General features: G+C 37.6%; 1 gene segment (V, D, J or C); it reads left to right on the top strand.

The window, feature by feature from the left end:
* The first annotated feature begins 41,819 nt into the window (after positions 1 to 41,819).
* Positions 41,820 to 115,862, top strand: LOC101437417 (immunoglobulin kappa variable 1D-12-like). The segment is given in 2 exon segments: positions 41,820 to 41,894; positions 115,519 to 115,862. Coding segments are annotated over 2 exon segments (393 nt in total).
* The last annotated feature ends 28,317 nt before the right edge of the window (positions 115,863 to 144,179 follow it).

Raw genomic sequence — 144,179 nt, 5'->3', positions numbered from 1 at the left:
TGACTGCAGCTACTGATTAGTGGAATCAGCAGGCTGAAGTAGAATCCTGGGAACAACTAAACTTTGAGCCTGTCCAGGCCAGAGGGAATCCAGTGAATGCCATTCTGATTCTGTCCTGGACACGAGGGGAGGCAGTGCTGATGGAAAATCACAGTGCTTGTAAGGACCAGCTTCTGTCCACCCAGGTTGGATTGCAGATCTAACCTAAACCCAGTCCCACCTCAGGCACGAAGGAAGCTGGGGAGACCTGCACTGCCTCTCTGGGAAGCTGCAAGCCATTCTGCAGAGGCTGGTGCCTATCCTATTCCATGGGTGCAAGCCACCCCAAGAGCTGTTCCGTGGCTGGAGTTGGAAGTTCCATTTCCCATAAATAGTGGAGAAAGAGACAGATGTCCACTGACCTCAGCTACTGATTAGTGGACTCGGCTGGCTAAAGTATAATCTTAGAGATAGCTGGGGTCTGAGTGTGCCCAAGCAGGAAAGCCCAGTAGCCATCACTTTGAGCCTGGCTGACTGAAATTCAGTGAAGTTAGGGATGGGCTTCTTTCCACCAAGATGGGACTGCAGCCCTAGCCTAGGCTCCAGCCCCACCTCCAGCAGAGAGGTAGCTGGTGGGACCTGCACCAGGCTCACCTGGTAACTGCAAGTGCTTTCTGCTGGCACAGACTGAATAGTCAGTCACTTGTGTCTGCAGCCCCACACCCCAAGAAAATAGGAGAGGAGCTAGGTATCCTCTGACTCTCCAGCCAATGGCAGGAGTTTTTAGCTCAGAAAGATTTGTTGAGTGCCTTTGACACCATCTCTATCTCTGTACCCCCACAGGATAGCAGGGGGGCTGGTGTTGCTTCAACCTCTCAGGGCAACAGTTTTGGGGTGCACAAGCCTGACTGGTGGGCACCTGTGGCTCCATCTCCACCCCCAATAGGACAAGAAATGTACTGTGTTTCCCAGACTCTTTGGGTAACTTCAGGTGCTTTTGGCTCCCTCAGCCTAGTGTGGTGGGTACTTGTGGATGCACCCTCACCCACCAATAAGAAAGAAGGGGACTGATCTTTCCACAGCCTTTTTGGGCAACAGCAGAACTTCAGCCTGCATGGGCTGGATTATTGGATGCCTATGAATCCACCCCCCCACACACACACAAGTAAGATAGGAGGGTTCTGGTGTCTTCATAGCCTCTGGATAATGGTGGGTACTTTTAGTCAACAGGGACTGAACTGTCAGAGTCATGTGGATCCAACCTCATGGCTTAAGAGGATAGAAGGGAGCTAGTGTTTCTTCAGCCTCTCCAGGCAATCGCAGGTATTCTCAGCCTAAAGAGACTGAACTGTTGTGCACCCATAGAGCCACCACTACCAACCAATAGTGTAAGAGTGGGCTGGAGCTTTCTCAGCCTCTATGGACAAAGGTGGGTACTTTCAACATACAGGATTGAACTGCTGAGCATTTGTGTTTCTGTTCCCATCCCCTAAAGGGCAAAAGGAACAGTACCCCCTAAGCCTTTCAGGGCAACTGCAGGCATATCTGGCCCACAAAGATTAGATTGTTGGGCACTGCAGGGGGTCCATTCCCACCCCTGGCAGGGAGGGGTTCTAGTGCTACATCAGTTTACATGAGCAACTGTGGTCATTTTGGGCCCATACAGCATAGATTGCTGACAAAAACTATAGCTCCATATCCACTTAAGGTAGGGGAAGAAGGGGAGTTAAGCTTCATCAGTATCTCCAGGTGACTACAGTCTTGTGCCCAACTGGGATTATTATATATGCCTACAGCTCTGTCCCTATTGCTGACAGAGCAGAAAGGTGTGAGAACCTTCATCACTTCTTGGGACAATGTTGGCAGCTTCAGCCTCCATAGCTTATAGGACCAACTACATCCTTGGTTCTTACTACACAACCAACAAGGGAGGAAAGATAAATAATCCCTAAACTAAAGGGAGAAACTGCACCCAGAATACATACAGCTAGATATGGAAACACCAACAAAAAATTACATTTCATACCAAGAAACAGGAATAGATGGCCCATTTAAAGGAACAAGATAAGCCTGCAGATGACATAAAGGAGTTGATCAACTAATCATATATGTTCAAACAAATCTCCTTAATAAATTCAATGAGATGGCTAAAGAGATTAAGGATATTAAAAAGACATTGGATGAGCACAAAGAAGAATTTGAGCGCATACATAGAAAAATATCAAACTTCATGGGAATGAAAGGTGCAATAAATGAAACTAAAAATACACTGGAGGCATATAAGCACAGATTTGAGGAAGCAGAAGAAAGGATCAGCCACCTTGAACACATGGTCTCTGAAAGTGAACAAACAAAAGAACAGATGAAGAAAAGAATGGAAAAAATTGAACAGGGTCTCAGGGAACTAAATAACAGCAAGAGACATGCAAACATATGTGTCATGGGTGTCCCAGAATGGGAAGAGAAGAGAAAAAGGGCAGAAAGAATATTTGAAGAAATAATGGTGGAAAATTCCCATCCCTATTAAAGGACAAAGATATCCAGGTGCAAGAAGCACAATGTACTCCCATCTGAATAAATACAAACAGACCAACTTTGAGACACATACTAATCAGAATGTGAAATGCAAGAGACAAAGAGAGAATTCTGAGTGGCAAGAGAAAAGCAATGCATAACATATAACCAACAATATTAAGTGCCAATTTCTCATCAGAAACCATGGAGGCAAGAAGGCAGTGGTATGATATATTTAAAATACTGCAGGAGAAAAACTGCCAGCCAAGGATTTTATACCCAGCAATATTATCTTTTAAAAATTAGGATGAGATTAGAACATTTACAGATAAACAGAAACAGAGAGAATTTATTAAAAAAGACCATCTTTGTAGGAATCACTAAAGGAAGTGTTACAGCCTGAAATGAAAGACAGGAGAAATGGTTGGGAAGAGAGTCTAGAAATGACAACAGTATCAGTAATAGTAACTAAAAGTGTCAAATATAAAATGACAGACAAAACACAAGATCAAAATAGATGAAATAAGAACTGCCTTTACAGTAATAACATTGAATATTAATGGATTAAACTCCCCAAACAAAGACATAGACTGGCAGAATGGATAAGAAAATATAAGCCATCTATATATTGTCAGAAAGAGACTCACCTTATATCTAAGGACACCAATAAATTGGAAGCAAAAGGTTGAAAAGAGATATTCCACTCATGCAGTAACCAAAAATAAGCTGGGGTAGCTCTATTTAGATCAGAAGATACAGACTTTAAAAGCAAAACTGTTGTTAGAGACAAGGAAGGACATTACATATTAATAAAAGGAATGATTCATCAGGAAGCAATAACAATCATAAATATATATGCATCTGACCAGGATGCCCCAAGATACATGAGGCAAACACTGGCAAAACTGAAGGGAGAAATAGACAACTCTACAATAGTAGTTGGAGACTTCAATACATCACTCTCAGCATTGGATAGAACATTTGGGAAGAAAATCAATAAAGAAAGAGAGAGCTTGAATAATATGATAAATGGTCAAAACCTAATAGACATATACAGAACACTGAACCCCAAAAGAGCAGGATATACATTCTTTTTAAGTGCTTATTGATATTTCTCCAGGATAGACCATATGTTGGGACACAAAACAGATCTTACTAAATTCAATGAAATTGAAATTATGCAAAGCAGTTTCTCTCATCATAATGGAGTAAAGCTGGAAATCAACAAGAGGGAAATAAAAGGAAAATTCACATATATATCGAGATTAACCAATGCACTCTTAAATAATCAGTGGGTCAAAGATAAAATTTCAAGAGAAATCAGTAAATATCTTGAGATCAATGACAATGAAAATACAAACTATCAGAACCAATGGGATGCTGTGAAGGCAGTGTTCAGAGAAAAATTTACAGGACTCAATGCCTTCATTAAAAAAGAAGAAAGAGCTAAAATTAATGACCCAACTACACAGCTGGAGGAACTAGAAAAACAACAGCAAACTAATCCTAAAGCAAGTAGAAGGAACGAAATAACAAAAATCAGAGTAGAAATAAATGAAATTGAGAAAAAAATAGAGAAAATGAACAAAACCAAAAATTGGTTCTTTGAGAAGATTAACAAAATAGAAAAAGCCTTAGCTAGACTGACTATGAAAAAAAGAAAGAAGTTGCAATAAATGGAATAAAAAATGAAAAAGGGAACCTTAGTACTGACCCCACAGAAATAAGGGAGTTCAAAAGAGCATACTATGAACAAATTTTGGCTAAAAATTGGACAATATAGATGAAATGGAAAAATTCTTAAGAATGTACAGACAACCAACCTACACTGACACTAGAAGAAATAGAAGACCTCAACAAGTGAATCACAAGTAAAGAAATTGAAACAGTCATCAAACCGTTCACCAAAATGAAAAGCCCAGGATCAGACATTTTCACAGGGGATTTCTACCAAACATTCAAGAAGATTTAATACCAATCTTTCTCAAGCTCTTTAAAAAAATTCAACAAGAAGGAATGCTACCAAACACATTCTATGCAGCCAATATCACTCTAACATAAAGCCAGATAAAGATACTACAATAAAAAAGAAACTTATAGACCCATTTCTCTTATAAATACTGATGCAAAAATGCTCAATAAAATAATTGCTAATTGTATCTGACAACACATTAAAAGAATTGTCCATCATGATTGAGTTTTATACCAGGCATGCAAGCCTGGTTCAACACAAGAAAATCAATCAGCATAATACACCACATTAATAAACCAAAGAAGAAAAATCACATGATCTTATCAATTGAAACAGAAAAGGCATTTGACAAAATACAGCATCTTTTCTTGGTTAAAAAAAAAAAAAACTACAAAAAGAGGAATGGAAAGAAATTTTCTCAACATGATAAAGGCTGCATATTAAAAACCCACAGCTAACATTGTACTCAATGGTGAAAAACTTAAAGCTTTCCCATTGAGATCAAGGACAAGACAAGGATTCCAACTGTCACCAATGTTTTTCAATATAGAGCTAAATGTTCTAGCTAGAGCAATTAGGCATGAAAAAGAAATAAAAAGCATCCAAATTGGAATGGAACAATTAAACTTTCACTATTTGCCGATGATATGATTGTATATCTAGAAAATCCCAGAGAATCTACAACATAGCTGATAGAGGTAATGAATGATTTCAGTAGAGTGTCAGGATACAAGATCAATATGCAAAAATCAATGGTGTTTCTATACACTAATAATGCACAATCTGAGGAGGAAGTCAGGATAAAGTTTCCATTTACAATAGCAACAAAAAGAATCAAATATTTAGGAATAAAGTTAAGCAAGAACGCAAAGTAATTGTATTCAGAAAACTATAATGCATTGCTAAAAGAAATAAAAAAAGACCTAAATTATTGGAAAAACAGTCCGTGTTCATGGATTGGAAGACTAAATATCATTGAGATGTTAATTCTACACAAAGTGATATACAGATTCAATGAAACCCCAATAAAAATTCCACCTACATTTTTAAGCAAATGAAAAACACAATTATCAAATTTATCTGGAAGGGTAAAAGGCTCCAAATAGCCAAAAACATCTAAAAAATGAAAAGTGAATTTGGAGGACTCTCACTTCCAGACTTAAATCATATTACCTACAACAATGGTAAAAACAGCATGATATTGGCCTAAAGATAGACACATAGACCAATGGAACTGAATTGATGGTTCAGAAACAGACTCTCACATCTACAGCCAAATGATTTTTGAGAAGCCTGTCAAGCTCTCCTAGTCGGGGCAGAAAGAGGCTGGTGGTTGCCAATTTGACTACACCACACACATCAGGGGAAGCTGGCCTGACTGAAAATCAAAATGACTGTGGGAACTGGTTTCTTTCACCCAGATCACCCTGCAGCCCTAGCCTAGGCATCAGTCTTACCTCTGGCAGGGAGAATGCTGTCAGGCACTGCACCAGACTATCTAGGTAGCTGCAGTTACCATTGTCTGGCACAAACTGAATTGTTGGATGTCTACTGGGGCAACTGCAGTCATCTTGGACCCACACTGCACAGATTGCTGCTCACATCTGTAGCTCCACCCAACCCCAGGCAGGGGAGAAAGGGGTGTGAAGCTTCATTAGTCTTTCTAAGCAACTACAGTCAAGGCCTGAATAACTTGGATTATTCCACACAGCTGTGACACTGTCCCTACCCCTGGCAAAGGAGAAAGTTGGGAGAAGATTCATTGGTCCTGGGGCAATGAGAGCAATTTCAGCCTCCACAACTTATAGCATTAACTACTTCCTTGCTCCAACTGAACAACCAGCAAGAGAGAAAGGGCAGGAAGACTGAAACTAAAGAGAAAAACTGTACCCAGAATAAATATTCGAGCAAGCTGATTGCCAAGATACCAACAAAAAATTATAACCCCCACCAGGGGAAAGGCAAAAGTGTCCCAGAATTTGTAAGCTTTCACAGAAAAATAGCAGATCTCATGGGAATGAAAGGTGCAATAAATGAAATTTAAAAACATTGGAATCATATAATAGCAGATTTGACAAGGCAGAAGAAAGTATTAGTAAGCTTGAAAAAATGGCCTGTGAAGGTGATCATACAAAACAGATGAAGCAAAGAATGGAAAAAAATGAACAAGGTCTCATGGAACTAATGACAGCAAAAGATGGGCAATCATACATGTCATGAGTGACCCAGAATGAGAATAGAATGGAAAAGGGGCAGAAGGAATATTTGAAGACATAATGGTAGAAAATTTCCCAACCCTATTGAAGGCCATAGATATCCATGTCAAAGAAGCCCAATGTACTCCCATCTGAAATACTTCAAATAGACCAGCTTCAAGACACACACTAAACAGATACTCAAATGCCAAAGATAAAGAGAGAATTCTGAGAACAAAAGAAGAGCAATGTCTAACATATAAGGATACCCGATAAGATAAAGTGCTTTTTCACCAGAAACCATGGTGGCAACAAGACAGTGTTATGATATATTTAAAATACTCCAAGAGGAAAACTTCCAGGCAGGAATCTTATATTTTGCAAGACTATCTTTCAAAAATGAGAGAGATTTTATCAGATATAAATAGAAACTGAGAGAATTTCTAACAGAGACTGGATTTTCAGGAAATGCTAAAGGATGTGCTAGAGCCCAAAAAGAAAAGAAAGGAGAGAGAGTCTAGAAATGAAGAATATAGCAATAAAAGTAACAATGTGTCAAGAATTGTGAAAATCATATATGACAGATTACACTCAAATAGTCAGGACTAAATTTAATCAGTGATATAAAGCCCTTATATTCTGAAAACTGCAAATCAATGTTAAAAGTAATTTTAAAAAAATAGTCCTAAATAACTGGAAGAAATTCCCATGCTTTTGCCCTGGAAGACTAAATACCATTAAGATGTCAATTCTACTCAAAATTATATGATGATTCAATGCAATCCTGATAGAAATTTCACCAGCATTTTTAAAAACTGAAAACACAACTAGCAAATGTATTTGGAAATGTTGATGTGAGCTATGGGTGGGAGGCTCTTGGTCTCTTCAGAGATAACCTAAACTGTCTGTCCTGACTTGTGGGTGTGGGACAGAAAAAGGCTGCAGTCCTGCCCTTGGTGACCATGGCAATGACTCCAGTCTCAGGAAACAGTTTAGCAATGCAAAGTTTATAAACTCTAAATATTCAGGGAAAATGCAAACCAAGTGTGCTAAAAGCTTATCCAGAATGTATAAGGTCCATGCTAAAAGCTTACCTAGGATGTGGAAGATATATGCTAATTCAAGCCTGTTGAGCACTGAAACAAAGAACAATTTGACCCTTCCTCTCTGTATAAAAGTAATACAAAATTCTTGTTCAGGGCTTGGGTTTGAAACAGAAAGCTCCTGAGTCCAGCCAGCCAACAATAAATCATTTTTCCTTCTCAAAATCATTCCTGAGTCCTGGTCTTTCTATATACAAATAATTGAATCTCTCTCAACTTCTATAACAGTGTAAGGGGTCATGAATAGCCAGAAACATTTATAAAGGAAAAGCAAACTCTCATCCTCAGAATTTAAATCATATTACCTAGTATAGTGATAGAAACAGCATGGTACTTGCATATAGACAGATATATAGATCAATGGAACTAAATTGATGGTTCAGAAATAGACCCTTACATGTATGGTCAAGTGATTTTTGACTAGCCTGTCAAACCCACACACCTGGGATGAACAGTCCTTTCAAGAAATGATGCTGACAAAACTGGATATCCATAGCCAAAAGAAGGAAAGAGGATCCCTATCTCACTCGTTATCCAAAAATCAACTCTAAATAGATCTAAAACCTAAAAAAATAAAAGCAAGAACTAAAAACTTTCTAGAAGAAAGTGTGGAAAAATATTGTCAAGACTTGGTGGTAGGTGGTGGATTCTTAAAGGACATATGAGGACTACTGATGTTTAATGTAAATGGACTACTGATGTTTAATGTAGAAGTTTTAATTAGATTACTGTGCAAGTGTGGAAATGTGTAAAATGGATGGTAATACATGGTCATTAATAGCTAGTTTGTAAGTGGGGATGTGGATGAAAATGGTAGTCTTGGTATGTAAAAGGCAATTGAAAGAGTGGTAGCAATTACATTGGGCTTCAATTTTCAGGAAGTTTTGGATCACAGAGGGGTTCAACAATGGCAGCGGAGGAATACTGGTATAGGATACTACTGACAGGAGATATATGGCTGACAGGGAGCTATACAGGGCATATGTCCAGAGTGCATGGTAATGTTTGGATATACTCATAGTGGCAACAATTAAAAACAACAGCTGGGGGAGTACTGGGTTCCTGGCTGGGGGTGCTCTGTCATGGTCCCTAGGGGAGCAGCAGCAGTCCCCCAGGTGCAACGGTAAGGACCAGGAAGGAAAGAGGGTCCAACAATGAGAGCATGATACTAATGACTATGCTTGTGAGCCTATATGCCTGAAATAAGAACAAGGCCTAGAGCAGCACTGTGCCTGGGAATTTCCTCCTGACAGCCTTCATGTTACTCAAATGTGGCCAGTCTTGAAGCCAAACTCAGCATGTAAATGCAATGCCTTCCCCCCAGCGTGGGACATGACACCCAGGGATGAGCCTCCCTGGCACCGAGGGATCACTATCAAGTACCAACTGATGATGCAACTGGAAAATGACCTTGAATTGAAGGTTCAATGCGGATCAGCAGAATATCCCTGTCTACATATAATAACATGACTTTAAAATGCTGTTTGACCTAATGTAAGGGGGAAATGGAAAGGAGAAATGAGTTTATATGGCTACGAGTCTCTAAAAAAGAGTCTGGAGGCTGTTAGAAGGATTGCCTTTATGCACAACTGAGCAGAGTCTAAGAGACAAAGTAGATACAACCCCAGGTATTGGTTCCTTTGAGGGCTAAAGAGACCCACGGGTTCTATGGTCATGGCAGATGGGGTTCACTGCCATGTCAGTTGGCCCTTCTTTGGAGCTGGTGTTTCTGCGTGATGAAACTGGACTCAGATGGGATCTCTTTTCATAAGACTTTCATGCTACTTTACTGGAATTGTAGTTGGTGTTGGGGTTTAAGATATATTTAGGGGATTTGAATCTCTGGACTGACAATATGATAGACAGGCCCTGAGCCTCAACAGACTTCAGCTCCTACAATCTGATTTATTGGACTCACCTCACTCAGCTAAGATGGAGTTTAAGAAGGACAACCACCACACCATGGAGCCTAGAGTGCCTACAACTGAAAGCAGGAGGATTGCATCCAGTATCCATGTGGAATCTGAGCCTCCTCTTGACATAGAGGTGCAACGGACACAACCAATCCAAGGTCCACAGAGAAAAGGTGGCATTGGAGTGGGAAAAGTGGACATGGTGGCTGATGGGTAAGGGGAATGGCAGGAAGAGATGAGATGTGGAGGCACCTTTGGGACTTTGAGTTGCCCTGGATGGTGCTGCAGGGGCAATCACTGGACATTGTAAATCCTCCCAGGGCCCACTGGATGGAATGTGGGAGAGTATGGGCCATGATGTGGACCATTGACCATGAGGTGCAGAGATGCCCAGAGATGTACTTACCAAATGCAATGGATGTGTCATGATGATGGGAGTGAGTGTTGCTGGGGGTGGGGATAGTGGTGGGGTGGGCGTGGTGGGGTTGAATGGGACCTCATATTTTTTTTAATGTAATATTTTTACAAAATCAATTTAAAAAATTAAAAAAAAAAGAGTGGTAGCAAATATTCTATGAATTGAATAGCACAGTAAAACAACCTCCTTAACTTGGCAAACTAACTGAAAAGGCATTTAAAAATGCCTCAATTCTATACTACTGTGGAATGACAGTGGTATTAATCAAAGAATACTATCTAAGTATAGTAAAAAAAAAAAAAAAAAAAAAAACCTATAGAGAAGATGTATTTTGTTTCAATAGCTCATAGCCAAAGAAAGAAATATTTGGAATTGGCATTCAATCCAGACAAATATATAACCCTGTCCAGTCAAAAACTAACAAGAACCCAAAACATCTTTTTACCTTTCTATTCAGAAACCTTTTATGTCAAACCATTCTCACAACCCATCCAAATCATACTCTTCTCCACTGTGTGTCTATGTAGTATATGGTGGTACCCAAATGTTCAAACTTCTTAGTCATTCCAATGCTTACTTTATCCCTTCTGGTCCCTCCACTGCTTTTGTTGTAGAAGTCGAGAGAAGCTCAATTATTTGCATTTAGAAAGGCCAGGACTCAGGAATGATTCTGAGAAGAAAAATGATTTATTGATGGACAGCTGGACTCAGGAACTTTCTGTTTCTACCCGAGCCCTGAACAAGAATTTTGAGTTCCTTTATACAGAGAGGAAGGGTCAAATTGTTCTTTGTTTCAATGCTCAATGGGCTTGAATAAGCATATATCTTCCACATCCTAGGTAAGCTTTTAGCATGGGCTTTATACATTCTAGATAAGCTTTTAGCACACTTGGTTTGCATTTTCCCTGAATATTTAGAGTTTATAGACTTTGCATTGCTAAACTGTTTCCTGAGACTGGAGTCATTGCCATGGTTACCAAGGGCAGGACTGCAGCCTCTTACCATCCCACACCCACAAGTCACAGGCAGCTTAGGTTATCTACAAAGAGATGAAGAGCCTCCCACCCATAGCCCACATCATTATCCCCCCTTATGCTGAAGCTTAACTTGCTAAGCTTTAGCATAATTATTGTTGGAGCTATGAGTTGGGTGCCTCTTTGTTGTTTTGATTGATTACTTTCTTTATAAATTTTCAGTGTAGCATCCAGGATCCTGTTTTTAGAAGTTTAGAAATTTTCATTCTGTACAGCAGAATCCTGGGGCAGGGCCTGCAGTCATATTGGGGCCCCTGGTGCTCACAAAGATTTCCGGTCAGCCTCCAGATCTATCTACTAATTTTATTTTACCCTTAAAGAGTTTACACCTTTAATCTTAAAGTGGTGCTGAAGGGAGATGATCTCTTTTCTGTAACTGCTTCCTGCTGGCCATGGGCTGTAGTCGTTGCCTAACAAGGTATAAAACTCTTATTTTATTTTAACTGGAGGAAGATGGATCTGGCATTCTGTATGAAGTTGGATGAAGTTTTCATATGGTTAATAAGATGTTCACTCTGAAAGAAACAAACTTAATTAAAAATTTGGAATATCCGTTTTTAAAAGAGGACATTGGATTAGAGAGGTAGACAAGGTTAGGTGCTTATAAAGATGGCACCCCTTTTTAAAAACTGGTGGGAACAGTATACATATATATATATATTTTTTCCTCTAAGTTATTTTCAGAGAGAAATTGCAATAGATACTTAGCATTGTTCTGAAGACACATTTCAGGCTGTTTAATAATTGGCACTCATGTGTTCTGTTAGATGCTCCTGGTGAACTGGCACCTTTTGGACAGTTGGTTTCATTCAGGATTAGTGCACTAAGATGGAAATTTTCTTAGTTTTTAGCTGTTTGGATCAGAACTACAGAATAAAGTTTTTTTTTACATTTTGATTGTAATTGTACAATTTCTGGGAATTTTGACTGTTTAATAGGTGACCCATTATTAGCAAGCAAGCCTAATTTTTGCTACACAGTAGAGTACACTAGAATTGTAAGTTGGCTGAGCCTGGCTAAGACCGTTGCCTTATTTTATAGACATGTTTATTAATTATTTAGAAAATAAAGTTACCAGGAATTTAATATGTCTAATATACTTTTTTTACCTGATCCAGAATAGAAAAGATAACGTTATAATTATTCGGCAATATTTAATACAGGATAAAAGTACAGCACTTTCATATTAATTAATGTATTACTTAATGCATAAGGATTCTGAGTTGCAATTAATAGTTTTAAGTTTCAGGTTTGTAATACTTTGCATGTTTTCTCTCCATGGGAGCAGGCCATCATGCTAATTGTGTTCAAGTTTTACTTACAGTATCCTGGTATCATGGCTCCACTTAGCATGTTCTTCACACAGTGAGCAAGTCACAGCATTGTTGATCCTAGAGAGAGTTTCCAGTATTCTACCAGCCTGGTGCATAGTGCTCTCTGGCACTATGGAACTGTGCCAGTCTGGAGGCAATATCTATTGTATATTTGGATGTACTGAGTCATCATTGGCTGCTGCAGGAGCTTGAAACTGCAATGTAGTTTCCATTGACTTCAGGAGCAGCACCAGAGGTTGATATAGCAAATATTTTGAATTAAGGGGTCAGCCTAGCCAATAACTCACACGGAGAGGCAACTTGTAATGTATTCAAGGCCTGGTTTGAATACACAAAAGTGTTTGACCATGTTAAAGTTTATTCTTTGTTTTTATATATATTTTAAACAATTTAATGCAACACATCATATATCAAATGACTGTTTACTTATATTTTACCATTAATTTTACCATTAAGATAATAGTAGGTATTTTACTTTAGTAATAGAGGGTAAAAACGATTTTTCATTTTTAAAATGAAAACAGAAGATTCCCAATAGAATCAAGATAACATTTTATTACCATTTACTTCAATATGCACCTTGTGGTGGCCTTCAGACAGGTTTTATTACCACTAAGTTATTCTTTGCAACTAATACCAATCCAAGTTTTTAGTTAACAATGACTTCTAGAACTAGAAATATTTAAAAGTTTTCAGTTTGGAAGATGTTTTACAAACTTTTTATAAATGATTACAACTACATTGACTAGTAACTTTACATTTAAAGAAACTTATTACATTATAATTACTAACCAAAAAAATTTATTTTATTTATTTAAGAGCTTATCTACAATCTTTCATCTTTATCTTAATTCCATTAACATGAACTTACAATTTGATTACTCTAAAGATTTTGTACATATGTTAATTTATCCAATGGCTATTTTATAAACTAAGGGAGATTACACCTAAGCTAAATAAAATTGAAACCATTATAGTTTATGAAAGGAATGTTCTTTTTTCCTTTACAGGAAGCTAAAATTTTTTCTTTGTTTAAGTTATGAAAATGAATAATTTTTAAAAGCACATTGACTACCAGGTTTCAAAACACATTACACAATTACCTAATTTGTTTAATCATAATCCTGGAAAGATCTCTTCATAGTTTTTTATGGACTTTTCTTAGTTGCTGAAATTTGTCAACAGAGCTACTAATTACCCTTATTTTATGGCTGTCAAGGTTTAAACTGGGAAATTACAGGGCAAACTGATTCTTAATTTCCCAGCTTAGTAGATAGGTTTAATCAGCCACTCCTAGTCTTGCCTTCAAAGCTCTTTCAAAGAGGAAGGCCTTTCCAATAGTTCATATAATCAGATTTCTATATGACCTTTCCACTCTGCTTAGTCTAATTTGGGCTCCAGGAATATTATTTACATATATAACTGCATATTTAATTTTTAACAATTTGAATAGAGCTCTTTTAAGAATTCTCACTTGTTAATTTGATACTATTATTCTGATGTATGAAGACATACACTGAGCAAATGGGCAGACACCAATATTTAGACACAGAAACACAACTCATTGATGTTACATATAATTTGCATTATTTTATATACTGTTTAGCTTAATTTGGTTCCTAGAAATATATATTACTTATATAACTGCATATTTAACCTCAGCAATTTGAGCAAATAGGCAGACATGAATAGTTTGACACAAAAACATAACTTTCGTTACTTAAAACTTCCTTTTTTTTACAAAATAACCGTGACTGCAAAACATTTCATACTCCTGAAACTTTTTCTTAATTTGCACTATGACTGTTCAGTTTTGCACAAGAATTTTGTTTCTTAACTAATGGCTTGTAAACAAAATGTTCCCAATGCTTTAGCACCATTTTCTTTTGTTTCAAGACCTTATATTTTACCTTGAATTTAGCAGAATTTTGAATAGAAGGTGTGGACTCACTGGAAAGGGGCAAGCCTATCCCTCCTTTCCAGCTTTCTGCCAAAATGGGTAGACAAAACCTACTCAAATTCAGCACTCCTCCCAGGGACCCAGCCACCCTGACTGGGGCAGCCCCAACAAACCAGGGTGCATGGCGTGGACACAGAAGGCTTCCAAGCCCCAGCAAAGGGGCGGACCAGAGATGAGGCAGCAGAGCATGCACAAGCATCCAGACTCCATAAATATCCAGACTCCCCAGTTTTGCCCCATAATCAATTCACGACCTTGCCAATGACAAGGGAGGGTTCCAACTCAACTAAATTCTACCACTTTATATAATCACACAACTCCAGCACCAGCATTGAACTGACACAGAAAGAAGCACAACGGTCACTAATCTGACCCATAAGTTCTGTATATATGTTTTTTTTTTCAGCATGGCTGCCCCCACAGCCATCACAAATCTTAGAGAGAACACTTAACATTAACATCTGTTGTAAAGTGAATTCATTCGCAATTCAGCACCATAACAGAAGATTCCAGCTAGATCTTTTTCACTGTTTAACATTACACCCAGACCAAGCTTCCCTAGAAAAGCTGATCCATTTTCCTGTAACCAAGGTTTTTAAAATCCAGACCAATTTCCAGGATATTAGGACTTGATCCTATAAACATCCCTTCCTATTATAATCAAGCCTCCACTCCTTCAGTGGATATAAGACCAGTATCAGATTCTAACATGCAGTTAGACAAACCCAAAACACCAGGCTTTTTCCCAGTTCTCCTCCTTTTTCCAGACCTAGAGAGAATGGCTTCCCCCCAATTTTCTGGGGCTACTAGGGTTCTCTTGGGAGGTGATCAGCTTCACTCACTAGCAATTAAAGCTAGGGTTCTCCAGACTGTGCTTCCCCAGGGAGTCCTACCTTCTTCCATGTTTGGAGCTCTTTTTCATTCCCAGAATCTTTCTCTTCAGACATTCCATTGCCCTCAATTTTTGTTGGGAAGATTCTGGTGGAGCCCACATCATTTCTGGATTAAATTTAATCCAGGGGTGCCCAGATTTGGGGTTCACCCAAGTCCTCCAGGCTTCCTCAGGATTTGGAAGGGGCACCATAATGCTACCATCTCTGGCCTTCGTTTGCAATCATGGAAGAGCCACCAAAAATGTTGTAGCAGTTGTGAGAGGTTCAATTATTTGTGTATAGAAAGGCCAGGACTCAGCAATGATTTTGAGAAGGGAAAATGATTTATTGATGGATGGCTGGACTCGGGAGCTTTCTGTTTCAAACCCAAGCCTTGAACAAGAATTTTGAGTTCCTTTTATACAGAGAGGACGGGTCAAATTGTTCTTTGTTTCAGTGCTCAATAGGCTTGAATTAGCATATAGAGTCCACATCTTAGGTAAGCTTTTAGCATGGACCTTATACATTCTAGATAAGCTTTTAGGACATTTGGTTTACATTTTCCCTGAATATTTAAAATTTATTGACTCTGCATTGTTAAATTGTTTCCTGGGACTTGAGTCATTGCCACGGTCACAAAGGGCAGGACTGTAGCCTCTTACCGTCCCACACCCACAAGTCACAGATTAAGAGCCTCCCACCCATAGCCCACATCACTTTAACCCTGGCAGGGACAGGATTTTATTTTCTTTGTGGTAACTCAGCATACTTAGTTTAGCCAGTAGTCTGGACAGGAACCTGTACCATTGTATCTATAACACCTAGTGCTACAATACTACAACCACAAGATGTGGCCACCTCCAGCTTAATTCCCAATCCTGGAACCTCCCTTGAAACCTCACTTTCCCCAAAACATGAAAGCAATAGAGACACTTTTTTGGGTTATGCAGTGTTTAGTTACGATGCCCACAATAACCCAATCCTAGAAAAACCTGGAATAGAATGTACTATCTTTTGGAGCCTTCACTAGTTCACTGGAATTCCTCTCCTTGTAAGAGCTATTTTAAGCATCTCCTTACCACTGCAGCTATCCTGGAATGTCACAGTACAAGCTATCAATAATCAACAAGTAGAAATCAATAGCCTAGCCTCAGTCGTCATTCAAAATCGAAGAGCCGTTGACATTCTACTGCTGTCACTGGAGGCACATGTGATAATATTAATGAAACCATTGCTTCTACATAAATAAAACTGGACAAGGAGAAGAGAATTAAAAAGTCCTAAAGGAAAACATTGAAATTATTCACAGAGCAAGAGCTGAAAATTATGGCAGCCAATCCTGGCTCTCCTCTTTTCTCCCATAATTTTTTTCACCTTTAAAAGCTATACTAATACCCCTAACAGCCCCACTAATAATTATTTTTCTCCTTCTCATGTGTGGTCCTTTTTTCTATAGGTCCTTGGGTCTTACCTAAGTTAAAACCCCCTTCCACTAACTAAGCGTATTCTCCACTTTAGATGTACTGTATAAATTCACGACTGCCTCTGCCTTCCTGTTGAATTTTCTACATAATTCTTGCCTGCAATCACTGGTTTCCATGACCCAACTTTCTCACCCTGACATCTAACATTTATCTTTTCATTTATATATTTATTAAACAAATAGTAGTTGCAAACTACCAAAGGTCTGTTATTTTTCTGTGTCCTAGGGTTATGACAATGGCTGTTGATGGATTACTTGAATTTTGCATGAGAGTATGGGAGAAAAATCAAACAAAAATACAGGATTCTTCCACCTCAGTAGAATGTTCTTTTGAGAACTCAATTACTTTGTAAACTAGGTGACAATACCTTGCAGGGTTGGGACAATGTTTTCCAGGAAGTTTTGTATGCTTTAAATGAGCATCTACTCTATGGTGCTATTGCCCCCATAGGTGGGATTCACTGGTCCAGGAATCAAAGGGTGGTAGTGGGAGTGGCACTACTCACACTCAATATTACTCCTGGTGATCCACAGGGATAGTTTTTGTTTTCTTTTGCTGAAACTTTAAGCTCAGCTGGTCTCCAGGTCTTAGAAGGAGGTGTGCTTCCACTAGACAGCACAATGATTTCTTTGATCTGGAAGTTAAGATTGCCCCCTGCCTACTTTGATCTCTTCATGCATCTTATTCAAAAGAGAAATAAATGAATTATTGTACTGGCTGAGGTGCTTGTTTCTGACTATCAAAAGGAATAGGAATGTTCCTCCACAATGGAGGTAAGGACAAGTTTGTTTACAACACAGGAGATCACCTAAGGCATCTGTTAGTATTACCATGCCCTGTGATTAAAATCAGTGGAAAACTGCAACAACTCAATCCAGGCTAGACTATCAATGGCCCAGAATATTCAGGATTGTAAGCTTGAGTCATCCCATTGGATAAAGAACCACAGCCAGCTGTGGTGCTCACTGAGGGTGAAGGGTACATGGAATGGGTAGTGGAAGAAGGTAATGATGTAGATGAACTTCAACCAAGTGACCAGTTACAGAAAGGAGGACTGAAATCCTCATGAATATTTCTTCCTTGATAGAGCTAATAAGTGATTTCTGTTGAGTGTTAAGATATAAGATCTATATGCAAAAATGAGACTAAATATCATTTATATCACATACCATTGATTGTACACTTTTGATGGTTTATGCCTTATTGGTTGTATCCATAAAATTGAGTTGTTAAAAAAATAAAGCAATAAACAAGAGCTGGACAGTCATTCTCTCTTTTTTCATACTCCTCTAATTCTATAAATATAACTATCTCTAAATGAATACAGATTTCTCTGTAATCTTGATACCTAAATTATGAATTTTTCTTTGACAATATGTAGAAGATAAACATAATTGCACTAAAGTTTATTGACATTTCCTCATTTACTGGATGACATGAGGGCTGATCACATTGAATCCAGAACACATATCAGTGACAGAATTCTAGCATCTGTTTCCAGGGAAACATTTTTATAGCTCTAGCCCTAAAACCAATTTACCTCATGTATCTGCTGAAGGTTTAAGGATCTGTGACAGATGAGATTTCATTAAGAGCAAATGGGAGTTCTTCCAAATTAATTTCGCTTACCCTTAATCCCATGTTTTTCTGTCGAGGTAGGAAATGTAATGTGACTTTTTTTTTTTCTCCATTAGGAGAAGAATGGTTTTGCAAACAGTTCAATGATGGTTATTTTACATCAATAACCTCAGATGCTTCCATTAGAAAACAGTATAATTCTAATATTGATTTCATTTTTCTTCATAATTTTAGTATCTTTCTAGATGGACCTGCTCGTGGTGGCCGTCCATGAGTTTGACCACGGCATTGGGCTGGGCCACATCGCGACCCGCAGTCCATCATGCGGCCACACCACTAAGAGCAGGTGGACGCCCCCTGCGCTCCGGGCTCCCCAGGAGGATCAAGTGCGCACCTGGCAGCCTCAGGGCGTGCTGGAGTCCGTGTGCCCCATTGCGTCACCTGATTAGCCTCCCTTCCTGTGGAAATCCAGACACCAGATCCAGCATCCCGCCCTTAGGACCTGCCACTGAGGTCTGACGCTGACTCACACAGGGGTCCCAGCTCGAGGGGCCTTCCTCTTCAAAGGCAGGTACTACTGCGGCTCACCCCAGGCGGCATGTGAACATTTTTCCAATGGAATTACAATTACCACAATTTTTTTTTAATTGGAGATAGTTATGCATAACACACTAATATGTAGTGGGCTTTTCAAGGCTACCTCCCAGGGAAAACATGTGTAGAGTATGGGGGAGTGGGAGAGAGGAAAGGAATACTTTTTTATTTAAAGTTAATTTCCACACTCTCTTTTTTCTGAGTTAACTGAATGTATAATTATGAAGAATGTTTTATGACTTTAATTGACAAATATGTTAACAGAACCAAGTACTTAATTTTCTCCAGCTGTTTTTTTTATTTTGACTTCAGCAAATTCTGTGATCTGAAACAGGATTCTGAGTCACGTGAAGTATATCTTATTGTGGAAGTCAAGAGTTCGGTCTCTGAAGTGGGCACTTATGATTACCTAAGTGCCCTGCAGTTACACACGTGTTCAGGTACTCGTAACTAGCTATGATGCTGCTTTTGGAATTTGTTATGTTGGCACACAAGAAATAACAACAATGGCAGCAATTAAGGTGATAAAAATCATTAGGTAATTGGAAACCAATGGAATGCTGCATATTTTCTTTAATATATGAAGTGAGACTTCAGGAGTGACAAGAGAGAATTACTTATTCTGCTAAGGAATATAAGTGTGTTTGTGTATGTGTGCATATAGGTACATATTCCACTTCCCCTTTCTTTTCTTTGAAACTGTTAAGATTAAAATAGAGGCAAAAATGAGGCCAGCTTTGCTTTTTATACACCCATTGTGACAGAGTTAGACTCAGATGTGAGTTCCCTACTGAGGTTGGTGTAGGGGATGTGAAAGTAAGTAGTAAAGTGGTCACCACAGCCTAGTAAGGACTGGAGTCTAACACTGGAACTGAAAGACTACCTTATGGTGGAGGAGGGGCTGAAGGAGGTACCTCCTTCAGGAATTTTTTTTGATTATTGTAGCTGACTTGCTTTAGCCCTCAAGGCTTCTAATTACTATCTTCACTGTCTTCTCTAGTTAAGCATTAGTCTAAAATATTTTGTTTCCCAATAAAATATTACTGACTATTGAATTAAAATAAACAAGCATGACTTTATATTTTTTAAACTACGAATTTCTTTCATTGTTTTTGTTTTTTCATTTTATTTTAATGTACTTTATATACATATATATTTTTAAAAGTGATACTTAGATTACATAAATGTTCCATAAAAATATAGGGGATTCACATATGCCCCATTCCCTACCTCTGCCATATTTTCCCACATTAACAATATGTGTGTATTTATTAATGAATTAATAAATGTTTCAAAATTTTCTCAGTTTTATCAAACAGCAATTATCAATGACTAACCCATGGAAAAACATTTTGGGTTCCTCACTAATACTTTTTTTCTCTTTTTATTGTCTTTTATTTTAAAGGTAAATAATGTAACATAAAATGTTACATTAAAAAACATAAGAGGTTCCCATATACCCCACTCCCCACCACACCCCTCCTCCCACATCAGCATCTCCTTTCATCAGTTAGGCATATTTATTGCATTTGGTGAATACAATTGGGAGCATTGCCACACTGTGAGGACCATAGTTTACATTGTAGGTCACACTCTGCCCCAGTCCATCCAGGGAGTTATGGCAGGATAAACAATGCTCTGAATATGTCCCTGTGATATATTTCAGGACAACTCCCAGTCCTGAAAATGTCCCATATCACACCTCTTCCTCCCTCTCCCAGCCCTCAGAAACTCCCGTGGCCACCGTGGCCATATCAATGATACAACTGACTGCAGAGGTAATACAGAGATTCCATTTGCCATATTTCCAGTTTCCCAAAATGTTACCATTACATGTAACCCTGGTGCATTTATACATCTATAATAATTAAACCCAAGACTTTATTTCAATTTAAGCATCATCTTAACTAATATTCTTCTTCAGCTCAAATATCCATTTTGAATACCATGTTGGATTTGTTTTCCATGAATTTTGTTACTGGAAAATAAGGTGCCCTTTACAGAAAAGAGGTGTGGCTTCTACTAATGCAATACATTTTAAATTCATAAATTAATTTTTATGGTATACATCAAAAATCCATGAGTTTGTTGCCAAATCTGATCATTCAAGACCAGTTGTTAATCTTGTTCTCATTCACCTTCTCTACTATCTGGGACTGATTGTTGAGGACATGGGGGGAGGGAAGTGGAAATATTTCCTACCCAGGAAAAAGAAGGGAGCTGCTAGAGAAACTTGGAGAACTGTCTCTGAGAAAGTTTGGATTACAATGCTCTTACCCTCCAGGTAGGAAATTCTATCCCATTGATCTTGTCTGTGTTATAACAAATAAACTCAGACCCAGCACTGAATGAGAGGGCTGTCAAAGTCCACAATCTGCTGGCAGAACAAAGAAGTGCACAAGAGAAAATTGAAAATAAGGAAGGTTTTTCTGGCCTTTATACCTTTCCTCCCCAAGGCCTCAAGAAGTGGGTCTGCAATGAACTACTGGGTCCAGGGCCCAGTTTTGAGCAACTAGCAGGGCAAGAATCAAAGAGCAGTGATAACACAGGGTTCAGCCACTAAATCCCTACAAAAGAGAAAGAAATGGAGCATCTGGGTAACCTTCATCCTAATCAGATGCCTTGACATCAGTAAAAATTATAAGCCATACTAAGAAAATGGAAGACATGGGCCAAAAAAATGAATATATCAAAGCCCTAGAGAAGACACAGTATTTGAGAGAACTAATTAGCAAGATGCACACAAATTTCTGAAATCTAATTAATGAGTTGAAAGACAATATGTGCAAAGAGACAAGGGCCATCAGGAAGACATTGAGAGTGAGCAAAGAAGAATTTGAAATACTGAACAGAAAAGTAACAGAGCTCATGGGAGTTAAGACAAATAGGTGATATCCAAATACTGTAGTGGCATGCAACAGCAGACTCAAAATAATAGGAGAAAGAATAAGTGATACCAAAGACTGAATAGCTAAATTTGAAGAAAGAAAAGAAGGGTGAGAGAAAAAAATGGGGAATAAAAACCAGCAGGTCTTCAAAGAGTTTAATGACAATATGAACCACAATTACATATGTGTCATGGCATTTTCAGAAAGAGAAGAGAAAGTAAAAGTTACAGAAAGAGTATTTGAGGAAATAATAGTGGAACATTTCCCATCTCTCATGAAAGAATGAAATAACATTTCCAAGAAGTACCATACACCAATCAGCATAAATTAGACTGACTCCAAGACATATACTACTCAGAAGGTCAAATATCAAAGATAAAGAGAAAATACTAAGAGCAGCAAGGGAGAAACAAACTTTCCCATACTAAGGTCACCCAGTAAGACTTACTGCAGATTTCTCATCAGAAACCATGAAAGTGAGAAGACAGTGGTATGCCACAATTAGGATACTGAAAGAAAAAAACTGCTAGGCAAGAATTCTGTGTACAGCAATATTATACTTCAAATAGGAGGGTGAGTATAAAATATTCACAAACAAACAGAAACTAAGACAGTTCTTAAAAAAGAATGCACCACTGTAGGAAGTATTCAAGGACACTTTAGATTCTGAAAGAAAACGACAGGAGAGGGAAGCCTGGAGGAGAGTATAGAAGAAAGAATAGCAGAAAAGAAAACCAAAAAAGTAAAAAGACAAACAAAAACATGATAAGACATATGAAATTCAAAGACTAAAATGGTGGAAGTAAATGATGCATTTAAAGGGATACCACTGAATGTGAATGAAAAACGAACAAATAAACAAAAACCACCATGAGATGGCCATATGGTGCTTACTAGAAACTGACCTTAGACACAGGAATACAAATTGGCTGTAAGAAAAAGTTTGGAAAAAGATACTCCACTCACGTAATAATAAAAAAGAGCACGAGTAGCTATATTAATATCAGAAAAAACAGAATTTAAATGCAAAAAAATGTTATGAGATACAGAAGGCCATTATATATTAATACCAAACCTGTTTAAACTCTTCAGAAAAATGAAGTGGATGGAAAATTACTGAACACATTATATATTAATAAAAGCAGAATTCACCAGAGAGTTATAACAGTCAGAAATATCTATGCACCTAATGAGGGTGCTGCAAAATACATGAGACAAACTCTGCTGAAGGGGTGGGGGAAAGAAAAAACAGAAAGGAAAAAATGAAGGGAGAAATAGCCACCTCTATAATTATCTTTGCAGAACACAAATCCCAACTCACATCATTAGTTAGAACAAGTAGATAAAAGATGAACAAGGAAACAGAAAATCTGAACAATATGATAAATGAGTTAGACCTAACAGACATATACAGAACACGGCATCCAAACTCAGTGGGTTATACATTCTTCAGGATAGACCATATGTTAGGGCACAAAGCAGCTCTCAACACGTACAAAAAGAAATTATACAAAGCACCTTCTCAGTTCATAGTGGGTTGAAACTGAAAATTAAGAGCAGGAAAAAAAGTGAATTTGCAAATGTGTGGAGGATAAACAACACACACCTAAATAATTAGTGGATCAAAGAAAGAGCTGCAAGTGAAATTAGTAAGTATATTGAAATGAATGAAACAAGAACACAAATTACCAAAACTTATGGGACACAGGCAAGGAAGTCTTGAGAGGGAAATTTATATACCTAATAACCTATATTAAAAAGGGAAAAAATAACTAAACTCAAATATTTAACTGAACAACTAGGGAAACTAGAAAAAAAAACAGCAAACCCATTCTAAAGCAAGCAGAAGGAAAGAAATGTTAAAGATTAGAGCAAAAATAAATGAAAATGAGAACAAAAAAATATAAAGAAAACCAAACACTGGATCTTTGAGTTCAATAAAATTGACAATCCCCTAGATAGACTAACAAAGAAAAAAGAGAGAGAAACAGATAAATACAATCAGAAATGAAAGGGGTGAAGTTATGTCTGACTCCACAGAAATGAAAAGGGTCATATGAAGATATTATGGAATACTGTGCACCCACAACCTACAAAACCTAGATGAAATGGACAGATTCCTAGAAATGCACAAAGAACCTACACTGATGCTACAAGAAACACAAAAACTTGACAAAGCAATAACTTCTAAAGAGATTGAATCTGTCACCAAAAATAGCCCTGCAAATAAGTCTGGACCAGATGGTTTCACAGATGAATTCTTCAAAGCATTTTGAAAAGAATTAATACCAATCCTATTTCAAATCTTCCAAAAAAAATGAAGTGGAGGGAAAATTACTGAACATGTTTTATGAATCCATCATCACCCTAATATCAAAGCCAGATAAAGATAGACAAGAAAACAAAATTACAGGCCAATGTCTAATGAGATATAAATGCAAAATTCTCAGCAAAATAGTTGGAAATCAAATCTAGCAGCATATAAAAAGACTTATATATCATGACAATGAGGGATTTATTTCTGGTATGCAAGGCTGGTTTAAAATAAGAATATAAATCAATGTCTTACACCACATTAACAAATTGAAGGATGAAAGCCACATGATCATCTCAATGGATACAGAAAATGCATTCAACAAATTCTAGCATTCTTTTTTCATAAAAACTCTTCAAAAGATAGGTGTATAAGGAAAATTTCTCAATAAGACTAATGGTAGTATGAAAATCACGCAGTCAACATTATACTCAGTGGTGAATGGTTGAAAGCTTTCCCTCTAAAATCAGGAACAGAACAAGGATGCCCACTGTCATGATATTGTAGTAGAAGCTCTAAATAGAGTTATTAGACAAGAAAAACAATATAAAGGCCTCCAAATAGGAAAAAAGAAAGTAAAACTCTGACTATTTGTGGATAACATGATCCTGTATTTAGATAATTCAAAAGTGTCTAAGACAAAGCTACTTGAGCTATAAATGAGTTCAGCAAATTAGCAGGATGCAATATCAACATAAAAAAATTATTAATGTATTTGTACATAGTACTGAAAAATCTAGAAGGAAATTGGAGAAAATTCCATTTATAATAGTAGCAAAAATACTCAAATACTCCCTATAAAAGAATCATGTAAAAATGGATCAAAAGACTAAACATAAAAACCTGGGTTATAAAACTCCTAGAAGATGATGTCAGGAAACAGCTTGAAGATCTTGTGATAAATCTGGATCTCTTGAACCTTAAAGCTGAAATCCAATCAATGAAAGAAAAAATAGAAAAAGGAGACCTTTTGAAATTAAACATGTCTGCACCTCAAGGACATTGTCAAGAGGGTGAAAAGGCAACTTACTCAAAGGAGAAAATATTTGGATGTCACGTATTCGACAAGGATTTAATATCCATGATTTATAATGATGTCTTACAACTCAACAATAAAAGACAAATGACCTAAGTGAAAATGGGCAAAAGAACTGGATTAGATATTTCTACAAAAAGAAATACAAAATGGAAAAAATGATTAGCCTCACTAGTTATCGGTGGAATGCAAATCAAAGCTGTACTGTGATATCATATTGCACCTTTTAGAATGACCACTATTTAAAAAATTAACAGGATATCCTAGGTGGTGCTGCAGGGACAGATGATGGACATTGTGTGTCCTGTCATGGCCCACTGGGTGCACTGGGGGAGAGTGTGGATTACAATATAGGCCACTGTCCATGTGCTGCTGTGGTGCTCCAGAATGTATTTGCCGGGTGCAGTGGATGTGCCACAGTGATGGAAAAGGTTGTTGATGTGGGAGGGGTGGGGCAGGGGGTATATAGTAATATCATATTTTTTGAATGTAACATTTAAAAGAAAATAAAAAAATAAGAAAGAAAAAAATTAACAGGAAACTACAAGTGTTGGAGAGGATGTGAAGAGAGAAATGTTTACACATTATTGATGGGAATAAAGACTGGTACAGCTGTTGTGAAAGACTGTTTGGAGATTCCTAAGGAAGTTTAATATAGATTGGCCATGTGTCCTGGCAATATCACTCCTAGGTATATACCAAGAAGGACTGAGAGAATGCATATGAACAGATATTGACATGGTGATGGAATGTTCACAGAGACATTATTCACAATTAGCAAAAGATGGAAACAACGTAGCTGTGCATCAACTGATAAATAGATAACCAAATTATGGTATATGCTCATTTTGAAGTATTATTCAACAGTAAGGAGTAAGTCATGAAGCATGTAACAAAATGGATAAACCTTGAGGCTATTATATTGAGTGAAACAAGCCAGAGAGGAAAGAACAACCATTGTATGGTTTCATTAGTATGAACAAAATAAGATGAGTAAATTCATTGATTTAATAGGTAGAATATAGGTCATCAGAAGATAGAATGATGTTAGAGAACGGAGAGGTGAAGATTTGATTTTTGCAGTACTGGTAGAAAAGTTGTTCATAATTGGCAACGAATAAAATTGTTGAAAGTACACCACAGTGTTTATAATTAGTAGCACTAATAAATGGAATATTCATGGTTGAAAGGGAAAGTCTAGGTTAGTGTATATCAAAGAAGGAAAGCTAAAAAATGAGACATGGTTGTATAGGATAGTGAATGCTTTGCGCAAGACAAATTTGGTTAATAGTACACGTATAAGTATGTTTTGCTATGAAACAGAACAAACATCATTGACATTCATACTTCAGCATTATTAACAACACTCAAAATAATGTACTACCATCACCATTATCCAATTTCAATGATATACAGTCAACCTAAATAGAAATTCTGTATAAATTATTCAGCAGCTCTCCATTTTCTATGCCAATCCATCCCTTATTAACCTGCATTCTAGATTTCAACTCCTTGAATGGACTTCTAATACTTAGTTCATATCAGTGAGATCATACAATATTTGTCCTTTGTGCCAGACTTATGTCATTGAGCACAATATCCTCATGTTCATCTATGTTGTTGCATACATCAGGACTTCATTCCTTTTTTACACCTGAGTAATATTTCATGGTATGTATATATCACATTTTGGTTTTTCCATTCATTGGTTGATGGGCACTAGAATTCTTTCCATCTTTCAGGAAATGTGAATAATTTGTATGCAAATGTCTGTTGGCATTAATGTTTTCAGTTCTTCTGGATATATTCCTGGTAGAAGGATTAACAGACCATGTGCCATTTCTATATTTAACTTTCTGAGGAACTATCAGTGCTAACCAGTATCTCAAACTTATTATATTACCAACTGCCTTCCATAGTGCGTGTGCCATTCTACCTTCCCAACAGTCAAGTTCCTCCTTCTCCATATCCTCTCTATCACTTGTTGTTTCTGTTTTTTTTTTTTAATAAAGACCATTCAATGAGATGTGAGATGATATCCATTCAGTGGGTTATATGAAGATATACAATGTCCTCCATCTGTCCCTGAAATATCATTCAGGATAACTCCTAGTCCCATAAATGCCCCTGTATAACACCTTTTCCCTCTTCCTGCCTTCAGCAACTCCAGGATCTACTGTCTCCACATCAGTAATATAATTTCTCCCATTTCTAAAGTCACAATAATTATATAGTAGAATACTAGTAAGTCCACTCTAGTCCATATTTTATTCCCCAATCTTGAAGACTCTAGGGTGGTGATGTCCATTCCATCTCTTAATCGAGAGGGGCCTTTGATCCCACATGGTTGATGAATGGGGCTCTCTTGTTTGCAGTTAAAGACTTTCTCATCCTCACCTCCTTGTTAGCTGATATCCATCCTCACCTAGTTAGCTGATCTGGTTAAGTCCAATGAACTGGATGTTGAAGGTTTTGGAACTTCACTGAGGCTCACAGCCCAGCTAGCAAGTGGACAACCCAGAGATTCAAGTCTCCTGAGCATACACCAAACCCAGTGCCAACCAAAGTTTCAATAAAAGGTTCAGAAGAGGCCTGTGTAGAGAAGTCACATCTGTGTCCAACTCAGTCACACTTAGGAACACAAATTCTGAACTAGGGCCCACTGGCAAGGCACCAGACTCCAGAACCGTCTGCCATGACAACAGGACCTGGGAGTCTCCATAGCCCTCAGGAGTACCACTACCTGGGGCAGTATCAACTTTGGCTGTCTATAAGATCCTGCTGAAATGTGTATAAGCATGATCCCTCTTATGACCTCCTGACTCATTTCGAAGTCTCTTAACCATATTAACTCATTTGTCTTTATGATTTCCCCCTTTTATTCAAGGTCTTTTTCCAGATACATCACCAGCCAGTGCTTGGTGGTAATCCCTCATCACTAGGTAAACTCATTCTTGGGAGTCATGTCCCATTCTAGAGGGAATGTAATGCATTTATATGTTGAGTTTGGCTCAGAGAGTGGCCACATTTGAGGAACATGAAGGCTCAGGAGGTAACTCTTAGGTACACTGCAATACTAGACCAAGTTGAAATTACAAGCAAAAAAGTCTCATAAGCATAGCCATCAATATTAAGGGCCCATCACTGGACCATACTTCTTCACTGGTTATTTCCCCTACACTTGGGGGAGTGTTACTGTTCCACTGGGGACTGTTGCAGAGGTCTCCAGGATGGAAACCCAACACTCCATCAGTTGTCATGTGAATCTCTACCCACTGTGGCTATACCTGATGAACATCTGAACATATCTATACACCCAATAGCATGCCTAGGTGGACTACTTCTGATGTATCCCACATGAATGACACCGCACATCATTCCCCCTAACTTGCCATAGCTGAACCCCAAGGTGATCCAAAACTTCTTCAAAAATGAATCCTAATATATTGCCAAACTCAATTAATAGGGCTATGAGATAGTAATAATAGCTTTAAACATAAGAAATAAAATACATAATAATTTAGAAAAACTAGAAAAAGTAAAAAAATTGGGGTATTAAAAATGATATAACTTTTTTGGTGTTTTGACTTTCATCACTGTAATAGGTATTGTCCTATACATACAGCAGCAATTTCTTCCATTTCTTCCACAGCATCTTACCGTTTTTACTTTTTTCAGTATGTCCTCAGAGAAGTTTTAGGTCACAGTAAAGTCACGTACAGAATAGGGTTCTCCCATATACCCAGCATTCTTTCCCCTTTTCCCTTTCTCTATTAATGATCTTTTTATATGTGGATGTTACATTTGTTACAACTGATATACAAATATTGAAACATAGCTACTAACCATGGTCAGTAGTTTACATTATGGTTGACATTTTAGACAGTACACTTCTATAAGTTTTTGAACTTTAACATGGCCTGTATCCATCATTGCATGACTATGCAGAACACGTCCATTGCCTACTAATTATGCACTCTTTAATCTATTCTATCCCTCTCTTTCAATCCTCTTGAAGCCCACAGTGACAACCAAGCATCACTTCTTGAAAGAAAAGATTCACGGATACTTGCAACAATGTTGAGGGATTGACACACTAGTCTGTCCTTCCCTATTAGGAACCACTCATTCTCTCAAGAGACACCCTCCCCTCTCTTTGTAAACATCCCACCTCCCCAGAATGGGCATACAACACTTTTCTGCTCATTTTATAGTTTTCCACCCATTGATTTAGCACACTATAACAAGATAAGCATACTCACACCCCATAGAAGCCTGCCCCAGCTGCACCCTCTGCCTAGTGACCCCCCATCCAACACCCTTAACCAGTAATCCTACCTTATTATATTGTCAAATGAGTTTTCTCAACATTATCGTTTCAACCATGTACCAACCAATTGCCTGTGATCACCTGCTCCCTCCCCCAACCTTCCCCATTTTCACGGACAATCTGACCAATCCTCCCAGCACTAGGCCCCATCATCTTGCACTGCCCAACCCAATAATGTCTCTACACCCTTGTCATATCCTTTCACTGCACATCTACTCACTTCCATGTTTTCATAGATTTCACACATATGGACATTGGCTCAAACCCATCTCACTTTCTACTTCCTGTAATGCTATGCTCCAGACTTTAGGTCTCTGAGAAGACTCAAATTGCTTAATTCATATCAGAGGGGTAATGTAGTATTTGTCATATTGAACATTTTTTGACATGGTTTTTCACCATTTTTATTTCCTCTTTGGAAAATTGTCTATTTAAGTTTTTTGCACATTTTAAATTGGGTTATTTGATCTTTTATTGACTTTTATGTTCTTTTTTTTTTACCACTTCTACCCAAATTTATTTGGTGCCAACTGACAACTACAAATCATATCCAAGACAGAGAAAAGCAATGTTGCTACGATTTGGCTTGGAAAACACACCTAGGTCTTGGTGATGTCTTGTTATACATAAGCTATTTCAGGACATTATTATAAGACAAAGCCATTCTAACTGTGCTGGATCAAGACAAAAAATAAAAGAACTCGGTAATCATTAAGCCACAATCATATTTATGTATCAGCAGTGTTATACTCTCTCCATACACCTTATTAAAAATTTTACATACATTGATTATCAGCTCCATTCTCAACCCACATTCTATCTTCTAGGAACCTATACTCTAGAGTTGGAGTTTATTCATGGTATTTAGTTCATATTAATGAAACCATACAATATTTGTCCTTTTGTGTCTGGCTTACTTCACTCAACATAATATTTCCAAGGTTCATCCATGTTATATGCATCCTGGTTTCTGAATAGTATTCTGTTGTATTTTCATAACACATTTTGTTTATCCACTCATCAGCTGATGGACACTTGCGCTGGTTATACATTTTAGCAATTGTGAACATCAGTATGCAAATGTCAGTTCACATCCTTGCTTTCAGTTCTGAATATATATACCTAGTAATGGAATTGCTGAATCATATGGCATTTCTATATTCAGTTTCTTGAGATACTGCCAAACTATCTTCCACAGAGACTGCTCCAATCTGCATTCCCACCAACAGTGGAGGAGTGTTCCTATTTCTCCACAGCCTCTCTAGCACTTGTAATTTTCTGTTAAATATAAATATAAATACAGTATGAAATGCTATCTCATTGTAGTTGTGATTTGCATTTCTCTAGTATCTAGTAATGTTGAACAGTTTTTCATGTGCTTTTTGGTCATATGTATTTCCACTTTGGAGAAACATCTATTCAAGATTTTTGCACATTTTTAAGGTAGGCTTCTTGTCTTTTTATCATTGAATTACATGATCTCTTAATATAACATGGGTATCAGTCCCTTATGGGTTATGTGGTTTTCAAGTATTTTCTCCCATTGAGTAGGTTACCTTTTTACTTTCATGACAAAGTCTTTTGAAGAACACAAGTATTTGATTTTGAGAAGGTCCTATTTATTTTATCTTTCATTTGTACTTTGGGTATCAACCAAGATCTTTTGGTAGGTGATAGTTTCTTAAACCTGATACCCAAAGTACAAATGAAAGATAAAATAAATGTTCTCTTTATATAGCATGGAAATGAAACCTTTATCAGATATGAGGTTTCCAAACATTTTCTCCTATGGAGGTGGTTCTCACTTCATCTTCTTAAGAAAGTTCTTTGAAACACAATAGTGTTTACATTTGAGGAGGTACCGTTTATATATATTTTTTTTCTTTCATTGCTTTTGCCTTGGGTGTAAGGTTAAAGAAACTATATCCTACACCCAGGACCTGAGGTGCTTCCCTACATTTGATTGCTGGAGTTTTATGGTGTTTGATTTTATATTTAGGTCTCTGATCTATATTGAGTAATTTTTTTTCTATAAGGTATTAGGTAGGGTTCCTCTTTCTTTTGTATATGGATATTCAGTTTTATCAGCCTTATCTATTGAATAGACAATTCTGAAACAGATGGATGGGTTTGATAGCCTTGTCAAAAGCACTGGATCATAGATGTGAGGTCTATTTCTGAATCATCAGATTGGTTCTATTGGTCTATAGGTCTATCTTTATGACAGTACCATCTCTTTTAAAATAGTAGCTAGTTAATATGATTTAAAGTTCAGAAATGAGCAATATATTTTAATTTTCTGAACACATGTGCTTTACCTCCTTGGTTAAATTTATTCCTAAATATTTGATTACTTTGTAGCTATTGTAAATTGAATGTTTTCTTGACTTCCTCCACAAACTGTTCATTACTACTGCATAGAAAAATTATTGATTTATGTGTAATAATCTTATCTGCTGCTTCTCTTCTGAATTTATTTTGTCACTTTGGTATCTTTGTTGGAAATATTACTGGATATTTTAGGTATAGGATCATATCAATGTGAGGAGCGATGTTCTTCTTTTTTTTAAATTTTGATGGCTTTTATTTCTTTTTTTTTCTGCATGATTGCTCAAGCTAGAACCTCCAGCACTATATTGACTCACAGTGGAGACATCGGGCATCCTTCTCTTGTTCCCGAACTCAACAGGGAACTTTTCAGTATTCCAACATTGAGAATAATGCTAGCTGTGGGTTTTTCACACATGGCCTTTATCATGTTGAGTAAGTTTCCTTCAATTCCTATCTTTTTCGCATCAATTGAGATGATCATGTGACTTTTCTTCTTTGATTTTTTTAATGTCCTGTATTATACTGATTGATTTTCTTTTTTTTAAAAGATTTATTTATTTTTCTTCCTTTCCTCCCACCCCCAACCTGGTTGTCTGTTCTCTGTGTCTATTTGCTGCATCTTCTTTGTCTGCTTCTGTTGTTGTCAGTGGCACGGAAATCTGTGTTTCTTTTTGTTGTGTCATCTTGTGTCAGCTCTCCGTGTGAATGGCACCATTCCTGGGCAAGCTGCACTTTCCTTTCACGCAGGGCGGCTCACCATATGGGGCGCACTCCTCACGCTTAGGGCTCCCGTACGTGGGGGACACCCCTGCGTGGCAGGGTACTCCTTGCACGCATCAGCACTGAACATGGGCCAGTTCCACATGGGTCAAGGAGGCTGGGGGTTTGAACCATGGTCCTCCCATGTGGTAGACGGATGCCCTAACCACTAGGCCAAGTCCGCCGCCCCAATTGATTTTCTTGGGTTGAACCACCCTCGCATTCTGGGCATTAAACCACTAGATCATGATGAATAATTATTACCTTAATGTGTTGTTGAATTGGATTAGTGAGTATTTTTTATAGGATTTTTGAGTCTGTATTCATTAGGGAAATAGTCTATTTTTCCTCTTTTCACAATATCTTTAACTTGCTTTGAAATTAGGGTGATTTTTGCTTCATAAAATGACTTTGGTAGCATTTCTTCTTGTTCAATTTTTAAGAAAAGTTTGAGTACGTTTGGTTTTAAATCTTTGGAAGGACTCACCCTGGGATTTTCATTTTGGGGAGTTGTTTAATGATTGTTTCAGCATCTCTATTAGCAATTGGTTTGTTAAGGTCTTCTAGTTGTTCTTGCATCAGTGTAAGTCCTACTAATTTTTCCATCTCATTTACTTTGCCTTGTATATTGGTGTAGCGTTATTCATAATATCATCTTAGAAACTCATTTATTTCTGTGGGATCAGTAGTAATGTCCATTTTCATTTCTGAAATTATTTATTTGCATATTGTTCTTTTTTTCTTAGTAAGTCTAGCAAACTGTTTTATCAATTTTGTTGATTTTCTTGAAGAACCAACTTTGGTTTCTTGAATCTCTTGATTGTTTCCTTCTTGATTCCATTCATTTCTCCTTTGACCTTTGTTATTTCATTTCTTCTGCCTGCTTTAAGCATATTTTGTTGTTAATTTTGTAGATGCCCCACATATATGTGAGATCATTGACTTTACCTCTTTCTTTTTTTTCCCAACAAGTTAATTTTATTTTACATATTGATAAAGCATACACATAATCAATAGTGTACAATGGTATCTGTTATAAAAACAGAGTTGTGTTTTCATCACTTCAATCATTATTAAAGCATTTTCATTATTTCAACAATAATAATGAAAATGATAAGCAAAAAACAAACAAGAAAAGTATTCACCTCACAATCTCTCTCTGTTTCCCCTGCTGTGTATAACTTCTATTTTTGTCTATTCTTGCACAATTTTTTATTTAATAAGCAATTTTAATGAGATTTATTCCCATACATATGATCTATCCAAAGTTTAAAATCAATGACTTTTAACAAATCACAAAGGTGTATATTCATCATCTAAAAAATGTTAGAACAATTCCATTACTCCAAAAAGAATGACTCCACACACTTAGCATTACTTCCTCAGCCTTATATAATCACCAATCTAATTTCATCATTATAAATTGATTTATATTTACATTTTATATAAATGATATATCATACTATATGTGGTACTCTCTCTCCTTCACTTGGTATAATGCTTTTTTTCACTCTGATATTAACATTCAGTAGTATTTACCTACATTTGTCCTGTGACCCAATATATGGTCTATCTTGGAAAATTTTCCATGAACACTTGAAATAAATGTATACCCTGCTGTTTTGGGTGTAATGCCCTCTAGAGTTCTGTTATTACTAGTTTGTTCATCATATTATTGAAACACTTTTTATCCTCTGTGCAGATGTTCTATCCAATACTGAGAGTGGTTTATTGTAGTCTCCAGCTGTTATCGTAGGGAGATATATTTCTCCTTCAGTTTTGCCAGCGTGTGCCTCATGTATCTTGAAGCATTAAGGTTAGGTGCATAATTATTTAGTATATTTATTTCTTCTTGATGAATTGCCACTTTTATTAATATATAATGTCACCCTTCATCCCTACTAACAGTTTTGCATTGAGAACTATTTTGACTGATTTTAATAGCTCTACTCTAGCTCATTTTTGGTTATATTTTGCATGGAATATCTTTCTCCATTCTTTCACTTTTAACTTGGTTGTGACCTTCCACCTAAAATGAGTCTCTTTTAGATGGCTAATATTTTTTAATCCATTCTATAATCTATGTCTTTTGATTGCTAGTTCAAGCTATTAACATTCGATGTTATCACTGTAAAATCCTTACTTACTTCATCCTTTTTGACCTTTGGGCTTCCATTTTTATATCACACTATTATCTGTCTTTTTACCCATTAATTTACTCTCTCAAATAATCTTCATTTCTACACTCTTCTCTAAGTCTCTCATCCTTGTTTTTCCTTTCAGGCATCAATACTCCCTTTAGGAGCTCTTGTAATTGTGGGATTTTGGTAACATATTATATCAAGTTTTGTTTTCCTGTGAAGATTTTGAACTCCCCTTTATTTTTCAAAGAACAGCTTTGCTAGATATAGAATTCTTAGCTGGCAGGTTTTTTTCGTTCAGTACCCTTTTATTCTTTCCTCCATGGTCTTATGAGAGGTCAGAAGTTAATCTTATTGAGTTTCCCTTATATGTGATGATTTGCCTTTCTTTCTCTTTGCTTTCAGAATCTTCTCTTTATCTCTGACATTTGTCATTCTGAATAGTATGTGTCTTGGCATAGGTCTATATAACATTTATTGTGTTTGAGGTGTGTTTTCTTCTTGGATTTATGCATTTTGTAAAGGTAGAGAAGTTTTTAGCCATTATTTCTCAGATATTCTTTATGCCCCCTTACCATTTTCTCCTTCTTCTGGGACACCATTAATGCATAATTTTTTTTTCCTTTTGCACTGTCATTCAACTCCCTGAGACTCTGTTCCATTTTTTCCCTTCTCTTCCCTTCCTGTTCTCCTGTCTTTCTAGTTCAGATATTCTGTCTTAAAAATCACTAATTGAATCTTCTAGAAATTCAAATCTACTGTTAGTTTCCTTTAATGTATTTTTAATTTCATCCATGTCTTTCCTTCTCATAAGTTCTGTTACTTTTCTTTGTAGGGTTTCAAATTTTCCTCTATGCTCCCCTATTGTCTTAACACTCTTGATCTTTTTAATGATATTTTCTTTCATTTCTTTAAATCTATTTAGGAGAGTTGTTTGATTATCATTGCTTAATTTTCTTAAATTCTGCATCTCTTCAGGATATTTGGTTTGTTCCTTTGCCTGAGCCATCTCATCTTGTTTCCTATTATGGTTTGTAATGTTTTGTTGGTGTCTAGATATCTGAAGATGTTGGTGAATTTACTCTGATGGCTACTTTACTCTCTTTTCTATTGTTCTTATTTTTTTTGCACCTTTTCTTTGATATTTGGTTCAACTTATGCTAAGTCTTTAAAATTGCCCAGGTTAAGTTATCAAAATAGTGACAGGGACTCCCTAATGAGGCACAGACTTTCTCCAAGAACTTAAAGAACAGAGAGACCAAACTGAGCTTTGGCACACTTTTCCATGTTGATTTATCTCTCTCCATTTTCCTTTTTTTTTTTTTTTTTTTGCTCTGGCTATAGCTGAGATTCAGAGAGAGCCCCACTGGCAAAATGCCTTGAAGAAAAGACCTCTGATTCTTCCTCTCCTTTCCCTTCCAGCAGCTGACAGGGAGGAGGAAGGCATCTAGTCACTTCTCAGTCATCTGCATTGAGACAATTGTTTTACCACAGATTAATATCTTGGGGGTAGGGAAACTAGTCCCTCCTGGTGGTCTGGGGTTTTAGTATCTCACAGTTTTTTTTTTTGTTCGTTTGTTTCAGGCTCTACACCTCTCTGTCCCTAACCCTTCTGGGAGCTGTGAACCACCATCCTGGTCTGCTTATACCCAAATCAGACCCTTGGGCAACTTTGGGCTCTTTCTCCATTGTATTGTGAGGGAGCTGAGCCCTGTCTGTCTAATCTGATGCAATCTTCCCACCATCCCTTCTCTTTGTTACTTTTTAATGCAAGCATTGAAGTATGTAAATTTCCCTCTCAGCATTGCTTTCACTGCATCCTGTATATTGATATTCTGAGCCCTTATTTTCATTTTTCTCGAGACATTCATTGATTTCTCCTGTAATTTCTTCTTTGACAAACTGATTGTTAAATACTATGCTGTTTAATCTCTAGATATTTATGAACTTTCTCATTTTATGTCTGTTGATGTTTATGTTTATGTATGTTGTTATGTCTGGTTTTCAATTTTATTGCATTATGATCTGAGAAAGTGGTTTGCATAATTTCCATCTTTTTAAATTTATTAAGATCTGCTTTATGACCCAACATATGGTCCACCCTGCGGAGAGACTTATGAGCACTTGAGAAGAATGTTTATCCTCTTGTTTGGGGGTTCAATATTCTGTATATGTCTGTTATGTTTAGTTCATTTATCACACGTTTCAAGCTTGCTCTTTCTTTCTTTATTATCTGCCAAGATGATCTATCCAATAATGAGAGTTGTATATTAAAATGTCTAATAATTATTGTAGAGACATCTATTTCTCCCTTCAGTTTTGTCATATAATTTATGACCTACACATATATGGCTATTTCCTTCTAGTGAATTGCCTCTTATTATTAATATAAATGACCTTTCTTGCCACCCATAACAGCTTTGCCTTTAGTTTATTTCATCTGATTTAAGTATGACTTCTGAAGCTTTTTTTTTTTTTTAATCTTTTGGTTACTGCATGCATGGAATATCTTTTTTTCCAGATTTTCATTTTAGTCTATTTATATCCTTTAACCTATGGTGAGTCTTCTATAGATGGCATATAAATAGTTTATATTTTCTTATCCATTCCTCCAGTCTGTGTCTTTCAATTTAGGAGCTTAATTCATTAACATTCAATGTCATTACTCTATAGAGAGTTCTTAATTCACAGATTATTTTTAAATTATTTTTAAAGAAGTTTTAGATTACAGGAAAGTTACATGAAAATATAGGGTTTATTCAACACAGTTTTTTAATCCATCCATAACTTTATAGGTACTTAGGTTGTTACCATCTTTTGACAATTGTGAATAATGCCACTAAGAAGATTGGTGTGGAGATGTGTGTTGTTTTATGGCACTCAGTTCTTCTGGGTATATACCCAGTAGTGGTATTGTTGGGTCCCATGGGAAATTAATATTCAACTTCTTTAAGAATGGTCAGACAGTCCTCCAGAGTGGCTGTACCATTCACATCTACAGCGACATTGAATTAGTGTTCCTATCATGCCACATCCTCTCAAACATTTGTAGTAGTCTGACTTTTTTATTTATTTTATTCTAAATTTTTAAAGAAAATATGTTGAGTGAAGCAAGTCAGGCACAAAAGGACAAATATTTTATGATTGTTCTTCTAAGAACTAAATACATTGTGTAATGTCATGCAGATAATAACTTGAATATGTGTCAACAGCAAATAGAGTAAGGTCAGAGAATGGAAACCTGAGGGTTAATTTGGGCAGGACTGATAGAAAAAAGAAGTGTGTTAAAGAAAAAAGAAGTGTGTTAATGCTGGGAAATGAATAGAAAAGTGTATCAATCTTGGGAAAGGAATAGAAAATTGAAAGGCAAATAATATTTGTAACTAGCAGTATGTGAGAATGGTTTCCATGGAAATTTTAAGATGGTGAATATTACTAAAATGAAAGTTAAATAATGTAACATGGGAATGTATAGCATAGTAAAACCGCATGGTAAATATGAACATGGGTGAAATTGAGTATAAAAGATCATTTTTCTCTGAATCTGAACCTATGCATGTTAATACAAGATCTTAATATCAGACAAAAATTATGCTTAGTGACAAGAAACCAACACCACATACTATATATTGTATGACCCAGTTCATATAAAATGTAAATATAAATCCATTTATAAAGATGAAAATAGATTAGTGATTATTTAAGTCTGGGGAAGACAGAGGGATGAGAGCTGACTGCTAAGGGTGTGAAAGTTTTCTTTTTGGAGTAATGATATTGTTCTAAAATTTTTGTGTGATGATGAACATTGTGATTATATTAAAAGCCATTGATTAAACACTTTAGTTAGATCATGTGGTATGTGGATATGTTTCAATCAAACTGCCCAAAAATAAATAAATTTATCTGCAAGTATAGCTGGAAATAGCAGCAGAGAAGCACAGAATGCTTTAGAGGTGAGGAATATTCATGTTTATTTATTATTATTGTTGTTATTGAAATAATGAAAATGCTCTAATAGTGATTGAAGTAATGAATGAACAACTAAGTGATTAAGTACAACAACTAATAAGTGACTAAGTGAAATATCATTGATTTTACATGTTGGATGGATTGTATGCTTTATTAATATCATCAATAAAATTAGCTGAAAATTAACTGTATAGGACAGATTGGTGAAAACATTTTATAGTTAATACACTTGTGATCTGCAAAGATGTGGATGAATAACATCACACTGAGCAAGAGAAGCCAGACACAAAATCGTGCACATGTGCTTACATTTCTAATTGTAAAAAATTAGGTAAGACTAACCTGAAGTGTTAGAAGTCAAGATGTAAGGGTAAGGCCACATTGGGAAAATAGGAATAAAACTACATTGGGAGGTGGGAATTGTAAGTGCCTTCAAAAAGATAAATGACTTAAAACAGTCTGTAAAGAGAGTGCCAATAAATAACTTAGGACGGTCTGTAAAGAGAGTGCCAATAAATAACAGGACGGCCTGTAAGGAGAGTGTCAATAAATAATATGGGACTGCTTACAAGAAGAAGCCTTTCAAAAAGAGAGAAAACATAGATACATTATCTTCAGCTAACCAGAGTGTTCCGCTTCTGTGCCTGCTTGCTTGCTCGCTTTTTAGTAAATGCCCCATTTCCTAAAGCTATAAAACCACCCCTTCCCTGACACTCGGGCTACTCTCTCCTCTGCAGAGGAATGAGACAGTCGCCGCGCGGCTAATAAAGCTCTCAATTGGAACTATATTCAAAGTCTGAGTCTGGTCAATATCGCTGGTCTGTAACAAAGATAGTGGTTAGTCTTGGGAGAGAAGCTAAGGGGGTATTGGATTTATTTTAAATGTTTTATTTCTCAATTTGGGGCCTTGTTTTATGTGTGCCTTTGTGAAAATCCATTATAAATATATAATGTTTTATGCTTTTCTTTTTAAGTTCTACTTCAATTAAAAAGATGTGCATTTAAAAATGTAAATAATAAATACATTTTCAGACTTACAGACTATAAAGGGGATTTCCACATACTCTACCCCCTCCCCTCTAACATTTTCACTATTAATAACATCTTTAATTAGTGTAATATTTGTTTACAATTGAGCAAACATTGAAGCATTGCTACTAACAATGGACTATAGTTTACATTATGGTTTACTTATTGCACTTCACAATTTCAAAGCTTTGATTAAATGCATAATGGCCTGTATCTGTCGTTGCAATATCATGCAGAACAATTCCAATGCTCCAAAATACCCCATGTTACACCTGTTCTTCCCTCTCCCCACCCCAGAACCCTTGATGAGCACTATTTAATACCAATGTTTCAAGTTCTTTCGTTACTAGCATAATAAGTCTACTTTAGTCCATAAGTTCATTGACCCTTACATTTGTTCATTCCTCCATTTTGAGTATTTTTGGATGGTGATTCTTCTTCTTCTTCCAATGATTTGGGGCTTAGATTCCATGGAGGAGACGGATGGAACTTTCTTGCTGGCAGTTGTAGATATTCTGATTTTTTCTTGGATGGGCACTGTGCATCCTCATCATTTTGTTAATTGTCTTTAGTGAGCCTGATAGACTGGAAAGTTAGTGTTGACTGCAACTTTGTTGAGATTTGCAGGCTCAACCGGCTTATGACTTGCTGAAATACTTAAGCCTTAACACAGATATAAAATGGATAGAGTGCTAATTATAGGTGTAAATAAGAGGGGCAGAAGAATGACCTGAAAGTAAATTATGAATGCATCTAACTCTATTATATTGGAGAGATAGGCTAACATATATTCCAGGTAAGGCCAGCCAATGGACTTTTGATTTCCTGGGTGTGTGTGCCATGTCTAAAGTGTCCAGATGACGCTAGAGCCCTCAGGGGCACCCCTGCTTGAGTCATTGTTTATTGTATTGTGGCAATCAGTGCAATTCTTCTCAGACATGCGCAAACATAACCTCTGCAATGACCTCCCAACGCACTTGAAATTTCTTAGCAATAAAATATTTGTATTCAATTTATCCGTTGGAGGCATTTGGGAGGTTTCTTTGGCGGAAAAGTTATACTTATGAGAGAAAATATTTTTAAAAATTTTAACATGGTTACAGTGCCCTAGTTATTTTTCTCTCCTTCTGATTCTGTTCATGTAAGGGATTGTGTCATGAAATGGACCTGGATGCACATTGCCCCACCTGTCCTCCCTATTGATACTAGAAGGAAAATAAGAGAAGCAGGACAGTGGCTAGAGAAATGTTAGTTGTTTATTGTCTGTCCCTTCCAGTAAGAATAAAGCTTTATGAGGTCAGGGGTTTTTTAAATTAATACTCTATGCCTAAAATTTTCCATGATATTGTTATTTGCATAATTCTATAAAAATCATTGATTTGAGATAGGAATAAATGAAGAACCTGCTCTATCAGACTCTGGGCGATTAAGCTATTTTATCTACTACCACTAGGTGGAGATCTTACACCTTAGGTCGGCTAATCACTTCTATTGAGATTTAAGAAACTGGATGACCTAAAGGGCAGTGCTGATGGTGACTTGTAAGGGACTGGTGACTCATTTTCAGATATAGTATTTGGATCGAGGTCACTACAGAGCTGGCTTTGGATATATGTAGGTGATGTTTCGAATTCCAAGAAGAAATTCAAATATGTTTTAAAAATTCAGAGGAGTGATATAGACATATAATTTTTGTACAATATCTTCATTCTATCAAATGATATGAATATCCCACATTCGTTCTGGTATGATATTTATAAAATTACATGATCAAATTTTAGATTTACAGAAAGAATATGAAATAATACTAAAATTAATTTATGGTTTCAAGTTGATTGCTGGTGCTTTGATATTTATTGAATATTAGCATCTTAAGTTCATTTCCGAGCTTTTTGCAGATGTACAGTTGCATTTCATGTGGTTATGATATTTTGATCTCATTCCATTACTGTCTTCGCAACTCACTGCACAGGCACGTTTGCCTTTATCCTCTCTGATGCTTTGCATAGGCTCCTCCGGGACTTCGTTTCCTACTCAGAGCTCTATTAATGAGGTTTCCCTTGAGTCGGGGACTGAGTGCAGCAGACGGTTGAGCACGATGATGTCACAGGCCCAGCTGCTCATGCTCCTGATGTTCTGGGTCTCAGGTGAGAGGTTTAGAAGAGCAGTATCTTCATAAAATTGGAGAATGGTTCTAACATGCAGAGTGAATGAACTGTTTCATCTAAGGCAGATCTGATTATATATGAAAAATAAGAACAGCTGCATTTAGATACATATATTATGTACTTATGATTCAATGTATGATCAATGTTCTTTTCTGACTGCAGGTGCCAGTGGGGACATCGTTGTGACTCAGTCTCCAAGCTCTGTGGCTGCATCTGCAGGAGAGACCATCACCCTCAAGTGCAAGGCCAGTCAGAGTGTTAGCAACTTCTTATCCTGGTACCACCAGAAACCAGGACAGGCTCCTAAACTGCTCATCTATTATGCATCCACCCGGCCCTCTGGGGTCCCTGACAGATTCAGTGGCAGTGGGTATGGAACAGATTTCACTCTCACCATCAACAGCGTCCAGGCTGAAGATCTGGGAAAGTATTACTGTCAGCAGGGGGATACTAGACCTCCCACAGTGGTTCAGCCTCGAACATAAACCTCCTCTTGGATGATGTACTGCAGTGAGTCCTGCAGCAGCAGCTGTTTCCTCCTCACACAGCCCTGAACTTTGCTTCCTCCATCTGTCTGAGACACTGCAAATATTAGTGGATTGTACCATAGAAATCTGCCTGTTTTTCATGGGTAGGTCACATTTCACTGTGTCAATAATTTGTTTCTTAACTCCTGGGTAAAGGTCCAGGTAGTTTTGCACCGTGGTGGATTGATTCTCTCTTTTACATGCCTACTTAATACTGAGAAATTTGCCATCTTAATTCTTTATTCTTTTATTCTCCTTTTTCTCTGCCATCATCATGGCCATCATGCTCCAACTCTGGAATACCAAATAGTAAATTCTTTTTTCTAAATACACAAATCTTCCCACATGAAATATCATCTTCCTCCCTTACTTTTTCATTGCTTGGACCCTGTTTTTCATCCAAGCCTGTTTAGTAATTTCTTTCTCCACCTTCACTTTTTTTTTTGTTTAGATGCATATTTTCATTATTATTGGCATCAAATCTATTTGTGAATGAGTTTAATATCCTTATTCTGTAAAGAATGCTTATATTATAGGGATGATGCTGATTAAATGGATTATGTTGTTATCAGATTGGATGTAAAGTTTTCCACCAATGTTCATATTTATATGAAAGTCACCTTTTTCTATGGTTCTGTTATAAAATAAAGTATAATATGCACTAAAATTGAATGTTATCTAAATTGTCAGAGGATTTGAGTCCACATCATAATATTCCCATATATGAAATGACACCTAAAAAGTTCATTTTTTACAATAATGCTTGTTGTAATAAAAGATTAAAACATACATAGATTTCTGTAATATGATTGTAACTGTTCCTATAAGACAGAATGTAGCATTGAGAAATTGAAAGAGGTAATTAATGAAAATTAATTGCTATTGCCTGAATTCACAGATAAAATGTTAAGTGAAAAAGCTACATCTCAAATGTTGTATGTTCAATTTCTGTGAAAAAAGAAAACAATTAAAAATATATGTACATGTGATGGTTTGAGACAGTATGAAACCCAGAAAAGTGTGTTTATCCAGTCTTTCTCTGAAATCTATTATCTGTAGGAACTTTTGATTAGGCTACTCCATTTAAAGTTTGCCCCTGTTGGGTCTTCATCTTGTTACTGGAGTCCTTTCAAAGAGAATGATTTTCAGACAATGAAAGAGGTAGCCAAGTAAGCAAGAAGCTTTAGTCAAGGAATCTAGGAAGAGAAGGCAGAGACTGGTAGATGCTCCTATGTGCCTTGCCATGTGACAGAGGCATCCAGGATCACTAGCAGCCTGTCTTTGGGAAGAAAGCTTTACTTAATGATGCCTTGATTTGGACATTTTTCTCAGACTCAAAATTATACACAAGTTATAAATTCCTAATGTAAATTTGATCCACTTCAGGATATATGCATTTCACTAACCTAGCAAGCTAGAACAGTATATATATATATATGTTCACATATACATAGTATATATGAAAATCTGACTCCATTTCTGCTATCCTTCTCTCAATCTCTTTCAGGCATTCTCATACTTTCAATGGCACTGTTCTAATTCTTTAACTCTATCCCTCAAAAAGTAAGCAACAGCTTTCCTCCTGAACTTTTTCAAGTGTTAGCTCTCCCTTTAATCAGCCATTAGGCAGTGAAAGAAATCACGGTTACTAAGCCTGCTGTAACCGGAACACTTTTGAAGACCATTAATCAACATATTCATCTAATGTAAAAGTGGAAGAATTCCAGGCATTCTAATATTATTTCTAAAATGATTTCAAAATAGGGTGAATAAAATTTAGTTTCAGGAAATATCTCATCAAATCTGAGCAGAATACATTAAACCCTCTTACACACATAAATGCTCTTTTTCTGCTATTAACTTTTTATTGAGTGGTTACTCTGTCTGTTGCAAAAATCACTCCTGTCATCATACTTGAAGAGAAACAAAGCATGCATATGTATAATTAAAATATCTACTACATAATTTTAAGTGATAGAAAATAAATCAAGGCAGGGGGGAGAAGAATGTAGTATAAGAATGGACAGCAGAGAGAGGGGGCAAGATGGTGGCTGGGTGAACTTGCCTGGTAATGTCTCTGCAGGGGGCGGCTGGGCAGCGTTGAAGGCTCTTTGGGACCGCGCTGTTTCAGGGATTTTTGCTGGTTGGAAGGTGTCTGGATGTTGATTTGGTGGGAAGGTAACAGAGAGGATACGTCTATAATATATAAACGGAGGTCCCAGCTGGGCCCGGAAAGTTCCCTCCTTGGGTGGGCGGAGCCGCGGTATCGGGCGCTGCTGCAGCTCGGGGAGCCGCTGCGGCCAGGGTTTTTTTTCCTTTTTTTTGGAGGCTCTGCGGTGCTGAGGAATCTGCGGGTACTGGGCGGACTGGTGAGGGGTTGATGGGACAAGACTCTTTTGCATATCGATTTGGGGAGACAGACGGTGTTTGGTTGTGAAGCAGGGGACGTTTTGGTTGCAGACAGGGGTGGTAGCGCTTCCGCATGGCGCCCCATCCCCACAGGTCCGGCTGCCGATCTGCAACGGAATTGGATTTTTGGCAATAAGGGGACACAATTGGGAGATTGTTGCAGGGTCCAGTGAGGGAGGGGGACACGTCTGGAAGCCGATTGGGGAATATTTTGGAAGTTTGGGACTTCCGGTTTTGGAGTCTGTTTTCAGTGTTTCCAGCTGAAGCCCAGCCCACCAGGTGGGGCTTGGGATCTGGGTCATTGAACTGGCTGTAGTGTAGAGGCGCCCTCTAGTGGCCGTTGCATGGGAGCACAGGGAGGGAGCTGTCCAAAGGCTGAAACCCTGAGGAGTAGGTGAATTGCAGGGTTCAGACATTAAATATAGAGTTTGCGGATCTGGCTTCCCCCGTGGGGCTGGCACCCAGCTACGGGGATACCTGAGGGCTGTGTTGCACTGTGGGGCTCCTAAGCTTCCTGTTGACCAGATTTGAGGTTTCCAGGTCTGGGTCCCCTGGACTCTGGTCGTCCACACCCCAGACTCACACCTCTTGAGTCTTCAGTGTCTCAGACTTGCCACCCCTGAATCCATCACACCCTGGGGTATACCTGGGGTCCTTGAGTGCCCTGGACCTTAACGTTTGCATTTTATCTTTATTGGTTCATATTGTTTTGTTTTTATTTTCATTTTATCTTATTTTTTACTCTTTTTGATGCCCTGATTGCTAATATTGCATTATCCCCTAGTTTTTTCTCCTAGAGTATCCCCCAAAGTCCTTTTTTTATACAGTTATTTAGGGTTTTTTTCTTTGTTGTTTTAGATAGTGTTGCAATTGTGGCTCGTATATACCTGTATTTCTCTTCCCCCTACCTGTTCCCCACCATTTGCCCACCCTCTTTTTCTTTCTTCCTTTTTCTCGTCTTTTTTTTTTTCTTTATTATTATTAGTTTTTCTTTTTCGGTTTTCTCTCTCCCTCTTGTCCCTCATTTTCCACTTATTTTATTTTAATTCAAGTATACAATAGGTGCTACAGGGAACACCTCACATTTGCTGGGTTTTCCCATCCTCCACTGCCTCATTTCTGTGTGAACTGATTTAGGCTACCTACACTATCCCCCTTCCCCTGCATCTTGATATCCGCTATCATCTACTGTCTCTCCTATATTCCACACCCCACCTCCCATTCTTTGATCCACAAAGTGTCTAACTCTTAATTTCTAATACTTTTGTTTTGTTTTCTGTCTGGTATCCACTCTTGAAACTATTACCTTTCTTTTCTTTTTCCCTCTCTCATGAAAACAATAGCTTTGTAGCTCATACCATATTCCTCCCATATTCAGTCATCTACCTCATAATAGGTACTCTACCTACAGCTATAACTCTACACAATCTACATAAATCTAACCTTCATCCTCCCAGATCTCATATTCTTGCTTTGTTAATATATATCACCAATACTACTCTACACTTTTTCCTTGCTTACACAATTGCCTTTCCCCAGCACTAATACTTTCCTTTAAAGTGAACTTAACCTGCAACAAGAAATTAGAATAAGAAGAACAAAGTGACAAAAAGAAGATATAACACTTACACAAAAATAACAGCTAATTAATCTCCAAGACTAGACAAAGAAGCCAAAGAACTCATTAAACCCGTCAAGATGAAAGGATGACCAGAAAGCAACAAAAATCGACAAACCAAATCAGTAATCAGGAAAACATGGCTGAATCCAATCAACAAACTACAAATCAGGAAGGGGAGCAGAACTTCGCACAAGCAATGAAAGATCTCAGAACATTTATCACTGACAAATTTGATGAAGTGATGAAAGAGGTTAACAACATGAAGACAACACTGGGAGGGGAAATTGCAGACATACGCAAAAAGATAACAGATATCATGGGAATGAACACCACAGTTCAAGAAATCAAAAATACACTTGCAGCAAATATCAACAGACTAGAAGAGGCAGAGCAGAGAATTAGTGATGTGGAAGACAGTACATCAGAAATCAAACAGATAGAAGAAGTGGTCGATAAAAAGATAGAAAAAATCCAGCTAGGATTTAGGGACCTGAATGACAATGCAAAATGCTCAAATATATGTATTATAGGTATTCCAGAAGGAGAAGAGAAGGGAAAGGGGTCAGAAGGAGTGTTTCAGGAAATACTGGCTGAAAACTTCCCAAATCTACTGTAAGAGACAGACGTACATATCCAAGAAGCACAGTGCACTCCACTGGTCATAAACCCCAACAGGCCCACCCCAAGACATATACTTGTCAAATTATCCAATGCTCAACACAAAGAGAAAATACTAAAAGCAGCAAGAGAAAAGAAAACCATCACATACAAGGGAAGCTCCATAAGATTAAGTGCTGATTTCTCATCTGAAACCATGGAGGCATGGAGGCAGTGGTATGATATAGTCAAGGTACTAAAGGAAAAAAATTTCCAACCAAGAATACTATATCCAGCTAAACTAACATTCAAACATGATGGAGAGTTCAAAATATTTGCAGATAAACAGAAACTGAAAGAGTATACCAACAAGAAACCTCCCCTTCAAGAAGTTCTAAAGGGAGTTCTGCAGGAAGAAAGGGAAAAACAGGACAGGCAGAGTTGGAGGAGAGTGAAAGAGCAACAAAAAAAGACAAACTAGACGGGGAAAAAAATACAAACAAAATATGACAAACACAAATCCAATCAAAATATGGCTAACACAAATAATTCCTTGAAAGTAATAACACTGAATGTCAACGGATTAAACTCACCTATCAAAAGATTCAGACTGGGACATTGGATAAGGAAATATGACCCATCTGTATGCTGTCTACAAGAGACACATCTTAGACCCAGAGACGCATGGAGATTGAAAGTGAATGGCTGGAAAATAATCATACAAGCAAACAATAACCAAAAAAAGGCAGGAGTAGCTATATTAATATCAGACAAAATAGACTTTAAATGTGAAACAATTGTGAGAGACAAAGAAGGATACTACATTTTACTGAAAGGGAAAATCTGTCAAGAAGATCGAACAATCATAAATATTTATGCTCCTAACAAGGGTGCCTCTAAATATGTGAGAAAAACGCTGGAAAAACTAAGTGAAACAATAGATGCATCTACAATCATAGTGGGGGATTTTAATACACCACTATCTACCTTGGACAGAATATCTCAAAAGAGAATCACTAAAGGAACAAAACATTTGAACAGTATATTAGAGGAGCTGGAACTAATAGACATATATAGATCATTACACCCAAACACAGCAGGGTATACATTCTTCTCAAGCGCACATGGATCATTCTCCAAGATAGACCATATGCTAGGCCACAAAGAAAGGCTGAATGAATTCAGAAAGATTGAAATCATACAAAACAATATCTCTGACCACAGTGGAGTCAAGCTGGAAATTTGCAAGGGACAGAGGCCCAGGTTTCACACCACGATTTGGAAATTAAACAGCACACTCTTAGAAAAACAGTGGGTCAAAGAGGAAATCTCAAAAGAAATCAATGACTACCTTGAAACAAATGATAATGATAACACAACATACCAAAATTTATGGGATACAGCAAAAGCAGTACTGAGAGGGAAATTTATAGCCATAAATTCATATATCAAAAAAGAAGAAAGAGCAAAAATTGAAGAATTAACTGCACATTTGAAGGAATTAGAAAAACAACAACAAAGTGACCCAACAGGAAGAAGAAGGAAGGAAATAACAAAGATAAGAGCAGAACTAAATGAAATAGAAAATAAGAAAGCACTTGAAAATATAAACAAGACCAAGAGCTGGTTTTTTAAGATCAACAAAATTGACAAACCTTTAGGGAGACTAACAAAGAAAAAAAGAGAGAAGATGCAAATACACAAAATAAGAAATGAGAAAGGTGATATCACCACTGACCCCACAGAAATAAAGACTATCATAAGAGGATACTTTGAAAAACTATATTCCAACAAAAATGACAATTTAGAGGAAATGGACAAATTCCTAGAAACACATAAGCAACCCATATTGACGAAAGAAGAAACTGATGATCTTAACAAACCAATCACAAGCAGAGAGATAGAATCAGTCATTAAAAATCTCCCAACTAAGAAGAGCCCAGGGCCAGATGGCTTCACAGGTGAATTCTACAAAACATTCCAGAAAGAACTAACACCAATCCTGCTGAAACTATTTCAAAAAATCGAAACAGATGGAACATTGCCGAACTCCTTCTATGACGCCAACATTACCCTAGTACCAAAGCCAAACAAAGACACCACAAAAAAGGAAAATTACAGACCAATTTCTCTAATGAACCTAGATGCAAATATACTTAACAAAATACTTGCTAATCATATTCAACAACATATTAAACGAATAATACACCATGACCAAGTGGGATTTATTCCAGGTATGCAAGGACGGTTCAACATAAGAAAATCAATCAACGTAATACACCATATAAACAGATTGAAGGAAAAAAATCACATGATTATATCTATAGATGCAGAAAAAGCATTTGACAAAATACAGCACCCTTTCTTGATAAAAACACTCCAAAAGATTGGAATCCAAGGAAATTTTTTGAACATGATAAAGAGTATATACGAAAAACCTACAGCCAACATTGTTTACAATGGAGAAATCCTAAAATCCTTCCCTCTAAACTCAGGAACAAGACAAGGATGCCCATTGTCTCCGCTCCTATTTAATATTGTCTTAGAAGTACTTGCTCGAGCACTGAGGCAAGAACCAGATATAAAAGGCATTCAAATTGGAAAGGAAGAAGTCAAAATTTCATTATTTACAGATGATATGATCCTATACATAGAAAACCCTGAGAGATCTACAACAAAGCTTCTAGAACTCATAAATGAGTTTAGTAAAGTTGCAGGTTATAAGATCAATGCGCAAAAATCAGTAGCATTTCTGTACACCAATAATGAGCAAGATCAGGAGGAAATCAAGAAACAAATACCATTCACAATAGAAAATAAAAAAATCAAATACTTAGGAATAAGTTTAACTAAAGAGGTAAAAAACTTATACACCAAGAACTATACAAGTCTGTTCAAGGAAATTAAAGAAGACCTAAATAAATGGAAGAATATTCCTTGTTCATGGATAGGAAGACTGAATATTATCAAGATGTCTATCCTACCAAAACTGATCTACACATTCAATTCAATCCCAATAAAAATCAACACAGCCTTCTTTAAGGAACTAGAAAAACTAACTATGAAATTTATTTGGAAAGGAAAGAGACCCCGAATAGCCAAAGACATACTGAAAAAGAAAAACGAAATTGGAGGAATCACACTACCTGACTTCAAAACATACTACAAAGCTACAGTAGTGAAAACAGCATGGTATTGGCATAAGGAGAGACACACAGACCAATGGAATCGAATTGAAAGCTCTGATCTAGAACCTCACATATATAGCCATATAATATTCGATAAAGCCATCCATCCCTCTCAACTGGGAGAGAGTGGCCTATTCAACAAATGGTGCCTGGAGAACTGGATAGCCATATGTAGAAGAATGAAAGAGGATTACCATCTCACACCTTATACAAAGATCAACTCAAGATGGATCAAAGACCTAAATATAAGAGCCAAGACCATAAAAACCTTGGAAAGCAGTGTAGGGAATCATCTACAGGACCTTGTAATAGGAAATGGCTTCATGATATCACACCAAAAGCACGAGCAGCAAAAGAACTAATAGAAAAATGGGACTTCCTCAAAATTAAAGCCTTCTGCACCTCAAAGGAGTTTGTTAAGAAAGTCAAAAAGGAGCACACACAGTGGGAGAAAATATTTGGCAACCATATATCTGACAAGAAACTTATAACTTGCATATATAAAGAACTCCTATATCTTGAAAATAAAAAGATAAACAACCCATTTAAAAAAATGGTAAAAAGATTTAAACAGACAATTCTCCAAAGAAGAAATACAAATGGCTAAAAAGCACATGAAAAAATGCTCCAAATCTCTAGCTATCAGGGAAATGCAAATCAAAACTACAATGAGATACCATCTTACTCCCATAAGATTGACAGCTATAAAAAAAACACAGAAGAATACAAATGCTGGAGAGGATGTGAAGAAAGGGAAACACTCATCCAGTGCTGGTGGAAATGCAGAAGGATCCAACCATTCTGGAGGACAGTTTGGCGGTTTCTCAAAAAGCTAACCATAGATTTGCCATATGATCCAGCAATACCACTGCTGGGTATATACCCAGCAGAACTGAAAACAAGGACACAAACCGATATATGTACACCAATGTTCATAGCAGCATTGTTCACTATCGCCAAAAGTTGGAATCAACCCAAATGCCCATCAACAGATGAGTGGATCAATAAAATGTGGTATATACACACAATGGAATACTACTGGGCTGTAAGAACAAATACACTACAAACACACGTGATAACATGGATGAATCTTGAGAACCTTATGTTGAGTGAAGCAACCCAGGCATTGAAGGACAAATACTACATGACCTCAATGATATGAAATAAACAAGCTGCCTCAGAGAGCTAGAGACTGAACGATAGGCTTACAGGAAATCGGGGGGTGGAGGAAGGATGTGAGCCGATGTCTGCAGGGGTGGAATTTATGATGAGCTGGCGGTAAGTATGAACACAAAGAAGAGATAAAATGGGGGCAAGGGGTTGCCTTTGGGTGGGGCTTTGTGGGTTTGAGGGGGGCTGGGGATGGGCGGATGGGTAATATTGCCCAAAAAGTGGGGGGAGGGAGGGGTAGCATAAGAACACAGGAGAGTGTTAGGTATTGGTTGAGAGTAAAATGCTGAGAAAATCGTATCAAAATATAATTAAGAGGGTTACCTGTTTAGGATGCTCGAAAGGGATGGTCTGATGCGGGACGGGCTCCTGGGGAATGTGAGAATGCTCATTTTGCCAGAGTGGGTGATACCATTGGGTAGAGACCCAAGTAGTGAGAGTGGGGGTGAACCCACATCCTGGGGAGGACTATTGCCATCAAATAGAGGGAACTGTATCTCTCGAGAGAAAGGGTGGCTCCCAGGGCATTGGGGCAGCTGAGCAATTTAGGACCTGAACACTGTTGCAAGTATCTCTGGACGTGGCTCCTCGGGAAACGGAGGTTGGCTGTCACTGTGGGCACCAAGGGGATGGGAAAATGGATGTTAAATGTGTGTAACCAAGGTAAATGTGGGGTAAGAGAGGAGTTTCGTGAGAGTACACAAGGATGGATAAAAAACATGTAATATTACATCATAAACATATAGGGGACGACAGAATGATAATGTAAACCATAATGTAAAACATAGGATAACTAAAAATGTTAGAAAACTGCGTGTCCTAAAGTATGCACCACAATGCAAGCACAGATGTCACCTTGTTTGAAAGCTATTGTCTCAGACTCTGTACATCACTTTAAGTAAATATCTTGTGAATAGGCTGTTAGAGTATCGCTGTGGAAGGGAAAAGGTTTTGTGGTGGATGTGTGGGAGTGCTGTATATTGCATACATAAATTGCTGTGGTCTAGGGCTCTTGTGAAGAGAAGTTCAATAATTAGGAGAAAAAAAAAAAGGAAAAGAAAAAGATAGGAGGTAGAATTTTTCCAAGTCAACACGTATTCTATATCTAACCTTTAAACCCATCGCTATATCCCATTTTGCTATTAAGAGATCCTGACATGATATTGGGGCTACAATATTCAGGAAGTTCTGGATCCCAGAGTGGTCCAACAATGGCAGCAGAGGAATACTCGTATAGGATACTATTGACAAGGTATATATGGCTGACAGGGAGCTATACAGGGTGTATGTCCAGGGTGCACGGTAATGTTTGGATATACTCGTGGCAACAATTAAAAACTAAAGCTGGGGGGGTACTGGGTCCCTGGCCGGGGGTGCTGTGCCGTGGTCCCTAGGGGAGCAGCGGCAGTCCCCCAAGTGCAGCGGCAAGGACCGAGAAGGAATGAGCGTCCAACAGTGAGCCCCTGATACTAATGACTATGCTTGTGAGCCTATATGCCTGAAATAAGAACAAGGCCTAGAGTAGCACTGTGCCTGGGAATTTCCTCCTGACAGCCTTCATGTTACTCAAATGTGGCCAGTCTCGAAGCCTAACTCAGCATCTAAATGCAATGCCTTCCCCCCAGCGTGGGACATGACACCCGGGGATGAGCCTCCCTGGCACCGAGGGATCACTATCAACTAACAACTGATAATGCAACTGGAAAATGACCTTCAATTGAAGGTTCAATGCGGATAGTAGAATATCCCTGTCTACATAGAATAATATGACTTTAAAATGCTGTTTGATCTAATGTAAGGGGGAAATAGAAAGGAGAAATGAGTTTATATGGCTATGAGTTTCTAAAAAAAAAAAAAGAGTCTGGAGGCTGTCAGTAGGATTTCCCTTATGCACAACTGAGCAGAGTCTAAGAGACAGATAAAGTAGATACAATCCCCAGGTATTGGTTCCTTTGAGGGCTAAAGGGACCCACGGGTTCTATGGTCATGGCAGATAGGGTTCACTGCCATGTCAGATGGCCCTTCTTTGGAGCTGGTGTTTCTGCGTGATGAAACTGGACCCAGAGGGGATCTCTTCATAAGACTATCATGCTACTTTACTGGAATTGTAGTTGGTATTGGGGTTTCAGATATATTTAGGGGATTGAATCTTTTTACTGACAATATGATAACCAGGCCCTGAGCCTCAACAGACTCCAGCTCCTACAATCTGATTTATTGGACTTACCTCACTCAGCTAAGATGGAGTTGAAAAAGGACAACCACCACACCATGGAGCCTAGAGTGCCTACAACTGAAAGCAGGAGGATTGCATCCAGTAACCATGTGGAATCTGAGCCTCCTCTTGACATAGAGGTGCAACAGACACAACCAATCCAAGGACCTCAGAGAAAAGGTGGCATTGGAGTGGGAAAAGTGGACATGGTGGCTGATGGGTATGGGGAATGGCAGGAAGAGATGAGATGTGGAGGTGCCTTTGGGACTTGGAGTTGCCCTGGAGGGTGCTTCAGGGGCAATCACCGGACATTGTTAATCCTCCCAGGGCTCACTGGATGGAATGGGGGAGAGTGTGGGCCATGATGTGGACCAATGACCATGAGGTGCAGAGATACCCAGAGATGTACTTACCACATGCAATGGATGTGTCATGATGATGGGAGTGAGTGTTGTTCGGGGGGGAGGGGTGCGGTGGGGGTGGTGGGGTCGAATGGGACCTCATATTTTTTTAATGTAATATTTTTACAAAATCAACTAAAAAAAAAAAAAGAATGGACAGCAATTTAAATAATGATAATTTATCTATTAACTACTTCCAGGTAATACATAATGACCAAAACTGAATAGCATAAAACCTTATGTTTTTGAGGGTTTTTTGGTTAACTGTGGAGTCTGTTCACATGGGCAGGATGGACTCATTTGCCTGGACTTACTCTTAGTTTACATTTATCTGGCAGGTCCTCTTAGTACTGGCTGATCTAGACCCAATGTTCCTTAATTTCCTTCTCATGTCTGTTAGCTGGCCATCAGCCTGGATTTGGGTTGAGTGGACCACATGTCTTTTACCACCTGGCTGACTAATTTTATCTTCTTTTGATGGTTATTTTCAGGTTCAAAAAGAGGAAGTAAAAGCCCAGAACAGAGAGTTTAACACCCGGATGGGTCACCTACCTCTTCCCTGTGCCTTCTTAATTTAAACTTTCCTATTTTGACTCCTTCTCATCCTCCTTTCCATCCTCTGGAGCCTCTATTTTCCTCCAAATTTTGTTTAAAATATCATTCTAACCTTCACATGTTCTACATAGACAGAAGTGTCTATCACTCTCCCTTTTCCTTTTTAAATTTTAAAAAAAGATTTATTTATTTATTTCACTCCCCTTCTCCCCGCCACACCAGTTGTCTGTTCTGTGTGTCTATTTGCTGCGTCTTCTTTGTCCGCTTCTGTTGTTGTCAGCGGCATGGGAATCTGTGTTTCTTTTTGTTGCATCATCTTGTTGTGTGAGCTCTCCATGTGTGCAGTGCCACTCCTGGGCAGGCTGTACTTTCTTTCACGCTGGGCGGCTCTCCTTACGGGGCACACTCCTTGCGCGTGGTACTCCTCTATGCAGGGACACCCTGCGTGGCATGGCCCTCCTTGTGTGCATCAGCACTGCATCTGGGCCAGCTCCACTCGGGTCAAGGAGGCCTGGGGTTTGAACCACAGACCTCCAGTGTGGTAGACGGACACCATAACCACTGGGCCAAGTCCGCTTCCTACTCTCCCTCTTTATGTACTCAGCCTTTGGTTCTGGCAGGACCTTCTACAAAGTGTCTCCTGAGTATATTTTATAAGCATAGCACAATGCATTTGCTCCCTCCTACTGTTTCTTTTGATAATATAATAAAATTTGTTAAGATAGAATATTATCTCATTTTCATTCTTTTCCTATTAAAGTACATTCCTCATTTTTCTATTCCTAATTTTAAATATGTACAAATTTCCCCATGACCCTTTCTCCTCTGGTTTCAATTTGTTCATTTATTTACACCCCTGATTCTTTCTACTCTTGTGTCCTCGATTAAATTATTTATTCTCTCAGTGGATAAGATTTCTCAGATATAAAACAGGTATAATAATTGTACATATTTTATGAGGTTGTTGTAAAGTCAAATGAGTAACACACATAAAATGCTATTAACTGAACTTGATACATAGAATATACTTGATTCCTACGATTGAGAGTATATTCACGTCTTTCTAAATTGCATTTTATTCCTCATTATTAATAATTTTTAATAATTTAAATCACTTTCAGAGGCTGCTTTAAGAAAGTAAAAAGAAACATGATGACTTACAGTAACAAAATTTAATTGTCTCGGTTTTGGAAGCTAGAAGATTGCTATTGTATCACAAGGCTGAACTCAGGGTGTCTGTGAGACCACACTCCCTCTGGATGGTCTCGTGGAGAGTAAATTCCTCACCTTTACCAGATCATGGTGGCTGCCAGACATACTTGTTTTCAAACTACATAACTCCAGCCTTCAAGTCCAGCATATCCAAATGTCTCTGTGCTCTGCCTTCACATTGCAGTTTCCTGTAGGTCTGTTGAATTATCATGTCTCATTTTTTTAGGATTACATGAAATTTCTTTTATACCCCAAACTTAAAACCTGGGATAATCTCTTCATTTTGAATTAAATTAAACAAACTACAATTATGTCTCATATGAGGCAGCAGTCATGTGTACCTGGGTTTAAGACCAGGTATTTTCAGTATATTATTCAGTCTATAGTGTGTACACTTCAACCCCAAGGAAACTTAGTTGTTAACATGCAAAATAAATTCTCTTCATCCCAACATGCCCAAACATCTAAACAAATTACAGCATCAACTCAATTCCTAAAACTTTTATGTATCCTCAGCTCAAAATCTTAAGTCATCATCTAACTCATCTAAATCCAGTATGTATGACATTCTGGGCAGGATCAGTTCTGGGGAAAAATTAATTTCTGCCTATGGACCAATAAGAAGAGAAATAACTTTTCTGATTCCAAACTGCCATGGTGGGGCAGGCCTAGTATAAATGTTTTAGACACTCCAATTCCAAAGGAGAGAATGGAAGGAAGCAAGGAAGCAATGCTCCTGAGCACTTTTGAATCCTGAAGTTCTGTAAGGTTTCATGGCCTGGGGTCATCTCTGTGGCCTATGGATTGTCCTTGGGCCCATGGCTCTGCCCTCTGGACCTCTGGCTCTGGCTTCTGCTCCCAGGTCTCTGGTCTTTGAGCCCATGTCTTCGATATCTCTGCCTGTGGAGCTGACCACAGTCTTCATCTGGAGTAGAGTGTATTATACACATCTTCTTTTTTTAAAATATATTTTTAAATTTATTTTTAAAAGTTACATTCATCACACAAAATGTTACTTTAAAAAATATAAGAGTTTCCCATATGTCCCACTCCCCACACACCTCACTTTTGACATATCAACAACTTCTTAGTCTGGTACATTTATTGCAATTAATGAATATATTGGAGCACAGCCACACAGGATGGGTTATGGTTTAAATTGTAGTTTAGTGTCTCCCAGTACATTCAGTGGGTTATGGCATGATATATAATGTCCTGCATCTGTCCTGTAATATAATTCAGCACAACTCCAAATCCCGCATGCCACCTTATCACACCTCCTCTTCCCTTTCCCTGTCTTCAGCATCTCCGGTGGCCACTGCCATATACGTATTCTTAATCATCATCAGTATCCTGTCGGTGTGTCTCATGTTAGGTAGGAACTCTTGAATATGATATTTTTGTTTAGATGTGGCCCAACTGAATGAAAGAAGGCCTTAATTCAGAACACAGGATTCTGTTATAAGCACGAGAAATTCAGTCATAGAAATAGAAGCAGAGGCAGGAGCCAGAGGATGGAAGTCAACAGAACCCAGAGGAGAAAGCAGAGGACATTGCCTGAATGGAAGGCAGGGAGAGAAGCCAAGGAGCCTCAAGTTCCTCTGGTAGTCACCACTAACCTGTTATAGATATGGGGGGAAAGCAGTGCCTTCAGGACTTCTCAATAGGGGAAGTCTCCTAACTTCAAAACTGTGAGCCACACATTTCATTTGTTCAAGCCATTCCTTTCTGTAACATATTTCATAACAGTTTGGCAAACCAAGGCATCAACCTTTCTTTTTTTCAATGCCTGTTTGAATCTGCATAGTTCCATCAGTATGTAAAATTTTGGAATTCCAACAGTCTTTTTAAATTTTGCTCTCTTATTAACATTTTCAGTTCAGCTGGCAGTGTTCTTGATAATATAACATTATAAAATATCTTGTGGTTTAAGGGAATAAATAACCAATAATGTGGGGAGACAGTATAGATAAAGAGTATGAAATTTCATAAGTCCTGGAAACCTCTAATACAACTTTTGCCTAAATCTGAAACGTTTGGTTAAAAATGTTTTCTATTTGAGGAATATTGCACTATAAAAAAAACACAATTTGATAAAATAAGTGGAATATTTGGAATATTTTCAATTTTGCACAATCTCCTCAAATATTTTCTATGTATTTTTTCTTAAAAATGTGCATAAACTGAAAACAATTTCACACACTGAGTAACTGTTTACTTAATGTTGTCTGTTCATTCAACAGGAAGTTTTACATGGCATCTCTCTGCTTGTCTCAGAGAAATTTGCTACAAAGCATTGTAAAAAACTAGAATTGGTATATATGTGTTCCTAATAGAGCTACATGGAAGCTTAAGGGAAGTCTATATGAAATGACAAGCTAGGGTCAATTAAGTCTAAAATTTGATTGAAAAGATGGTTGAAATCTATATGGGTAGCTAAAGAGACTCTTCTTTAAAGTCAATGAAAATATCCATTAAATACCTATGATTTGTATGATGCACAATATATACATGGCAGATTAAGTACTGTAACTACAGTGAATTATGCAATATTTTATTTAATCTTCAAAAAAAATCAATGAAATATTATTAACAATTTAATATATCTGATATTGGGGGAAATACCCTGCAGTCCTCTGTGCATGTCACAGGGTTTCATATCACTAGAAAAGAAGGTCCTCCACAGATATTTCCTAGATATTCCTATCTCTGTCTTCTGCTTCCCTCACATTTGCAAATGTTTCTTGATTTACATACCTAGTGAGAATAATCAGGGACATGCCTTCAACAGTTTGCTTGGAAATGTACTCAGCTAAGTACACAAGTGTATTTTATTTTATTTTTAATTTTCCCTCTTTACTTTTTTTAATGTTTTAAGTGTTTTAATGTTAAAAACATAAAAAATGAGGTCCCTATATACCCTCCACCACCCTCACCCCATTCTTCCCAGAGCAACAACCTCTTTCATCATTGTGGCACATTCATTGCATTTGGTGAATACATTTTGGAGCACTGCTGCACCTCATGGATAGTGGTTTACATTGTAGCTTACTCTAGCCCCAGTCCACCCAGTGGGCCAGGGCAGGACATACAATATCCAGTATCTGTACCTGCATTACCACCCAGGAAAACTCCAAATCCTGAAAATGTCTCCACATCATATCTCTTCTTCCCTCTCCCTACCCTCTGCAGTTACTGTGGCCACTTTCTCTACATCAGTGCTACAATTTCTTCCATTGCTAATCACTATAGTACCATAGTAGAATTTCATCAAGTCCACTCTAATCCATACTCTATTCCTCCATCCTGTGGACCCTGGGAAGGTTATGTCCACTCCCTCTCTATATGAAAGAGGGTGCTTAGATTCCACATGGATGATGGATGCAATTCTTCTGCTTGCAGTTGTAGGCACTCTTGGCTCCCTGGTGTGGTGGTTGACATTCTTCATCTCCCTTTTAGCTGGCCAGGGTAAGCCTGCTGAGGCTCACATGCCTCTTCTGTTATGTTAACCGGACCTGTGGGTGGTGCCGCATTTGGTGTATACTCAGGACACCTGAATCTCTGGACTGTCCAAGTGACAGCCAGGCCCTGAGACTCAGTATACAATTTTATTGATTACAAATACAGCTTTTCCCATCACTGTTGGACAAAACTCAGCTGAGTTTCTGCCTCTCTATATAAGGATTGTCATCCTTCCCACTTAAGGTAACAGTCCCTAATTCCCTTCTGAGCCTTCAGCAGAAGCAGCTTCAATGTCTGTATTCGTACCAACATTCTCCTTAAGGAACTGTAGGCTGTTTTCAGATGCCTCAAAATTCTTCGAGTATTTATACATCATCAATTTCCAAAGCCATATGCTCATATTCTGGTGTTTGTTATAGTAGCACCCCACATTTGGTACTAAAATCAGTGAAGATCCTTCTGAAGAAATAGAGCATAGGACATATATTAGGAGCTTTATTGCAAGGGACTATTATTTGATGATTGTGGCTGAATTCCTTCAGTCTTTAATGCTTCTAATTCCTGGTTTCACTGTCTTAATATCACCTTATTTTATCATGTGATGGCATTTAGGGTTCAGCCTTATAATCCAGGTGATACTCTCATCTGAAGTTCCTACCTTAAATCTGCAAAGATTTTGCCACATAAAGTAACATATATATCTTTTCAGGATTAGGAACTGATTGTTTTTAAGGTTTACTTTGGATTACTAAACATATAAAGATATAACCTTAACCATCATGAGCCTTCTAGCTACTAATTGAATTTATATTTGTTGACTCCATTTCTTACCTTACCTTGCCTTGAATACTCTACCACTTCTTCTTTTTTCAACATGTACACAATGGACAACTATGATTCTTATTTTCTAAATAAAATTCACATTTTTCATTTCTTAGCCAGATTATCATTACTTGATTGATTCAAGCAGCCATTGAGGAAAAAGAAAGGGTGACTGATGCCTTAGTTTGTCAGGCTGCTATGACGAATACTACAAAATGGGACAGCTTCACAGTGGGCATTAATGGGCTCAAAGTTTTGACGTTAGGAGCTATCCAATACTGAGGCATCAGCCAGGCATTGTTTACTCCTAAAATTTTATAACATTCTGATGCTGGCTACCAGAGATCTTTGAGATTCCTTGGTTTCTTTCACAGCCTTGCATGTATTGCAATGTCCTCTAACTTTCACTTCTGTGTTTTGTTGATTTCCATCTTCTGACACCTGCCTTTGGCTTCTATCTCTATAACAGAATTTCTCATGATTAAAAAGGATTCCAGTAATCTGAATTAATGTCCCCTTTCATTCAGGTGTGCCTCATCTTAACTTAAATAACATATTCAAGAGTTCCTATCTACAATGGGCCCACACTCACAGACATACTGATAATGACTTTAAAGACAGTTGCCAGCGATGATTTCCAGGCAATGAAACCTAACTGAAGTTCAGGGTTTCAAAATTGCTTAGGAGTAGTGATGCCTTGCTTCCTTACATTCTCTCTCTTGAAATTGGAATGTCTAAAACTTTTATACTATGAATGCCCCAAAATGGTATTTTCGAATCAGTAAACTTGTTTTCTAGTTATTGGTCCATAGAGAGAAATTAATTTTGTTTCAGAATAGTTACTACCCAGAATGTCATACATATCAGATTTGGATAATTTAGATGATGCCTAGGGAGTTTTGAGTAGATAATATTTAAATGAGGTTTAGCAATTGAATTGATACTGTAATTTCTTTAGATGTTTGGGCATGTTGAGATGAGGGGAAAGTATTTTGCATGTGGAATAAAGAGGTATCAATGGGTTTGAAGGCCTGAATTATCACTTGAAAATACTAGGTCTTACACCCTTGTACCCATGCCTGCTACCTTATATAAGACACAGTTGCAGTTTGCTTAATTTATTTCAAGATGGAGAGATTACCCTGCGTTTTAAGGATGAGGTATAAAGGCAACCACATGTATCCCTATAATAGTGGGAAAGTGTAATATGACAGATAAATAGGAAATGACAATGTGAGGGCAGAGCAGAGAAACATTTGAAGTTGCTGGACTTGAGAAACAATGTAGCTTCCAAACAAGGAATTCTATAGGCATCAGAAACTGGTAGAGGCTTGGAATATATGGTCCTGGAGAGCCTCCAGATGTGTGACCTTACAGAAACCTTGATTTCAGCCTTGTGATACTGATTTCAATTTTCCGGCTTCAGAATAATATCTTTGAAGAACTGAGAAATAATTTTAGTGGACATGATGTCTATTTCCAAGATGACCCTACTATATCTTTTATTTAATTAGAAACTGTTAGAAAGCACATTTTAACTGATGCATTTAATAGTCCTATGATAAAGTGGTAGGAATATGTGACCATTGTCCATTCTGATGCAGGGGCCAGTGGTAACATGTAATGATCCAATCTCCAGCCTCCATGGCTGTGTCTTCAGGAGCCTCCTTCACCATCAGACGGAAGTCCAGACAGAGTATTAGCAGAAGCACTGACTGGTACCAGCGGAAACCAGGACAGGCTCCTAAACTGCTCATCTATTATGCATCTGTCTGGGCATCTGGGGTCCCCATTCACTTCAGTGGCAGTGGTTCTGGAACAGATTTCACTCTCCCCATGACCAAGCTGCAGGCAGAAGATGCAGGAGATTATTGCTGCCAACATTATAACAGCATTTCTCCCACAGTGCCTCAGCCTCCTGCTCAGACCCCCTTCCCTGGCTGCCTGTAGGTGATTCCTTGCTGCAGCAGCTGTTGCCTCCACCCTCAGCTCTGAGTGTGTACACTTCCTCTATTTGCCCAAGACACTGTGTCTTCTACTTATTCCTTAGAGGTTTGCAGACCCAGGGGGACATTAAGGTCTTGGTATTTTCTGAATCTCTTTGGTGAGATATTTATGAAAAGTGCTGTAGAATTCTCATAGACATGGTCAGGAGTTTTGTATAACAGGACATTGTGTGTTTTAGGTGAATGGATCTTGTCTGAGCCAATAATTTTTCTCTACCCTGTGAAAAGACTGCAGTGAGTTTTACACAATGGTAGATGATTCTCTCTTCCCTGTCTCTCATTGACTCTGAAATTTAATTTTACTCCCTTATTCTCCAGGTTTCCCTCCTTTCATTGCAATTACCCTCTAACTTAGGACATTCCAAAATGGATCTTTTCCTATTCAAAGCCTCCTACCTAGAAGGTGGTCTCCCTCACTTATTATTTCCTTGCACACACCCTCTCTTCTAGCATAAGGGAGTGTCAGTCTCACTGAGAGTGCTTTCCATCCCTACTTCTTTCCTTAGTGCCCTTTGCTTTTTCTTTTCCTTCTATTTTTTCAGTAGTATTCATTCTTTCATGGACAATTCTCTTACTATTTAATCACATCACTTTAGGTACATGGGACAGGTTTCCCCAAGACAATATCCATCTATTTTAAACTTCCTCTTTAAATTCATCCTTTAGATAATTGTTTCCAATTTTGTGGTTGGAAGATGAAATTTTTTAATTAACACTTAATTAGTGCACCCATCATCACAATATGAAACTAGAAAATAAAAACAGCATTCTAGTATTATTTATTTGTCATCTTATAATATTTGAGTTATGAAACTTGATCTAGGATAGGTCCAGCAAATCTTAGCCACATATAATGGGCACTCTCATATGTATAACAGCTCTTTACACTAACAATGTAGATTATTTAAACAATATAGATAGCACAGAATTGATGTAATTCAAGGTATAATTATTTAATTTGTACTATGTCTAAGGCATTGCTAGTAAGCATGGTCTATAGTTTACATTTTGGTTTACACTTGGCACCACACAGTTTTATAGATTTGAGAAAAATGTATAATGGCTTGCATCCATCACTGCAATATCATGCAGAACAATTCCAGTAACCCCAAATGTCCCATGTTACACCTATTCTTTCCTGTCCATGTCCACAAAATCTCTGGCAATCAGTAAGTTTCACTGTTTGATGAAGGTTCATACATGAATGCATTAATATTGAGGGCTTGATATACTGATTTCCTTGCTTTTATTAGGCACTGCCTATGTACTTGAGAGATTTTTGCCCATCTATGTGAATATGTAGCAGGATCCTCAGAATGGGGTTTAATATTTTTTTTGTTCATAGTGTGTGTCTCCAAATAACACCTTTCACAAGGTGAACACATTAATATTCCACAGAAACATGTCCCATGTACCTCCTGGGATGTGTCCCACATATTCCCTCTCCTCTAACACCCTGCACCAGGGAACCTCTCCTGTCATATTTGCTGAAAAATATCCCAACATTGCAGTTTCAACCACAGACCTACAAATCCCCAGAGTTCACCTATTCTTTCCCACAGCTTTCCCACCAGTTCCACTGATAGTCTAAATAAGCACCTTATACAGATCATCCTTCTCAAGCCCCATTGACTGAATTCACCTCTCAGCACCACCATCACCCCCCTCCAATGCCAAACCACACCCTTCCACCTTGTCATAGTTTTTGCCCACATTGAGCATCAGCTCACCACACTCTACTCCCTTTCTGTCTCCTGATAACCTGTTTTCCAGACTCTAGCTCAATGACCTGCTCAATTTGGTTAAGTCATAACAGTGAGTCCATCTGATGATTGTCCTTCATTGCCTGGCTTACTTCACTCAACATAAAGTCTTTAAGGTTCATCTATGTTATCCCGTGTGTAAATAGTGCATTCCTCCTTGCAGTTGAGTAATACTGTATTGTATGTTGATACCACATTATGCTTTTCCATTCATCTGTTAAGGGACGATGGGTTGCTTCCAACTTTTGGCAATAATGATAAATGCCGTTATGAACATTGTGGGGATCTATCTGTTCTTGTCCTTCCTTTCAAATCTTCTGAGTATAGACCCAGCAGTGGGATTGGCAGATATTATGGCATTTCTATAGTTATCTTCCTGAGGAACCACCAAAACATCCTCCACAAACCTTGTACCATTCTATATTCCCACCAGCAAAATATGAGCTTTATCTTTCCTCTACATCCTCTGCAACATGAGTAGTTCTCTGATTTTTTACTAGCCACCTGTCTAATATGTGTGAGATATTTCTTTGCTGTTCTAATCTGTATTTCCCTAAATAACTAGTGATGTTGAGTATCATTTCATGTGCTTTTTAGCCATTTTTATTTCTTTTTTTGGAAAAGTGTCTGTTCAAATATTTTGCCCACTTTTAAATGGGTTATTTGTCTTTTTATTTTCAAGACGTACGATTTCTTTGTATATGTTAGATATTAGGCACTTATCAGATGAGAGTTTTCTAAATATTTTCTCCCATTGAGTAGGCTGCTTTTTCACTTTCCTAACAAACTCCTTTGTAGTGCAATTTTTTTTTTAATTTTGAAGAGGAACCATTTATCTATTGATTTTTCATTGCTCATACTTTTGTTTTAAAATTTATGAAAATATTTCCTAGCCCATGATCTCATAGATGCTTCCCTAAATTAACCCTTATAGATTCTTTATGATCTTGACCTTTATATTTAGGTCTTTGATTCATCTTGAATTATATTTTTTGTCTTTATTTATATTTCTAATATTACATTAAAAAAATATGAGGTCCTCATATACCACCCCCCCCCCTCACCCCACTTCTCTCCCCATAACAACAACCTCCTCAATCATCATGATACATTCATTGCATTTGGTGAATACATCTCTGTGCACCGCTGTACCTCATGGTCAATGGTCCACATCATAGCCCACACTCCCCCACAGTCCACCCAGTGGGTGATCGGAGGATACACAGTGTCTGATAACTGTCCCTGCAGCACTGCCCAGGATAACTCCAAGTCCTGAAAATGCCCCCAGATCAAATCTCTTCCTCACACTCCCTACACCTAGTAGCCACAATGGCCACTTTCTCCACCCCAATGCCACATTTTCTTCGATTACTAATCACAATAGTTCATGAATAGAATATCAGTAAATCCACTCTAATCCATACTCTATTCCACCATCCTGTGGACCTTGGAATGGTTGTGTCCACTCCACATCTATATCAAGAGAGGGCTTAGATTCCACATGGATGCTGGATGCAATTCTCCTGCTTTCAGTTGTAGGCACTCTTGACTCCCTGGTGTGGTGGCTGACCTTCTTCACCTCCATGTTAGCTGAGTGAGGTAAATCCAATAAACCAGAGTGTAGGAGCTGCAAGTCTGTTGCGGCCAGGGCCTGGCTATCACATGGTCAGTCCAGAGATTTAGGTCCCCTGGGTATACATTAAACCCCAGGACCAATTACAGTTCTGGTAAAAGTAACAGGAGAGACTTGTGGACAAAGATCATATCTAAGTCCAGGTCCATCACACAGAAACACAAACTCCAAAGTAAGGCCAACTGAGATGGCGCTGAACTCCATCTGCCTTGACCATAGAAACTGTGGGTCTCTGTAGCCCTCAGAAGAACCAATACCCGGGGTTGTATCTACTTTATCTGTCTCTGGGACTCTGCAGCGGTATGCATAAGGGCAACCCCTCTGATAACCTCCCGGCTCTTTTTGGAGACTCATAGCCATATAAACTCATTTGTCCTTTCCATTTGTTAGTGATCCTCTCTCAGTCTTTTGGATATGGATATCCAGTGCTCACAACACCATTTCTGGAAGAGACCATTCTGTCCCAGTTGAGAGGGGTTGGTGGCCTTGTTGAATATCACCTGACTGTGTTAGTTAGTTTATGTATCAGAGCTCTCAATTTTGTTGCAATGTTCAGTATGTCTATACATATGCCAACACTATGTGATTTTGAAGGCAGTAGCTTTGTAGCATGCTTCCTCCAATTTCATTTTTTCTTTCAATATGTTTTTGGCTACTTTGGGTCCCTTTCCCTTCCAAGTACATTCCCTTTGGAATTGACTTTTCTAATTCAGTTTTTAAAAAGTTGTTATAATTTTATTGCGGTTGTGTGAAATCGCTAAATCAATTTGGGTAGAACAGACGTTTTAGTGATGTTTATACTTCAAACCCGTGAACATAGACTATTCTTCCATTTATTTCAGTCTTCCCTGATTTCCTTTAACAATGTTGCATAGCTTTTCTGTGTACAAGTCCTTTATATCTTTCATTAAGTTTATTCCTGCATATTTGATATTTTGGTTGCTATTGTAAAAGGATTTTTTCTTGATTTCTTCCTCAGATAGTTAATTATTTGTCCAGAAATGTTACTGAGTTTTGCATATTGATCCTATATACTGCCCATTTATTGAAATCATTTATCTCCTTTAAAAGCATTTTCATAGATCTTTGGGGCATTTTTTATGTATAAGATCTTGTCATCTGTAAACAGTGAAATTTTTACTTCTTCCTTTCCAATTTGGATCTCTTTTATTTCTTTTTCTTGCCTAACTACTTGAGGAAGTGCTTCTAACACAATGTTAACTAAAAGCAGTGAAAGCTGGCATCCTTGTCTTTTTCCAGATCTTAGAGGGAAAGCCTTACTATTTCTCCATTAAATATGATGTTATCTGTGTGTTTTTCATATATACGCATTATCATGTTGAGAACGTTTTCTTCTATTCCAATCTTTAGAAGAGTATTTATCAAGAATGGATGTTGTATTTTGTCAAATGCTTTTTTTTTTTTCATAAATGGAGGTGATCATGTGATTTTTTTTCCTTCAGTTTGCTAAGATGGTTTATTACATTGATTGATTTTTTTGGTTGAACCGTTATTGTATATCAGGGATGAAATCCCTTGATCATGGTGTATAATGCTTTTTATGTGTTGTTAAATATGATTTGCCCTTATTTTCTAGTTGATTTGTGAGCAGGTGTACATCATATTTCAGAATGGTGGGACTGTGGGGAAGCATGTAGAAAATACAACTGGAGGAAACTATGGACTGTGGCTAATAGCAATAATGTAATAATCATGCACCTATGCCAAAGATATACTGTGTTGATAATGGGGCAGTATGAAAAAAGTAAGCTGAATGTGTGCAATGGAAATGATAATGATTTGATGATATTATCTCATAATCTATAACAAATGTTCCATCACAGAGTGCTGTGTTTATAGAGGGATGTTGTTTGGGAATTCTGCACCTGTGCATGACTGTTTTCTAAGTTAACCATTTCTGTCATAAAAAATAGATTTAAAATTGGAATAGAGTGGGTTGAGGAAAACATATGTGAAATGTAATGTAAGGATTATAGTTAGTAAGATATTGGCAATATTCTTTCATAATTTGTAACAAATGTCTCAAAACAATGTAAGGTATTGGTGGTGGGTTGATGTATGGGACATCTGTATAATTTTACACATGTTTGCTTGTAAGTTCACAACTTTTACTATACACTTATTGTTTCTGTGTATAAATGATCAAAAAATAATAGTAGCTTGGGTTGGTGAAATATACTTCATTTAGTAGTAATATTTTGTGGATCCTTTGAATCATTAGTTAAAAATATTTTACAATAATGCAAGGTATTGGTCATAGAGTGAGGTATGAGAGCCCTGTATGATGTTATATATGTTTGTTTTCTGAGTCTACAGCTATTACTATACACTTATTGTTTATGCATGTATATGTATACAGATAAACTTCAGTATATTTTTTAAAAAGGTATATATGTTTGTGTGTGTGTGTTAGTGTGTGTATGTGTAAGGAGAGACCAGCTTACAAGGTTTTAAACCCTAACACTGTGCTTTAATATTTTCACCTTCATCTGCATTTCTTCATTGAGGGAACTTGCCTCCATTAACCTACACTTTATAGCAGTAATATTGATCTGAGACTCCCAAATGGACCCTTTTGTCTGGGTTTTGTGACTAGAGAAACATCAGTTAATGAGAAGCTGAAAAATACATAGGCTCTTGTTCTACTGTGGTCTTATGACAGATTTTTACAAACTTGAAATGTTCCTAGTACATGATCCCCCTTTTCAGGCAATCCAAGATATTAAACGGGATATGCTATGACTCCTACCAGCAACACAAGTTTCTCTACCTAAACCAGTTAGAGACTGCATTTTTGCTTAATTATTTTTCATTGGCATGAACTGCATAACATTTCTGGATCAGTCCCCTGTCACTTCCCCATAGCACGAAGAATTTGATCAAATCATTCCTTTTCACTGGAACTTTCCATGATCTTCCATGCCCTCAATTTTCAAATTCCTCCATGTTCCTTTCTTTTGATTGATCATGTGCTTTCGCAGATTTTCCTGTAAAGAGGTACAGGCCATTTGCTTCCCTCTTGTCCTGTGATTTGCATTTATCTACATGTTTCAACCATAAGGAAATGCTCTGATTCTAGGTTTTCAAGAAACAAAGAAAGGCTGCAAGACAATCACACCATCCCAGAACCTCATGCCCCTGCTCCAATGTGTTTCAGATGGGAGAAGAGGTGGAAACTTGAATATAGTATTTTTTCTCCAAAGTTTTCTCCCTATTCAGACATAAAATGCACATGTTAAATGAGGATATGAAATAAACATTGCAATTACCTGTAAAGGTAAACACGAATCTAAAAAAAGGAGAAAATTTTAATTTTCCCTCATATAAGAATATAGGAAGGTTTGCTCTCCTCCCTTTCCTTAGATCACCTACTTCAGAATAATTTTAATTATTGTATGATGTAAAGGAATCTCCGTCCTTTTTAAAGGTATATACATTTTTTAAAAAGATGAATAGGTGCTTAACATACTGATCTGTTTTTTTTCTATTAGTCACTACCTCTATACTCATGAGATTCTTGACACTACATTTGAGAGTGTAGCAGGACTCACCAGGATGGGAGTTATTATTCACTTTTTTATTTTGTGAGTCTTTACCCAATAAATGACACCCTATGACAGGAAGAACACATTGAAACCCTTACTATTCATGGGAAACTATAATCCATTTTCTTGAAAAACTGAAACTTAGTAGGCACCAAATTTTCCCAGGGGAGAGAGAGGAGTGAATAGGTCAAACATAGGGCATGTTTAGAGAAATGGAATTGTTCTGTATTATTGTCCAATGATGGACACAGGCCATTATACATGTATATATGTAATTTTGTTAAGTGTTAATGTTTTAATGTAGTTCCATGTTTAGTTGGAATGCTTTTTTGCATGAAATACGTGTCTATATTATTTTTTTCAAATTCAAGCAATTTAATATTGATATAAAGCTTACAGTTTAAAACCCAGTTTTTTTCATGTGTCCAATAATATCCTTTCGAACCTTTTCTCTTCCATTATTACATCCCATTCAGGACAATGTATTGCATTTATTTATTTGTATTTGTATTTTTCTTCTTTATTTTCTTTTAAATGTTATATTCAAAAAATTCGAGGTCCCCAAATACCCCCTATCCCCCTCACCCCACTCCTTCCACATCCACAACCTCTTCCATCATTGTACCACACTCACTGCACCTGGTGAATACATTTTGGAGCACAGGTGCACCACATGTACAATTGTCTACATTGTAGTATACACTCTGCCCCAGTCCACCCAGTGGGCCATGGCAGGACACAAAATGTCTAGCATCTGTCCCTGCAGCACCACCCAGAACAACTCCAAATCCTGAAAAGGCTCCCACATCATATCTCCTTTTCCCTCACCCTATAATTGCAAATACAATGGCCACTTTCTCCACATCAATGACACAATTTCTTCCATTACTAATCACAATAGTTCCACAACAGAACACCAGTAAGTCCACTTAATCAATACTCTATTACTTCATTCCATGGACCCTGGGATGGTTATGTCCAGTCCCCCTCCATATCAAGAGGGGGCTTTTTTCCACATGGATAATGGATGCTATTTTCCTGCTTGCCATTGTAGGCACTCTGTTAGCTGGCCAGGATAAGTCCAAAAAACCAGAGAGTAGGACTTGCAAGTCTGCTGAAGCTCAGGTCCTGGCTATCACATGGACAGTTAAGAGATTCAGGTCTCCTGAGTATACATCAACCACAACACCAACCAAAGGTCTGGTAAAAGTTACAGGAAAGAAATGTGTAGAAAGGTGATATCTGAGTCCAACTCCATCATACTCAGGAACACAAACTCCAAAGTAGGGCCAACAGACAGGGCACTGAACTCCAGAGCCATCTGCCATGACCATAGAACTTGTGGGTCTCTGTAGCCCTCAGGAATACCAGTACCTGGGGTTTCTATCTAGTTTGGTTGTCTCTGGTACCCTGCTGAGGCATGCATAAGTGTTACCCCTCTGATGACCTCTTGACTCTTTTTTTGAGACTCATAGCCATATAAACTCATTTGTCCTTTCCATTTCCCCTTTTTCTCAAAAGTGAAACAGGAGTTTTTAACACCTGATATTACATGTAGGCTGAGATATTTTGCTGGTGTGAGTTGACACTTTTATTCAAGGTCTTTTTCTAGTTACATCATCAGCTGGTGCTTGGTAGTAATCCCTTGACACCAGGGAGGCTCATCCCTGGGAGTCATGTCCCACACTGGGGGGAACATAATGCATTTACATGCTGAGTTTGGCTTAGCGAGTGGCCACGTTTGAGCAACATGGAGGCTTTCAGGAGGTAACTCTTAGGCACCCTGCAGCTCTAGGCCTAGTTCATATTTCAGACACATGGGCTCATAATTGTAGCCATCAGTATCAAGGACTCATTGTTGGACTATCCATCTTTATTGGCCTTTGTCATTGCACTTTGAGGATTGTTGCTGTTCTATTGGGGAATGTGATAGAGCTCCCCTGGGTAGGAAGTCAGCACTCCCTCAGTTGATATCTTTAACTGAATCCACTAAGAAAATATCCAAACACTTCTATGTACCCTGTATACATGCCCCGGAGAACTTCCTCCTAAACATATGCCCCCTATCAATAACATCCCACACCAGTGTCCCTCCCCTGCCATAGTTGAATCTCTGTGGTCCAATATGTCTTTGAAAATGAAGCCTAATATATTGCCAGGTTCCATCAATAGTAAAATGGAATATAGTGATGGGTTTAAAGGTTAGATATAGAATACCTACTAATTTAGAAAAATGAAATAAAGGAAAAATAAATTGGGGTATCAAAAAATGAAAAAAACTGTAAAATCTTTGGTTTTAACATTTTGCCTTTCTCACTGCTGTAGGTATTGCCCTGTATGTAGAGTGGCAAGGCTATTTCTTCCATTTTTCCTCAGTGTCTTCATCATTTCTTTCTTTTTTTCTAATTATTAAGTTTTTCATCACATAGGTTTTAGATCACAGTAATTCACGTATACAATGTATGGTACTCCCACATATCCAACATTGAACATTTTGTCCCTTCCCAAACAGTGATCTTTTTACATCTTTATATTATATTTGGTGCAGCTGATGCACAGATATTGAAAGAATAGCAGTCAAACATTGTTCCATTTGAGTTTACATTATGGTTTATATTTTAGGCTACACAATTTTATAAATTTTTAGTTATCTTATGTTTTACATTATGATTTACATTTTAGTCTATAGATTTTTAAAAAATTTTGGTGTAAATTAACATATCCTATATCCATCATTGCATGATATTGTGAGACACTTCCATTGCCCCACAGTTAAACTGCCTCCATCTATTCACTACCTCTTTCACCCTCCCTCAGGGTCCACTGTGACAATCAATCTTCATTACTTGAAGGACCATATTCAGAGATACTTGCAATAATGTTGAGGGCTTGACATACTCGACTGCCCTAACACATTGGGAGCCACCAATTCTCTCAAGAGATACAGTTTGAGAACATCAGTCCTCCCCATGATGTGAGTATACCTTCACTCTCATTGTAAGGTTCTCCACCCAATGATATTACCAACAATGACAAAATGAGCACTCACACACTCCCTGGAAGCTTGCCCTATGTCAGATGCCCCCCCTTAAGCACTTTATACAGATAACCTACCATATTATATTTTCTAAAGTGTTTTCTCTACATTGTAATTTCAACCACATACCAGACGATCTCCTAAGTTCACATGTTCCCCTCACCCTCCTCCAAAGTTCTTGGGCCATCTGACCCGTACTCCCACCCCTAGCCCCCTCAAGCCCCACACAAAGGTATCCCTATGCCCCCATCTTATTCCTTCCCTTTACAAATACTTACCTCCCACTTATCATAGAATATAGGTGTCAGCTCACAACCTTTCTCTATCCTCCAACTTCCTTTAAGTCTATCATCAAGTCTCTAGCTCTCTGAGACAGCTTGGCTTACTTATTTCATATCAGAGAAGTCATGTAAAATTTGTCCTTCAATGCCTGGTTTGTTTCACTCAACATAAATTTCTTAAGATTCATCCATGTTATCACATGTGTTTGTACTGTATTTATTCTTATAGCTGAGTATTATTCTATTGTATGTATATACCACATTTTATTTATCCACTCATCTGTTGATCGCATTTGGGTTGATTCCAACTTTTGCCAATAGTGAATGTTATGAACATTGGTATGCATGTATCAGTTTGTGTCCTTGTTTTCAGTTTCACTGAGTATATACCCAGCAGTGGAATTACTGGGTCATATGGCAAATCTCTAGCTAGTTTTTTGAGAAACCTCCAAACTGTCATCCAGAATGTCTGTATCCTTCTGCATTCCCACCAGCAGTGAATGAGTGTTCCCATTACTCCACATACTTTCTAGCACTGTAGTCTTCTGATTTTTTGATAGCTGTTAGTCGTAAGGGAGTAAGATGGTATCTTATTGTAGTTTTGATTTGCGGCTAGTGATTTTGACCATTTTTTCATGAGTTTGTTTTTTTTTCAGACATTTGTTTATCTTCTTTGGAGGAGTGTCTGTTCAAATATTTTCCCAATTTTTTAAATGGACTGTTTGTCTTTTTCTTATCAAGATATAGGAGTTAATTTTATATACAAGATTTAAGTCTCTTATCAGATATATGGTTACCAAATATCTTCTCCCACTGTGTAGGCTGTCTTCACTTTCTTGACAAACACCTTTGAAGTGCAGAACACTTTAATTTTGAGAAAGTCCCATTTATATATTTGTTCTTTTGCTGGATGTGCTTTTGGTGTGAAGTTCATGAAGCTGTTTCCTATTACAAGATCCTCCAGATGCTTCCCTTCATTGTTTTCCTAGGTCTTAATGGTCTTGGCTTTTATATTTAGGTCTTTTTTAAAAAGATTTATTTATTTATTTATTTATTTATTTATTTATTTATCTCCCCCTCCCCCCCCCCGAAGTCGTTCTTGGGAAGGCTGCACTTTCTTTCGCCTTATGGTTCTCCTTATGGGGTGCACTCCTTGTGTGTGGGGTTCCCCTATGCGGGGGACACCCCTGTGTGGCACAGCACTCCTTGCATGCATCATCACTGCATATGGGCCAGCTCCCAATTGATCAAGGAGGCCTGGGGTTTGAACCATGGACTTCCCATGTGGTAGGTGGACACCCTATCCATTGGACCAAGTCCACTTGCCATATTTAGGTCTTTGATCCATGTTGAGTTGATTTCTGTATAAGGCGTAAGTTGGTAATCCTCTTTCATTCTTTTACATATGGATATCCAGTTCTCCAGGCACTATTTGTTGAAGAGTCCATTCTCTCCCAGTTGAGAGTGTTTGGTGGCCTTGCCAAATATCATATGGCTGTATATATGAGGATCTATATCAGAGCTCTCAATTCGGTTCCATTTTTCAGTGTGTCTATCCTCGTGCCAATACCATGCAGTTTTCACTGCTGTATGTTTTCAGTATGTTTTCAAGTCAGGTAGTATGATTCTTCCAATTACATTTTTCTTTTTCAATATGTGTGGCTATTCAGGGCCTCGTTCCATTCCAAATAAATTTCTTAGTTTCTCTAGTTTATTAAAGAATGCTGTATTCATTTTTATTGGGACTGCATTGCATCTGTAGATCAGTTTTGGTAAGATAGACATCTTAATAATAATAGGTCTTCCTATCCATTAACAGGAAATATCCTTCCATTTATTTAGTTCTTCTTTGATTTCCTTGAACAATGTTATGTAGTCTTCTGTGTATAAGTCTTTTACATCTTTAGTTAAATTTATTCCTCAGTAATTGATTTTTTAATTTACTACTCTAAACAGTATTTGTTTCTTTATTGCCTCCCTAGATTGCTCATTATTGGTGTACAGAAATGTTACTGATATTAGCATATTGATGTTGTAACCTTTGACTTTACTGAACTCATTTATAAGTTCTAGAAACTTTGTGGTAGACTTCTCAGGTTTTTCTATGTATAGGATCATATCATTTGCAAATAGTGAAATTTTGACTTTTTCCTTTCCAATTTGGATGTCTTTTATGTCTGGTTCTTGCCTCAGTGCACAAGAAAGGACTTCTAAGACTATGTTAAATAGAAGAGGTGATAGTGGGCATCCTTGTCTTGTTCCTGATCTTAGGGGGAAAGATTTTAGGATTTCACATTGTAAATAATGTTAGCTGTGGGTTTTTCATATATACTCTTTATCGTGTTCAGAAAGTTTCCTTCTATTCCAATCATTTACAGTGTTTTTATCAAGAAATGGTTCTGTATTTTGTAAAATGTTTTTTCTGAATCTATAAATATGATCATGACATTTTTTTCCCTTCAATCCGTTTATATGCTGTATTACATTAATTGGTATCCTTATGTTGAACCATCCTTGCATAAGATGAATGAATCCCACTTGAGCATGGTGTATAATTGTTTAATGTGTTGTTGAATATGATTAGCAAATTTTTTTTTGAGTATTTTCATGTCTAGGTTCATTAAAGAGATTGGTCTGTAGTTTTCTTTTATTGTGGTGTCTTTGTTTTACTTTGGTACTAGAGTAATGATGGTATCATAGACTGAGATAGGCAATTTCCTTCTTTTTTTATTTTTTTGAAGAGTTTAAAAAAGATTGGTGTTAGTTCTTTCTGGAATGATTGGTAGAATTAACCCCTGAAGCCATCTGGCTCAGGGTTCTTCTTAGTTGGGAGGTTTTTAATGATTGATTTTCTCTCTTTACTTGTGATTGGTTTGTTGAGATAATCAATTTTTTCTTTCATCAATGTAGGTTGCTTATGTGTTCCTAAGAATTTGTTCATTTCCTCTAAATTGTCTTTGTTGGAATAGTTTTTCAAAGTATCCTCTTATGATCGTCTTTATTTCTGTGGGTTCAGTGGTGATATCTCCTTTCTCAGTTCTTACTTTGTGTATTTGCATCTTGTCTCTTTTTTTCTTTGTTAGTCTAGCTAAGGGTTTGTCAATTTTATTGATCTTCTCAAAGAACCAGCTCTTGGTTTTGTTCATTTTTCAAGTGCTTTCTTATTTTCTATTTCATTTAGTTCTGTTCTGATCTTTGTTATTTCTTTCTTTCTTTTTCCTTTGGGTTTAATTTGTTGTTGTTTTTGTTGTTTTTCACTAATATCTCCACATGTACAGTTAGTACTTCAATTTTATCTCTTTCTTCTTTTTTGATGTATGAATTATGGCTATAAATTTCCAACTCAGTACATTTTTTGCTGCATCCCGTATGTTTGGATATGATGTGTTATCATTTTCATTAGTTTCAAGGTATTTGTTAAATTTTTTTTGAGATTTCCTACTTGAACCACTGATTTGCTAAAAGTGTATTGTTTAACTTCCATATCTTGATGCCAAATCTGGTTCTCTGAACCTTGTGGATTTCCACTGTGGTCAGAGAAATTATTTTGTATGATATCAGTCTTTCTGAATTCAGTGAGAATTTTCTGTGGCCTAACATGTTGTCTATGCTGGAGAAGGATCCATATGCACTTGAGAAGAATGTATATCTTGCTGTATTTGGGTGTAATGTTCTGTATATGTCTATTAGGTCTAGTTCCTCTAATATATTGTTCAAAGTCTTTGTTTCTTTTTTGATACTCTTTTGTGATGTTCTGTCCAAATTTGATGGTGTTGTATTAAAGTTCCCCATTATAATTGTATCTTCCTCCACTTAGTTTTTCCATGTTTGCCTCACGTATTTCGTAAGCATGTTTATGATTGTTCTTTCTTCTTGAAAGATTATATCTTTCACTAAATTGTAGTGTCCATCTTTGTCTCTCATAACTGTTTTGCATTCAAAGTCTATATTGTCCGATATTAATATAGCTATTCCTGCCCTATTTTGGTTATTCTTTGCTTATAAGACTGTTTTCCAGCCACTCACTTTCAACTTCCTTGAATCCATGGGTCTAATATGTGTTTCTGGTAGACAGCATATAGATGGGTCATATTTCTGTATCCAATCTTCCAGTCTCGATCTCTAGACAGGTTACTTTTATCCATAGTCATTCAGTGTTATTACTTTCAAGAAATATTATATTGGCCATATTTTCGTTGGATTTGTGGGATTTTTTTCTGTTTTTGTCTTTTTAGTTGCTCGGACACTCTCCTTCAACTGTCTCTCTTGTTTTCTTTTCTTTCTTCCTGCAAAACTCCCTATATTATTTCTTGAAGAACAGGATTCTTGTTGGCATACTCTCTTGGTTTCCGTTTATCTGTGAATATTTTGAATTCTCCATCATTTTTGAGTGCTAACACTGCTGGGTAGAGTACTCTTGGTTGGAATTTTTTTTCTTTTAGTACCTTGACTATTTCATACAACTGCCTTCTTGTCTCCATGGTTTCAGATGAGACAACAGCACTTAATATTATGGAGCCTCTTTTGTATGGGATGGCTGTCTTTTCTCTTGCTGCTTTTAGTATTTTCTCTTTGTCTTGTCCATTGGATAATTTGACAAGCATATGTTATGGGGTAGGACTGTTGGGATTCATAATGTTTGGATGGGTACATCCATCTCCCTCAATAGGCTTTGGAAATTTTCAGCCATTATTTCCTCCAACACCCCTGCAGTCCCCTTCCCCTTCTCTTCTCTTTCTGGAATGCCTATAATGCGTATGTTTGTGCGTTTTGCATTGTTATTCAGGTTGCTAAGTCCCTGATGCATTTTTTTCTATCTTTTTATCGATCAGTTCTATTATCTGATTGCAGATGTACTGTCTTCCACATGACTAAATCTTTCCTCTACCTCTTTGAGTCTGCTGTTATTTGCTGAGGTGTATTTTGGTTTTTGAATTGTGCTATTCATCACCATCATATCCGTTATCTTTTTGGGTATGATTGCAATTTCTTCTGTGTTCTCTCCAAATATTTTCTTCATATTCTTAATCTCTTACTTCCCTTCATCAAATTGTTCCCTAATATATGTTTTGAGAGCTTTAATTACTTGTTTGATGTTCTTCTCCTCTTCCAGGTTTTTAGTTTGTTCATTGGATTGGGGCATGTTTTCCTGTTTATTGGTTTGGTTTGTATTTTTTTTGTTGCTGTCTGGTCATCATTTTATCTTGAGAGGTTTAATCAGTTCATTAGCTTCTTTGTCTGGTTTGGGGTTTAGTTAGTTTTTGTTTTTGTGGGAGTGTTATGTCTTCTCTTTGTCACCTTGTTCTTATTGTTCTCTTTCCTTGTTGTTGGCTAAGTTCACTTGAAGGAAAATATTAGGGACAGAGAAAGAAAAAGGAGTAAGAGAAGATAATGAATAACAATAGTATTGATAATAAATATTAAAGGAGGAACCATGTGAGATCTAAGAGAATGGATATTAGACTCATGCAAGTTATGTTGAGGTATAACAGTAGGAAAAGTAGAGTAGGTATAACTGAATATGGGGAGAATGTAGTGTGAATTAAAAGGCCAGTGTGTTCAGGAGAGAGGGAAAGAGAAAAGAAAGGACATTAATATAAAGAGTGCATCTACAAGAGAAAACAGAACAAAGGTATTAGAAATAAAAAGTCAGAAAAATAGAGGGGCAAACAAAGAGAGGTGTAATGTAAGAGAAACAATAAATGATGGAGGATAGAAATATATTGTTGAAAGGGGATAGTGTTTGTGGCCAAAAGCAATACACAAAGAAAAGAGGAAATGGAGGATAAGGAAATACAGCAAATGTGAAATGCTCCCTGCAGTACTTAATATAACAAAATTAAAAAAAGAATAAAAAGAAAGAAAGAAAAAAGGGACAAAAGTGAGCAGGGAAGCACACAAGAAAAAGAAAGAGAAAAAAGAGAAAAGAAAGAATAAAGGGCCTTAGGGGGATAAAGAGGAAGGAAAAACAAGAAGACATATCAACAAAATATCAGACAAAGTTTCAAGCAAGGAATCCTCCTTGCAGTTAAATAAAACGCTTAGGAATTTGACTTTCCTCCTTTCTCCCTTATTCATTTCCCTCTCTCCCAGGGCAGCAGGAAGCTCCCTGAGAAGTCAAGTAGGAGATTCAAGTGGTCCTTGCTGAACCAGCTCAGCATAGATAACAATGACTTAATTTCCAGAGGGAGAGCACCCACACCTCACCAGGAACTCCAAGTATGCTATTGGAAGCTTGGAAAGCATCTGCTACAGTCCCTCTCCCTTAGGTGTGCTACCAGAGGGCTAGGAGATTTTCTGACTCCACCTTCTCCCAGACCAGGATCCCTATCCCAGGGTATTTTGGTAAATTGGGCCTTCTCAGCAAATTCACCACTCCTTTCTTCCCAGGTTTTCCCCAAGCTAGTTGGTTTGCTCCTCTAAGTGCAAAAAAAAAAAAAAAAAAAAAAAAAGGGGTCAGAAAATTGAATCCTCAGTCACCCAATCCCTGTGCTGCACCTCCCACTAAATCCCTTCCACTCCCAGAGTCAGCCCAAAACTGGAGGGCAATCCCAGACCTCCAGTAGAGCTGGACTCCAGAACGGAAGTCTGGGACACTGCAGCCTCAGGGAATGTAAGTCTATGGAATAAGGGCTATGGGATCTTAGGGGACACGGACCTGGGGACCATGCATCTGGGGATCACAGGGCCACAGGAATGTCACTATACAATAGACAGTTCTTAGGGAACACAGCGGCAGCCAGCCCTAGGGGGACAGGTCCTGCCTTCCCACAGCTTCCCACCTCTGTGCTTGTAACCCACAATGTGACCTTTCGCAAGCACTATTTCTGCAACAGTCTCTCCAAATCTATATCCATACCTCCTCCCTTACAAACCCCTGAAACAGCCCACTCCAGCAAGACTCCAACCCCTCTCGGCCGCATCTTTGCAGAAGAGACTCTGAGGTGCACTCACTCAGATGCCATCTTGCCCCACCATCTGTCTATATTATTTTTGGCATAATTTACCTTGATTTGCTATATAACTCTTTGGGTATCTCTACATAGTTTGAGGAAAATAAATTCTTTCACTATTATGATAAATGCAATAAATGTATAAAAATAAACCATAAAAAGTGCAGTGCAAAATGTATACCATGATGCAGAGCATTTTCCTTGGAGAGTAACAATGTTCAATATTTGTTCATCAATTGTAACAAATGGACCATACCTATGGAAGATGTTATTACTAGGGCAAAATATGAGGATGGTATTCGGGAATCAACTATGTTTTTTATGTGACTTTTCTGTAACCTTGTGATTCTTTGGAAATAAAATGAAGGGAAATAAAAATACCAATGGAACACACAGAAGAAACTGCCATATATATATATAAGATAACATTATATCGCTGATGAAAGACACAATACAAAAAGAAAAAAAGAATTTGTTTTTGGGGAGGTTTTGGATTACATAAAAGTTACAATTATGGCAGGGAAGGATCACTGGTATAGTTATTATATGGTGCAAATTGTGTGGTACAAAGTGAACGAAATGTAAACTGTAGACCATGGTTAATAACAATGTTTAAATATTTGTTCATCATTTGTAACAAAAGTACCACACTAATGAAAGACGATGTTAATGAGGGAAAATGTGAGGGTTGATGTATATAAGAATTCCCTATGTATTTGATGCATCTTTATGTAATCTAAAACCACTTTAAAAATAAAGAAAAAAAGCGAAATTGTCCTCTTGCCAACTTTACAACCAAAGAATGTCTCTCAATCACCTGGGAACCATCACTTGGAAAAGGAATCATCTGGAAGATAATGCAATTCTCTCCAATTTTCTGGGGAGAAGAGGAGCAAAACAGACAGGGACACCATGCTCCAGGTTATGAATCTACCCGTGCCATATAAAATGAGAATTTTATGATTCTAAGAATAAAAACGATTTGCTAAGCCAAGGGCTCAACTCTATTACCAGATGAGTTTCAGATGAACTATTAATACTTGTGATGAATGGAGCTGTCAAGTTTTCTTACTGGAGGATGAGTTACCATTTACCTTGAGAACATGTATATAATGAGTTGTTATCCTACTGGTTGTTTAAAAAGGTGACTTTTTTTCTGTCTTTGCAAAATTTTAGAGTATTGTTTGGATGTACATCACATTCCTACTTTAATTGATTAATCCAACTGTTTACTTTCTTTTCTACCTTTTTTAGTGTAGTTTCATGCTTATCAAGATGGTTTGTTTTGAATTATATTTCCCCAAGTCTGATGACTTGGGGAAATTAGCTGGAAACTTACTGAATAAAGTAAGTTTTTTTAAATACTAAGCAGATAAAACACACTATTGAAAAAGTCTGAGAAATATGGCTCTATAATCCCCTGAGAAACAATATATGAATAGCTAATTTGTAAGCCAGAATTTTATCTGTTCGTATTTCTCCTAAAGGAGTACTATATCTCTGTTTTATTGGGAAAGTGTTATAGGAAAAGAGTATTCATCTTGCCTGACAATGATTCCTTTGATTTGGATAAATTAATATATTTGTTGGGATCTTAGGCCTTATCTCAAGCAAATATATTATTGGGGTTTCTGTAATGTACATCATTTTACAAGAGAGGAGAAATTCTTGTCAAACCTGTAGATAAGATTTTGACAACTGGTAGAGAAATTGTAAAATTAAAATCACTTTCTCTTTGAGTGTCCCTTCCTTCTCTCTCTATTGTCCTCACTTGAAAGGACAGGCTGACTCTCCTGTAAGGTACTAATGTGGCTAGTGATTTTTAGTTGAAGCTTGTGCTCATTTACTGTTGGGAAAATCCCAGGACCATTTAAAAATATGCAAAATCTACTCTGTCTGTGCTCTCTAAATTGAACAAGAAATCCTGAATGAAAGCCCATCAGTTTACAACATGGTGAGCTGAATAAACTAAGCCCACTGTATAGAACTACAGCTCAGAACAAAGGATTCCTTTCAAAATATTACTGGACATTGACAATGCACTTGGTCACCCAAGAACTCTGATCAAGTTGTATACTGGAATTCATACTGTTTTCATGCCTGATAACCCAACATCCATTTTGCAGTTCATGGATATATTTTATAAGCCATAACTGCCATAGACAATGATTCCTCTTATGGATCTTGGCAAAGCAAGTGGAAAAATTTTTGAAAATGATTCACCATGATACATGACATAAAGAATATTTGTAATTCATGGGAGGAATTAAAAATATCAAAAATAACAGGTCTTTAGAAGTTGAATCCAACACTGGTGAGAGATGTTGAGGGATAGTAACTGTGTGTGGATATAGAAACAGAACTAGATGGTGTGGACATAGAAAGAGAACTAGAATAAAAAGTGGAGCCTGAAGATGAGACTGAACTTCTACATCTGATAACAAAACTTTAATAGATGAGGACCTGACTCTTTTGAATGAGCAAAGAAATTTGGTGTATTAAAAGAGATTCTATTCCCAGTGGAGATTCTTCTTGAGCATACATGGATCATTCTCCTGGGTAGACCACATGCTTGGTAACAGACCAAGATTCAACAAATTTGGAAAGATTGAAATTACAAAGTAATTTGGAAAGATTGAAATTACAAAGTAATTTATCTGACCACAACAGAATGAAGCTGGAAATTAATAAGGGGCAGAAAATCAGATTAGGGACAAAGGTATGGAATTTAAGCAACACATTCTTAAATATTTAGTGGATCAAGGAGGAAATGGCTAACAAAATCAGTAACTACCTTGTAATAAAAGAAAATGAGAATACAACATATCAAAACACATGGGATGCAGCAAAAGTGGTGATGAAAAGGAAATTTGTAGCCATATATATTTATTTAAAAAAAGAGCAAACATCAAACTTAAATGAAAAAAAAATGGAGGAATTAGAAATAGAAGAAAACACTAATCCCAAAGAAAACAGAAAATAGGAAATAATAAAATTTAGAACTAAATAACACAACAATTTTTTAAAATATCTAAACACTAGTTCTTCAAGAAGATTTATAAATTGACACATTCTGAGAAGCAGATGTAGGTCAACCACTTGGGCATCCACCTACCACATGGGATGTCCAAGGTTCAGCTCCCAGTGCCTTCTGTAAAGGAAGACAAGTAGATGCTTCCTACCATCTCAACAGAGCTATATGTTGTTGTGACATAACTAGACACCACCACAAGAGCGCTACACTCTGCTACTGCCACAAACTCAGACCACAAGGAAGCGGACACAACAACTCATAGGAAGTGGATGTGGCTCAGGCTATTAGGCACTCACTTCTCATGTGGAAGGTCCTTTGTTGAGTTCCTCTTGTGTCCTGGAGAAAGTGAGCAAGTGATGAGCAGACAGACTAGAGAACAATCTGGGGGAAAGGGGAGATAAATTTAAAAAAAATTAAACAAAATTTTTAGAAGCATTTTATTTAAAAAATTTGACAAACACTTAGCTAGATAAACAAAGAAAGGAGAGAGAGAAAGTGCAAATAGAATAAAAAATGAGAGTGCATATCAACACTGATCACACGGAAATAAAGATTATCATAAGAGGATACCATGAAAAATTGTATGCCAATAAAATTCCTAACTTAGAGGAAATGGACACATTTCTAGAAACACACAAGACCTACCTTGACATTTGAAGAAATTGATGAACTCAAGAGACCAATCACAAATACTGAATTAGTCATTAAATACTTCCTAACCAGGAAAAGCTCAGGATCAAATGGCTTCATAGTTGAATTCTATTAAGGATTCCAGAAAGAATAGCCATCCCACTTAAACTCTTACAAAAATTAAATGTGGAGAGAACATGGCCAAACTCATTCTATAATGCCAGAATAACGCTACTACCAAAAGCACATAAAGATGTCACCAGAAAAGAAAACTACAGAACAAACTTGTGGATATTACATTTTACTTTACTGTGTTATTCATTCTTAATTAATCTCCAAATTTCTTTCAGTTGGCATTTACATCCCTAAACTATTATTTTCACCCACAGTCTTATTGAGAAACCAGCTATTACTCACTAAAATGTGTTACCATCAACTCTGTACATTTCCAAACTTTTACAGTTAAGTTAACTAAAACTTCTACGTACATAAATCTTCAGTAGCCCATCTCAGTCTTCTTATCTCCTTTAAGAAACTACCACCTACTACCAGGTCTTGAAGATATTTTTCTACATTTTCTTTTAGACGCATTATGATTCTTGCTTTTAAATGTAGGTTTTTGTTTCATTTTGATCCATTTAATTTTAGTATAAGGTGTAATATAGGGGTTCTCTTTCCTTTGCTTATGGATGTCCAGCTCTCCCAGCACCATGTTTTGAATGGACTATTCTGACAGAGCTGAGTAGGTTTGAGTGGCTAGTAAAATTCACTTGACCATAGATGTGAGTGCCTGTTTCTGAACCATCAATTTGGTTCTTTGGTCTATGTGTCTCTTTATGTGAATACCATGCTGTTTTACCACTCTAGCTAGGTAATTTGATTTAATGTCTCAAAGTGATAGTCCTCCAACTTTTGTTTTCTTTTATAAGATGTTTCTGGCTATGAGGGACCACTAACCCTTCCACATAACTTTGATAAATCTGTTTTACATGCATGTAAAAAATGCTGACAATTTTTATCAGGATTGAATTGAATCTGTATACCAGTTTGAGTAGACTTGACATCTTAATGATATTTGGTCTTCTAATCTGTGAACATGGATTGTTTTTCCAATTATTTAGGCGTTTTTTATTTCTTTTAACAATGAGTTTTATGTTTCTAAGTACGAATGCTATATATCATTGGTTAAGCTTATTCCTGAATATTTGAGTTTTATCTGTCATATATGATTTTCAAAATTCTTTTGACACTTTGTAACTTTTATTGATATAGTCTTCATTTCTAGTCTCTCTTCCAGGCCTCTCTCTCCTGTCTTGTTTTCAAGCTGTAGCATGCACTTTCATTTTCCTATAAACCCAGTCTCTTGGTTACCAACCCAATTTCTGTTTATTTGTGAATATTCTAAACTCATCTGCATTTTTGAAAGAAAAGCTTGCCAGATATAAGATTCTTGGCAGGAAGTTTTCCTCTTCTCTTGCAGTAGCTTAAATATATCATACCACTTTGTTCCTGCCTCCATGGTTTCTGATGAGAAATTGGCATTCAATGTTAGTGGGTATCCCATATATGTTACCCATTGCTTTTCTCTTGCTGAAATCAACATTCTCTCTTTGTATTTGGCATTTGAAATTCTTATTATTATGTGTCTCAGTGTAGGTCTATTTGGATTTATTTGGATGAGAACATGTGTTTCTTGGACATGGATATTCATATCCTTCAATAGGGTTGGGAACTTTTCTACCATTATTTCTTCAAATATTTCTTCTGTCCCTTTTCCTTTCTCTTCTTCTGGGACACCCTTGACACATATGTTTGCCCATATCTAGCTGTCATTTAGTTCTCTGAGATCCTGTTCAACTTTCTCCATTCTTTTCTCTCTCTGGTCTTTTGTTTGTTCACTTTCAGAGACCATTTCTTCAAGCTAATGAATCCTTTCTTCTACCTCTTCTAATCTGCTAATATATGGCTCCAGTGTATTTTTAGTTTCATGTATTGCATCTTTAATTACACAATAAGATCTGATATTTTTTATGTATGCTTCCAAATTCTTCTTCGTACTCATCCAAGATCTTCATAAAATCTGTAATCTCTTTAGCTGTCTCATTGAATTTGTTAAGGAGATTTGTTTGAACATCTATGTTTGGTTGTTTCAACTCCTTTGTGCTATCTGGGGGATTATTTTGTTCCTTTAACTGGGCCATATATTCCTGTTTCTTGGGGTGGATTGTAATTTTTTGTTGGTGTCTTGGCATCTGGCTTACTAGAGTATTTATTCTGGGTATCATTTCTCTCTTCAGTTTAGGGATATCTTGCATTTTCTCCCTTGCTGGTTGTGCAGTAGGAGCCAAGGATGTAGTTGTTGCTGTAAGCTGTGAAGTCTCAAACTGCCTTCACTGCCCAAGGGACTGATGAAACTTCTTCCAAATTTATTTTTTCCAGGGGTCAGGACAGAGCCACAGCCATGTGTAATAATCCGAGTTTTGCAAGCCTATCCTATAGTTGCTCAGAGAGACTTATGAAGCTTGAAGTAACTTTCTCCCCTGCCTGGGGTGGGGATGGAGCTGCAGGAGAGCAGCAATCTCAATCTATGCACTACAGGTCCAAGTTGACTGCAGTTGCCCCCATAGATTTCCTACTATTCTGTCTGTGCTAGCCAAATGTACCTTCTTTTACCTGGAGAGGCTTGTGCAGGCCCCACTAGTTTCCTTCCTTCTAGATGTGGGCCTGAAGCCAAAGATAGGGTTGCCAGCCAATCTGAGTGAAAGATAGCTGTCCCTTCCATAATGGTGATTTTCAGTCAGCCCCCTTGCCTTCTTGCTGGGTGCAGAGTCAAAATGGTGGCTACCAGCAATCTTCTGACTTGGACAGGTTACAACTTCCACTATTCTTAGTGTTATACTTTAGTCAGTTGAATTTATTAATCAGTACCTGAAATTGGTGGCCATCTGTTTCTTCCTACCGTTTTTAGGAAATGGAGCTTCTGAATCCAGCTGCAGAATAAATTCTTAGGCCTCCTGCACCCCCAAATCAGGATGATCACTAGCCTCCTTAGTGTGGGCTGAATCTTTCTGGAGAGGTTGGTATGTGTCCTCCCAGTTACCTCTCTGCCAGATGTGGGGCAATAGATTATGCTAGACCTACAATCTGACCTGGATGGAAAGCAGTCAGTCCCTACCAGCGCTGTGATTTTCAGTTCACCCTTCTTCCCCTTGTGCAAGAGGCAGAGTTAAAATGGCATCTAATTCTGGCCACAGAATAGATCCTGAGGTAGCTTGTGCAGCCTTTGGAGGATGGGCATCAGCCTCCAGGACATGGAGTGACCTATTCACAAATCTTCTCTGCAGATGTGCAATCTTCTTCATTCCAATCTTTCAAGCATGTTGCAGCATGCTCTTCTGGTCTCCTAGAGTCACCAAACAGATGCTTTAGATAGTTTTGCATGATTACTAACTCCCTGGTAGAACACATTGACTCTAGGAACTCCTTACTCTGATACCATCTTGCTGATTCTATTTCTTCCTACTTCATATTTAATAGGTGGATAAAGGTCATCTCTTGTCATGGATTGTCTAACAACACTAAGTTGGAAAAAGTAATTATATTTAGCACCCTATTTATAGTTGCTAGATTTGGACAATTTGGAAATAACAAATGTAAACATTTTTTAATAAGCATCTCTGCGTGTAAAACATTTCAGACTGAATCCTCTCCCATGATGGCATCAGTAGATGCCTTCAACCGCCAATGCCTCTTAACTGGCTTCCAGCACTGATGTTGCCATCAGGGGTGCCCACCATCCATCTGTGGTAGGAGAGAAAACATTTCTTTCTCTTTCTGTGATGTCCCAGACTGTGTTTATGCCATTTAATTTCCAATGCATTTTCTGTGCTCCCCCAATGAGATCAGATTTGTAAACTACATGGTATTCACTTTGTCTTTTAATTTTTGCTCAGCTTAAACTCAGTCTATTTCTTGTTTGCTTCCAAGAGCACTCATTCCCAAAATATTTGTCATATTTTGTTGCATTACTCTGTATAAAAATTTCTTTCCCCAGAATATTTATGGCTATTCTAACTTATTTTTATTTCTGTTTATGAATTTTTTTTAAAAATCTCAATTACTCATTAGTTTATAGATTAGAATTCTGTTTTACTTGTAAATAAAGTTGACATAATTGATGGTTTTATTTATTTATCTTTCTATTCTTATATTTAAGAAATACTAGTTGCAATCTACTACAGGCCTGGTAGTCTTCTGCATACTAGGGTTATAATAATGGATGTTAACTTATAACCTGACTTTTGGATGATAGAGAATGAGAGATAAACCCAACAGAATATAGGGTTCTTCCATCTCAGTGTAATGGTCCTTTGAGGGCTCACTTACCTTGTTAATTAGGTAACAGTACCTGTAGGGCTTGGACAATGCTTTCCAGGAAGCATCATATGCTCTGAATCAGCATTCATTCTATGGTGCTATTTTTCCCATAGCTGAGTTACACATTCCTGGAATCAAGGGGTGGAAATGTGGGTGGCACCACTGAAAATTACCCTATTGATGTGCCAGGAAAATTTTTGCTTCTTGTCCCTGCAAGCTTAAGGTGAGCTGGTCTCCAGGTCTTAGTCCCAAAAGGAGGAGTGCTTCCACCAGGAAACACAAAAGCTATTCTATTGATCTGGAAGTTAAGACTGCCACCTGCCCACTTTGGTCTTTTCAAGCCTCTGAATTAAAAGAGAAAGAAGGAAATTACTGTACTAACTGGAGTGATTGATCCTGACTATCAAGAAGAAATAGGACTGCTACTACACAATGAAGAAGGTAAGAAAGAGTTTGCCTGAATGCAGGAGATGACCTAGGGCACGTCCTAGTATTGCCATGCCCTGTGATTAAAGTCAATGGAAAATTCAACAAGTCAACACAGGCAGGACTATGAATGGCCCAGAATCTTCAGTAAGGTTTGCATCATTCCATTAGGCAAAGAACCGGGCCATCTTATCTACTTGCTGAGGATGAAGGAAACATGGGATGTGTAGTGGAAGAAAGTAGTGATGAATATGTACTTTGACCACTTGACCAGTTACAGAAATGAGGACTATAATGTTCAGGAATATTTTTCCCTAGCAGGAGGCAATAAATTATTTCAGTAGAGTGTAAAGATACAGGATCAATATGAAAAAATCAGTTTAAATATCATTTATACCAAATACCTCTGATTGTACACTTTGGATGGATGCATGATTTATTGATATGTATTTATTGATATGATAAAATTGATTTATTATAAAAAAGAAAGTAATGCACAAAAGATGGGCACTCATATCTTTCTTTCATACTCCCTTTAAAGATCATTCTGTTTTGTAAATATACCTATATATAAATGAGTATAGATTTATCTGTGACCTTGATCCCTGAAATATGAAATTTATATTTACAGTTCTGTCACTTCCTAGTCCCAGAAATTGAAGCTTCTTCACTACTCTGTTACAAGGATATAAAAATTGTTTCATATTTTGTAGGATTATTGTGAGGCTCTATGAGTCTATACATGTAAAATATCTGAGCTTTGCCTGGCATCTGGACCATATTGGCCCTCTCTTCATTTTCAGGTTCTAGAGGTTGCTATTTCTTCTCAGCCTATTATATCCTGATTCTTTCTCATAATACTAGAAACCTCTAGTTTCTAATGTAACCTATTGTTTGTCTGATCTTCTCGTGAATATTCTACACATTCCTGCTTTTTGCCAGGATCACAATAAAGTCAGAGAATCATCTTTAATTTCAAAATTACATATACATTTTTTCAATCTCCAAGCAGGTTGTCATTTTTTACTAATAAGATAAGTATAGTGATTATCATGTTATTTCTCTATTTATCTCAATCTTCATAAAATCTTGCCAAAAACATTTTATTTTTGTCCTTGAGTTCAACAGGGCAGCTTATATTTTGCAGCATTAGTTTCTAAATGGCCATTTATGCACTTGTGCTATAAATACAGTGACTTTGCTCAGAACAGATTCCCAAACTCCAATTGTGGAAGTTCTGACTAATGTTTTCAAATGTGGCTCAAGGTTTATATTTTCAACCATTTTGCCACATGATTTTGATATTTAGCTAATTTGAGATGCTGAGATGATCTTAGTTTATTATGTAATTGGTGAACTTTCAGGGATTGAGTTCTTTTGTGAAATTCTCAACCTTCTCTCTTCAAGAATGCCTGAAAAAATCTGACTTTATGTAAATGGTTGTAGTGTACTTTCAAGTTTAACATTTGTTCCATATGTTTTATTACCTAGAAAGTGTCATTATTAGCTACAATTTAAAAAAAAACATTGTGCTTTTAGTAAATGTTTGTTGGTGTTTTGCTTCTAGCTTCTGTTACAGTCTTAGTTAGTGAGTTCCCAGTTTAGAGAACAGAGGTGTCTCTATATCTTGTGGTTAAATCTGAGAGAGTCCTGTATCAACCCTTCTTGTGTTCCTGGCCCTTTTACTTATCATCGTGGGAAAGCTAACTCCATCCAGGCTCAGAAGATTTTGGGTGAAATTTTTGATTCATCTGAAACCCCCATTTTCTTGGGTACACTTACACTACCTTGTTCTGTGCTGTCCACATTGATGCAGAAAGATGCCAAGTTGGACTAGGTTTAAATAGTGGCAAACATAGGAAATTTTAGGTTAGGCAAATATATTTTCTGGAGAAGAGACATAGAGTCCTGCCATGGAAGTAATATAGGGCAATGGAAATTCTCTTACTAAAGTGGCTCAGTCATTTAGTGTATGGGTTTGGTTTTGACTATTTTATTGTTTTCTACCAGCATTTTGTTCACAAAAACTTTTTAGGCAGCAATAAAAAAGAAAAACGAATGCTAAAAAGCAAAATTTAGTGAATATTTTCCCATTTTTAAATGGGTCTATCTCTATTTTATCCTGCATAAAAAGACTTAAGAAATATTTATATTACATAAATGTTACATAAAAAATATTGCTCCCTACCCTTCCACATTTTCCCACATTAACAACATCCTTCACTTCTGTGGTACATTTGTTATCATTGTTGAACACATTTTGGAACACTGGCAGTAAAGATTTTAGTTTACATTGTAGATTACACTTTCTCCTGCACAATTTTTGGTATTATGACAAGATATATAATGACCTATATCTGTGTTTGCAATGCCATTCAGGATGATTTCCATGTCCTGAAAATGCCCACATAGGCAACTTGATTTTTTCTCTCTCTCTTCTCAGAAACTCCTGTGTCCATTGTCTCCACATCAAAGAGAAATTTCTTCCATTGGTAGAATCATGTCTATCGTGGAATAACAGTACGTCTACTCTCATCCATCATTCATTCCCCAATCCTGAATATTCTTGGATGGTGATACCCTCTCTGCCTCCAACTGAGAGTGGGCTTTGATCCCATGGGGCAGATGGATGGGACTATCTTGCTTGCAGTTGCAGACTCCATTTTTCCTTGAGATGTTCATTGTCCATCATCATCTCCTTGTTAGTTTTCCTGTGTGAATCCAATGAACTGGAGAATAAGTGTTGGTAACTATTGAGATAAACAGGTACAACTGGTACATGGACAGCACATATATTAGTCTCATGGACATACACCTATCAGCTCTAATACTAACTCTCAGTTCAAATAGAAGATAAGCCTGTGTAGGGAAACCACAACTGAGTCCATCTCTGTCACACTTGGGAGAGTAAATTCCAAAGTAAGCCTCAATGGTAGGGCACTGAACTCCTGAGCTGTTTGCCCTGCTTTCAGTGTTCAGATTTCTTCAGGTTCCTCAGTTGCTCTGCTATTTGAGGGAATATTTACTTTGACTGTCAATGAGGTCCTGCTAAAATGTGTGTAAGCATAAACTCTGGGGTGACTTCCCAACTCATGTTGAAGTCTCTTAACGATATAAACTCATTTTAGTCTTTCCTTCTTTTTGTCAAGGTCTTTTTCAAGTTGCATTGCTAGTTGGTCTCATTAGTAATTCCATGGTGCCAGGGAAGATCATCCCTGTGAGTTGTGTCCCACATTGGGGTTAGGTAATGCATTTATATGTTGAATGTGGCTTAGAGAGAGGCCACATTTGAGCCACAGGAGGATCACAAGGATTTCCTTCTGACAAAGAGTAGAAGATTACAAAAGTGTAACTTGCACTAACAGTTTGCTGAAATTTACTATATGACGTGCACTTAACTCATTGAAATCAGAACATACATCAGTGACAGAATGATAGCATCCACATCTCAGGGAAACTTTTATTTTAATAGCACTATTCCTAAAACCAATTTCTTTTACACTTTTTAAATGAAAGTTAATAGATCACAAAGAACGTTACATTAAAAAATATAGAAAACATAAAGAACACAAAAAGCATAAGAAGCCCCTATATATTCCACTCCCCACCTCTCCACCCCATCATTTTTGTAAACTGTATTTTTAAAGATATATACATTACATAAATTTATATTAAAAATATGAGTTTGCTATATACCTCCCATCCCCCCACCCCACTCCCTTCACACCATCAAACTCCCCCATCATTGAGACACACTCATTGCACTCAGTGAACATATTTTGGAACACTGCTGCACCACATGGATAATAGTTTACCCTGTAGTTCACACTCCCCTCCCCCCCACCCGTACATTCAGTGGGTTATGGCAGGATATATAAAGTCCAGCATCTGACCCTGCAATATCATTTAGGACAAGTCAAATTCCCAAAAATGCCCCCACATCACATCTCTTCTTCCCTCTCCCGGCCATCAGCAACAACTGTGGCCACTTTCTCCACCTCAATGCTGCAATTTCTTCTATTACCACTCACTATAGTTTTATAGTGGAATACCAGTAAGTCCACTCTAATCCATATTTTATTCCTCAATTCTGTGGATCCTAGGATGGTGATGTCCACTTCATCTCTAGATCAAGAGGGGGCTTAGATTCCACATGGATGATAGATGCAATTCTTCTGCTTGCTATTGTTAGCACTCTTGATTCCCTGGTGTGGTGGTTGACCATATTCACCTCCCTGTTATCTGACCTGGGAAAGTCCAATGAAAGAGAGAGTAGGAGTTGCAACTCTGCTGAGGCTCAGGTCCCAGCTGGCACATGGGCAGTCCAGATATTCAAGTCCCCTGAGTATGCACCATCCCTATCACCAATCACAGGTTCAGTAAAATTGACAGAAGAGGCATGTGTAGGAAGGTTACATCTGAGTCCATCTCCATCACACTCAGGAGCACAAATTCCAAAGTAGGCCCCTCTGACATGGCACAGAACTCCAAATCCATCTGCCATGACCATATACCCTATGGATTTCTGTAGCCTCAAGGAGAACCAGCACCTTGGGTTGTACCTACTTTGGTTCTCTGTGGTTCTCTGTCCTACCGAGTTGTGTGTAAGGGTGACCCCGCTAATGACCTCCCTACTATTTTTGGAAGACTCTTAGCCATAGAAACTCATTTGTCTTTGCCATTTCCCCCTTTTATTCAAGGTCAAAAAGCAATTTTTAACACTTGATCCAACCTGTAGGTTGAGATATTCTGCTAGTATGAGTTGACACTTATATTCAAGGTCTCTTTCTAGTTGTACCACCAGTTAGTGATTGGAAGTAATCACTCAGAGCTAGGGAGGCTCATCCCCAGGAGTCATGTCCCACACTGGGGGGAAGGTAATGCATTTACATGCTGAGTTTGGCTTAGACAGTGGCCACATTTGAGCAACATGGAGGCTTTCAGTAGGTAACTCTTAGGCACCCTGCCACTCTAGGCCTAATTCATATTGTTGCCCAGTAAGTACAGTGGCAAGGCACTTTCTTTAATTTCTTCCTTAGTGTCTACATCTTTTTCTTTTTTTTCTAATTTTTAATTTTGTCTTCAAAACAGTTTTAGATCACAGTAATTCACATGCACAACATAGGGGACTACCATATATCCAACATCAAACCCTTTTCCCCTTTCCCCGGCAATGATCTTTTTACATATTCATGTTATATTTGCTGCAGCTGATGTACAGATTTTGAAATAGCTATCAAACATGGTTCCATTTTGGTTTACATTGTGGTTTGTATTTTAGACTGTAAAATTTTCTAAATTTTAACTTTCTTATGTTTTACATTATGGTTTACATTTTAGCTTCTAGACTTTATACACGTTTTGGTGTAAGTTAATATATCTTATATCCATCATTGCACGATCTTGTGGAGCACATCCATTGTCCCCCATGTGGCCTGCTTCCATCTAATCTATACCTCTCTCCCCCTCTCCTCAGGGCCCACAATGACAATCAGTCTTCACTACTTGAGGGACCAGATTGACAGATACTGTAAAATGCTGAGGGATTGATACACTAGACTGCCCTTACTAATTGGGAGCCACCAATTCTCTCAAGAGACACAATTCTCTCTATTTTGGAACACAGGTCTCCCCAGGATGTGGGTACACATTTACACTCATTGTATGGGTCTGCACTCAATGATATAACACACTATATCAAAATGAGCACTAACACACTCCCTAGAAGCTTGCACCTGTACCAGATGCCCCTCTTTCATTAAGCACCTTAAACACATAATCCTTATTATATTTCCTAAAGAGTTTTCTCAACATTATAACTTCAAACATATACCTGATATTCTCCCATATTCAACTGTTACCCACAGCCCTCCCCCCAATTCCATGAGCTCTGATCCATCCTCCCAACCCTAGACCCCTCAAATGCACGAAGCCCCACCCAAATGTATAACTATGTCCCTATCTTATCCCTTCCCTGTACAAATACTTACCTGCAGCTTATCATAGACTTCACCCATGTAGGTCTCGGCTTGCAAGCTTACTCTTACTCCCAAATTCCTTTAAGCTTATCTTCCAGTCTTTAGCTCTCTGAGACAGCTCTATTTGTTTTTTTTAATATCAGAGAGGTCATGTAGTATTTGTCCTTCAATGCCTGGCTTGCTTCACTCAACCTAAGGTTCTCAAGATTCATCCATGTTACCACATGTGCTTGTTCTGTATACATTTTTATAGCTGATTAGTATCCCGTTGTATGTATATTCCACATTTTATTTAGCCATTCACCTGCTGATGGGCATTTGGGTTGTTTCCAACTTTTGGTCCTAGTGAATAATGCTGCTATGAACATTGGTGTGCATATATCTGTTTGTGTCCTTGTTTTCAGTTCTTCTGGGTATATACCCAGCAGTGGAATTACTGGGTCCTATGGCAATTATATAGTTAACTTTTTGAGAAACCACCAGACTCTCCTCCAGAATGGTTGGATCTTCTGCATTCCCATCAGCAGTGGATGAATGTTCCCATTCCTCCACATCCTCTCCAGCACTTGTAATCTTCTGTTTTTTTGTTTTTGTTTTTTCCCAAAAGCTGCCAGTCTTATGGGAGTAAGATGGTATTTCATTGTAGTTTTGATTTGCATTTCCTAATTAGTCATTGATTTTGTGCATTTTTTTCATTTGCTTTTTAGCTATTGGTATTTATTCTTTGGAGAAGTGTCTGTTCAAATCTTTTTCCCATTTCTTACATAGGTTGTTTGTCTTTTTATTTTTGAGATATAGGAGCTCTTCCTATATGCAGGATATAAGTCTCCTATCAGATATATGGTTATCAAATATTTTCTCCTGTTGGGGAGCCTCTCTTTTCACTTTCTTGGCAAACTCCTTTGAGGTACAAAAGTCCTTAATTTTGAAGAAGTCACATTTATCTATTTGTTCTTTTGCTGCTCGTGCTTTGGGTGTGAAGCTTATGAAGCTATTTCTTATTCCAAGATCCTGTAGATGCTTCCCTACATTGTTTTCCAAGATGTTTAGGGTCTTGGCACTTACATTTAGGTCTTTGATCCATCTTGAGATAATTTCGTATAAGGTGTGAGATGGTAATTCTCTTTCCTTCTTCTGCGTATGGATATCCAATTCTCTAGACCCCTTTTGTTGAAGAAGTCATTCTTTCCCATTTGAGTGGGCCTTGTCAAATATCAGATGAGCATATATGTGAGGATCTATATCAGAACCTTCAATTTGGTTCCATTAGTCAGTGTGTCTATCCTTTTGCCAATACCATGCCATTTACACTACTGTACTTCTGTATGTTTTGAAGTCAGGTAGTGTGATTCCTCCAATTTCATTTTTCTTTTTCAATATGCCTTTGGTTACTCAGGTCCTCTTTCCTTTCCAAATAAATGTCATAGTTAGGTATTCTAGTTCATTAAAAAATGCTGTGTTGCTTTTTAATGGGACTGCATGGAATCTGCAGTTCCGTTTTGGTAGGATAGATATCTTAATAATATTTAGTCTTCCTATCCATGAACAGGGAATATTCTTCCATTTATTTAGGTCTTCTTTGATTTCCTTGAACAGTGTAGTGTAGGTTTCTGTGTATAAGTCTTTTACATCTTTAGTTAAATTTATTCCCAGGTATTTAATTTTCTTACTTACTATTGTAAGTGGTGTTTGTTTCTTGATTTCTTCCTTAGAATGTTCATAATCAGTGTACAGAGATGCTACTGATTTTTTCCATTGATCTTATACCCTGTGACAATACAGTGCTCATTTATAAGTTCTAGAAGCTTTGCTGTAGACTTCTCAGGGTTTTCTATGTACAGAAACATGTAATCTGCAAATAGTGGAATTTTGACTTCTTTCTCTCCTATTTGGGTCCCTTTTATATCTGGTTCCTACCTCAGTGCTCAAGTAAGTACTTCTAACACAATGTTAAATAAAAGGGGTGATAGTGGGCATCCTTGTCTTGTTCCTGATTTTATAAGGAAATTTTAGGATTTCAGCTTTGTAATGATGTTAGCTCTGTGTTTTTAATATGTATCTATCATGTTCAGAAAGTTTCCTTCTATTCTTATGTTTTGCAGTATTTTTATTAAGAAAGGGTGCTGTATTTTTTCAAATGCTGTTGCTGTATCTATAGATATGATCATGTGATTTTTTTCCTTCAACTTGTTTATGTGGTTCATTTCATTAATTGATTTTATTATGTTGGACCATCCTTGCATAACAGGAATGAAGCCCACTTGGTCGTGGTGTATATTTCATTTAATGAGTTGTTGAATATGATTACCAAGTATTTTGTTGAGGATTTTTGCATCATTAGAGAGATTGGTCTGTAATTTCCCTGTTTTGTGATGTCTTTGTTTGGCTTTGGAAATAGGGTAATGTGGTTATCATAGAATGTGTTAAACAATATTCCTTATATTTTAATTTTTTGGATGAGTTTAAGCAACATTGGTGTTAGTTCTTTCTGGAATATTTGGAATAAATTCACCTGTGAAGAATCTGACTAGAGTTCTTCTTAGTTGGGAGGTTTTTAATGACTGATTCTCTTTACTTGTGATTGGTTTCTTGTAGTCATCAATTTCTTCTTTCATCAGTGTGGGCTGCTTATGTGTTTCTAGGAATTTGTCCATTTCCTCTAAATTGTCTGTCTTGTTTACATAAAGTTTTTCAAAGTATTCTTGTATGATAGTCTTTATTTCTGTGGGGTCAGTGGTGATATCTCCTTTCTCATTTCTTATTTTATGTATTTGTGTCTTCTCTCTTTTTTTCTTTATTAGTCTAGCTAAGGGTTTGTCAAATTTATTGATCTTCACAAAGAACCAGCTCTTTGTTTTGTTTATTTTTTGGGGTGCTTTCTTATTTTTTATTTCATTTAGTTCTGCTTTGATCTGTGTTATTTCTTCCTTTCTTCTTCCTTTAGGATTAGTTTTTTTTTTTTTTACTAACTCTTCCAATTGTGCTGTTAGTTCTTCAATTTTAGGTCTCTCTACTTTATTGATGTATGAATTTATGGCTATGAATTTCCCTCTCAATACAGCTTTTGGTGCATCCCATAAGTTTTGATATGTTTTGTTATCATTTTATTATTTTTAGGGTATTTATCGATTTCTCTTTATATTTCCTACTTGACCCACTGTTTCTAAGAGTGTGTTGTTTAGTTTCCATATCTTGGTGCCAAATCTGGGTCTCTGGCCCTTGGAGATTTCAAGTTTCATTCCATTGTGGTCAGAAAGTAATTTTGTATGATTTCAATATTTCTGAATTCATTGAGACTTTCTTTGAGGCCTACCATGTGGTCTATATTGGAGAATGATCCATGTGCCCTTGAGAAAAATGTATATCCTTCTGTATTTGGGTGTAATGCTCTGTATTATGTCTATTAGGTTCAGAACCTCTAATATATTGCTCAAAGGCTTAGTTTCTTTATTGATTCTCTTTTGAGATGTTCTTTCCACTGGTGATAATGGTGTGTTAAAATCCCCCACTATAATTGTAGAGGCATCCATTCCTTCACTTAGTTTCTACAGTGTTTGTCTCACATATTTGGAGCACACTTGTAAAGGGGCATAAATGTTTATGATCGTTCTTTCTTCTTGAAAGATTATCCTTTTCACTAATATGTAGTGTCCATCTTTGTCTCTCACAATGTTTTTCATTTAAAGTGTATTTTGTCCAATATTCACATAGGTACATCTGTCTTTTTTTTCCTTGGTTATTGTTTGTCTGTAAGATTGTTTTCCAACCATTCTCTTTCAATCTCCTGGAATCCCTGAGTCCAAGATATCTTTCTTGTAGACAGCATATAGATGGGTCATATTTCCTTATCCAATCTTCCAATCCGTGTCATCTCTTGATGGTTAAATTTCATCCATTGTCTTTCAGTGTTATTACTTTCAAGGAATTACTTATATTAGCCATATTTTCTTTGGATTTGTGTTTGTCATATGTTGTTTTTCTTTCTCTTTTTGTCATTTTAATTGGTCTTATACTCTCCTCCATCTCTGTCTATCCTGTTTTGTTTTTTATTTCCTTTCCTCCTGCAAAACTCCCTTTATTATTTCCTGAAGAGTAGGTTTATTGTTGGCATACTCTCTTAGTTTTGGTTTACCTGTGAATATTTTGAACTCTCCATCATTTTTTAATGTTAGCTTTGTTGGATAGAGTATTCTTGGTTGGAAATATTTTTCTTTTAGAACCTTGACTATGTCATACAACTGTCTTCTTGCCTCTGTGGTTTAATGAGAAATCAGCACTTAATCTTATGGAGCCTGCCCTGTATGTGATGGTTCTCATTTCTCTTGCTGCTTTTAGGTTTTTCTCTTTGTCTGGCATATTGGATAATTTGACAAGTATATGTCTTGGGGTAGGCCTGTTGGGACTTATGCTGTTTGTGGTGTGTTGTGCTTCCTGGACATGTACATGCATCTCCCTCAGTAGATTTGGGAAGTTTTCAGCCTTTATTTCCTCCAAAAACCCCTCCATCCCTTTTCCCTCTGTAAGCCTTCATATGATATGTATGTTTGCATATTGGTATTGTGATTCAGGTCCCTAAGTCCCTGCTGAATTTTTTCTATCTTTTTATCAATAAATTCTACTAAATGTTTGATTTCAGATGTCCTGTTTCCACATCACTATTCTTTCCTCTGCCTCTTCAAATCTGCTCTTATTTGCTGAGAGTGTATTTTTGATTTCTTGGATTGTTCTATTGATCCCCATCATATCCATTATCTATTTGTGTGTGATTACAATTTCTTATGTATGCTTTTGAAATGTTTTCTTAATATGCTTACTCTTTTCCTTCACTTCATTGAATTGGTCCATGATACATGTTTTGAGAGTTCTAATTTTCTGTTCGGGGTTCCACTTCTCTTCCTGATTTTTAGTATGTTCATTGGATTGGGCCACGTTTTCCTGATTATTGGTATCATCTGTAGTTTTTTGTTGCTTTCTGGTCATCATTTTATCTTGTTGGTTTATTCTTTTGATTAGGTTCTTTGTCTCAAGGTTGAATTTTTGGTTGCTTTTGTGTGCATGTTAAGCCTTCTCTTTGTCACTTTGTTATTCTTATTCTATTGCCTTTTTGTTGGCTAAGTTCCCTTGAAGGAAAATATTAGGGTCAGAGAAAGCAAAAGGCATAAGAAAATATAATATAATAATAGTATTGATAATGAATTTTAGCAGAAAAACCACGTGAGTTCCAGGAGAATGGATATTGAACTCATGTTAGGAGTGTATATTTATAAACGTAAAAAAATGGAGTACCTATAACGAGATAGTAAACTGAACATGGGGAGGAATATAGTATGAATTAGAAGGCCAATGTGGTCAGGAGAGAGGGAAAGTGAAAAGAAAGGACAGTAATAAAAAGAGTGAATAAAAGATAAAAAACAGATTAGAGGTATTAGAGATAAAATGTCAGAAATATTGGGGGCTAAACAAAGAGAAGTGGAATGTAAGAGAAACAATAACTGATGGAGGATAGAATAGTGTAAAGGAAAGGGGATAGCATTAGTAGCCAAAATCAGTACACATAGAAAAGAGGAAATAGAGGGTGAAGAAGCACAGCAAATAAGAATGTTGCCTGCTGCACCTAATGTAAAAGATGAAAAAAGAATTAGAAAAAAGTAAAACAAAAAATTTAAATGTGAAGCAAATCAGAAAGAAAAAAAAAGAGAAAAAAGGACAAAAAGAGGTCATGGGGTAGATAAAGAGGACAGAAAAACAAGAAAACAAATCAACAAAAAAGACCAGATAAGGCCTCAGGCAATGCATCCTCTTTGCAATTGAATAAACTGCTTAAGAGTCTGACCTTCCATTTTCTCCCTTCCTCAATTCCCTCTCTCCCAGGACAGAAGGAAGGTTGCATGAGGGCTCCTGTAGAAAGTTAAAATGGGTCCCTGGTGAACCAACTCACCTCAGAAAATAATGTCTCATAATTTCTTGAGAGAGAGAGAGAGCACCCACCCCTTGCCAGGAGCATTAATCAAGCTATTGGATGCCTGCAAAGCATGTCCTACTGTCCTTCTCCCTTATGTGTGCTACAGGGGGGCTAGTTAATTTTCTGACTCCACATTTTCCCAGACCAAGTTTCTTATCCCAGGGTATTTAGGTAAATCAGGCTCTCTCAGCAGATTTGCCTCTCCTCTTTTCTTATTCTCTCCCCAAGTCAACTGATATGCTCTTCCAAACTCGATAAGGAGGGAGGAGATGAGAAGATTGAAGCTGCACTCCTTGGGCCCCTCTGCACCTCCCACCTAAACTCTCCCACTCCTGGAGTTAGTCTGCTACCAGAAGGATAGTGCAATGCCAGATTTCCATGAATGCTGGACTCAGGAAACAGAGCCCAAGAGAATGTGTACTTGGGGTATGTAGGTCTATGAAAGGTGGGTTGCAGGGGTTCAGGGAACACGGCTTTGGGTTCAGGCATTTGTGGAACAAAAGGCTTGGGAATGCTGCCATAGTACCAGCAGCTCTCCAGGAGTGCTATGCCCTCAGCCCTAGGGTGAAGGGACTTACGTTCCCATGGCTTCTGAGTTCATTGTTAGAAAGCCACTGTTCTACCTTAATCAAGCACTAATTCTGCTGCAATCTTTCCAGATCAATGTCCAGACACCTCCTGCCCTGTAGATGCCTGAAACAGCCCTCTCCTGCTGAATTCCCTCACCACACAGCCAGTCTTTGCAAGAGAGATGATGATGGTGTACCTCCTCGGATGCCATCTTGCCCCACTTCTTCCCTAACACCAATTTGCTATATGTATCTGCTGAAGATTTATATAAGTATCTCTGTGAGGAGAGATTTCCTTTAGATTAAATGGGGGTTCTTCTAAATTAATTTTGCTTATCTTTAATTCCATGTTTTTTTGTGAAAGCATGAAATATAGTGACTTTTTTTCTACATTAGAAAAAGAATGGCTTTGCAAACAGTTCCTTGATGTCTCTTTTTCATCTATAATCTCAGATGCTTACATTAGAACATAGCTTGCTTCCGATACTGATGTCGTTTTTCATCTTATTTTTAATATCTTTCTAGATGGATCTGCTCATGGTGGGTGTCCTCGAGTTTGGCCATGGCCTCGGACTAAGCCATGTCCTGGCCCCACAGTCCATCAAGCATCCACACCATCAGGCTCAGGGGCGTCCCCTATTCTCCCGGCTCCCCAGGAGGGTGAAGTGCACACCTGGCAGCTGCAGGGTTGCAGGAGTCCTTGTCCCCCACTGCCCCTCCCAAGGAGCCCTCCCTCCTGTGGAACCCCAGACAACATTTCCAGCATCCAGCCCTCAGGACGCTCATGTGTGATGCTGACCCTATGGCAGTAGCCCCGACTGTGGGAGCCTTCTTCGAAGGCAGGTCCTTCTGTGACTGACCTGGGCCAGGACCTGGAGTCAGTGCTCATGCACTCTCTCTGGTGGCCTGAGCCATACTTGGACAATGTAGAGGCCTGCACGACCACAACAGTGACCCCAAGGGTGTCTTCTTCCAAGTTTTGGAGGCTGTGAGGAAAGCCCCTCCATGCTGGGGGACTCCAGGCCTTGGTGGTGCCTGGAGTGGGGGCACGTGCTTTTCTGCCAGTCTTCACATCACCCTCCTTCATGGCTCTGGGTTTCCACACCCCCCATCTTTAGAAATACAGCAGCTCCTTGGTTTGGTCCCCTATTTCAGGACTGCTTTTTCTCAATTTAACTACCTCCATCTGCAAGTGACCCTATTTAGCATACTGAGGTTCTGGATGGGCATCAATTCTGGGGGCAAGGGGAGAGAAAAAGCTTCTGAAAATTCACTGTTGGAGGCCCAATGTCTCCTCTTATTAATACTATTGTAAATTCAGTAAAAACTTCAATATTGAAGACAACTGACCGATGTGTGTGATAATGATAGGACAAATATCCACACAGCAAAATGTGGTGTTGAGAATAGCTTTCCTTCCAATTTAAGAAAGCACAAATGATGAGATTTTCTTTTAAATGATTTTAGTGGAAACTTCTTCATACATTGATCCAAGAAACCTTTGTTATTCGACTCACTGAAAGAGAAACTGTGGTGATCAAAATTTATAAATATTCATTTACATAAATATTATAATATATATATGGTTAAAATATATGTATAAGCACATTTATCAGTACACACATGCACACACATGAACACACTGAATAACTGAATAGGGACTTAGACAATTTGATATTGAATAAAAACAAAATAATGCATTCTATACTTTCTCTCTTTGCTAGTTATAGGTTAATTTTGAAACATTTTTGAGCCTTTGTCCAAAATACCTAAAGCAACCAACGTATCCTCTAAATTAATGAATATTTTGTAAAGAAATCTTGTAAAATTTTCTCTAATTATATTCAAAATTAGTTGTTAATTTTTAATCCCTTTATTGAAGGAAGTGGAAAATTTCAACTTGTACTGTTTAGCTATTTCCAATTAGTAAATGGAAATTTTTCAATCAAGTTGTTATTAAAATATAGAAGAGACAAAAATAAAGAAGGTGGACTCAAGTTATGAATTTTGAGATTCCCTGATTGATAGCTGGAATATTTGGGCTGACAAAGTAGAACTTCCTTCAGTTTGTTGGATGCAAAATATTTGGCACCACAGAAGAGTTGCCAGTTTCTAGAGTCATTCACTTTCTGTATGTTGACCCACATGGATCTCTGAAAAATCCCTGCATTTCTAGCTGCATATTTTTTGGATTCCATGGAAATGCCTATGATAAAATTATTGAGTGTTCACTTATCTTATTTAAGCAGTTAAGGTTGATTGTGCACATGAGGTGGGAAAAGAGAGTCAGCAGCACAAATTGACTGTTCTTGAAAAAAATCCAATTTAAGAAAGATTCTGAGCAGAATAAATAGATCTAGAACTGTATTCTGTTAAACTTATTCTAGGCCAAGAACCCCTGGGAAATCCTTTTGGTCCACACAGTGGTACACATTCCATGTTGAAGAGTTTGCTTTAAGGTAGATTTGTGTGGACCAAAGGGTCCAATGAGGTCAGGAAAATCAGGAGTCAAAGAATCACTTTTGCAAGTTGTGCAGCTCTCCCTTCCAAAAGGAGATATTGTATGTCTGGAGCAAGAGTTTTAATGTCCCTCCAGATGGGGTCTGGATTTAGAGTAGTATTATCTTACATGAACTCATCTTTGGCAGAACTCACTTGGTCAAATACAATGTTCACTCAGTTGTACTGAGATATCTCTCTTCATGTTTTGTTAAATAAATTTTTATTTTTGAATAATTTTTAGCTTCATATATAAGTTGCAGAAGTTGTCCAGAGAGTTCCCGCACACCCTTGCCCACTTCTCCCTAATGTTAGCATCTTACATAATCATGGTACATTTGTCAAACTAAGAGATTGACATTGGTACAAGTTTAATAACTATAATCCAGACTTCCTTCAGATGTAACTAATGTTTTACTCCTATCCTGTTCCCCTTCCAGATTCCAATCCAGGACACCATATGCATTTGTTTTCCATCAATCTGTTGCAGGAATATTGTGTGACCTTTATAGAAAAATATTTTCATCACTGCTAGTGCATTGCTCCCATTTTATGGATAGCAAATTGTTTGTTCTGTATATCAAATTTCTATGCATTTGGCTACAAAATCTCATCATTTCAAGTTTAAAGATTAATTTTGCCTTCATATTAAGAATTTGCTAACACATTACTTTCATCCATTCATGCCAAAATTAATTGAGTACATTCATGGGGCCTCTGTACCTATACTGGGGAAAAAGAATCCATAGATTATGTAGAATTGTTTGAGAACCCTGAGGCATGTTTGATCTGGCTCCATGTGACTATCCAGTTTCATATATCACTCAGCCTGATTTTATATCTGCAACAGGAGCACTTGACTTGACTGCCCCCTGGTAAGGTCATGGAGTAGTATGAGCTGTGCCCAGAAATATACTTCCTAAGTTGATTTTATGTATAATTAATTAAGATTTTTTGGTCATTTGAACAACAGAAGTATACAATAGTAAATAAACATGTAGAATTTTAAATTCTAAAAGAAATGGAAGAATAAGACAGTTTATTTCTTAGATCAAGACCATATGCAACATTCTCATATGTTGTCCCATGTAGAAGGAAGAGTCATCCATATTTAGGAATCTGTAACTTTTCAGGGTCTTAAACAAATGTGAAGACAGCAGCATGGTTCTTGTCTACCTGGGATGTCCCCAAGTCACTGTCCTCTCTTATCAACAGCCCTGTCAACAATTTATTTGGTTGTCAGAGAATATGGCCATGGAAATCAGAGGAGACAGACCCTGACCACCTTCAAAGCTAGTTCTGTTCTTACGTCTATTTTCATAGCATAGCATTCATCTCTGACCCTGTGGATATGGAATAACATCAGGAAATCATCTGTGGGTAAAAGAGGCATAAAGCACACCACATTGTGTGAGAAGATACAGATGTCAGCATCATTCAACCATGAGCTAAATGGGATGATAATTCTTCTATGTGGATTTATGACTTCCCTTTAAGCATGTGGTTCATTTATATGTATTTATGTATGTATGTATGTATGTATGTATTCTCTCATTTCATCACTAATTAGCAATTTAGTAGGTTAGACTTTTGTGGTTCAGGAGACTGGGTCCAGTGTTGATGGTTCTCTTCTCAGGTTGCTACATGGTTAAAATAGGGCTACCTTCTGTCCAGAGCACAGAGTTGTCTTTCAAGCTCAAGGGGTTTGGCAGGAGCAGTTCTTAGTGGCAGTGCTGAGATCCCATGTCCTTGCTGGCTGTCAGCTCTCTCCTAGAGCTTGCCCGCATTCCTTGACACATGGGCCCTTCCCCTGGATTTCCACAGCCAACCTCAGATATATTCTTCCATTTCAAATCCTACTTATATATGAATCTCTCTGAGTTATTTGTCTCTGAACAGTAGAACAAAATTTAATGGGCCTCCCTTCTTAAAGTTAACAGCTTTAATGATATATGCAAAATCATTTCAGAGCAGTACCATTTCAACAACCGAGAGGTGTGCATATACCAGGGGCCGGAGTCCCCAGGCTCTTTAAGAATTCTACTTAACGTAATGTGTGTTTTTTTTTTTCCAATCATTTACCAAATATTGAATGGGCCTCAATTGGATCTTTGGCTTTGGGGGGGGCATTTGGAAAATTTAAATGATTTTTTAAAATCATTATATGACTTCTGGGAAGGAGATGATAGGAAAGCCAGTTTCACAGTTGCACTGAAATTTTAGTGGCTTCCCCTGTGTCTGAATCTTCAGAATGTTATTTCTTGTAAATTAGTAGGAGTACCTGCTAAAAATGAAAAATTAATTCTAACTATTGTTCCATGGATTCTCATAGTACCTAACCTAACCCTCAAACTTTCATTGAGTTAATATTCCCCTTGGATCAGGCCCATTCTGCTTTCACACTCTGTTTCATTAGTATTTCTTAAATATCCAGGATGAACTTTCATTTTCTGAAGTGCTCTTCCCTGTGCTTTGAAGACCACCCCTCTCCTCAATTCATGCATTAGACCAACAGTCCCCTACTCAAAGACAGCATTTCCTTACTCCACATTTTAGGTGGCCCCTTGGGCCAGGTACCCTGCATGACACATTCTGTTTTATCATCCTGTCATCTATGATGACTTTAAATTTTTGAATGTGTGTAAGAATGGAAGGAAATTATATTGCACTGATGCAGGAAACCTATCAAATAAGTAGTAGAAATTGTAGTAAAATAAGCAAACTGAAAAATGGATGTTAAGGGTAGATAGGGAATATGATTTAAAGTCTGGAAATGAGTTATTCAACTTTGCTTTTCCTTTTAAAATGTTTCTGAATATTCAGGATAACTCACACTTCCACATAAAATTGATAATCATGTTTTCCATTTATTTAAAATTTCTATTGGACTTTTTATCAGGATTGTATTGAATCTGTATATCAATTTGAGTAGAATTGATGTATTAATGATTTTTGGTCTTTCCATGTGTGAGCATGGAATATTCTTTTTACAGTTCTGACACTTCCTAGTCCTGAAAATTGAAGTTACTTTACCATTCTGTGGTACAAGGATATGAAAATTGTTTCGTGTTTTGTAGGATTGTTTTGAGGCTCAAGAAATTTATACATGTAAAATGTTTGAGCAGTTCCTGGCATCTAGACCAGATTTGAGCACTGTCTTCATTTTCAGCCTTTACAGGTGGCTGTTTCTTCTCAGTCTATTATATCTTGAGTCTTTATCATAATAAAAATATATCCTCACACCTCAGAATCCTCTAGTTTCTGATATAACATATTTTTCTGCCTGGTGTTCTCCTGAATACTCTGCATATTCCTCCTTTTTACCAGATCACGATAAAGTCAGAGATTGATCTTTATTTTTATTTTTATTTTTTTACAATAGTAAAAATTTATTTGACATTATGTTTCATTACCATAAGATCTGTTGTCTTGTATGTACAATGGCATTTTCTTCCATTTATTCCCAAGTCTTTAAATCAAAATCAAATATACATTTTTTTCAATTCTTCACCAAGTTTTATTTTACTATTAAGATAAATATAATGATTATCATGTTATGTTCTACTTATCTCAGTCTTCATAAAATCTTACTAGAAACATTGAATGTTGTCCTTGATGTCATTGGGACAGCCTATATGTTGCAGCTTTAGTTTCTAAATGCCCATTCATGGACTTTTGCAGACAGGTTATAAATTCGGTGACTTTGCTCAGAACAGATACCCAAACTCCAGTTCTAGAAATTCTGAGTCCAAATGTGTCTCAAGAGTCATATTTTCAACCACTTTGCCACCTGATTCTGATATTCAGCTAATCTGAGATGCTGAGAGGATCTTAGTTGATTATGTAGTTGGTGAATTTAGAGGGATTGAATTATTTTGTGAATTCCTCAACCTTCTCTCTTCAAGAATGCCAGAAAAAAAATCTACCTTTTTATAAATTATTGTAGCGTACTTTCCAGTTTCACATTTGTTCCAATTTTTTTATTACCTAGAAAGTGTCATTAATAGCTACAGTTTAAAAAATCATTGTGGTTTTAGTAATTGTTTCTTATTTTTTTTGCTTCTAGCTTCTGCTATGGTCTTAGATAATGACATTCGAGAATAGAGAAAAGAGCTGTCTCTCTACCATGTGGTTAAATTTGAGAGAGACCTGTGTCAACCCTTCTGGTGTTCCTGGCCCTTTTCCTTATCACCTTGGGAAAACTACTCCATTTAGTCTTAGAAGATGCTGGCTGAAATATTTGATGCATCTGAAACTCCCATTCTCTTGGGTACACTGCCTTGGTCTGAGCTACCTACCTTGATGCACAAAGTTGCCAAGTTGGACTAGATTTAAATAGTGGCAAACATTGGAAATTACAGGTTAATTATGGGTTAGGCAAATATAAAATATTTGCTGAAGAAGAAAATCAGGAGTGCTGCCAAGCAAGTAATAAAGGGCAACGTAAATCCTCTTGCTAAAGTGGCTCTGACATTTAGTGCAGGGGGTCCATTGTGACTATTTTATTGTTTCCTACCAGCATTTTGTTCACAAAAACTTTTTATGCAGCAATAAAAAAAAGAAAAAATGAATGCTAAAAAGCAAACATTAATGAATATTTTCCCATTTTTAAATGGGTCTGACTCTTTTTTATACTTTAAAAAACTTTTTAAAGTATTTATATTACAAAGCTATCACATAAAAATATTGCTCCCTACCCATTCCACATTTTCCCACATTAACAACATCCTTTATTTTTGTAGTATATTTGTTATCATTGATGAACACATCTTGGAACTCCCACAAGTCATGGATTTTAGTTTACATTGTAGTTTACACCATCTCCTGCACAATTTTGTAAACTATGACAACATATACAATGGTCTGCATCTGTCCTTGCAATGTCATTCAGGATGATTCCCATGTCCGGAAAATGCCCACAGAGGAGACCTGTTTTTCCCCTTTCCCTTCTCTCAGAAACTTCTGTGTACACTGCCTCCACCTCAAAGAGAAAATTTCTTCCATTGCTAGAATCTTGTCTAGTAGAATACCAGTAATTCTACTCTAGTCCATCATTCATTCTCAAAGCCTGAGGATGCTTGAATGGTGATGCCCACTCTGCCTCCAATTTAGAGTGGGCTTAGATCCCATGGGGCAGATGGATGGGACTCTCTTGCTTGCAGTTGCAGACCCTCCTTGTTCCTTGAGAGTTTCGTTGTCCATCATCATCTCCTTGTTAGTTGTCCTTGGTGAGTCCAATGAATTGGAGAGTAGGTATTGGTAACCTTTGAGATAAACAGTTACAACTGGCACATGGACGACCCAAAGATTTGTCTCTTGGACATACACCTATTAACTCTAGTACTGACTCTTGGTTCAAATAGAAGGGGTAGAAGAGCCATGTATAGGGAAACCACGACTGAGTCCATCTCTGTCACACTAGGGGGTATCAATTCCAAAGTAGGGCTCAGTTGCAAGGTACCAAACTCCAGAGCTGATTGTGCTGTTTATGGTGTTGGATGTCTCCAGGGTCCCATGTGCCCTGCTATTTAAGGCAATATTTAATTGGGCTGTCAATGAGATCCTGCTGAAATGTGCACAAGCATAACCTCTGGAATGACCTCCCAACTCACTTTGAAGTCTTTTAACCATATAAACACATTTTAGCCTTTCCCCCTTTTTGTCGAAGTCTTTTTCCCATTGCATTGCTAGTTGGTGCTCATAGTAATCCCGTGGTGCCAGGGAGACTCGTCCCTGTGACTCCTGTCCCACGTTGGGGGTAGTAATGTATTTGTATGTTGAGCGTGGCTTAGAGAATGGCTGCATTTGAGCCACAACGAGCATCTCAATAATTTCCTTTTGACAAAGAGTAGAAGGTTGGAAAAGTGTAACTTGCACTAAAGGTTTGTTGAAATGTACTGTATGATATGAGGGCTAACCTCATTTAAACCAGAACGTACATCAGTGACAGAATACTAGCATCTGTATCTCAGGGAAACTTCTTTTTTAATCGCACTATTCCTAACACCAATTTACCACATGTATCTGCTGAAGATTTATTTAAGTAACTCTGACAAATGAGATTTCATTTAGATCAAATGGGGGTTCTTCCAAATTAATTTTGCTTATCTTTAATTCCACATTTTTAATTCCACATTTTTGTGCAAGTATGAAATATGAAGTGACTTTTTTTTCTCCATTAGAAAAAGAATGGTTTCTCAAACAGTTCATTGATGTCTCTTTAACATTAATAACCTCAGATGCTTCCATTAGAAAACAGTTTAGTTCCAGTACTGATTTCGCTGTCATTATATTGGCAGTATCTGTCTAGACGGACCTGCTTGTGGGGGCAGTCCTCGAGTTTGGCCACGGCACTGGGCTGAGCCACTTCCTGGCTCCGCAGTCCATCGTGCGGGCTCCAGGGCAAGGTCCTTGGGGCGCCTTCTCTTCCAGCGGGCTGCCAGGAGGATGAAGTGCTCACCTGGCAGCTGCAGGGAGTGCGGGAGTCCGTGTCCCCCACTGCGCCACCCGAGGACGCTCCCCTCCTGTGGAGCCGCAGAGAAGAGACCCAGCATCCCGCGCATAGGACTCGAGCTCGGGTGTCACGCCGACTCTGCCGCAGCGTCCCCCACCCGGGGGATTCTTCTTCAAAGGCAGGTACTTCTGGGACTGGCCGAGGCGGCACCTGGGGTCGCTGCTCACGTGCACCACCTCTGGTGGGCCTGGGCCGCACCTGGACAGCGGGGACCCCTGCGCAAGCGCACCAGCGACCCCAAGGGCGTCTTCTTCAAAGTTCTGGAGGCCAGAGTCCAAAATCCATGTGCCGGCAGGGCTGGGCCCTTCGAGGCTGCGAGCAGAGCCCCTCCACGCCCGGGGGCTCCAGTGCTGGGCGGTGCCTGGCGTGGGGCCCCTGCCTCTCTGCCCGTCTTCACACCGCCCTCCTCCGTGGCTGCGAGTCTCCACGTCCCCTCCTTAGAAAGACGCCAGCCCCTGGATTAGGTCCCCTATTCCAGGACGGCCTCGTCTTAAATTAAATAACTCCATCTGCAGGGACGCTATTCAGCATTCTGAGGTTCTGGGTGGGCATCAATTCCGGGGGTATGGGGGATAGAATAAACTTCTAAAAAATCATTCTACTGGAGGCCCAATGTCTCCCATTATTAATACTATTGTAAATTCAATAAAAACTTCAACATTGAAGAAAACTGATCGATGGGTGTGGTAATAAAAGGACAAATTTCCGGAAAGCAAAATGTGGTGGTAAGAATAATTTACTTTCAATTTAAGAAAGCGAAGATGATGGGATTTTCTTTTAATTTATTTTGGTAGAAACTTGTTCATATTTTGACTGTGTTATTCTACTCACTGGAAGAGAAACTATGGTGATCAAAATGCACAAATATTTATATACATAAATATTATAATACATATAGATTTAAAATATATATGTTTAAGCACACATATCTGTACACACGTGCACACACATCCACACACAGAGTAACTGAACAGGAAGTTAGACAAGGTGATAATGAATTTTAAAGAAATTATCCATTCCATACCTTCTCTCTTTCTAACTGCAGGTTAATTTTCAAAAAATTTTGAGACTTTGTTCAAAACTCTTAAACTAACCAAGGTGTCTTCTATGTTAATGAACATTTCATAAAGAAATCTTGTATAATTTTCTCTAATTATATTTAAAAGTAGTTGCTAGTCTTTAATCTCTTTATTCAAGGAAGTGGGAAATTTCAACTTGTACTGTTTAGCTAGTTCCAATTGTAAATGGAAAGTTTTCAGTCAGGTTGTTATTAAAATATGGAAGAGACAAAAATAAACAAGGTGGACTCAAGCTATGAATTTTCAAATTCCCTGATTGGAAGTAGAAATATTTGGTCTGACAATTCAAATACATCTTCCTTCAGTTTGTTGGGTGTGAAATATTTGGCACCACAGGAGAGTTGCCAGTTTCTAGAGTCATTCACTCTCTGTGTGTTGACCCACGTGGGTCTCTGAAAAATCCCTGCACTTCTGGCTGCACATTTTTTGGATCCCATGGAAACGCCTATGGTAAGATGAGTGAGTGCTCACTTATCTTATTAAAGCAGTTAACGGTGATTGTGCACATGAAGTGGGAATGGAGAGTCAGCAAAAAACCTGACTGTTCTTGAAAAGATCAAATTAAGAAACAATATTAGCAGAATACATAGATCTAAAAATGTATTCCATTAAACCTATTCTTGGCCATGAACCCCTGGGAAAACCTTTTTGTCTACCCATACCCTGGTTGAAGAGTTTGCTCTAAAGTAGGTTTGTTTGGACCAAAGGGTCCAATGAGGTAAGGAAAATCAGGAGTCAAATAATCACTTTTGTGATTTGCGTACCTCTCACTTGCAAAATGAGATACTGAATGTCTGGAGAAAGAAATTTAATGTCACTCTAGATGAGGTCTGGCTTTAGAGTAGGATTGTCTTACATGACCTCATCTTTGGCAGAACTCACTTGGTCAAATGCAATGTTCACTCAGCTATACTGAGATATCTCTCTTCATGTTTTGTTAAATAAATTTTTATTTTTGAATAATTTTAGCTTCATATATAAGTTACAGGAGTTGTATTAACATCTTACAAAATCATGGTACAATATCCAGCTAAGAGATGTACAGTGATACAAATTTAGTAACTATAATCTGGACTTCATTCATTCATAACTGATTTTTTACTCCTCTCTTGTTCCCCTTACAGATTCCAATTCCAGCATATCACATGCATTTGGTTTCCATGAATCTGTTGCAGGAATATAATGTGACCTTTACTGAAAAATATCTTGTTCATTGCTAATGCAATGCTCACATTTTAAAGGATTGCATCATATTTCCTTCTGTCCATCAATATTCTATGCATTTGGCAACAAATCTCATCATTTCAAGTTTAAAGATTAATTTTACCTTCATATTAAAAATTTGTTAACACATGATTTTCATCCATTCATGCCTAAACTAATTGAGCACAAAATTGAGGCTTTGTATCTATACTGGGGAACAAGAATTCCATAGATTATGTAGAATTTTTTGAGAACTCTGAAGCATGTTAGATTTGGCAGCATGTTAATTGGGTCTCTTATATCTCTCAGCCTGATTTCATGTCTGCAACAGGAGCACTTGGCTTGACTGCCCCTTGGTAAGGTCATGGGATAGTGTGAGCTGTGCCCAGAAAACATAATTGCCAAGTTGAATTTTGTATAACTAATTAAGATATTTTTGGTCATTTTAACAACAGGAGTAAACAATACTAAATAAAACACATAGAATTATAAATTCTAAATAAATGGAAGGATAAGACAGTTTATTTCTTAGTTCAAGACCAAATGTAACATTCCCATATGGTCCCATGGAGAAGGAAGAAGTCATCCACATTTAGGAATATGAAACATTCTTGGTCTTAAGCAAATTTGAAGACAGCATCATGGTTCAGGTTTACCTGGGATGCCCCCAGGTCACTGCCCTCTTACCAACAGCCCTGTCTAGAATTTCTTCATTTGTCAGAGAAAAGGCCATGGAAACAGAGGGGACAGATCCTGACCATCTTCAAAGCTAGTTCTGCTCTTGTATTTTCATAGCACAGTATTCAGCCCTGAGCCTGGGGATGTTGTAACATATCAGGAAATCATCTGTGGTAAAAGGGGCATAAAGTACAGCACGTTGCATGAAGAGAGACAGGTGTCAGTGTCATTCAACCATGAGCTAGTGTGATGATAATTCTTTAATCTGGATTTATGACTACCCTTTTAGCAAGTGGTTCATTTTAATACATATACATATACAGGTGTATATATATATACACACACACACATATATATATCAGATTTCTTTCATTTCATAAATAATTATCAATTCATGAGATCACAGTTTTATAGATTAGGATTCTGGGTCCAGTATTAATGATTCTCTTCTCAGTTTCCTACATGGTTAAAATAGGACTAACTTCTTCTACACAGAGCACAATGTTCTCTTCCAAGTTCATTAGGGTCGGCAGAATCAGTTCCTTAGGTAGCAGTGCTGACATCCTATATCCTTGCTGGCTGTCAGCTCTCTCTTCCTAGATCCTGCCCACATTCCTTGCCACATGGTCCCTAGGAACTCCACAACCAACTTCAGATATATTGTTCCATTATAAATCCTATTTATTTATGAATCTCTCTGAGCTCTTTGTCTCTGACCAGTATAGCAAGATTTAACAGACCTCCCTTTTTTAAAGTCAACAACTTTAATGATATATGCAAAATCACTTCACAGCAGCACCTGAAATGTGTTTCAACAACTAAGAGAAGGTATGTATATACCAGGGGGCAGAAGTCCCCAGAATTTTCCAGAATTTTACTTAACACAATGTGCGTGTTTTTTTTTAAGACATTTACCAAAGATTGATTGGACCTCAATTGGGTCTTTGGTATTGGGGGAGCATTTGGAAAATTTCACTTTTTAAAATCATTATATGACTTCAGGAGAAGAGATAATAGAAAAGCTAGTTTCCCATCTGCACTGAAATGTTAGTGGCTTCCACTGTGTCTGCATCTTTGGAGTGCTATTGCTTGTAAAACGATCCAAAAGTATCTGCTAAAATGAAAAATTCATTCTAAATCTTGTTCCATGGATTCTCATAGTATGTAAACTAAGCCTCAAACTTTCATAGATTAAATGTTCGCCTTGGATCAGGCCCCTGTCTGCTTTCACACTCTGTTTTGTTAGTTTTTCATAATTATCCAGGACGATATTTTCCCAAATCCTGTTCGTTTTCTGAAGTGCTAACCCCTGGGCTCTGAAGGCCAGCCCACCCTCTATTCATGCATTCGGCCAACTGTCTCCCACTCAAAGAGAATGTTTCCTTGCTCCACATTTTATGCGGATCCCTCGGGGTCAGTTACCCTGAATGACACATCCTGGTTTATCATCCTGTCATCCGTGATGACTTTAAATTTTTGAACATGTGTAAGAATGGAAAGGAAATTATATTGCACTGATACAAGACACCTATCAATTAGGTAGTAGAAATTCAAGTAAAATAGGCAAACTTAAGAAAATGTATTAAATGCAACTTCAGGGAAGAGGAGGGAAAACATGGGTGTGTAGAGCAAACCTGAATTAATTATTAGCATCTTCTAAACACAAATATATGATGCACCAAAAACAGGGTGGATAGTTGATGAGAAGGAATGGCTTTCCTGATGACGTGTGCATGTGCAGCACCATTCCGGAATCCAGAGAGGGGACCTTCTCTTAAGATAATGGGCTCCTAAGGAAACAAACTACCAGAAAATGTACTTACTATTAATTAGAAGTGGAACAATACATGCCCTAGGAAACTCAACATGAAGGAAAACCTCTTAGGAACATTAGGAAAAAATCTTTGCAGGAAAAATTAAATTCATTAGAGTGGAAGATTTTTTTAATCTATGAAATTGTTAAACTGACCCAAATTTTCTCTTTTCCTCTGACTGTTCGTGCAGAGGGTTGACTCTGAAATGGAGCAGGTTCACATGGCCCTACCTTTCCTGAGTAACAGCTTAGCTCAGAGGAGGAAATCTCAAAGAAGCAGGTTCGTAATGGCTACAGAAAAGCTAATTGCTTATCGTGTACCCTCCCAGTAAAATGAATCGTTCTACTTGTTCATAATTTAATTTTCTATGCCTAGAAGTGTTCATGATATTGTTATTTGCATAATTCTGTGTCATTGGTTTTGGGTAGGAATGAATGAAGAACTGCGCGATCAGAATTTGGGAATAGAAGCCATTTTACCTATGACCACTAGGGGGAGGTGTTGCTCTTCAGGTCTGCTAATCACTACATTAATGATTTTAGAGAGTGGTCGACTTAAAGGACCCTACTAAGGGTGACTTGTAAATATTTGTTGACGCATTTCTGGGAGTAGTGTTTGTATTAAGGGTAATACAGAGGTCTTGCTTTGGGTATATTAAGTGAGGTGCCTTTAGGATGTCAAAGAGGAGCTTCAAATATACGTTTAAAATTTAGAATAGCCTGAGATAGATATACAATATGTGAAGTAATCTTAACCTATCCAATGACATGAGTATATTCCACATATGTTTTGGCACCATATTTATAATATTTTATTAAGTTCTGAAAATATACACTTATAGATGCATGTATTCCATTAAAAGATCCTTTTGTTTTCAAGTTGGGTGCATTTGATTTGAAAGAGTAGAATTGGTGATAAAATATTTCATTTTCCAATTGTACTGAATATTGTTGAAAATTGTGGTGTTAAGTTTATTTCTTGTCTTTTGCAAGCATGTGGTTTTATTTCCTGTGGTCCTGGTATTTTTATCTCCTTCCATTATTTATTTTTACAACTCATTGCACAGGCACATTTGACTTTATACTCTCTATTGATTTGCATGTGCTCCTCGGGGACTTGGTTGTCTGCTCAGAGCTCTATTAATGCAGTTTCCCTGGAGATGGGGCTTGAGTGCATCAGACAGATGAGCAAGATGATGTCACATTCCCAACTGCTGTTATTCCTGGTGTTCTGGGCCTCAGGTGAGAGGTGTAGAAGAGTATCATCTTGATAAAGTTGAGGAATGGTTTTAATATGCAGAGTGAGCAAACTATTTCATCTAAAGCAGATCTGAATATATATGATAAATAAGAACCTACATTTTGATACATATTTTATAGAAGTGTGATTTAATGTTTGATCTATGTTCTTTTCTGGTTGCAGGTTCCAGTGGGGACATTGTGATGACCCAGTCTCCAGGCTCTGTGGCTGCATCTGCAGGAGAGACCATCACCCTCAAGTGCAAGGCCAGTCAGAGTGTTAGCAGCTACTTAGCCTGGTACCAGCAGAAACCCGGACAGGCTCCTAAACTGCTCATCTATGCTGCTTCCACCCGGGCATCTGGGGTCCCTGATCGATTCAGTGGCAGTGGGTCTGGGACAGATTTCACTCTCACCATCAGCAGATTCCAGCCTGAAGATTTAGGAGATTATTATTGTCAGCACGATAACAGCTTTCCTCCCACAGTGCTTCAACCTCGAACACAAACCTCCTCCCCAGGGCTGTAGGGCAGTGAGTCTTGCAGCACCAGCTGCTTCCTCCTCAGACTTGAAATTGTTTGCTTCCTCCATCTGTCTGAGAAACCACATCCTTTAGGGGACTGTACCATCGAAATCTTTTTTTTTTTATATGGATCGAAGGACAAGGTGAATAAATTTCTACCTCTTACCCTCTAGGCAAGGGTCTCGTAAACTTTACACCCTGATAGATTGATTCTCTCTTCGTTGTACCTCCTTAATGTTTAAAATTTTACCGTCGTCTTTCCCTATTCCTTCCATCCTCTTCCTTCTTCCCCATCATCCTTCAAATCTTGTCCTTCACAAAATCAAATCCTTGATCCTTTATATTCAAAACTTACTCAATGAAAGGTCATCTTCCTCCCTTACTCTTTCCTTCCCTGGACTCTGTTGCCATCCAGGACTTTCTTAACAGTGTCACAAAAGGTGATTTGATTTGCTACTCTACCATTCTCTTTTTTATTTAGATATTTTCATTTCCTATTACCATCAAACAGTAATTGTGGATGCCTTAATATAATATACGCATTGAAGAATGTTTATGTTATAAGGGATGATGCTCACTCAATGAAATATGTTGATTTAAGTTTGGATATAAAATTTTCCAGTGAGCTTCATATTCCAGTGATTGTCACCCTATTTCTATAGTTCTCTTATCAAATGGATGAAACTCCAAACTCACCAAAAATTAAATGTTTTCCATATTGTTACAAGGTCTGTGTTTACTTCATCTTGTTGCCATACCTTTGAAATAACACATACACAATTTTATTCTTTACAACTTTGCCTAATATTTTATGTTCCATCTTGTAAAAAAGAAAGACAATGCAAAAAGGAATATATGTATATTTGATGGTGTGAAGCAGGATGCACCTCAGCCAAGTATGATGTTAAGGTGGATGCATTCTGTGGGTATAAACTATTATAGGTGAAACTTTTGAGTAGGTCACTTCAGTCCATGCCTGGCCCACTGTGGGTCTCAGTCCATTTACTGGAGTCATTTATATCAGAATGAGATACAGACCAAGAAGGAGAAAGCCATGGCAGCAAGAATCTGAAGCAATGAATCCTGGAAGATGTCGAAGAAATAGGCAAATATCACCCTGTGTCTTGCCATGTGACAGGGTCTAGGATCCCTGGCAGCTGGTCTTTGAAAAGAAAGCATTGCCTGATGATGCTTTGATTTAGACATGTTTCTCAGTTTCAAAATTGTAAGCTTTTAAGTTAGTAAATACCTCTTGCGAAATCTGACCCATTTGAGCCTGGCAAACTAGAACAGTCTATATTCAAATATTTATAGAATAACTGAATGTCTGCCTCCTTTTGTAAAGCCCTTTTTTCCCCCTCTATCTCTTTCAGCTATTCTCATTCTTTCATGGCAACTCTCTTATTCTTCAGCTTTATCAATCTAGAAATGTGTGACAATTTTCCTCCTGAACTTTTTCACCAGTTGTCAATTTTCTCTCTAACCATCCATTGGCACTGAAGGAATTCATGGTTCTTAAGCCTGCTGTAACCTGAACATTTTGGATAAACAGTTAACACATTATTGCCAATGTACTAGTGAATACCCCATACATTCTACTTTATTTCTGAAATTTCTTCATATATACATTGGAAGATGAAATTTAGTTTCACCAAATGTCTCATCAAACCTGAGGAGAATACATCAAATTCTCTGACACATATAACTTAGAAATTCTTAGAAATGAGAGATATTTTAATCACTGAATCCTTGTGATCCATTCACTGAAGAAATATTTATTAAGTGATTCCTCGGGCAGTTGCAAAGGTCCTTCCTTTCATTGTAGTTGATGAGAAAAAAACACATGTGAAAAATATACACTATGCCATTTCTGAGTGATAGGACAAAAAATAAATCAGGTCTGATGAGGAGATTGTGGCTTAAGAATGAATAGCAATTAAAAGATGAAAATACATCAGTTAACTACTGTCATGTAAAATATCATGCTCAAAACTAGTATCATAAAGCTTAAGCTGGTGAGTTTTTGGTGAGCCATGCAGTCTGCTCATATGGAGGCCTGACTGATTCATCTGGGCCTGCTCTTGGTGTATAGTTATCTGGCAGGTCCTCTGAGGTCTGGCTGATCTAAACTCAGTTGTCTTGGCTTCCCTTCCCATATTCCTCAACTGGCCATCAGCCTGACTTTGGATTGACTACACCACATGTCTTTTACGACTGGCAGACTTATTCTAGCTTCTTTGGATGGCTATTTTCATGCTCCAAAAGATGAAATGAAAGCCCATTTCCAAGTGTTTTGTACCGTGATGGATCAGCTACCTCATCCCTGTGCCTTCTTTATTTAAGTTTACCTATTTTGACTCCTCATTCTTCTTCCCTTTCCTAGATCCTATTATTGTCCTCCAAATATGATTTAAAGGTATAATCCTGGCAGCTCAGGTTCAAGTTCTCCTCTGGAGGTCTTGTCTGTCACTCTCCCTCCTTACCTACTGGACTCTCTCCAGGCAGGTCCTTCTGCTCAGCTTCCGATGTTTTCTTTTGAAAAGAAAATTTTTAAAGATTGAATATTATCTCTTACTTTTCCTACTTAGGGCTATTCCACAATTTTCTAATCCTACTTATAAGTATGTGCAAATTTCCCCAGAACTTTTCATCTCAAGTATATATTTAGGTGTGTTTTTTTTTTTTATTTTTTTTTATGTTTTATTTTTTTAATTGACTTTGTAATAATATTACATTAAAGATATATATATATATATATATATATATATATATATATATATATATATATGAGGTCCCATTCAACCCCACCACCCCCACCCCACCTCTCCCCCCCCCCCAGCAACACTCATTCCCATCATCATGACACATCCATTGCATTTGGTAAGTACATCTTTGGGCACCTCTGCACCTCATAGTCAATGGTCCACATCATGGCCCATACTCTCCTCCATTCCATCCAGTGGGCCCTGTGAGGATTTACAATGTCCGGTGATTGCCCCTGAAGCATTAGGTGTTTTTTTGTACATCTTTGACACTTTCTGCCCATGTGTCTTCAAGTAAATTACTTAACCTCCCAGTGTCAAGATTCTTAGATATAAAGTGCATATTATAAATGCCACTGTTTTGTGGGGATGCTGTGAGGCAAAATGAGTAACACACATAACAGGCTATGAGCCAAAAGTGATACATAGAAAATACTTCTTTCCTACGACTGACAGTCTTTTCATATCTCTTTTTAAAATCCCTCAATTATTTATTAATTATTAATGATTAAATTAGTTTTCTGTGGCGGTTTTAACAAATTTAAAGAAAAAAACTTGATAACTCAAAATAACAATTAAAATCTCTCATCGTTTTGGAAGCCATAAAATTGAAATCGAGGATTCTGTAAGGCCACACTTCTGGAAGCTCTCCAGGAGCATATATTCCATGCCTCTACCAGCCTATGGAGGCTGCCAGTATTTTTTGTTTTGATACTCCAGCTTTCAAGTCCAGCATCTTCAAATTACTCTATGCTCTTTCCTCTCTTGCATTTTTCTGTTTGTCTGCCAAGTTATTCTGCATCTCTTTTATAGGAATACATGTGATTGCATTTTTGCTTAATGAAAACCTAGTATAATCTCTCCATCTCAAATTAAATGCAGTACAATGTATGTTTCATATGAGGTAGCACGCCTGGGTACCAGGTATTTTCAGGCTGGTATTCAGTGTACAGTGTGTTCCCTTCAACCTCAATACTACCCATTTATCCCAGATGCAAAATTCATTGTCCTCATCCCAACACGCCCAAACATCTGAATAAATTACAGCCTCAACTCAATTCCCAAACCTAAATATCTCCTTTACAGTCCCAAGTCACCATCTAAATCATCTAAATTAAGTATGTATTACATTCTCAGTAGGATTCAATCTGGGGTAAATTCATTTCTCTCTGTAGACCAGCAACTAGAAAAGAATTTTCCTTATTCCAAAATCATGGTAGGGCAGACATAGTATAAATGTTGCAGACATCCTAAATCCAAGAGGGAGAGGTTGAAAGGAGAAAAAGGAGCACTGCTCCCAAGCAAGTTTGAAATCCTGAAGTTCTTTTAGGTTCATTGCCTGGGGTCATCTCTCTAACCTATGGATTGTCCTTGGGCACATGGCTCTGCCCTCTGGATCTCTGGTTTTGGCCACAGCACCCTGGTCTCTGGTCTCTGAGCCTACGTCTGTGATATCTCTTCCTGCAGAGCTGGTCTCTGTCTTATCTGTGGTAGATTGAATTATATACGTATTCTTAATCCTTGTCAGTATTCCTGTAGGTGTGGATGCACTGTAGCTAGGACTCCAAATATGTTATTGAGTTAATGTATGGCCCACCTGGTTGAAAGAGGGCCTTAATCCAGATTACTGGAGTCCATTATAAGCATGAGAAATTCAATCAAAGATATAGAAGGCACAGGGAGGATCCAGAAGATGGAGGTGAACAGAAACCAGAAGAGAAAGAAGAGGACATTGCTATAACTAGAAGACAGGGATAGTAGCCAAGGAACCTCAAGGATCTCTGATAGTCAACACTGGAATGTTATAGACTTTGGGGAGAAAGCAATGCCTTGCTGCTTTCTGAGTAGCTGACTTCTCCTAAACTCAAACTGGTAATCCCATAAATTCCTACAGTTCAAGCCATCCCATAGTAACTATGATAGCAGTTAGGCAAAGTAAGGTATCATATTGTGTTTCTCTTCAAAGGTTTTTTGAATGTTCATAGTTTTATCAGTATGTAAAATTCTATAATTCCACAGCCTTCTTTAATTTTGTCCCCTTATTATCCCTTTCAGCTCAGCTGGCTGTGTTTTTGATAATATAATATTCTCAAAAATCTTCTAGATTAGGGCACAAACCAATAATGTGGGAAAGGTGTATCGATATAGAGTCTGAAATTTCATAAACCCTGAGCACCTCCAACAGACCTTTCATTTAAATTAGAAAAGTGTGATTACAGCTGGATTCTGTTAGAGGGACATTGCTCTGTACAAGAAACAAGTGCATTAGTATCCAATAAATGGAAACTTTGGGATATGTCCAATTCCTCACAATATCCTCAAATACATTTCTACATATTTTCTTTTAAAAATATCCATAACCTGAGAGAACAGCCAGCAAGATGGTGGCAGAGTAAGGAGCCTCTAGAGTCAGCTCCTGCTACAGGGCTGTTAGTAAACACCCAGAGGTATCTGCAGCTAGCTGAAGCAACTGCTTGGGGACTCCAGAAGAGCAGAAGAGCATTCTACACCATAGTTGAAGGAATAGAAGGAGGAGACTGCCGTTCTGCAGAGAAGATTCATAAGTAGAGAGTTCCATGCCATAGAGGCTGGTGCTCATCCTCCACTGGAGGCACAAGCCACCTTGGTAGCTGCATCTTCTGCAGCTGGAATTGAAAGCTCCACTTCCCAAAAATGGGTGAGGAAGGGAGATTTGGGCACCAGCTTCAGCTAGTGATGAGTACATTCAGTGGACTAGAGTATAATCCTGAGAACATCTAAGGTTTGAAACTGTCCAAGTCAGAAAGAGGCCGGGAGCCGCCATCTTAACTCTGTGCCTGGCATGAAGTGGGGCGGATTTTAAATCACAGTGCTGGTGGGGACCGGTTTCTTTCCATCCAGACCAGATTGCAGTTTTAGCCTAGGCACCAACCCCACCTCTAGCAGGGAGGAAGGTCGGGGACCTGTGCCAGCCTCTTTGGGAAATTACTGGCCAAGCCTCAGTGGCCTGTGATCATCCTACTTTGGCAGTGCTAGCTGTCCCAGGAGTTACTCTGTGACTGGACTTGGCAGCTCCATTCCCAAAAACAGGGGAGAAAGAGACAGTTGGCCACTGATTTCAACTAATGATTGGTAGACTCAGCTGGCTAGAGTATAACCTTAAGAGCAGGTAAATTTTGAACCCGACAAAGTCAGAAAGAGGCCAGTCGCCATGATATTGACTCTGTCTCCAGCATGAGGGGAAACCTTGCTGATTGAAAATCACAGTGACAGAAGGAGCTGGTTGCTTTCACCAAGATCACCCTGCAGCCCTAGCCTAGGCTTCAGTCTCACCTCTGGAAGGGAGGATGCTGACAGGCCTTGCAGGAGACTATTTAGGTAACCAAAGGTACATTTTTGCTGGCACAGACTGAATAGTCAGGGCAACCAAGGTCATCTTGGACCTGCACGGCATAGATTACTACCCACACCTGCAACCACACCCCACCCCAGGCAGAGGAGAAAGGGGCATGAAGTTCATCAGTCTCTCTGGGCCACTACAGTCTAGGCCTGCATGACTTGTATAATTCCACAAAGCTGTGACTTTGTTGCTACCCCTGGCAAAGGAGAAAGTTGGGTGAAGCTTCATTGGTACCTGGAACATTGAGGGGAGCTTGAGCCTCCACACCTTATTGCATCAACTATATCATCTACTCCTACTGCACAACCAGCAAAGAAGAAAGCACAGGAAGTCCTAAACTAAAGAGAAAAACTGCACCCAGAATAAATACTCTAGTAAGCCAGATGCCAAGACACCAACAAAAAATTATAATGCACACCAATAAACAAGAAGATATGGCCCAGTTAAAGGAACAAGATAAGCATCCAGATGACATAAAGAAGTTGAGACAACTTATCATAGATGTATAAACAAATCTCCTTAAAACATTCAGGGAGATGGTTAAAGAGATTAAGGATATTAAGTAGACATTGGATAAGCCAAAGAAAAATTTATAAGCTAAGACAGAAAAATAGCAAATCTTATGGGAATGAAAGGTGCAATAAATCAAATTGAAAAACATTGGAATCACATAATAGCAAATTTGAGGAGGAAGAAGAAAGCATTGGTAAGCTTGAAAAAATGGCCCATGAAAAAGAACATAAAAAAGCAGAGGTGAAGAAAAGAATGGAAGTAGTTAAACAATGACTCTGAGAACTAATGGCAGCAAAAGACATGCAAATATTCATGTCATGGGTGTACCAGAAGGAGAAAAGAAGAGAAAAGGGTAGGAGGAATATTTGAAAACATAATGGTAGAAAATTTCCCAACCCTATTGGGGGACATATATATATCCATGCCCAGGAATGCCAATGCACTCCCATCAGATATACTCAAAATAGACCAACTTCAAGACATGCACTCATCAGAATGTCAAATGTCAAAGACAAAGAGAGAATTCTGGGAACAAGAAAAAAGCAATGCCTTACATATAAGGATACCCAATAAGATAAAGTGCTGATTTCTCACCAGAAACCATGGAGGCAAGAAGACAGTGTTAAGATATATTTTAAGATACTACTAGAGAAAAACTTCCAGCTGAAATCTTATATTTGGCAAGAATACCTTTCAAAAATGAGGGAAAGTTTAGAGTATCAGAGAAAAATAGAAACTGAGAGAATTTCTAACGAAGGGCCTGGATCTTCATGAAATACTAAAGGGTGTGCTAGAGCCAGAAAAGAAAACACAGGAGAGAAAGACCTGTAAGAGAGTCTAGAAATGAAAATTATATCAATAAAAGTAACAAAGTGTCCAAGAGTGGTGAAAATAATTTATGACAGATAACAATCAAATAGTCAGGAATAAAGTTAACCAACAAAGTAAAGCATTAGTATTCAAAAAATTTCAGGTCAATGTTGAAAGAAATCAAAAAGGACCAAATAACTGGAAGAACATTCCAAGCTCGCGCATTGGAAGACTAAATACCATTAAGATGGCAATTCTACTCAAATTTATATATAGATTCAGTGCAATCCTGATAGAAACTTCACCAACATTTTTTTAATTAAAAACAAAATTATTAATTTATTTGGAAAGCAAGGGGTCCTGATTCGCAAGAAACATTTAAAAAGGAAAAGCAAACGCTCATCTCCGGCCTTTATATCATATTACCTAGCTATAGTGGTAAAAACAGCATGATACTGGCATGAAGACACACACAGAGACTAATGGAATCAAACTGATGGTTCAGAAAAAAGCCCTCACATATATGGTCAACTGATTTTTGACTAGCCTATCAAACCCACACATCTGGGTAGAACATTCCATTCAAGAAATGGTGCTGAAATTATTGGATATCCATAGTCAAAAAAAGGAAGGAGGACCCTTATCTCACCCCATATCCAAAAATTAACTCAAAATCTATTTAAAAAAACCATAAAAATAAAATATAATATCCTTGCATCTATGCTAAAGATGTACTGTGTTGATAATAGGCCAGTATGGAAAATGTGTGCCAAATGTACACAATGGACATGGTAACAATCAGGTGCCATTATCTTATCTATAACAAATATTCCACCACAGTGTTTTGTGTTGATAGAGGGATGTATTTTGGGAATTCTTCATATGTGCATGATTGTTTAATAAGATTACAATTTCTGTAATAAAAATATATTTAAAAAATAATAACAGGGTAGGTTGATGGAAAATACACCAAATGTAAGATAAGGGCTATAATTAGTAGCAGGATTTTGACATTATTCTTTCTTAATTTGTAACAAAGTTCTCACGACAATGCAAAGCTTTGGTGGAGGGTTGATGTATGGCACCCATGTATGATGTTATGCATGTTTGCTTTGTAAGTTTGCAACTTTTACTATACACTTTTTGTTTATATATGTTCATATATAAATAATATAAACATAATAATAATAGTGGGGTTGGGGGAAAATACCTTGGTTAGTAGTAATATTTTGACAATGCTCTTTAATAACTAGTTAAAAATGTTTAACAACAATTCAAGTTATTGTTGGTAAGGTGAGGTATGAGAGTCCTGTCTGATGTTATATCTGTTTGCTTTGTAAGTTCACAACCATTACCAAACACGTATTGTTTATGTATGTTTATGTATCAGTGATATGCTTCAATAAAGTTTTAAAAAATGTGGATAAACTCAAAACAATTTCATACGCAGAAATAAGTGTTGACTTAACGTTTTCTGTTCATTCAACAGGAAATTTTAAGTGGCATCCTTTTGCTTAAATCAGACAGACTTTGCTACAAAGCAGTATAAAAATCCAGAATTGGGAATATATGTGTTCCTGACATAGGTACATGGAAGCTTCCAGGAAGTCTATAAGATAAAACAAGCTAAGATCAATTCAATTTAAAATTTGATTAAAAAGATGGGCTGAAATCTATTTGGGAATCTACAGATATTCTTCTTTTAAGTCAATAAAAATGTTCATTAAGCAACTATTGTTTCTTTGATGGATAATATATGTATGGCAGGTTGAAAAATGTAACTAGAGTGAATTATTCTTCTTTAATTTGATGTTAGAAAAAATAAGTGAAATATTCAAAATTTAATACCTGATAGGAAGGAGTATCAAATTTGTGTTAAATTTGTACATGTCTTCTGCCCATTACACATATCATTAGACAAGAGGGTTCTCTCCACACATTTTTCCAGGATATTCCCTTCACTCTTCCTCATTTCTGCTTCTTGGTTGAAGTGATCCCTATGCACATGCCTAATGTTCTTTTCACTTGAACTTATCTACAGTTCATTCTTTCTTTATAGTTGATATCTTAATTTTAGCATCTTTTGCAATCTATACAGATGGAGTATTTCCCAAATCATAATTCCTAGTTCCTTTTTAATTAACAGTTATTTTTTTTTAACTTTACCATTTTACATTTCCTCCTGTAGTTTACATACATAGCAAGATGAACCTGGGACAAGGCAGGAACACTTTGCTTGGAAATTTCCTAGGCTAAGTGCACAAGTTTATTGATTTCAAGTTCTGCTTTTCACACACACACACACACACACAAAATCTCAAAGAAAATTCAGCAATTTTCTGCCTGTATATACAAGGATTGCCTTCTTTCCCATTTAAGGTAACAGTTCATCATATCCTCTGAGCCCTCAAAAGAAGCAAATGTCTATATTTCTATCAATGTCCTGCTTGAGGAAAACTAGGCATTTTATCAGAGGTCTCAAAATTCTTCCAGTCTTTACCCATCATCCATTTTCAATGCCACTTCCACATATTTGGTATTTGTTATAGCACCACACCATGCTTGGTACTAAAATCAGTCAGGATTCTACCACAGAAATAGAATTTAAGACCTGTATTAAGACACTTATTGCAATGAATAATTTGATTGTTGTGGCTGACTTGCTTAAGTTTTCAAGACTAATATTTCCTGTCTTTACTGTCTTAGTAACATTTTATTTTCTATTTGTGGTCAAATGTCCCTATATGTGATGGCATTTGGGGTCTAGGTTTATGATCCAGAAAATTCCCCCATCTGAAGTTTGAACTTAATCAAATCTGCAAAGATTTTACATATGAGGTAATTCACACAGGCTCCCAGGATTAGGATTGTTTTATAGGGTCTCCTTCAGATGACTACAAACACACAAAATATATCTTCAGACCTCATGAGTCCTCTAGCTATTAATCCAATGTATATTTTTTGACTCCATTTCTTACATTTTCTTTTATACTCTACCACATCTTCCTTTTTCACATCTTCTCAGTAAGGGACAACATGATTCTTATACTAAATCAAATTCACATTTTACATTTCTTCACCAGATATCATTGCATTAATATATAGTCAATGATCACAATGATTATCATTTGTGATATGCTTTAAATATTTCATTAAATATTAATACTTAATGGGCAGTAGATTTTTTTGAGTCTTTATTCATTTTTTTAATATTACATTAAAAAAATATGAGGTCCCAATATACCCCCCACCCCCTTCACCCCACTCCTGCCCCCATAGCAACATTCTCCTCCCTCATTATGAGACATTTGTTGCATTTAGTGAATACATCTCTGAGCATCGTTGCACCTCATGGTCAATGGTCCACATTATAGCCCACACTCTCCCACCTTCCATCCAGTGAGCCATGGGAGGAGATACAATGTCTGGTAATTGTCCCTGCAGCACCACCCAGGACAGCTCCAAGTCCCGAAAATGCCTCCACATTTCACTTCTTCCTCCCATTCTCCACACCCAGCAGCCACCATGACCACTTTCTCCACACCAATGCCACATTTTCTTCGATTACTAATCACAATAGTTCATGAATAGAATATCAGTAAGGTCACTCTAATCCATATTCTATTCCTCCATCCTGTGGACCTTGGATTGGTTGTGTCCACTCCACATCTATAGCAAGAGAGGACTTAGATTCCATATGGATGCTGGATGCAATCCTCCTGCTTTCAGTTGTAGGCAATCTAGGCTCCATGGTGTGGTGGTTGACCTTCTCCAACTCAATATTAGCTGAGTGGGATAAGTACAATAAACCAGAGTGTAGGAGTTGAAGTCTGTTGAGGCTCAGAGCCTGGCTATCATATGATCAGTCCAGAGATTCAGATCCCCTGGGTATATCTTAAACCCCAGCACCAACTACAATTCTGGTAAACTAACAGGAAAGGCTTGTGAAAAAAGATCACATCTGAGTCCAGCTCCATCACACAGAAACACAAACTCCAAGGAAGGGCCAACCAACATGGCAGTGAACTCCATCTGCCATGACCATAGAACCTGTGGGTCTCTGTAGCCCTCAGAAGAACCAATACCAATACTTTATCTGTCTCTGGGACTCTGCTCAGGTGTGCATAAGGGCGACCCCTCTGATAACCTCCCAGCTCTTTTTTGGAGACTCATAGCATATAAACTCATTTGTCCTTTCCATTTCCCCCTTGATTCAGGTCAAAAAGCATTTTTAACTCCTGGTATTATATGTCGAGTGAGATATTCTGCTCGTCCGAGTTGAACATTTTATTCAAGGTCCTTTTCTAGTTACATCATCAGCTGGTACTTAGTAGTAATCCCTCAGTATCAGAGAGGCTCATCCCGGGAGTCATGTCCCACGCTGGGGGGAATGCAATGCATTTACATGCTGAGTTTGGCTTTGAGACTGGCCACATTTGAGCCACATGGAGGCTCTCAGGAGATAACTCTTAGGCACCCTGCAGCTCTAGACCTTGTTCTTATTTCAGGTGCACAGGCTCACAAGCATAGTCATTAATATCAAGGGCTCATTGTTGGACCTTCATTCTTTTTTGGTCTTTGCTGTTGCATTTGGGGGATTGTTGTTGTTCCTTTAGGGACTGTGCTAGAGTTCCCCTGGCCAGGAACTCAACACTCCCTCAGTTGTTGTTTCTAATTGTTTCCACTATGAAAATATCCAAACATTTTTATGTACCCTGGATATATGCCCTGTAGAACTCCCTGCCAACCACGTGTTCCCTGTCAATAACATCCCACACCAGTATTCCTCTGCTTGGGCAGTAGATTTTAGTGTCATTCTGAATGCTGTACAGCTGCTTCCTTGATGCCATGTTGGTTCCAAATCCATGACTGTTAAGACAGGCTACAAAAGAAAATTTGGGATCTTGATTGAACATAAGACCCAAACTTTGGGAATTTTGACCAGTTTAATGGAAATGTAACTGATTTTCATATGTTCTAATCTGTGAAATTGTGACCATCTTTGATGATTATGAGACCTTATGTCATTCCCTTTCTGTGATTGAGTTCAATCTTTGGTAGGGTTATATTAGGCTTGTCTGACACTGTCCTGATTACTATGAATAAGAGACTACTTCTCTTTTCAAGTTAAGCATTTGCCTAAAACATTTTATATCCTCATAGAACAGTATTAATAATTGAGTTAAAATAAACTAGGATGATTTCATAGACCCTTCTATTTTAAATTGAACTATCATTTTCTGCCATGGTAGAAGGGATTGACACATGGTAGAGAATAAACTTTAAGTTAAACAAGTTAAATTTGTAATTGACCACCAATTATGTACCTCACTTTTCTTGGCCCTTGTCCATATAAACTTTATTCAACTAAGTCTTCCTGGTCTCAGATAGTGAATGGTTAAGCATATCATGCAGCTGTTCCACCAGTTCTTGTTCTACCATCCAACTGTGCATCAGTCTATGTTTTGGCCTTCTACCTGCTCTGAGGCTAGCCAGTGAGTATCATAAATTACTTGTAATTCTGTATCAAAATATCACAGACTGAGTGTCCTAAGTCAACAGATTTATAGTCTCATAGTTTCAAGGCTTGGAATCTGTTTCCTCTTAAACCTGCAGACAAGTATCTTTTCCATGATTCTATCTTCACTACTAGCCTTGGCTTCCCACCAGTCTATGCCATTCTCTGCCACACTTGTCACATTGCGTCTCCCCTCTGTCTGTTCATCTGTTTTCAATTTCCTCTTCTTAGAAGATAAGCGGGAACATTGGATAAGGGCCCACCTTAGTCTTTTTGGACTCTTCTCAACCAAAATCTTCAAAAATCCTGTTTCCATATATGGTCACATTCAGGGAACTTGCTGTTAGGAATTGAACATATCATTTTGTGGGATACAAAAAAATTCATAACATTGGGGTAATAGAAAATTTAGGTAATTTCAGATTAGTTATATATAAACCATTTCTGGGTAATGAAGGCTCAGCAGTGCTACAAGAGAAGAAATAGTTCATGGAGAGCATGGTGTAAATAATGTGACTTTATTTAGATTTTTGTTGACAGATGTTTGTGTTTCATAAGAAACCTTTTTGGGAGCAAGGAGATAAAAAGTGAAAGTGCAGGGTTTCACAAACATCTACTGACTTTTTTCTCAAGCATTGGAAAACAATAAATATGAAATAAGCAGAAAAGTTTATAGATATTACTCTATGCCATGATTTGACCATATGAAATCAACGAGACATAGATCTGTTAAACACATAAGCTTGCAATTCATGTGTAAGTATTTATTAAGAGAATGGGACATGTGTAGCTGTTAAAGGCTTCATTTATATGCTGCATCAATTACGAACTTTCATTTAGCCATTTAAGAGTTTCTTTTATTTTTTATTTTATTTAACTGTCTTTTTTGAAAAAGATACATAGATCACAAAAATATTACATTAAAAAATATAAGAGGTGCTCATATACCCCACACCACAACCCACTCCTCCCACATCAACAACTTCTTTCATCATTGCGGCACATTCATTGCATTTGGTGAATACATTTTGGAGCACAGCTGCACCACGTGGATTTTCGTTTACATTGTAGTTTAAACTCTCCCCCAGTCATTTGGTGGGTTATGGCAGGATATATAGTGTGAAGAATCTGTTCCTGCAATATCATTTAGGACAACTCCAAGTCCCAAAAATACCCCCACGTCACATCTCTTCTTCCCTCTCCCTGCCCTCAGCAACTAATGTGGCTATTTTCTCTACATCAATGCTACATTTTCTGCCATTACTAGTCACAATAGATCTGTAGTAGAATACCAGTCAGTCTATTATAATACATATTTTATTTCTCTATCCTGTGGACCCTGGGATATTGATGTCCACTCCATCTCTATATCGAGAGGGGACTTATTTCCCACATGGCTGATGCATGTGATTCCCCTGCTTGGAGTCATAGGCACTCTCATTTCCTTGGTGTGGTGGTTGCTCTTCTTCACCTCCCTGTTAGCTGACCTGGGTAAGTCCAATGAACAGGAGAGTAGGAAGTGCAAATCTGTTGAGGCTCAGGGCCCAGCTGGCATATGGCCAGTCCAGAAATTCAAGTCTCTTGGGTACACACCAACCCCTGGACCAACCATAGTTTTAGTAAAAGTGACAGAAGAGACATGGGTAGACAGGTCACATCTGAGGCCAAGTCCATCACACTCAGGAACACAAATTCCAAAGTGGAGCCCACTGACAAGGCACTGAACTCCAGAGCCAACTGCCATGACTGCAGAATCTCTTTGTATCCATAGCCCACATGAGCACCAGTGCCTGGGGTTGTATCCTCTTTGGCTGTCTCTGGGATCCTGCTGATGTGTGTGTAAACACAACCCCTCTATGACCTCTGAGCTCTTTTTTGAAGACTCTTAGCCATATAAACTCATTTGACTTTGCCATTTTCCCCTTTTACTCAAGGTCATTTTCAAGTTTCATCACCATTTATTGATTGGTAATAATCCCTCGGCACCAGGGAAGCTCTTTCCCAGAAGTCATCCCCCATGCTGGGAGAAGACAGTGCATTTATATGCTGAGTTTGGCCTAGGGAGTGGCCAAGTTTGAGCAAAATGGAGACTCTCAGAATGTAATTCTTAGGCACCTTTCAGCTCTAGGCCTAGATCAAATTTCAGGCTCTTAAAACCTAAGTGAACATTGAGAATGAACTTTGTGTAGGAATGTCCTCTAAACTGTATGTAAATTTTTATTCAAAATCAGTGGGAACTCTTTACTACAGTTGTTCAATGGTGTGCCAAAAGTGACAGAATTTCATTTTTCATGGAATTGCAAATAGGAAAAATAAGTTTTTAAAATTTGAAACCAAGGCAAGTGATTAAAAATGAGAGCTTCTGGAATATTTTAGTTTTGAAATTGCACTATAGCATTTTGAAATATTTGGGCCGACAATAAGATTGTGTCCCTTGATTTTGTTGAATGACAGCACTTTGAAACCATTGGGTTTCTGAGTTGAATTATTTCCCATATTCTAGGATTAAATCATTTACTTTCTCATTGTTGATCCTGGTGTGAGATATGAAAAATTCTTTGTTTGATACTGCCCAAGGTAACATGAGTGGTAAGTTTTTCTTTAGTAAATTAAAGAAGGGTGATTGTGAACTTAGCAAAATAACTTGACTGTTCTGAGGTAGATGACTTTTGTAAATAGTTTTAGCTGGATATTGAAATCTAGAATTTAACTGCCTTTAAGTCATTTATGTGCAGGAATTTCTGGGAGAACCTATGAATACATCGGTGTTCCAAATCCCCTGGTTGGAAGAGGGCTACATTAAAAGAGGAGTGTTTGGAATAATCAAAGAAAAATTAGGTGTCAAAGAAATTTGGCACACCCAGTGTTCAATCAGCTTACAAATACATCTATCTGCCTGTTTTTAAAATAAAATCTATTTTTTAATTATTTCAGATTTACAGAAATCTGTAGAGGTAATACAGAATTTCTGTTTGCCATACTCTAGTATACCCAAATATTAAAATTTCATGTAACCATGGTGCATTAATTCGTCTAAAATAATTAGCCCCAGATTTTATTTGAATTTAAGCCTCTCTCCACATACATCCTTTCCCAACTTTGGGTTCCATTCATGGACAACATGTTGTAATTTTTTCCATGAGTTTTGTTACTTGAAAATAGGTTGCCCTTTACACAAAAACATGGCTTCTCCTAATGCTATGGGTTTAACTTGCAACAATTATATAAAAATTATATTTTATTGTATATATTAATATTCAATGAGATTGTCATCAAATCTGATCATTCAAGACCAATTATTGATCTCATTTTCAAGGGGAAGACTGAATAAGAAAACCTGCTTTCTGAAATATTCATAAGAGGATATTCATCTGAGATTTCTTTTCAAAAGTTATAACGCAACATCTTATCTCCTTTAGAAATATAATATTGGGAAAATAATGATGGATATGAGTTGAGCAATATAAACTCAACCTATATCTCAAATTATGCCTCAGTTTATAAAATTTCAATGTTTAAAAAAATATGTGCTCCTAGATTTAGAATCCCCTGCTAAAGTACATGAACTTATTTTTCTGTTAATAAACACAGTAATTCACACTCTATTGCATGTGTTTAGAGCAGAGCAGAGAACAAGTGTTCCAAACCTTGTACAACTCTTTGAGGATTGTGAGGGATGTTAAAGCTGCCAGAGTTAATCAAGCCCTTGACAGTCATTCATTCTAATGGTGTGTCTGCACCGTACACTGATGTGTTGGGTTTCACCTGGGCAAGAGCATGAACAGTGGGAGCTGTGCTGAGAAAATATTCAATGAGAGAAGTTCCAGAAAGATGGAAGATTAGAGAGGCACAGAACTCACTACTCTCCCAGAAAAATAACTACAGGAATGGCAGCCTCTGTCCGAATATTCTTCTAGGATTTAGAACCGCAGAGGAAGGCTGTGAATCACCCAGAAGACAGAGAGGTCAAGAAAGGGAGTCTCAGGGCAGAAGATCCATGGATAAAGCTGCAGTTGCTGGCATCCAATCCCCCATCCTCAGAGCAGACAATATTGAATCCATTTACCTGTGGCTGCCAAAGGATAAAATGGTTTAAGTAATTAATGATGCCATAATAATAACATTGAATGTTCCAGATAAACCTTAACCATCAAAAGATATAGGATAACAGAATGGATTTTTAAAAATTGGCTATCTATATGCTGTCTAGATGTGAGTCACATTAGACCAAAACATACAAATATGCTGTTACTGAAAGGTTGAAAAATGTTATTTTTTCAAATGTAACCAACAAAAGAGCAGGGGAAGCTATACAAATATCAGAAAAAAAGAGATTTTAAATGAAAAGAAATTCCGTAGGCCATTATATTTAATAAGAGGGACAATTCACGAGAAAGGAGTAGCAGGCATAAATATCTATGGACCTAACTAGGGAGACCCAAAATACATGAGGCAAACTCTGGCAATTCTGAAAGGGGAAAAAGATATCTTTACAATAATCAATAGATGGAACAAATTGGATGAGGATAAAAAAGTAAGCAGAGAATATGAACACTATGGACTATGGTAACAAGCTAGACCTAACAGATATATAAAGAAAATTGTACCCCATATCAACAGAGTATGCACTCTTTCAAAGTGTTCTTGGATTGTTCTCCATGAGAGACCATATGTGGAATCAAAATCAGGTCTCAACAAATTTTAAAATGATAGAAATTATATAAAGCACATTTATGCATCATAAATAGAATGAAGCTGGAAATCCATAATAGGCAGAGAATGGGAATATTTGCACATACATAGAAACTAAAAAATACATTTTTAAACAAAGAGTTGGTCAAAGAAGAAATTGAAAGAGAAGTTAGTAAATGTCTAGATTTAAATGCAAAATGTAAACAGCTTATCAAAACTTATAGAATGCAGTGAAGGAAGTTTTGGGAGTGAAATTTATAGCTCTACCTTCCTATATTAAAAAGTACAAAAGAGCTAAAATCAAAGATGTTATTTACTTCCAGGGATGAGGAAAAGGACAGCATCCCAATCCCAAACAAGCAGAAAGAAAGAAGTAACAAAGATTAGAGCAGGAATAAATGAAGGTGAGATTAAAATAAAATTAAAGTGAAAACCAATAAAACCAAAACATTTTTCTTTGAGAAACACCATAAAAGTGATAAGCATTTAGTGAGAGTAACCAAAAAAAAAAGGAAAGAAGATGCTAATAAATTAATTTAGGAATGAAGGGAGAGACATTATGACTGATACAAAAGAAATTAAATGGATCATAAGAGGATATTATGAAAAACTTTGTGCTAAGAAATTAGACAACCCATGTGAAATGGACAAATTCTGAAGAAGCACAAACAACTTTATAAGGGATGAAGAAATAAATCCCAAAAAAGAAATTGAATTTGTCAAGAAAAATCTACCAACAATGAAAAGTCTAGGACCAATGGCATTCCAAGGAAATTCTATCTAACATTTCTAGAAAAATGAAGACCAATCCTCTTTAAACTCTGCCAAAATATTGAGGATGATGGAACATAACCCAGCTCATTTTATGAAGCAAGCATTGCCTTAATACCAAAACCAGATTAGATACACTGAAAAAAGAAAATTATAAACCAATCTCTGTTATAAGCAAAGATGTAAAAATTCTCAACAAAATACTTGCAAATTGAATCTAACAGTATATTAAAAATATTATGTAGCATGCACAAGTGGGTTTTATTACTTATGTGCAAGGATGGTTCAATACAAGAAAATAAATTAACATAACTCACCACATTAACAAACCAAAGGAAAAAAAAATTCATGATCATCTCTATTGAAGCTGAAAAGATGTATGGCAAAATCCGACATCCTTTCTAGATAAAATTACTTTGAAAAATAGCAATAGATGGACTTACTCCACTCAGCTAACATGGAGTTGAAGAAGGTCAACCACCACAACATGGAGCCTAGAGTGTCTACAACTGGAAGCGGGAGGAGTGCATCCAGTACCCATATGGAATCTAAGCCCTCACTTGACATAGATGTGCAATGGACACAACCAATCCAATGTCCACAGAGAAAATGTGGAATGGGTGTGGGAACGGTAGCCATGGTGGCTGCTGGGTGTGGGGAACGGGAGGAAGAGATGAGATGTGGAGGCATTTTCGGGACGTGGAGTTGTCCTGGATAGTGCTTCACGGACAATTACGGGACATTATAGATCCCCCCAGGGCCCACTGGATGGAACGTGAGAGAGTCTGGGCTATGATGTGGACCATTGACTATGGGGTGCAGTGATGCTCAGAGATGAACTTACCAGGTGCAATGGATGTGTCATGATGATGGGAGAGAGTGTTGCTGTGGGGGGAGTGGGGGGCGGGGGCGGTGGGGTTGAATGGGGCCTCATATTTTTCATAATGTAATTAAAATAAATAAATAAATAAATAATTTTTAAAAAATAGCAATAGAAGAAAACTTCCTCAACATAATAAAGGGCATGTACTGAAAACCCACAGCTAACATCATTCTCAACACACCAGTGCTCCAAAATGTATTCACCAATTGCAATGAACGTGCCACAATGAGGAGTTTGTTGATGTGATAGGAGTGTGGGGAAGTGGAGTATATGGGAACCTCATATATATATATATATATATATTAAATTTAAGTCTTTGCTTTATGTTTTTATTTTATTTTATTTTTTTATTTCTTTAACTCCCATCCTTGTGGCTTACTTGCTGTCTTCTCTTTGTGTCAATTTGCTGTGCATTCTTCTGTGTTTGCTTGTCTCCCTTTGTTGCACCATTTTGCTGTGCCACCCCTCTGCAGGTGCGGGCTGCCAACTCTCCATGGATATGCAGGCCATCAGCTCTCTCTGGGCGCAGGCCAACTTGGATTCACCAGGAGGTCCTGGGACGCCTACCCAGGGCCTCGCATATGGTAGACTGGAGCTCAACTGATAGAGCCACAGCAGCTTCCCTCATATTTTTTAATGTAACATTTTTTGCGATCCATGTATCTTTAAAAAAGACAAAAAAATAAAGAGAATAGGAAAATAAATGAAAAGTTTTAAAGCATTCCCTCTAAGATTGTAAACAAGTCAAAAATGCCCATTTTTTTCATTGTTATTCAAAATTGTACTAAAGTGTTTAGACAAGAAAAATAAATGAAAGGCACCCAAATTGGAAATGAGGAAGTGACACTCTCACTGTGTGCATATAACAAATTCCTAGATTTGGAAAATTCTGAAGTTTCTATGAAAAAGTTATTAGAGCTAGTAAATAAATTCATCAAAGTGCCTTGATACAGGTTCAAAAAGCAAAAATCAGTAGTATTTCTAGACACTACTAATGAGCCAGCTGAATTTGATTAAATTACTGCATCATGGAATATCTTCTTCCAGCCTTTCAATTTCAAAGTCTTTGTATCCTCAGGCCTAAGGTGAGTCTTTTGTAGACAGACTAGAAATAGTTTATGTTTTCTTATCCATTCTGCCAACCTGTGTCTTTTGATATGGAGGTTTAATAAATTAACATTCAATATTATTACAGTATAGGCAGTTTTTACTTCACCAATTATTTTTAAATTTATTTTGAAAGAAATTTTAGGTTACAAAAGTTACATAAAAAATACAGGGGATATTCCTCTGTTGTTTTTTTTAATGTAATATTTAAAAATAAATAAATAAAAATCAATCAATCAAAAAAAAAAAAAAACAAATACAGGGGATTCCCATATGCCCCAACACTTTCCCTGTCACATTCTGCCTTATTAATAACATTTTTAATTAGTGTGGTAGTAGTTTACAATAATGAGTGCATATTGAAGCATTACTGCTAGCCATGGCCTATACTGTCCATTATTGCTTACACTTTGCAACTCACAATTTTATAGTTTTGATAAAATTTTGAATGATGGCCTATATCTGCGATTGCAATATTATGCAGAACAATTCCATTGTCCCAAAAATGCCACATTACAGTATTCTTCCCACTCCCTCCACTCAGAAACTCTGGAGACCACTGTCTTTACATTAATATTATAAATCCTTCATTTACTAGAATAAAAATTTACTTTGGTTGGTGGTGCATTCTCCTCACATATGTTCATTCCCCAGTTGGAGGCTTTTGGGGATGGTGATTCCTACTCTGCTTCTGGTTTAGAGAGACCTGAGATCCCATGGGGGAGATGGATGGAACTGTCTTTCCATAAGATGTAGATGTCCCCTGCCTTTTTTTGGATGGACGTTGTCCTCCTTCAGTGTTCTGTTAGTTGTTCCGAGTAAGTCATATAAACTGGAGAGTAGGTGTCGGCTGCAACTTTGCTGGGATTCAGGCTCAACCAGCTACTGAACAGACTGAAGATTTAAGTCTTTGGGATAGATATTTAATGGATTATAGGTTCAAATAAAAGAGGAACAAGAACCATGTGTAAGGAAATTATTAATGAATCTAAGTGGGTTACATGGAGAAATAGGTTAATATATATTTCAAGGAAAGGCCCATTGATGGGTTCCTGATTTGCTGGGTTTGTCTGCACTGCCAATAGTGTCCAGATATCTCTAGAGCCCTCAGGAACTCTGGAACTGGAGGTTGACTAATCATACTGTCCTTCAATACTTGTTGAATAAAAATGGATTTAGAGTTAAAAAATTATTTGGTGTCTGACTTTTATAAAATTTGTGCCCAATATTACACATTTTCTTCTCTTCCCCTCTCTGTTCTTTTCTCTTCTTTTGTCTAATCCAATCTAGTCTTTTTCTTTCTTTTTTGTATTGTTTTCCAGCATGTACTATTATTTCACTAGAATTGTTGACTTGTGAGACCTAGCCCACAATTTCTGGAAACTGAAGCCACTTATAACCCTTTATTTGGGAAATTGCCTGTAAATTTAGAAGTGATAAATCACGTTGTTGCAAAATCAGGGGAATAGTGAAAAATTCAAGAGTCCTACTGAAAGCAATGGGCACACACTTCCCTGTTTATTCTTACCTCCACCTCCTCCAGCACACAGAGTACAATTTCACTTCCACTTTTGATACCAAAGCTTCTTTAAAAGAAACTCATTTTAAAAATGAAGTCCTTGATGTTAAAGGATTATCTGATGCCCAAAACACATGTAGGAATTCATTCTTCCTGATGAATGTGAGTGTTCACAAGTATTGATATAGAGCAAGAGTTCTAGTTTAAGGCTCTTGGCAAGAAAAATACAGCAGATGATGCTCAAGGATAACAATTCTGGTAAGTAGTGGTGAAATACACTCCCATAGGCCACAAAATCACAGAGAGTCGGGCAGTTTATCTGTTCTGGTTCTTCTGTTCTTGGAAGTATAAACACAGTTTGTGCCAATTCAGTACTGTATCCTCAGGAAGCATTGGGAACTTTATGATAATTATTAATAAAATACAACATAATACGAGAGAACAAGTTTTTCTCTTTAATTAAAATATAAAATAAAGTTATTCTTCAGTTCTTGTCAATGAAAAATTGAAGACTATTCATAGAATATGTTGACTGATGATATCCTGGTGGGTTGAGTCTTTCCTCTGAGCAGGAGGAGGTAAAATGGATCCCAATACAGAAAGGACAGATTAGAAAATGTAATGATGGTTATTGAATTCAGATGAATCAGGGACCCTAACCACCACTCATCCAGACATATAAGAATTTCTCCAGAACCTGTCCAAAATATACAGTGATTGCTCCATTCATCCTTATTAGTCCTTATTAGTCTGTTTGCAACCAACTTCATTGTCAGAACATGAAATCAGAAGGAGGTTTGATAAACATGGTGACATTAGTGCATCTGAACACAAAAGAACCACAGAAGGCATTGTGCATGTCCGCTCCATGCGCAAGTCCCATGCAGTTCGTCAGCTTGCTTCTCTTGTATTGTCGAAGAAGTAGGTCATTAGCAAGAAATTGCAGAGGAAATACTCTTTTCCATATTTCAATGAATAGAGTTACTTTTTCCATTCAAATTACAGGTGTGCCTTGCTAAATTTTTTAAAGATCATTCCAGGAACTAAAATCACTAGGGAAATGATAAGCAATTTAAGAAAAATTTTCCAGAAAAAAAGAGCGTACGAAGAGGTAAGGGATGATAGGATGGAGCCCGTCTGTACACAAATGAAAGTCATGCATGGTCACTTTACCAGGAAAGCAGGAGAACACCAAATGTTTGTCAAAAATCTTGGAGAGCAGATAGCAGCCTGTGGCCCCCACAGACGTCACCACATAGAAGAGCAGGTGCTCCAGCCATAGCCCAAATAAAGCACCAACTAAAGAACCAAGGATCTCGAGCCTCGGGTGATGAAGCTCTGCATGTACAGTGTAGAGGTAGGAGCTTCAGATGGTGGAAAACAGAGGCTTGGGTCTCCTTCCTGTGCTCTCTGAGGACTGCAGGCCTGGAGGGAACCACACTGACATGCTGCCAGCCTCCTTGGCCCAGCCCTGACTTGGCCCATAGAGCAGTCCCTTTGAAAGCAAGTCCTGGCCTGGATGGTGCTTCAGGGGCAATCACCAGACATTGTAAATCCTCACAGGGTCCACTGGATGGAATGGGGGAGAGTATGGGCCATGATGTGGACCATTGACCATGAGGTGCAGAGGTGCCCAGAGATGTACTTACCAAATGCAATGGATGTGTCATGATGATGAGAATGAGTGTTGCTGGGGGGGGGGGGGGGGTGGTGGGGTGGGGGTGGTGGGGTTGAATGGGTCCTCATATATATTTTTTTTAATGTAATATTTTTACAGAATCAATAATAAAAAATAAATTTAAAAAAAAGACATTTTCAGTAAATGTCACACGATAAAAAAAAAAAAAAAAAAGAAAGCAAGTCCATAGCAAAAATGCAGCTGGCGGAGACCAGAAGGAGGTGAAGAGGGAACCCAGGTACAAGTCAGCAACACCACCAGCCTAAATATATTTTAACTTATAGTAAAATCTCTTCATTAGATCTGATACTTGTTTGTAGTTTTAGAGGTTCTAAGTTCACATTATAACTTGTGAGTTGTCATAAATTTAGATTTTCTCTGATACTTTACTCTTATTTCCATTGGAGAGTTCACAAATCACTGCCCATACAATCTTCTCCATGTTCACTGATTGCTTTACATAGGCTCTTCCAGGCCCAGGTCAGGTGCTCAGATTGTATAAATGAGCACTTTGCAATGTGGACTGAGCAGCATTGTGCAGGCAGAGCAGCAAGACTGTCTCGAAGACTCAGGTCCTCATGTCCCTGCTCTTCTGAATTTCTGGTGAGAAATTTAGAAGTGCCGCAAGGTCTTCAAAATAATATCTTTGAAATATTGAGAAATAATTTTAAGATGTATTAGACATCATGGGTATTTCCAAAATGGACCATTTATGTGCTGTTATTTAATTTGGAACCATTAGAAAGCACCTTTTAAATGATGCATTTAATATGTCTATGATAAAGTGGTAGGAATGTGTGGTCATTGTCCATTCTGAAGCTGGGGCCAGTGATGACATGTAATGATTCAATCTCCAGCCTCCATGTCTGTGTCTCCAGGAGACACCATTGCTATTAGCTGCAAATTCAGAGTATTCACCGTAGGGTAGGCTGGTACCAGCAGGAACCAGGACAGGCTCCTAAACTGTTCATCTATTATAAATCTGCCTTCCTCCCACAGTGCTTCAGTCTCCATCATAAACCCCCTTCCCTGGCTGCCTGTAGATGATTTCTTGCTGCACCAGCTGTTTCCACCCCCCACAGCTCTGAATGTGCACACTTCATTTACCTGCCCAAGATGCCCTGTCTCCCGACTCATTCCTTAGAGGGTTTGCAGACCCAGGGTATCTTTAAGGACTTGGCTTTGTCTGGATCTCTTTGCATGAGTTTATTTAAGAAGTGTGCTGTAGAGTTCTCATATACTTGGCCAGGACTTTTATTTAATAGGAAACTGCACATTTCTATTCTTCTGTCTCTACCCTGTGAGGAAGGCTGCAGTGAGTTTTACATGATGGAAGAAGTTTCTCTTTTCCCAGTCCTTTCTTGAGTCTCGATTTTCATTTTATTCTCCCAGTTTTCCTCATTTGTTTGTGTTTACCCTCAATCACTGGAACTTCCAAATTGGACCTTTCCTATGCAAAGCCTCCTGCATGGAAGGTGGTCTCCCTCACTCACTATTTCCTTGCACACACCCTCTTGTAAAGCCTAAGGAAGTGTCGGTGTCACTAAGAGTGCTTTCCTTCCTACCTCTTTCTTTACTGTTCTTTTCTTTTCTTTCTGTTTTTCAGTGATAGTCATTCTTTCATTCACAATTCTCTTATTATTTTGCCACATCACTCTAGATTTATGTGACAGCTTTCCCCAGGAAATTTTCCATTTATTTTCAACTTCCACTTTAAATTCAGCCTTCACATACCCAATTCCAATTTTGCGATTGGAAGATGAATCCTTTAAATTAACAGATAATTAACACACATTTTCACAATAAAAAAAAAATCCCAGGCATTCTAGTATTATTTTTGTACAATCATGTAATATTTAAGTTGATGAAACTTGGATCTAGGGCAGGTCCAGAAATTCTGAACCAAATACACTGAGCACTCTTACCTCTATAACAGCTCCTTTCACTAACAGTGCCAATATTTTAAACAATATAGATAGGAAGGAATTAATGCCATTCATTCAAGATATAATTATTTAATTTGTACTGTGTCTAAGGCATAACATATCTGCTTTCATACTAGTTGTTAGAAACATTAAATCACATGTGTAAGTAAATATTTACCATGTTATGAATTCATTATTTTTAAAGGAGCCTCAGATTACATAAGTGTTACATCAAAAATGTAGGGAATTCCCACATACTGTCACCCTATTCCCCTCTGCCACTTTCCCCCATTAATCACAACTTTCTTTAGTGTGGCACATTTGCTACAATTGATGAGCACATATTGAGACTTTGGTACTAAGAATGGTCTAGAGTTTACATTACAGTTGCACTTTGCAATGTACAATTTTATAGGTTTTGACAAAATGTATAAGTGCTGTATAATCATTGCAATATCATGCAGAATAATTCCAATGTCCTATAATTGCCCCATTTTACACCCATTTTTCCCATTCCCACTCCTCAGAACCTCTTGTGATCACTGCCTTTATATTAATGTTAAAAGTATTTCCACTACTGGAATTATAAGACTTTTACCTTGATTCATAATTGCAATTCTTCCCTTATATTTGCTCATTCCTCTATGTTGAGGGTTTGAGGATGGTGATGCCTACTTTGCTTCTTATTGAGAGGGGCTTAGAACCCATGGGCAGATGGATGGAGCTGTTAATATTTCCCTCTTTTAGTTCAGGTCTTTTTCTAAATTCATCCCTAGTAAGAGTTTGTTTCTAATTCCCTGGTATCAGGGAAGCTCATCCCTGAGAGTCATGTCCCATGCCGTTGGAAGGCAGCTAGCTTTTATGCTGAATTGGGCTAAGAAAGAGGCCACATTTTGGTAACAAGGAGGATTTCAGTAGGTAACTCTTAGGCAACATATATTATTAGACTATTTTTAAATTTTACAAGATTAAGATTTTTAAGTACAAGCATTAATATCAAGGCCTGGTATATTGTTCTGTCCTCTTCTGCCAGGCACTGCCTATGTACTCTAAAGATTCTTACTGCTCTACTAGAAAATGTAGCAGGACACCACAGCATGGGTATTTACCTGTTAGTTACTGTGTTGGTCTCAACTCAATGAGATAACTCCTATGACAAGAAAAACATATTCATATTACATAGAGGCATTCCCCAGGGACATCCTTTCCCACAAATCCCACCACCACTGAAACACTCTGCCAGTGATCCTTCCATGCCATAGGTATAACTTTTATGTAATACAAACCTTCCCTAAAACAAAGCCATTTTTTTATTTTTGGATTGTGTCTTTCATCGCCATATAATCTGTTATATTTTATGTATATTGACTGTTTCTTGTGTATGTGCTCCCAGTTTCTTCTTTTTTTCAATTTTACTTTGTTTTCAAAGAAGGTTTAGGTTGCATAAAAGTCACATGGAAAATATTGGGATTCTCATATACCTCACTCCTGTCCTTTCACATTTTACCGTAGTCATGCCATCTTACATAAACACGGTCCTTTTGTTACAATTGATGAACAAATATCGAAACATTGCTACTATCCCTTTTCAATGGTTTGTATTATGTTTAAACTTTGCACTGCAATATTTTGTAGGTTTTGACATAGTGTGTAATGGCCTGTATCCATCATTGAAAAATAGTGCCGAATAATTCAATTATCTAAATATGCCCTGTGTTCCACCTATTCTTCTCTCCCCCTTTCCCTGGAACTTATGGGAGCCACTATTTTTGTTTTCTCAAGAATAAGGTTCATAGTTTCCCATTAATATTAAGGGCTTGAATGTATTCATCTTGTCATGGGGTGTAATCTTAGTGGTTGGAGACCCTTAAAAGAAATAAGAAAATTTAAAACTCCTGTTCTGGTGAGTTCTGCTACATTCTCAAATAGATTGTCAAGAATCTCTTGAGTACGTTGGTAGTGTCTAATAAAAGAAAGAAGATCTTTATGTTAAGCATCTATTTATCTTTTTAAAAAATGTGCAAACCTCTTAAATGGACAGAGAATTCCTTTACAATGACAATTTTTCTAAAGTAAGTGATCTAAGGAATGGGGGAGAGGAAAAGTACCTTCTTGCATGGGTGAAAATCCAAATTTTCTTTTTTTAAGTATTTGTATTACCTTTACAGATGATTGCAAAATTTTTTTCATATCGTATTTTAAAACGGTATATTTTACTTCTGAATAGGAAAAATACCATCTTCAAGTTTACACATCTTCTCTTACTTGAAACACAGTGGAGCAGGAACCTGAGACTCTGGGATAGTGTCTTCATGTTGCAGCCTTTCTTTGTTTCTTGAAAATACCTAATTAAAGCAATTTTCTATGACTGCAGTTATATTGATTAACAGAATTCACAGAACAATTTCACATTCAAAAGGAAAGCAAATGACCTGTACCTTTTGCAGGAAAAGGTGTAAAAGCACATGATCAAAAGTATGAAACACGGAGGAATTTAAAAACTGGGGCCATGGAAAGTCATGGATGGCTCTACTGAGAAGGAATGATTTGATCAAAGTCTTAATGTTGTTTGGAAATGACAGGGGACTGATGCAGAGATGTTGTGCAACTCATAATAGGAAAAATAATCAATCAAAAATACAGTCTCTGAGTTATGTAGAGAGAGTTTTGTTGCTTGTAGCATTTATGTTGTATCCCATTTAATATTTTGAATCTACTTGAATACGAGGATCATGTACTAGAAAACTTCAAGTTTGTAAAAAATC

The sequence above is a fragment of the Dasypus novemcinctus genome, chromosome 17 (assembly GCF_030445035.2).
Source record: "Dasypus novemcinctus isolate mDasNov1 chromosome 17, mDasNov1.1.hap2, whole genome shotgun sequence".
In the NCBI taxonomy this organism is placed as follows: Eukaryota; Metazoa; Chordata; class Mammalia; order Cingulata; family Dasypodidae; genus Dasypus; species Dasypus novemcinctus.
Note: the sequence above shows the minus strand (reverse complement) of the source record. Positions and strands in the feature narration are given on the sequence as shown.